We start from the raw sequence: 133,846 nt of genomic DNA on the forward strand, positions 1-133,846 counted from the left end.
CCAAAGATAAGTCTTAAGACAGAAGTGAAATGTATTATAATTATTAATAATAGATCCATAAAATTACTAAATAATATAATATATCAAATATAATTTTTAATAAAGTTAAGTGATTTTAATTTATTTATCTTAATAAAAGTAAAATATAATTATAAAACTATTGATAAAATTAAATCATTAATTAAAAAAATAGTAAAGAACAATACAAACAGTGGAATACTATATGTTGTAGATTTACAGTATATCTAATTATCAAATGACAATCAAGTAATTTTTACAAATATAGCGAATTATATATTTTACAGAAAACTATAAAATATTGATAAGGACATCTGAAAATATCTTTTAAAGACATTGTGGGATGAATAATATGAAGATTAATTTAAATATCCTTTTTACTTAAAATAAATAGATGGTGCTAAATAATTAAATGCAAATTGTTGCTATATTTAAAATTTGTTAAATTATTAACTGTAATATATACTATCAAATATGTCTGTAAAAGTGGAATTTTACCTAGTATTTTATAACTAATTCTATATAATAGAGTAAAATCATATGTCTACTTGATTTTTATAAATAAATTTCTTATAATTGTTTGGAATAAATTATTACAATGCTTTTATATTAAGCTATATACAATACAAGTAATTTATTATAAATTTTATTTTATATAAACTAATAAAAATATATTTCATATTTGTTCCAGTCTTATTTCTTTTATTAATATTTGTAAAAATATTTTATGACTATATTTAGACTAAAAAAACCTGGCCGAAGGCCGGGGAAAAGCGGGCTGAAGGCCCGCTTAAAAGGGGTCTAGGGGCGAAGCCCCAGTAATTTTTTAATTCCCCCCCCCTCTTATGAAAATTCTGGCTACGCCTATGATATCTAGGCAATCATTTTGTTTACAATACTGAAATTTGTTATTATTAGAAGATAAAAAAGGCAATATTTCTTTAATTTAGAAACTGTTTTAAATAATCTAAATTTAAATTTAATAATTTTAGGCCCAAGCTCATCCCAAGCTAATTAAAAAAATTTTTTAATCCAGGCCCGGCCCAGGCCCGCTAGAAAATATAATATTAGGACCATACGCGGCCCATTATTTCTTAATAATTTAACCTATTTTATCAATGGAACAAAATTTATTGAACAATTAAATATTCACGGGAATATAAATTATTTATATCTATCCTCCCCTTTTTTTTAACATCTAAATTGTTATTTTAAAAATAAATTAATTAAGATGTATATTTTTTGACCAAATATATAATATTATATATAGAAGATGGATTCAAAATTTTTTTTTTGATATATATAGTTGAGGTTGAGAGTCAAAAAAATAATTAACTGCTATTTTTTGGAGTGGGAGGGTATATTTTAGGTAGAATAATTATTTTTCAACGCTCAAAAAGTGTAGGAGCCACTGCAAATAAGCTAATAAAAATATCTTACCACTCAAAATTTTACCACCTTCAAAATTATACACCCACATTAAAATACAAATATAAATTAGCAAATATTGAAAATCCAAATCAAAATTTAAAAAAAAGGAAATCCAAATTTAACTACCACCAAAACTCATATAATTTTATTCAAATGATGATAGCGTCATTATAAATACAACCTCCAATTCATAAATATAGGACAAAAAACTGGTGAACATTAACATTATTTGATCTCTATCTTCCATTAAAACCCCATAATTCACAATCAATAATTTTATAATTAGAAAAAAATCAAACTTCTTCTTTTTCAAATTACCAGTATATATATTTCTCTTAATCTTTCTATAAACAAATATTTGAAAAATAATACATTTATCAATATTATTCTTGACTTTTAAAAAGTACGATAAATTTATATAAATATTCACCTTTATAAAAAAAAGTCTTGAATAAAAAATAAACGAAATTAAATTAACCAAAATAATTTTTACACAAATAAAACTACCTCTAGTCCGTCCCATGGTAGATGTCCCTGAACATTTGAAGGTATTAATTCTGATCTTTTTTGAGAAGTGACACAAAAATAAATTTTGAGCATAATAATAAATATGCATGTTTATAATTTTCGTTTATCTTCTAGATGGTGATGATACGATTTACTCGGTTTATTTTAAAGGAAAGATAAGCATCATAAAAGGAAGCTTGAGACAGCATAGGGGTAAGGAGGTGAAAAGGGTTTCCCTTAAAACTTATGTTTTCTGTAAGTATTATTCTAAAAATATTTTACCTACTCAGCCTCTCCTCCTCTAAAAAGGTGTTAAAAACAATTCTTTAAAAGAAAAATAAGAAAATTTAATAATTATTTTAAATAACAAGTTTTGACACAACTCTTAACTCTGATCATTACAAAACCTAAATAACAGGAGTATTTATTAGTAAAAATAATATTTTTAGAACCACATATCTAAGTTTGGTTCAAATATCTGTCTAAGTCTAACAAAATTACATACGTCATACGTCATAATAAGTGCAATTACCCTTTATCGCTATATGAAACAGCAGAGCTACGCTTGGACTATCTCATCCCATCTAATTGGGTTAAGAAATTTGGGGGTAGCCTATGAGATGAGCCCATCCACAGTTTTTGGGCAGGCTGCAGTTACCTGTGCGCGCAAGAGGCGAAACCACTTGCTTAAACGCCTACGGGAGATAAGAAGAGAGAGAAAAGCCCGTACCCGATTAAGTAAAATGTATATTATAGGGAGGGGTATTGGTAAATTTTAAGTTTATGGTCTATATTGAATTTGTTTATTTAATATAAATATGATATATTTTTTAAATAAATCTGCCTTACTATTTAAGAATATTAGATTAGTGAGTTAAGTATATTTTGGATAATTATATCAAGGTTAGGTACATGAAGAGTTTTATAAATAAATAAATAAATGTATGTTTACCGTGGATTTTATTTTTAGAAGCTTTTTTCTTGAGCTTTTATTATTGTTTAGAGGTATAAATTGTTCCATCGTCAGATTTAGGCTTATGACTTCTTTTATCGTTCTGTATAGCCAATATGACTTGTATTTACCGTATGTTTTACCTTCATGAGACTCGAGCCAGATTATAGCTTCATGAACTATGTTTTGTCTGAAGTTTCTGATGGTGTGACCAAAGAGTTGGATGTGCCTTTTTTTGAGAGTAGTCTCGATCGGGACGTTTTTTGAGATTCGCCATAGGCTGGCATTTGAAATTATTCTTAGATAGAAAATACCGTTGAGCTGGCGCAGACAGCGGTTTACGAAAACCTGTATTTTCTTTGTCTGGGATTCATTTATTTCCCAAGTGTCGCTTCCGTAGAGGAGGACTGGAATGACTGTAGCGTTAAATATTCGAAGTCTCGTTTTGACTGAGATCTCTCTGGCTGTCCATAGTTTGTAATATTTCATGAAGGTTATTTTGGCATTTTTTAGTCGGGCTTCGATTTCACCGCTGATATTTCCTTTATTATCGATAAGCACGCCAAGATATTTAAAATTGTTAACTATTTTAATTTCATTTCCCTCAAATGTTAAGTTATTTATAGACGCCTCTGGGGATGGCATAATAAAAGTTTTATTAAAGTTGATGGTTAAACCGACTTTGTTGCTATGGAAGCAGAGACTTGTTAATAAGTCTATTGTCTCATCTCTTGACTTGGTGATTAAAACCAGGTCATCTGCGTATGAGATGATTCTTAGGTGATTGATATTATTATTATTTGATGATAGATCAATTAGGTTCATGGTGCTCGTGGTTTCTTTTATGATTTTGTTTATGATTATATTGAACAGAATAGGTGATAGTACACAGCCTTGTTTCACACCTCTTTTAATCTTGAAGTAAGGTGAGAAAGTATGGCCTAGCTGTAATTTGGCCCAAGAGTTGTTGTAATGGTACTTCAAAGTTTTAATTATGTTTGGATCGATATTGCAATCTTCTAGAGCCTCCCAGAGGGCATTGTGTTTCACGTTGTCGAAGGCTTTGCTATAGTCTATGAAAGTAAATATAAAAGGAAGTTTATATCTAAAACACTTCTGTAGATAGATTTTAAGAGCTAGGATGGGTTCATTGTTGTTCTTATTTGGCCTGTATGCGCAAATATTACTTGACAGGAGGTTTTTGGTAGAATCAAGAATTCTGTTCTTCAGGAGCGCCATGAACACCTTTGAGACTGTGGAGGTGAGAGCAATGGCCCTTTAGTCTGCGAACGATGAAGGATGGAGTTTCTTGGGGAAGTTGCAGATTGTGGATTTATTCCAAACATAATTCAACAGATGTTATTAACCTTGCATCTATCCTTTATTTTGAAAATGACAGAAAATGATTTTGATATTTCTAATTTTTTATTAGGCAATATTGATGTAAGGGGGGATTTAGAGGATAATTTATTCGATGAAGTATAACTAAAATATTAAATTATATATTAAAAATGTAATTAGGATATCAAACAACATTTATCAACTTTGAAACATCTTAATATATTTAACAATGTTGATATAAATATTAAAGATGAAGAAAATCAATCAAAGATAGTTACAGAAATAGAAAATGTTGATAGTAATTTTATAATGCTAAATTACTTTATAGCGTTTTTTTATGTAGGCAATGTTTCATATAATTCTCCCATTGATTATTCAAATATTTCAGATACAACCTCTGATCAAGAGGATGTAGACAGACATATTTCAACCTTAGATATTGTAGAAGGTTTTAAATATAAAATATATTAATTTTAAATAAAAATATTATTTTTTGATAATTTATATATAAATTTTAATTTTACTATAAATAATATATTTGGATTTAATAGATTCCAATATAGATCAAGCAAAATTGTTAAATAATGAAAAATATTTAAACAATATAAAAATGCCACTGAGAGATCAACTTGCCCCATTGATACCATCTGAACTTGCAAATTTAGATGTTAATGAAATTTTCCCACATTTTAAATTTAATGATGTGTGTGATAACAATTATAATTTATTGCTATAATTATAAAATAGATTTTAAGATTTAATAAATTATTTGGGCCTGGAAAACCATCAAGTCTACCAAAGATATGGAGAAATTTTAGCAAGAGAAGGAGAAAAATCTATCAGTTATATAAGCTTACAGCAAATAAAAATGGAAATAACATTCCAATTAACAAAGTAAAATTTACACTTTTTATAAATAATGGATATATATAATTTTTTTTTGTTTTTAACTATAATTTTAATATCCTATCAACTCAGGAATTTGATAGACAAGCACAATTGATATTAGAACTTCCTACAACAGATGAAACAGTAGCACAAAATGAAACAGCAGAGATTAAACAACCTTATGAGTTGCAAATAGAGACTGATGATGAAGTTTATTTTATAATTTTTTATACATAGGCCCATGCAAATGAGAGATTGGTTAAACATTTCTAAGGACTGCCATGTTCTGGCTTATTGTGCAATTGATTTTAATTCTATTTTTTTTTGTTTTTTAATTTTCCCTTTTTTGGTTTCTTTTTATATATTTTTGGTTAAACCTAGAGGGAATTGGCATATGATATCAAGAGCAAGGTTTAGATCAGAGATACTAACTCTACTGTAAATATCGGTTTGGTTTAGGTTTCAGATAAAAATTACAGTTTATGGTGAGGTTAAGTTCTTAAGGAAATAATATTGAGTTGGTTTGAACCTTTAAAAACTGGATTGAACTTTTTTGCGTTACAATAATATTAGAATTATATAAAAAGAAGCACATTAAAAAAAGATATTGTCACTATTCTCTAGAGAAATCTTATTAAGCATAACAATTAAAATATTTTTAAGATTCTCTTTTGTAAATTTATATCTATAAGTAGAAAGAATAAATTGTATGGTAATTGAGTTAGCTGGCATTGTCAAATAGCAATATACAAAAATATAGTTACTACTCATTATTAATAATTTTTAAATGAGTTAGAATATTAAAAGGTTTAACCTGACTTTTTTTAGAGGTGCAGTTCAGATTTGAAGGTAAATTTTTTAACGGTTTAGGTTCGGTAGATAATAACGGTTAATACTGTTTTAACGGCTTAGGATAGGTTCGGTTTTGAATCCCTGGTTTATGTGGCTTCAAACATTATTTGATTTTTAGAGTTGCATGGCTGAAACTAGGTAAATTCTAAGATTTAAATGATCCATGTTTTTACCAACTGCACCTCTAAAAAAATTCAGGAATTACCCACCTTAGTATGTTCTATATAGATGCCCATTTTATTATGCCTCCCCCCCCCCTCCCATTTTACTAGATATATTTATTATAATATTGTCCTGTTATAAATAATAATAATACATTTTTGTTTCAAAAACAATAATTTAAAGGAGGAAATGATGAAAGACACACCCATGCAAAGCGATCACCATTTTAGGGGGCATCCCACGTTATACAAGCCGGTCATGGATGACGACGAGAACAAAAACAAGTTAGGATCTTCGGGCAAGGAGAGCATTTCGTCCGGATCTTCGTCCGAATTGGAGAGCGAAGGCTACGAGTATTATTCCGAAGAAGATGGGGTATTACAATATATGAAAAAAGTGACACGTTTCATTTTAAAAATGACTACTCCCATACTCAACAAATAATGACGGTTCGGTTCTCATTTTATTTTTTTTAAATAGCTGTTCCTCGGTTTTTGCGGTTCGGTTCGACACTCTTATAAGTTTATTAAAATTAAAAAAAAATGAAAACTTGTTTGATCAATTGACCAAAATTTTGAGCTTATAAAATAATATATATAATTGGTGTTGGCTTAGTTTTTCTTGTAATCATTTGGATCTTATCGAGAGAAAAAAAATGATGTGTGTGAATAAATCTAATCATAATAACAAAAAAATTTAACTGACTGACATAACCGAATAATAAACATATAAATAATGCACGCCATTTTTTAAAGTACGAAAACGACCCTCTAACTCTGACCCCCTGGGAAGACCAAGTCATCATAAACGGCGGTTCAGCCCTTTTAACAGCGGAAGCAGGCCCGGACCACGTGATTTCAGCTCAACAAGCCAAGATCGCCGCCGGCGTGACGGATGAGACCGAGCGCTTTGTTGGCTGGCTACCGGCTGCTACTATTAGGAGCTACAGCGCGGCTGTCGGTCAAAAAACGCCTGTGGCTAAAGGTGAATGAATGAGAGAGGTCGATAAAAGAAAAAATTTAAAAAAAAAGAAAATATAAGAGGATAATAATTTTTTAAAAATTAAAATAACATCTGTTTAATATATTTTTTTATGCATATTACCTTTAGAACAAAAGAACGAGGCTAATTTCGTGCCCTTGCTGAGTCAAGAATATTCGGAATTAGCGTGCACGAATTGGGAAGACGATATTATTTGGAATGCCGACGTAATTTTTTTCTTCTCTTCTTCTATTAGAAGCTTTATTTCTGGGACAGTCTTTGAGATTTTTTTTATTTGTTATACAACTTATAACCAATAGTATATTATATAAAATCATTGAATATGAATTAAGGAATATTTAGCTATTTGATTATGGTGGTAAATTTAAGTAAATTAAAATGTTGTAAATGATATTTAACAAATATTTTCTATTTTTAAAAGAAAAATTCTGTTGAGGAGGGTGTAATGGGTAAGATTGGGAGGAATTCGCAAAATCGCCAATGTTTACGTCTTTGCTCTTAGAAAACCCATCCACTTTAAACTAAATTTTAAAATTCGCTAATTATATTATGGTCAATTTATAAACAATTATTTTATTACATCTTTCAGTTATATTTCGAAGGTCTAATAATTATGATTGACATTTTTTTTGACATAATTTTTAAAAAAAATTTGTTTTGGTAGAATCATGCATAATATTTGAGGGCTGAGACGCAGTCCTTAAGTTATCGTTTTTGATTTCACCGATAAATAGGATAAATAAATATGAATATTTAAAATTGTAAAATGATTGATGTCGATTTTCTGCACCTTACGATATATTACCAAAATTTCATTCAATATTATTATTACGTAAGTGAAAAGTGTGAATATTGAAATTCAGAAAATATGAATATAAATGTGATTATTCCTATTTTAAAAAAAAGGATTTGAAAGATGACCCTGATATAGTGAGCAATTGGCCAGAATCTGTTTATCAGTCTCAACCAATTTTGCAGCCGGTAATATCTCTATAAAACACTTTATACTTAAATTTCAAATTTATATTTTAAAAATATGTTTTAATTACGAGAATGTTTTTTAGGGCAAAATTATGAGATGGCCATTACGATCAGCTTATTTATTTTAATTATGATAGGACGTTAATCTTCCTGTATATAGTATATTAACTAAATTTCATGCACATTACAAAGGTAGAAATTTGAATTTTCAAATATCTTTTGCCCAATAAATTTTCCCAAAACGTAAAATTTTATGAATTTGAAATCAAGTTTCTTTAAAAATCTATTCACCCTATCTTCTTCTTTAATACAAAAATAATACCAGCAAACTTGTCCCTTTTCTCCGGAGAGCCTAGAAAAACGTCTGAATTTAACCTCCAACGATTACCACTATTTTCACAACCTGTTTCGCTCGTCCCACAACGCCGCTTCTAATTCGGCGCAATCTTCTAAATCCCAATCATTTCCTTTTAACCTTCCAGGCATCGGCGGCAACCAAAATTTTACCCCTATTAACAACTCGAACTTTAACGAGGACATGTTACTTTTCTCAGCCCTCCAGTTGCAGCATTCGACCCCGGCTAGCGAACTCTGGCCCGCCTTTTACCCTACCCACATGGGCCCACTCAGGCTCAAGCACTTTCACCGACCCTTACTCAAAAAGTATAGTCATGGGGCCCTGGCCATCACCCATGCTCAACAACAGAACTCCCAGGGCGGGGTGCGGCAATTCTTCCCCGTGGCCAGCGTGGAGGAAAGGGTGGAACGGTTGAAGAAGGTTTTTATATATCGCCATACAAAATAATAAATAGTACTGGGATTCTGAATCACAATTTTTAAATCATTTCCTTAGGGCGATTTTTGTGAAAAATCTGATTTGACTATGGAAATGTATTCCTACATGGTATAAGATTGGCGATTCATTAATTAAAAATGTCCATACATAGGAGTCAGCAATAACGCCATTATGCACATTAATGTCATTTAATAAATATACAAACCACAGAATGGAGCTACAGCTGACTCCTAGATATGGATATGCATTTTATAAATAAATCTCCAATCTAATGGTACATAATATATGCACCATTGAATTATTCGTACTGTGAATTTCGGGGAAGTTTACTGTGAAATTTTCGGCTACTCTTTTTTTAAAAAAAAAGAAAAGATTTTTCATATATGTTAAAATAAATATACGGTTTCATGTCAAAAATTATTTGGAATTTATAGGATAGGTGACCATGCATACTGGAATATATTTCCGGTTAAATCAGATTTTTCAATTTTAAAAATTGCATTTAATCGAGAGATTTTATTAAATTTATACAAAATTCCATATCCTGATACGACATACACACAAGTATTTTTAATTTCGTGGTGAAACACTCTTAAATTTGAGCACCACCTTATGATTGACTTGCTCCTTCCTTTTAGGACTTAAAATGTTTTATGATCTCTATATTGACCAAAACATAACCGCTCTTGAGTCGCCCACCCACATTCCGGATGTTTCATTTTAAAAGGCGCTCAAAATAAATTTATACGTAGCGAGTAGCCCTCTATCCCATTTCTAGTAACGCGACTAAATTTTATTGGATCATTTAATCTATACTTATTATAACTATATATGACTATTTTAAAATGGAACAATGCTTTTTGCCAAAGCATAGCTTATATTTCGAATTATCCCCATTTACTATTTATATAACATATAATAGAAGCAAAAGGTCGCCATGAATATAAGTTATCTTCATCTATTTATATAACTCTTTATTTAAAATGTATCTAGTTACATTTTTTAAATTTCAAAAAACTATAAGCTACATTCAAAATTTTCGTTACCTTAACAACGTTAATTTCTCTCTATCTTACTATATCACCTTTTTAGCAACGGGAAAACGAGAGGATAGCCTCGGGTGGTGGAGACATGTTCTTCATGCACACACCCCAAGATCTCTCGGCTATGGATGGCGAATTGGTGCTAGCAGAATACTCGGAAGAATTCCCTCCCTTGATGATGAATATTGGTTTGCCATTTAAAATAAATTTGCAATCATATTAGCCATAAATACTTTTGGAAATTAGTAAGATTTTGTGGAACTATGCCAAAAATTTTTATTTTACTTGAAATAATACGGTTTGAGTGTGTAATTCGTTTGTTGGATAAAATTTTGATTTCAGCGCTTTTTTAAAAAACATAATGGTTTTTAAACCCAATTTTTAAACACCTACGAAACGTTAACGCTCTATTTGTAAGCCCACACTAGAATTACTTTTTTTTAAACAAAATAATTGAGATAACATAATTTTTTTACAATTTGATACTTCAAGATAATGATTAATATTATGCGCTACTTTATTGGCGATTCATTTATTAAATGCATTTATTAGTGTCCACACATAGGAGTCGGCAGTAGCGCCATTTTGTGGTTTGTACATATATTAAATTACATTAATGTATTCATATAATGATGAAGAAACCGACCTGCAACCCACAAAATGGGCCTACACCTTACTCCTATGTATTGATACTTTTAATTAAATTGCCAATCTGTGTAGTTTATATGCAATCGCTTCAAGATCTACTTGGAGAGTTAAGGTTGTACTGTAAATGTAATATACCCCTTTCTCTCTAGCTCCATTCTAGTTATATTTTAGTAATTTCATTTAAATTTATTATATATTTTTTTAAAATTTATAAAAATAGGTATGGCAACACTCGTAAAAAATTATCACAAAAGAAGGCCCGGAAAAGAAGCCAATATTCAAGAATTCGAACACGGAACGATGGCTTATACTCACACATCGCCATTTTTGGGCTCCTTAGCTCCCGGCCAGAGATTACAAGTTTTTGCCCTTTTATATTATTTGAATAGTTTTCTATTTTTTTTACATTTTCTTATATGTTTTGTTAAATCAGGAAAAAAGAATTAAGTGGCGTGGTGAGTGTTATTAAACTTCTCGATATTTTAAGCAACCACATATTTTGGCCAAAAAATATAACGCAAACCTGGAGATTTTTCTTTTAGATGGTTAAAGGATTTAGACATATAGTAGCGAAATTTTGAGGCAAGCGAGTCGGATTGAAAATTCGAGTTTTTTTTGTTGATTGATTTTAATATGGAAATACGTACGAAGATATACTTTTATTTTTAATTTAATAATTATATACTTTTATTTTTAGTTTTTGAAAATTAAAGATATATGTATATATATTCTTTTATATAAAAGGCTCTAGAAAACAACATGTTCAGAGCACCCATCTATCTCCATTCGTTCCCCAGCACCCATTTTTTGGTGATCAGAACTAGGAACGGCTATTTTTTACGTCAAATAAAGGATATATTCACCGTTGGCCAAGAATGTCCACTCATAGAGGTTCCTTGCCCGAATTCCAAAAAAGCCAACCAATTTTTGAGAGATTTTTTACATGTAAAAAATCGTTCTTATCCTATAAAAAACAAAAAATTAAAATTAAAAACAAATCATAATATTGGCAGGGAAAAAAATACTTAAAAAATTTATCATTTTTTAATAATTATACTTCTATTTTTTTTTTTTGAAAAATATGTGCTAATAATACAGGTATTCTTGATGCGCCTTTTTCGGGCCAGCCCAGAAAAGCCTCCTCGTATTTACATGGAACAGGTCAAACGGGCTTTCCCGGCTTTGCCCGAGAGTGCACTGAGGAAGAAGCTTAAATCTTTTGCCGATTTTGATTCCAATCCCGCCAATCAAAGGGATATAGGTTTCTTTCATTTTATTCATCATATATAATATTTAGATTAATATAATCTTATATTAGCTTATATCAGCCCCTCAGAGTATAATACTTTAAGATATTGTATGCTTTATTTGATTTACCATTTATTTTATACTTTATCGTTAACAAAACCCATATATAAACATCACTTATTTTATATAAACCGATATATATATATATATAATACATAATTATTATACCACATTCATTAAACGAAATTCTTATAGTCTATCTACATAAATTTATAGAAACCGATCATTATACTATTTGTTCATATCTTGTAATACACTTATTAAAATCGATATTTGAACATGGCGGTTAAGACGAGTCTCGAACTTGCGACCTTCGCGTTATCAGTTCAATATATTTTGCACTTCGAACTCGAAATGGGGCAATAATAGTCATTCAAAAACTGAAATAAGAACTTGAAAATAATATTGTTATTTAGAATTTTAAATATACATATATAAAATGTTCTAAATTAATGATAAATAAATCTATTTTTTTTCAAAATTATAATTTTGATTTTTTTGGACAATTATAATCACGAAATATTAGCAGACATTTCTTATTTTTTTGTAGCCTGCAGCGAGTAATAGGCGTTGATTTAAGTACAAACGCAAAGTAAATGCTTATATTTTTCTTAAATTCAATAAATAAAAACGATGAAGAGAAATATTGTTAAGAATTTCTAGGGTGTTTTCACTTTAAAAAAAACTAACTGACGTTATTCGTTATAATTTCCCGAACTGGAAACTTATACACAGTATGATTACAATATGATTGGTATAGGCCTATGTAAGTTGCATTGAATCACTCCTTTCCAGAATATAATTAAACGACTGTCCCCTTTTCTGTTAGATGTCTCTGGTCATGAATTTTTTAAAACTATTTCCTAGGCCAATTTACAATTACACAACCAAAAATGAACTCACCACGCCATTGGTGTTCGTTTAAACTGTTAGATAACTCAACCCCTTAATTACCATGGCTTAAGTTCAACGGTTGATGGAAAATGGATGATAGCCTTCATTGCCGCTCTTGTAAAGGTCCATCTACAAGTACGATCCAAATAACATTTATTCTAAAACCTCCTGGTCTTTCCAGATCTGATGGGAAATTTTCTGGATGGATTTTACAAATTCCTTGGAAGAGTATTCCTGGCCTAGGACTATTCTTGTATCGACTCATTGGCAGAATCCAACCAAGCACTGAACATATATGAGGAAAAGGAGCATTTGTATTTCCACCAACCCTAACAACGCTTTATGATTTTCTATAACTAGGTTATCACATTTGCAAACTACACAATGAACCCAGTGAAGACTTCCTTTGAGACAAGGGTTGGCTATTGCTATTCGCAAGTTTAATCGCACCCACTTCATCTCTATTCTCATCTCATCCCCAAAAAGACGATTATTTTTATTATATCAATTTTTATTTATTTTTTAAATTATATGTTGTTATTACTAAAGAATTTTTTTACCAAAGTCTCGGCCTGAAAAACATTGAATTTTTAGGTCTCCTGGCTGTTGTAATATTTAAAAAAACATATATATTAATGAATTCGAAACTAAATAAATCAATGCAGAAGTGTTTTAGCCCAAAAAATATTGGCTTATGTAAATGATGAAATTTAAGTCATTAAACATATAGGGGTTCACGTTGAAAATTTTTTATAAAAAAACGTTAGTTGGGCCTAGCTCGGAGCACCACCACCCAATCCATTCCCGTTTTCAGAAACGTTTTCGTGTATGGACTTTGAAGAAGGATTTTAGACTGGCGCCCGAAGAGGAATTGCGGGAGCTGGTGAGACCGGAAAGAGCCTGCACTTGGTACAGCGGCCTAGCCGGTGAGGCACGCCTCATCGAATACGGCTATCCACCTGCTCTTATAAGCGGTTTATCCGCAGTCAGCGGAACAGGAGTAACGGGTAATTGATTTAAATAAACTCATTAGACAATGTGGTAGAAGGTATAAATTAAAGGTAGAAAAAATATTTGAAAAAGAATATTAACTGGAGATAATTTTTTTTGAAAAAATTTTTTGTTTCAATCTAGGCATGAGTAATTTTTTTCTTAGTAGCTGGATATCGATTCCTTTCAATGATTTTCATTTTAAAAAAAAGGTTCTACGTCCAAAAGTGGTCAAGATGGAGCGGGAGGCGGTAACGGGAGCGAAGAGGAAGAAGAGGAGATTAAAGCTGCCCCTTGGAACACTACGAAAGCATTTTTATCTGCCGTCAGAGGGAAAGGATTACTGGATCTACATGGAGCAGCAGATCCTACAGGTTCATATTTATATATTTAAGAAAATTTTTAAATTTTATCTGGGGCAAAAAAAAGTGGGAGAAAATAGGGAGATGATAGCGAAAAGGAACCCCACATCCTTTAATATTTTATTTTAAAAGTAGCGATTGACGACACTGATTTTATTACTTTGTTTTTAATGCGACATAAGTTAAATCCACAAAAATTCGAATAATATGATATATTTTAGGGTTTAACAAAAACTTCAAATTAGCATTTGAATTTTTTTTTTCTTTCGGCCAAAACTTTTGAGCAAAATTTAAAGATTAACAAAATTAAATTTAAAAATAGACAAGAAGTTTTTTTTTAAAAAAAAAATTTGTGATTTTAATCCTGAAAGATTTATAGAAATCGCCAAAGATTTTTTACAGAATTTTGGGCAAAATTTGATTTAAAAAAATCAATTCTAGAAATCTTGTTTTTTTTATCTTCAGATATCAAAAATTCTAAGAATCTTCTTGATCCCTGCAGATCAAAAAAACCTGATTTATAGAGCATTCGTTAAAAAAAATTATTCGTTAAAAAAATTTATTTTAACTCTTTCAAAGCGATCATTGTTGTAAGAAAAAAAAATGGTCGAATGCTTTGGGGGGGGGAAGTTGGAATCAGACGCGCAATTTATGAAATAGCGACATCAAGTATATTTCTTCTTATTATTTCATTGACCTCCCCTTAGGCTGCGGACAGGGCTTCTCCTACGTTAAAATATCTAACAAACCACGAGACGAGTTATCATTGACCTTTAACGCCAGCGGACAAAACGCAAGCTCTTCTTCGACCACGACCCAGATTGGTACTTCCGGTCCGCAAAGCGGGCCCTCGGGCTCGAAGAAATCCGTCACTGGAACTGACGCTGATTTGAGAAAACTTTCGCTCAAAAATGCTAAACAATTGCTTCGCAACTTCGACGTTCCGGAGGAAGAAGTAAATGCATTGAATTATTTTACCCAAGCCATTTGCTGGGAAGCATTAATTAACCTTAAATTCCATTAAAGGGTATAAACATGCGCGATTTGATTTGTTGAATAACCTATCATACCCCACCCTTTCCATATTTAATGGAGACAATTAAAAAAAGTCTTTAAATCTTTAACTTTAAACTAATCCAATTCTATAATATAATAATTTAAATTGAATTTTATAATGGGGAAGTAGATTACTTAAATATCCCCATTTCCCCTTTTTCGCAATATTCGCGATTTAGCCAATCAGAATAGAATTGGATCCATGGACGCCCACAGGAAGGGGCAAGGAGTTTCGCCGCTCGATCCTCTGGAAAATTAGACGTATAAATTGTAGTATCTATTAAAATTTTGGTAATTTTTTAATAATATTTGTATGCTTCGCCTCGTATCCTAAACTCTAAAAATATTTACATTTTATTTTGAAATTTATTTTAATATTCTTGATATTTTTTTTAGTAGATTAATCTAAACTAAATAACTAGTGTATACATTTTTTTTAAAATAATTTAAATTGAACATAAGATGAATACAAATGTAACAGAGTGAAAATTATATCAAAAAATATTAAATTTGATAACAGTTATCCTAATTTGACGATTTTGAGATGCCGTGGTCAAGGTACTGGGTCACAGGCAGTCATGGGCAAAAAAATTACAACTTGTTTCTAATTCGAGTAGTCATTTTAGAGAGATAAATAATACAAATAATAATTTTTTTAGATTTCGATTATCAAAATGATCAATTGGAATATAAATTATAAAAGTCCTATTTTATCGGGTGTTATTTTATGTAAAGCTTATTGTTCGGAGATATTTTAAACATACCATTTTTAGCATTATGATCAGAATGTAAATGGTATGTTTAATCTTAATGTAAAGCAAGTTATCATTTTTTAAAAGTCAAACTTCTCGTCTAAATGCAAGCAAACTCTTCTTGTCATCTCGATTCACGAATTTCCAGATTTTCCATGAATTTACCAAAGCTACATCAATAAAATTGGTGAATATTGGCCACCACCATTTTTTTCCTCTTATTTTTATTCTATATGTAGATATTAGATTATCACATAGATCAACTCCACCCATGTGTTTGTTATAAGCAGTTACCATATTTGGCTGAGGAATTTTTATTTTAGAAGATATTTTCTTAGAATACCTTGAAACATTAGAAAGCAAAGAGATAGTGTGGCATGTCGATGCAACGGTCACCACCGAATTATCATTCCAACGAACTACAAATATTTCGTTTAATTTTTCAAACCTATAATCATAATATCCTCTTTCTTTTTTTGCTACAACCTTTATAGATTCAACTGGGCAATGCTCTATTCTATTGTCCCTCACAGTTCCAGTTGCAAAATATCCCATTTGTTTTAAGTATGACAAGAGTTTAAATGATGTAAAGAAATTATCAAAATATATTTTATGATAATTTGGTTTTTGCAATGCCTTTAATAATTTTATGATTACATTTCCACCTAATCCATATTCATATTTATTTTCGCTTTTTCCTTGATATATATCAAATGAGAATACGTAACCGTCGGAAGAGGCCAATATCCAAGACTTGTATCCGAATCTAATTGGTTTTCCTTTTATGAACATTTTGCAAGAATGTCTTCCTCGATATGGTATCATCTGTTCATCTATTGATAAATGATGTTTAAAAATTCCGAATTGCTGAAATTTATTATTCAATATATTAATGTAAGGCCTAACTTTATAAAATCTATCATGTATATCTATTTTAGTATTGTCTGCCAAATGGATATTATATTTCAAATTTCGAAATTGTAATTGGGTCATTGTATCCCGGATTATTGGAATAGAAATATCGCTGTCATTAGACCAGTACATTCTTTCTTGTGGGAGAGAATGATATCCAGTAAATAATAGAATTCCAATAAATCTCTGAATATCTTGGATGGTTATGCATATGTTAGGTCTATTCATTTGTTTAGCATAAATATTACTTTGTTCTACAATTAGGGAATATAAGTCTTCGTCGAAAATTAAACAAAATATATCTGATGGACTTTTACCATGTAAATCATTTTCAAGTTTTATTACATCTTCCTTTTCTCCATTGAAAGGGCTTGAAGAATATATTGCATCCGTTTTTCTCCATTTTAAATTGTGAGAAATTCGAGAATAGCTTCTTGTAGAATATGGTTCTGGAAGGTCGTCATCAACTGAATTATGAATCTCCAATTCTCCAGCTGTATCTGAAGGCAAAACTCCGACATTTGTTAAGTCATTTTCATCGAAATCTTCTTCATCACTAACTGCAGAGGGGTTTGGCGGAATTATATCCATATCTCTTTCTTCAATTGGTTCCTCTTCAAAAAGTTGAGCAAGCGCTTGTTCAATTGTTAGAAAACGTTTCATTAAAAAAATTTATTAAAAATTAAATATCTAGACAAATTATTTTCGTAGAATCTTGATTTTTTTATTAGTCATCTATTATTTTGATAATTTTGATTGAATTGACAAAACAGGTGCATAATATTTTATATAAATAAAATAAAATCTTCAGAAAGGAAGAGGCTAAAAATAATTTTAAACTTTTGAATATTTATGAACCTAATAATTTCATATAATTTGATCGGGATAAAAAATTATAATAGGAACAATATATTATTCGATTTAATCTCAGGGGAAAAAAATTTTTTTAAATTATTTTCAAAAGGTCTTTTTTGGGTATAAAATTTTTTTTAAAAATTCTTAAGGGGCTCGAGCCACCCACCCCTCCCCTTCCCACCCTTAGTGACGGTAGTGGTTTTAAGTATAATATAAAAAATTATAATTCATTATGTTAAATTTCATTTGTTTTAATTTTTTTAAATAATATATACTGCTAGATGGTTAACGGTGCATATATGCACCAGTCAACTTTATGTGGTTACCTACTAAAATATTAACAATAAGTATAAAGTTACCTAAAAGCCGTGATATTTTTCTATAACCTAATTTTGACTAGACGCTGCAATGGGCGGGCTAATAGATTTTAGACAATGGACGGGTAAGCGGGCGGGTTAAATTAGAGCAATATGGCCGATGGATTTGAAATAATTTCAGTCGAAAATGAGAAGAAAAGTATCTCTATTTATTATAAATCATTTTTTTTATTTCATAATATTTGCATATTTTTTTATAAGTTTAAGTCAAAATACATCAAAATAGAATAAATATAGAGCCAAATCAACCAATAAGATAATTTTTAAATAGTGAATGGGCGGATTAAAGAAAACTTATGGGCTGGTAGGTAAGCATTCGGGTCCTAAACCCACCCATTTTAGACATTAATTTTGATCATAATAATAATTTTATTTATATATTTCTTGATTATAAATTTCTAAATCTAACACATATTCCAATACTTTTGCAGGTGCCTTTTTCTAATTCGTCAGCAGTGATGCTAGTTATTTTGATAAATGCCAAAATAAAAAAAATTATTATAAATACGCTTTCTAGCGGATGTATTTTAATTAATTTATCTTTAAATTTTTTTATCTATTTAACATATATTTACAACAGTATTAACCTATTATATATATATTATTCGCAATAAATACAGATTTACATCAGAATATTTCTTTTAATAGTTGCTGTGTGTTCCTTGGCTATAGTTTTTTTTTTTCAAATATTTATTTTAAATTAAAGTTTTATAATTTAAATTTGAACAGTTTTATAATTATTTATAAAAATCAGACGATAGAATTGATATGTTTAATTATGTATGATGCAATGAGAAAAATCATAATTTTTTGTAGAAAAATCGGATGATAGAAATTAATGACGATGTTTAATTGTGATTATTGTAAAGAGAAAATTAGGTCCTTGAAGTTGCTCCCCCCCCCACCACTTTTAGATTTTTTATTGGTTTATCAGTTGGGATGATTTGCACCGTTTTCAGTTCATTTGTACCATACACCGTTTTTGAGATATTCAAAAGAACAAAATGGGGGGGGGGGTGGATTTTACGACAGCTGCCACCCCCTCCTTCAACTTTTGAAATTTAAAAATAAAAAGTGCATAGGTTGATAGAGAATGATCTGTACCGTTTTCAGTTTGATTTGTACCATTACCGTTTTCCAGATGAATGTTTTGGCGCCAAAAATAAAAAAACACTCAAAATTAATTTTTTTTTAAAAATTTCTTAACGTACAACGATAGAGAATCTTTTTCTCTTCCTAATGTTGCTTCAAATTAATTTTTCTCTCCATTATTTATTTCGGAAGTGACATTTTAAATTTATATTATAGCCTAAAGTTAGCCACCCGATATTGCAGCTTTGGCATTTTTCAAATTTTTAAAATAGGAGCGATTTGTACCATTACCGTTTTCCAAATATTGACCGTTACATTAATATTTTGTTGCCAAAAATAATATATTTTTTCATAGATAGCGATAGAGAAACTTTTACCCTTCCTCGATGTTATAAAATGATTCATATATTCATAAAAAATAAGAAAGTAGTACCATATGATAAATATAAATAAGTAGCGTAATTGAGTATATTAAATGTATTTCAAATTCAACTATAAAAAATTATATAACATAATAAAAATTTAAGTTGAGAATAGATATTCAATATAAAAATGAATGGATAACAAATAGTATATATATATATATATATATGTATGTGTGGTCGATTTTTTTTTTGTTATATTAAAAATTTTTTTAACTTTTAAATTATTAAAAACTTACCATACATTGCGACGTAAGCTATAAGCTATATAATGACCTAAAATATTAGGATCATTTTGCTCATTGCCTTCGTAAGCTATTACAGCTCTAAGGGTGTAAATAATTTGATCAATTTTTATATAATTTGGTACTGTCTTTATATCAATTAAAGGGTATTGCCCAGTTTTTAATGTGATTTCTAGTAATATATTATATCGATTTAGAAGTAAAGTAGAAGATAATATACATTTGCACGAAATATTTGAAAAAATCTTTACATTACATAGCCCTCTCTATCTATATAGGACGGGCTAAATAATCAATAATAATTGATTCTAAATTAGCTATATGATTTATATGTTCGATAGAAAAAGATAAAATGACAGTTTTGTAAATTATATTAAAACATGACTCCTTAGAACACACGACACTTTCTTCCGTCGTGTGTTCAAACATACCTATTGCTATGATTTTGTTAATAAGTGCATATATATTCGATTCAGCAGCAATATGGTATATATTATTTGGTAAAATATTATAATTGGTTTACAATTTTAACACGTTGTTTACACGCATTTAAAATATATTTGTGAGTTAAACTTTCCCCTATATTTGTTAAAGAAGGGGATCTTAGAGTCAAATAGTTTTTGTAAGCCGGGCTATCTATATTGGCTGATGTTATTAGTTGAATAAAGGCGTCTAAAGCACATGTATTCGTCTTCGTGTATTTTTTTCGATCATAACTTACCTATCAACATAATTTACCATTTTTGAGAAGGCGAATTGGATTGAATATAACAATCGATATTGGGGTCTATATAGCTTTTACCCCGGGATATATTTACCCTGCCAATTTTCTTTAGCTCTCTATTAAAGAATCAATGCTAGGTATTGTGTTCTGATTTTTAGAAATTATAAAATTATATATTTGATATTATTGTATAAAATAATATAAGTGTAATGATTCCAATAAGTGAGGCTATTGGAAAGCGCTTGATATTTGTTTGATAGATGATTTCTAAATATTTAAATATTATAACTAAATAAGATTTACTATATTGCGGAGTTGGAAGTTTCTGTTTGGCACGAAACTATCGATAAATCATCACTATCGTTTATTAAAATAAGGCTTAAATATTTTTTAAATTTAAAAAATAAAATTACTTATTAAACTTACATATTCCTCGATAGAATTTTTCTTTATAAATGGTTCAGATTTTAAAATATTATCAGTTGGTAGGGATAATTTTAAATTGGCATCTAAGTTATTGATAAAATGATTAGATTTATAAAAATGATGATGGTACCATTATTAGAAGGATTTGAACATCATGCCTTTTTATAGAAAATTCGGAAGGAGTTTTCGATAATTCCTATAAAAAAAACAATATCATAATTCTTGATTATATAATAAATACCTCTAGAACTATTTATGGATTCTTATAGGTCATAGATGTAATAATCGATGAAGACAAAACTTTGCAGTTTTATTTTAAATTTTTTAAAGCAATTGTTTTTAAAATTTTTTTTAAAAAAGCGTCATAAGATACTTACAACGTGAAGAGACGAATTTTCATTTATTGTCTTTCGAAGTAGCTTTACGATATCTTTAGCTCCAGCAGCTTCTAATTTCATCGTAGCATTAAGGGAGGTTATTGTGATGTAATAAAAAATCACCTATTCTTATAGGAAGACTTTTGTTAGCAAATACTCCATTTTTTATATTATTGAAGTTGCTCCCTAATGAAGCACTAGACACTGTTATACTTGCATTTGGGTAATTTTTGACTAATACCGCAGTCCACAACGATATAAGTTTTATGAGGGTCATTATCTCGGAAAGGTATCGTAGATTGTCACGATCTCCATGATCTCCTAACGTATTTTTGGCTTCTTTTAGAATATGAGAGCCCCATTGCGCAAATTTATTATCACCTGACTTAGAATCGATGAAACAATCAAAAACATATTAAGGATTCCTCATTGTTATCATTCTCCTTTTCTGATTCATATTCCGAAACAACATTATTGGAAAGAAATACACCGCGACGAATACATGTGCTATAGACGCCTTTATTCAAATAATAACGACAGCCAATATAGGTAGCCCAGTTTACAAATATTATTTAACTCTAACATCCCCTTCTTTAACAAATATAGGGGAGAGTACTCACAAGCACATTTTAAATGCGTGTAAACAACGTGTTAAAATTGTAAACCAATTATTCGAACCAAATATTACCCAATAATATGTACCGTATTGCCGCCGAATCGAGTATATATTCACTTATTAACAAAATTATATCAGTCGAAATGTTTGAAAACACGACGGAAGAAAGTGTCGTGTGTTCTAAGTAGTCATGTTAAAATATACTTTACAAAACTGGCATTTTATCTTTTTCTATTGAACATATATAGCTCATATAGCTAATTTAGAATCAATGGTTATTGTATTTAACCTCCTATAGTTAGAGGGATGTGTAATGCAAAGATTTCAAATATTACGTGCAAATGTAAATTATATTCTATTTTACTTTAAATCGATATAATATATTACTGGTAATCACATTAAAAACGGGGCAATAAATACCCTTTAATTGATCTAAAGACCTTACCTAATTATATAAAAATATATCAAATTATTTAGACCTTTAGAGGTGTAATCGCTTATGAAGGCAATGAGCAAAATGATCCTAATATTTTAGGTCATCATATCTCTTATTGCTTACCTCTCAATAATGTATGGGAAGTTTTTAATAATTTAAAAGTTAAAAAATTTTAATATACCAAAAAAATTCGACCACACAAATTAATTTGAAACATCGTTAGGAAGAGAAAAAGATTCTCTATCGTTGTGCGTTAAGAAATTTAAAAAAATAATAATTTTCAGTGTTTTTATTTTTGGCGCCATATTTTTAACGGTCATTAGCTGGTAAACGGTAATGATACAAATCGATTTGAAATGGTACAAATCATTCTTTATCGACCTATACACTTTTTATTTTTAAATTCAAAAGTTGAGGGGCTGTCGTGAAGTTGCCCCCCCCCCCCCCAATTTTGTTCTTTGAATATCTCAAAAACGGTGATGGTACAAATCGAACTGAAAACGGTACAAATTAGTCCAACTGATAAACCATTGAAGGGGCCAACTTCACCGATTGTATTTTTATAAAAAGCCATTATCATGTTTATTACATGATGCAATAAGAAATTATATATATATAGCGACGAAATATATTTTTTAAAGAGATATTTATTTACTTTTTAAATTTTAATAAAGCTATTCATTCGAAAATAAAACAACTATACTCAAGTAACTCTCAACAATAGTTAAACTGATTCTTGCCTAAATATATTTAACACTCTTCTTTAATATGTTCTTTATTTTTTTTGCCATATATTAAATTACTCCAATAAGTACAATTAATATCAATCCTAAATAACTATTATTATACTCAATAAATTTATTAGGCTTTTATTGTCTGTTTCTGTATGGTTAAACATAATGTATAAATTTTTTTAAAAAAATTCAATTTTTGCTTAATTTTTATAGCAGTTCTTTTCCAATTGGTATTTATATATTAATTTTTATATAGTATAACTTTTATATTTATGATGTTTACTTTAATTCAAAAGTAATAATATTATTAATAAAATCTAATTAATTAGATTTTATTAAAAATATTATTACTTTTTAGTTACAGTATGCATCATAAATATATAAGGGTGATTACTGTCATAATTATTGTTATACAAAAAAGTACATTTTAAAAAACAAAAATTTTTTTAAACATAGTTTATTTTATACTTTGAATTTTACTTTTTAAAATTTTTATATCGTAAGGTGCTTTCGTGTACTTACGACTTATTGGGTTGTAAATTGCGTGCTTATTAGATATTTACCAATTAACTATTTATTCCCTTATTTATTTCGGGGACTTCTTTAATTTTTACAATTGATCTATAATCCGACTTTATTACCTTTAGTTTGTGCGGTTATTTTTTCCACCTTCAACTATTCCGTTCCTCATATATGTGAACAGAATATGAATATAAACTGACAATTCTTCAAACTGTTGGCAGATGAATAAATAGATATAGTGGGCTGTCCAGGTAGCGCACAATCAGGAGAGCAATATCGATACGTTTGAGTATCATGCACAGACCAGAGATATCTCAGATATCCGGGTTGGAATTACATTTTGAATGAGCAAGAAAATGCATAATTATATCGATATATCGGTGCCAATCTCTGAAAGATTACACCATCTATATTAGTAAATGTATAACGAAATTGACAACTACTTCTTGATAATCTGTAAAATATTATAAATGCTCTACTAAAAAAATGCATCATAATATTGCTGGACAATCTAAACATTAATGTTAGAAAGATATTTATAATAGAGATAACGTCGTTGGAAATGCAATCCCTGTAAACTGAATGAGTAGGATAATAGAAAATGATAAGAAATTTGTTGCGACCAAAATTTTAAGATTTCGTATATACTTATTTTTCTCATAGTGAAGGCAATACTTTTACTTTTATAGGAGTAAATAAGTTTACAAATAGACATCTTCACCCTGAATATTTATGGGCGGTTTAAGGATGTTAGCATGACTAATATTAACATCCGATCTTATAATGGTTAAAGCCATTATTGTGGTAACAAATATGTGGGGAATCTCGAACAGGAACGAATAGCATTTTCAAATCAGTCCGCAAACATGTTTAGGAGACAAAATCTTAATAATTTACAATAACCTGGGATTAAATTTCTCTAATAAAAAAATGAGCCAAAAAGAGGATAGTTTTGTAAACGTATCCGGGCCGAAATCAGTAGATCTGAGCGCTGCTTAAAGGAGATTTATTTGAGACAACAATCTAGATTATATAATTACAAAAATCTTCAAATGGGCATTTGAAAATTTTTAAAAAATTTTGTATCAACCATGAATTTATGCATAAAATCACAAAAGATATACTTTATAAAAAAATATATTTCCAAAATTTAGAATTTTGGGCGAGCCCCCTAGATCCCCCTTTGACTGTTATATGACAAACCAGATGAGAAAATATAATAGAAATTGACACTGTAGCTCTACCTACTACCTACCGAGAAGGGTTTAACTCTGTTAGCGGCTTCTCGATTGATCAAAATCTTCATTTTACTATGATCTTCAGAGATGAAAAATCTTTGAAGATTTTGAGCAGTTTGTCAAGCACTGAATATAAGGAATTCGATACGACACGATTTAACAGCTGATCGATTTTTTAAAATCTGTCTATGAGATCATTTTTATTTATAAAAAATCAATGTTTCTTAGATTATTAATCTTGAATAGAATTAAAGATAAAATTAACATTAATAAAGAAAAATTTGATCTCATATAAAAAAGATTTTAAAAATCGATCAGCTGTTAAATCGTGTTGGATCGGATCCCAATGTGAATCCGGCCTAACACTCTACCAATTTATATATAAAGAACATGAAAATATTCAATTACAGCAATTTAAAAAAAAAATTTAAGTGAAGATGGTCCATTTTCAGATTTTTTAAAATGAATGCGCACAAATTGAACGTTTCAACGCAGCGTTAAACGCAAATAAACAATACGTAAACGCAGCTAAGTCTAAATTGAACAGTTAATTTTATTTTTTTAATATGAAATGTCTATATTTAAAACAAAAAATAAATGCTGTCCAATTTAAACTAATGCATTTAAAATGCATTATTTGCGTTTTGAAACGCTCCTTCCTTCCTTCCTTCCTTCCTTCCTTCCTTCCTTCCTTCCTTCCTTCCTTCCTTCTGCAACGTTCAATTTGTGCTCACTATTATATCACATTCTTTAAACGTAACAATATTATTGTTTATCTTATTTTTTATATATCATGGATATTAAGAAATCCCTCTTATTTTTATGAGTATTTGTTTTAGCGATTTACAACCATTTACCCTTTTTAAAAAAAATTGTAATCTTAATTCTTTCTTTAAAGGAATTTTAATCGAAATTTGTCTATCCAAATTTATATCTATACATAGGTCATTAAGCCCCGCCGAACCTAAATATGTTATTTTAATAGATATAATAACGATTCATTTAATAATTCTTGTATGATGTAAAAAACATAATATTTTATTATTTTCAGATTATTATAGTATATAACGTTTTAATTTGAATTTAATGAGAATCAATTAGAGTAAAGTTTTTAAATTGAAATGTATATTTTATTAAATTTGATTTCACAGTTTAAAAAAAAGCCAAATTACATTTTTTTTAAAAATAAAATAAAATAAAAAGCTCAAAAAATTGAGCCGTTGGGAGATAATAGACGTCGTCAGAACTCTGAGTACTCAGCAAGCTTTACTGGGGGATGATACAGTAACGAAATTTGCCCGAGGAAGTAAATTTAGTGCCACCGAACACCAAGAAAAATTTAAGGAAGAATGTCAAAGGATTTTCGATCTTCAAAATAGGTTTATATATGTAACCTTTATATTAAAAAAAATTAATTTTTTTAACCCTTAGAATGGCACAACGGAACGGAGGCAAAATAATACGATCTTAATTTAGGTGCCAGATGTTTTAAAATATAAAGATATTCTTTACTCACATTGTTTATATTTTTGTGATTACAATTCAGTTAAAACTTTATACCACCTCAGTATCTCGCATCCATATGCTTATATTTTAAAACATTCTTTTTCCTATGTTGACCCAAACATTAATAGACAACACAAAAAAGGCTCTTTGTTTTTTTTTCAGTTGTGGGATCAAAGCCTAACACTACATTCATAGTTGGCGCCAATTCACAGCGAATTATACAAAATACTTTCCATTTTTGTATTCTCCACTGCGATTTCGCGCTAACTTAAATCCAGGGTAACTGTTAATAGGTATTAACCGTTATATTTACGAAACATAAATCGAACCTGAACCATTAAAAAAAATTTGTCACCCGAACCTGAACTGCTTTAAAGGTACGAAAATCCGGTTGAACTTTTTGATATCCTTACTCTAATATTGATTTATTAATAATGATCATTTTTAAATTTGAAAATTTTGGAGATCGAAAAAAAAAATCTGAAAATATGGATAAAAAATTAACAAAAACAAGATGCCTTTTTTAACGTATGATTGAATTAAAATATAAAAAAAAAATCGGGAAGAAAGCTTAAAAAATCGTGAGTGAGCGTGAATTAATAAGATGCCGTATTTTGGTGTAAACTAAAGTAAAAAAAATCGGGAAGTTACGCCAAAAGCGGGAGATCTCGCAACCCTGACCATAACCAATTATAATATAAAAGGTATCGAATTAAGATAAAATATTTCAAGAGTTCATTGCTTCAAAATACATTGTTTTAATAAAAATATGATTTATCAAATTTATTACACCAAAATAAATTTTTCAAATAGCATTTTCGCAAATTGTGAATAAATATATGTAATAATTTTTTTTTCTTTCATTAACACACTCAAATGCTGATTCAGAACGTTTAGAGAAAATATCAATTACATTTTTAGAAGCTTGAAATAATTATCAATCATAATTTTAATTTATACCTTGTAAAGTTTATCTAGGAATATGTAACAAAAAATTTAACAAAATCTTAAAAACGGATGAAAATAAAAATATGTACTAAATTTATTAAAAAACATCATTTTTAAAAAAATTAAATTCTCCCCTTTATGTTTGAATGAATTTGGCAATTCTGATTCAGATTTTTTTTTTACTAAACTTCCTGAAAAATTTTCAAGATGTCTGATACAAACTTGGGTTTGCAAATACCATCAGATGATATATTTATTATTTTTTTCTTTTATTACTTCACATCTTTTTAAATAACCCCTTTCCAGTTATACCCGCAGCTTGCTTTTCTAATGGGTTGGCGCGATTTAATCGAATTGATTTAAATCATGATTAAAATCGCTAGATATTTATTAGTCGATTTAATTTAAAGGTTATTAACACGGCTAATTCGATGAATCAAAAAAAAGAGAATTTAACATCTTAAATATCTTCTGCTTTTTTTTTTTTAAAAAAAAGAGTCTTATCTTCGAACGAAATTTTATCCTCCGACGATGGCAGTTCCACTGAGGACTCCGATTTCGAGGAAATGGGTAAAAATATCGAAAACATGCTGGCCAATCATAAATCAAAAAAATTACAAAGTTCGACCTCCAACGGTGACCGATTCGATTCATCTCGAAAGGATAGCGCTAAAATTAAGAAGGAAAAGGACGCCAGGAAAGAAGCCAAAAAAAGTAATATACTCTACCTCTTTCTAAAAAAATTTTAAAAGGACCTCTAACAAGGTCTGCGCAGTCCGCCCTCAGACTGGAAGTTTAATATTGAAAGTTTAGAATTAGGCGATTACGGGCTAGACAAGTAGGCATTTTTACCAAGCGGACCGATCTACTTAATTTTTTTTCAGGTCTGATATGGGCTAGGGTTATTCGATATGAGATCCCTAGATTTAGATTAATACGCCCAGTCATCATTTAAAAAATATATTATTTCGTGGTTTTAGAGTTGTTTCCTCCGGACCAATCGGTGAGGGGCGGACCCTCGGTCATCATTTTTAATAAAGCAATTGCCATAGTTTTGGAGGAGCTTGTACTCTCCACCCCTAGTTTTAAAATATTTGATTATAATTTTTAAATCTAACGTGTATTTGTGTGAAATGTTTTATTAAAATTAATTATTTGAATTGAATAATTTTACCCCAAGCTCACTCTGTAACTGTCTTACCTCATGCCCTACCAAACGAGGAGTTACATAGTATTCCTTTTATAAAACCCCACATTTTTAATTTAGTTATATATTTTTTATTAACGTTGTTTATTGAAGTAAATCAGTAAATTACAGCAGATAAGAATGGTACAATACTTAACTTATTCGTTAAAATGTAGTTTGAAACTTTGTTGAATACAAATCAACCTGTGACATGCCATTTTAGTTTCCCATATAAAATTTTTTTATACTTAATTATAAAAGTTTTTCTTAAAATTTTAATGGAAATTATTTTTAGGAAAAACCAAAATGATGTGTCAGCAGTTGATTTTTATGGATATACACTTAAATGAATTGAATGAATCATCAGTGTCTAGGTAGCAATTGGCCATTAATAAATGATTGAAGACAACAACATTTTATTGGCATCATCTATTTAATATAAAATTTTATGATGATCTAATCTAATTTGTATTATTTATAATTAACTAACACAGATAAACATCTACATCATATAGCGGATAGAAAGCTTAGAATCACTCGCACGTTTCGCAACCCAGAAGGTTCCACTCAGTGCAAAATCGCCGCATTTGAGTCGATTTTTAAAAACGGCTAACTTAGTATTTTATTTAGAAAAATATCATGCAACCCTTTATATTATACCCGTAGATGGCTCAATGGTTTGGACATTTATTAGCGAAATTTCGAGGCTCGGGCAATATTTTTCTGGCTAAAATATTAAGTTGGTCGTTTTTAAAAATCGACTCAAATGGAGCGATTTTACATCTCCCACACTGATAATTTTTTTTTTTTAAACAATTGATTAATCATAGACAATTTGAATTTATTTGTTTTTCTATATTATATTTCGCTTATATCGCACCAATGCTTTGAATTTAAACATTAATTCTGTATATTGTTAAACGCCAAAAGGGAAAAACGAAAAATAAAAGAACATAAGTTATTAAATCAAAGAATTTTTTTTGCTTTGCATAGTTAATGAAAAATTTTCGCGTTTTTAGGTAAAGAATTCATCCGAATCGAAACAGTCAGAAATCCAGGCGTTATCGAGGCTTACCTGCGTATCAGGGAAAGCAAGGATCCCGAACTGTTGGCCTATTTTTCTAGGTTAATATAAAAATTTGTATATTTAATATATCGTAACTTATTTTAAACTAATCCCACTATAAATTGATACGTTTGCTTTCGATTAATTTTTTTTCCAGTAAATTGTCGATTTAAAAAGAATATAACAAAGTTCATTTTACAGCCAGCCTGTCCCAAATTTTGATATTCATAGGGTCCCAAGTAGGCGGATCCTAGACGGATCCCCAAAATTTCGCAACCTTAATCAGGCTTAGTCGGGCCCGGGCATCGTCTTTTACAAAATTATTATTTTTTAAATCATATGACTTCGTATATTTATTTCACCCCCCCCCCCCACCACCACCCACATCAATCAACTTTTAAAGACCGGATGAAAGCAAGAAGCAGGAAATGTTGAAAGAAAAGCGTCGAATAGTCGATCAACTTAAACGACTTAGGGCCAAGGAAGAAAGGTAATTTTTTAAAAAAAAAAAATCCAAAAAAGAAAAAAAAAATGGTTTTCAGTTTATCTCAGATTTTGAGAAGGGTTCTGGTTTATGACAATAAATCGAATCATCTGAAAACGAATCACACAACATTGTATGTAAATATTATATTACTCGCACTTTTGTTGGATCGGTTCCGGAAACGGTTCCTGAAAATTTTAAAATGGCTTTCGTCTCTAAAGGGTTATAACGACATTTCTAACCACTTAAAATCCTTCCGCCATGCACTTGAAGACGGAGTGGTGTTACATTTATGAATAACAACTTTATATTGACCCTTAAGTCTTAAGTGTTTAGGTATTTTTTGAAAGATATGACAAACATTTTATCGTCAGTCTGGACCGGACCTACTCTGTAGGTATTAACATATACAACATTTTAGAGTATTATAATTTAATATTTAATTTGAAATAACATCTAACGAAAAGGCAGAGGCAGAGGATGATGCTGGACAACGACAATAATGCCAATGACCAAAACACTATTCTGGAGGGATTTACCAAGGGCAAGGATAAAGGCGGCAAGAAATATTACGTCAAAGGTCAACGCTCACTCCTCGGGAAGAAAAGTTACCTCGGGTCCAAGGGCGATATGAAGTTTCGCAAAAGTTTTGAAGGCGATTCGACCGATTACAACAAAACGCTCGAAAGAAAAGTTAAGGTGGAAAGTGGGCAAGCGGAAACGGACGCGGGTGGCGATAAGAACCCGATGGGGGAAGACGGTTCCGGCGATTCCAGCCAAAGGGTAGCCTTTTTATGTTGAATTTTTTTTATTACATATATTTTATATTAAATATTTATGTAAATGATTTGCAATACAACGTTCCTCTAGGTGAAATGTGGGGCCTGCGGTAGTACCGGTCACATGAAAACGAATAGACTGTGCCCACTATACGAGAAGTCGGGTAAAGCTAGCATACCCGTAGCCATGACCTGGGAAGAACAGGAGAGTTTCGAGAAGAAGTTTCCAGCTGGGGACGAAGTCAGGGATCTGGTCAACGTCGAGGGAACTAAAATTATCTTATCCAAGACCATTATTGAACAGTTTTGATTTGACGATATAATTTTTTTTTCCCTCACCCCCTCCCTATAAATATTACTCCGTTAAGTGATTAATTTGATTACTTTTGATTCGTAATTTCTTATTTTTTAGCCATTTTCGCAAACATGGCCCCGTGAATCAATATCGGGTTTTCTTTAATTATTTGATCTTAATTAAAGCTCAATTTAGTAGATTTATAACCGCGCATGACAAAAGCATTTATATTACCTATATTTTTTGATTACAATTATAATATCAATTTCCGGTTTTCTATCCACATTTAAAAATATTGATTTCCGGCTTTCTATCCACATTTAAAAATATCGATTTCCTGTTATTTATAATCCCCATTCATCTATATTTTAACAGCTACGACAACGTTCGCAAAAAGTCTCTCATTCTCAAATTTCCCAAAAAAAGACCTTTCACGCCTCCGCACCTCGACGCGGATAAAAAATTGGCCAAAAAATTGAAACGCGAAAAAATGAGTCACGATAAAAGTTTGCATCAAACAAATTTATAAAATAAAAATAATCCCCTTTTCATTTTTATTTATATCAGCGACGTGTAAGCCGTCAAAATTTTAAGCTACTCCTGGATTTGTATATTGATCATTTAAGCAGTTTTTTTTTTGCAAATTGAAAGAGAATTTATAAACACATGAGCAGTAAATAAGTGCTGTTAAACGGCTCGATTTGTCAATTTTTAAAAAAGGGCTGCCTACCCTTCGAGATTTCACTAATAGATGTCCTAACCTCTATGCCATCTATGAGCAAAATCTTTAGTCTTGCGTTATATTTTTCTCGGTAAAATATTGATAAAGCCGTTTTTTAGAAAAAATCGGCTCAAAACGAACCGTTTTACAACACTATCAGTAAATGATTATTAAATGGTTCATTCTATACGATTTTCCCGCTTATAAATTTTTTTTGGACCGAATTTTTATTAAGTGGGAGAAAGAATATGATGAAATAAAATATTTAAATCGAGTTTGATAGAACATTTTTATAAAAATTTATATTATTATATAGAAAATCGATGATAATACAATTACATTTTGTATATCTTGTTTAAATGTGTTATCAAGTGCTTCGATCGAGATAATTGTTGAAAAAGTGTTTATAAGATTTATGGAAATATATTAACAATTATTGATAGATCATAACAAATCTTAAAAATGGAAATTATGTTTATTGGGAGAGGGGGTGGCGACTTATAGCTTATGAATTTATATGATAAATATTTTTTTTATTCGTTGTTCATTTCATTTCATTTCAATTGAAATTTTTATGTTTAATCTTAGAATTTATAGGTCGCTAGGACAGAAATATTTTTTGATAATAATTATCTATTTCAACAATTACCTTGTAATAAAAATCATTTTTGAAAGTTGAGAATGGCTCTAGTTTAAGCTGGATTCATATTGGGATCCGATGCCACTTAACAGCTGATCGATCTTTAAAATCTGTTTATGAGATTAATTTTTTTTCTCTTTATAATAATCCAAGAATCTTTGATTTTATGAAAAATCGATCCCATTTTATAAGATTTAAAATAAAATCAATCAGCTGTTAAATCGTGTTGTACCGAATTTTACTATGAATTCAAAATGAAACGATACTTTAATAAGTGAATTACTATTTAGGAAAAGTAGCATTTGCATACTCAAAAAAAATTAAAAACATGAATAAAGGAAATATCTTTTTTACTGAAAGATTAAGTTATTAAAATAAAATTAATGCCCCAATATGCAAATTAAATATATTATATCAAAAAAAATTTTTTTTCATAAAAATGAAATTATCACCAAAGGGTCTGGCACAATCGGCAAAAAATCAACGCCTACCGATGGTTCTCATATAAAGAAATATAATAAAAGCGTAGCCCATCACCTCGCCGCCTCCGCCAAATATCGTCGGGAAAAGAAACTGATGACTTCCGGCAAGAGTTCTTCCGGTAAAAAGTATCACCATCATAACATCGGCCATACAAGAGGTAAATAATTATAGCTTTTTTAAAAAAAAAATTTAAGCAAAAAATGTCTTGATTCTTATGAATGAATGATAAAAAAGTTACAGAAATTGAAATTTAAATAACATTTCAAAAACATTCTACCCGACTTTTTAAAAAAAAACAGAACATACGCCATTAATATTTTAGATATGAGAGATTTGCGTGCCGATGCCGTTATTTTGTGTTTATTAAAAAAATATATAGGTACCACTCTTGTAATGATAAAAACCTTAAAAATTTCTTCCCTAACAATGTCTATTGCGAAGTTTCCCTCTATTTACTATCATTTAAAGTATTCTTCATAATTGCATTAGTTGATATGACAACATATAATTTTCCTTCATTAAATATATCTACTGCTTTTTGAATTCGATCCGATATAAGATCGAAATTGTCTTGAGGAAGTGATAAATTAGCTTGCGAAGTCTAAAAAAAATACTTAATTATTACTTTAATAAATTAATTTTTTTTTGGTAAAACAGGCTTTGAAGATTTTATTGATATATTGGTAGGATATATTTGTTAACGTAGAAGATATATTTAATGAATCATGGAGAGTACTTTAGATAAATGTAAATAACAGGCCCGATTCTAGCTTCACCCATTTGGGCAGGGGGGAGGGCAGATAAAAATTTTGGAGGGACAGTTAAAAAAAATTTTCTAGAACGAATATGTTATTTGAACACAAAATTGAAATATACGATTTTATTTTATTTGAAATATACCAAATATAAAAATTTACAAAAAAATATAATTATGATAAAATATGTTTATAAAAATAGAGGGAAAATGAGAATTGATAGTTGGGAAGAAATAAGTTGATTTAAATGATATAACAAATATTATATAATAACTTTGATATAGTTTAATTGGCTATAATACATGTTAAGGAGTTAATTATAAAATATATGTAATTAAGAAAATATTGGTAACTATATTACAATTTGATCGCAGCTTATTTGATAGAACATTTGGAAATGCATTTTTGTATGGGTATAGAAACTTGACAAAATCTGACGTAACTCATTTATAATTTTCTAAATTTTGCAAATCATTTTTTTAACAATCTGAATTTCATTTACTAATCCCTCTTAAATAATATTGTTTTCCAATAAAGGTTTTAATTTTTTTTCTATATCTAGAAAAATAAAAAGGTTATCTTGATTTAAATTTTAAAAAAATTTATTTTTATTAGTACAAAAAAAATTGAAAAAAATCTTTTAGTCTTAGGATCCTTTTCTTCTATGTATTCTGCAATTATAATCTTTTTCAAGGCCCATTTAAAGAACTTTTTTCTAGTTGGTAAACGTTTTGATATAGTTTGATTCACCATTGTTTAAGTTATAGAAGGAAGGCAAAAAATCTGCATCAGCTTCAATTTTATTATTCAACCTATTATGTATAAACTTTAAAGAAAATCTTCTTCCATTAGTTGGGTTGATTTTTAAAAACGGGATTAAGATTTTATCTAAGCCTCGTCACGTGGCAAATAGATGTCCGAACATTTCTGCCATGTATGAGCAAAATCTCCAGGCGACCATAATATTATTTTGGTTATGATTTAACCGGCCGTTTTTTAAAATCGACCCGTTACCAACAGTAGACGTTGGCCTATTTGGTAAAACCTGATTTAAATCAATCGTAAAATATTTGTAATAAAATTGACTAATTTGTTTTTGCAAGCTCAGGCTCATTCCTTATTCTGAATGGCACCATGATTATTTTCACCTTCATCCACCAAATTATCCATTTACATTTTCTCCTTGTTCTTCATTACAATATGGGATGCGGTTGACGTTATTAGGTATTTCAGCAGAACTGAATGATTAATTTTTTTTAAACCGATAGTGGTTTGAACAGCATTTATTTCTCTCCCATTCTATCATTTTTAAAAAACATAAAAAAATATTTTCCATGAATCAAAAGAATTTTTATTCGGGGATGGGGGCAGGTGCAAAATTGGGGGGATGGGTCCTTATAATAAAATTGATGTCATCTAAAAGTTTTCGAATATATAATCTTTTTGTTTTATATACCGTCGATATAAATAGTGGTTGAAAATATATAAGCATATTTTAATTAAATTTTTGAATATATATATGGTAGGCAGACCTCCTTTGAGTCATTCTGGCAAATTCATACACAGGAAGAACAAGATGCTTGCCCACGCTCAACATTCTAGGGTTTCTATGAGTGGCGCAGGCGATTTAGCTTCCGGAAGCAAAAGTACATATTTTTTTTTTAACTCTCTCTTCCCTCTTAAATTGCTTTTAATTCACATTTTTTTCACAATACCTATTACTTTATAGCTCATGGTATCGAAGATTCCAATCCGCACCCGCAACTCGAGGACTACCTTAAAAAGCCGCACCAAACCAATAAGAGACGGCCTACCGACCCCGTCGTTACGCTTTCTTCCCTCCTGGAAAGGGTACTAAACGAAATGAGGGAATTGCCTGACACTCAACCTTTCATCCATCCCGTCAATGTTAAGGTGGTACCGGATTATTATCAGGTTTTTTTAAAAAAAATATAAATTAAATATAAAGATTGGGTAATTTTTTTTCAAAAAAGTTATGAATAATAGTTAAGGCAGATGATCTTGAGAAGCAAAATGGATAACCTCCTTTTTTCTACTTTTAGATTTATTTCGGTAGTAAATGCGGCTTTAATTGGGGTCCTGCATTTATCTAACATATTTTTTTTCAAGCGGTTTGATAAAAAGAATTAAAGGATCGGGTCCGACATTTTGTTTTATGGATTATTTAAAAAAGTAACGTTATAATAGAGACCGGCCCTGGTTGAATTGGAATTCTGACCGGCGAGTTTTCGGTCAGACTCGGACCGGTCCATACGCTTTCTAGTTTTAGTAGAGTAATAAAATGAAGGATTATAAAAGGAACCGCTAATTCTCTGAGGTATTTTTTCTTTCTTGTATCTATCCTTCAACAAAATCGTTTTTTATATACCAATTATTTTAATGCGACTAACTTATTTGGTTATTTTTTTTAATCCAAAAAGTTCGTAGAAAAACCGATGGACCTTCAAACCATGCGTGCCAAATTGCACAAGCGCAAATACAGGTCGAGGGAAGACTTTTTGGCGGACACCACCCAAATTGTGGAAAATAGCAGAATTTATAATGGGCTAAATCACCCCATCACTCGCACGGCAGAAAATATGCTAGAGTTGTGCGTTACCAGGTTTCTTTCATATTGAATAATATATTTTGTTATTAGTTAGTTTGAAAAAAAGAGAATATGTATGATAAATTTCAGAGACCTGCAGATACGGCCCCAACCTTGGCTCATAAATCTGAATATACCAGGGCGTGTAATGTTTTAAAAATACTCTGATCAAAATATACTCCAATATTTAGTGATATTGACGTTTATGACTGACGTGCATATATTAAATATTATATTTTTTAGTGATATTAACGTTTATGACTGACATATAAATATGAAATATAATAAATTTAGTGATATTGGCATTTATAACTGACGTATGAATAATAAATATTATTTTTTCTATATCCTATGATACTTAAGGCAATTTTGCCTTATTCTCTTTAGAAAATATTAGATTTAATATTAAGTGTTAAAAATTTATATATTTATTTAAGGTTTAATTCGAAAATCTATATCCTATGATATTTAAGGTAATTTTGCCTTATAATCTTTAGATTTAATATTAACTGTTAAAAATTTATATATTTATTTAAGGTTTAATTCGAAAATATCAAAGATTAACATATAAATCTTGCACTATCTATTATCACGTTACTGCTCAAAGTTAGAAACAATTTTCAGAATAATTTATTAAAATCCTTTATTTAATTTGTAAATATAAAGATCAAAAAAATCAATTAATAATATATGCGATATAAATAATATATGCGATATAAATAATATATGCGATATAAATAATATATGCGATATAAATAATATATGCGATATAAATATTAATTAAAATTAATTATGCGATCAAAATGTTCGCTATGATTTATTAAATAAATATTTACATTAAATTTTTTAATATTGCTTAATTTTTTAATGGGCATATAGTATGCCCATTTATAAATAGTATGTATTAAAATATTTGTCTGGAGCATAGTTGCCATTGCAACTATCTCCACCTCTGTACCATAAACGGCATTTTGAGCCATGCCCGTCCTCTCCAGGTACGCGTCAACGGGTTCTCCCAGAAACCCCTCCATCTGCTCTGCCACGTCTTTACTTTTCATAAAGCGCACACATTTGATCTCAAGAAGTGATAGTGGCATTCATCCTCGCAAATTTCTTTGCTTATACATCTATAATAATTATTAACAATTCAATTTATTTTAATTATCCATACCTGAAAAGACAATTACCATCGCCAATTATCCTTTCAGAAAAGTAAAGACGTGGCAGAGCAGATGGAGGGGTTTCTGGGAGAATCCGTTGACGCGTACCTGGAGAAGACGGGCATGGCTCAAAATGCCGTTTATGGTACAGAGGTGGAGATAGTTGCAATGGCAACTATGCTCCAGACAAATATTTTAATACATACTATTTATAAATGGGCATACTATATGCCCATTTAAAAATTAAGTAATATTAAAAAATTTAATGTAAATATTTATTTAATAAATCATAGCGAACATTTTGATCGCATAATTAATTTTAATTATTATTTATATCGCATATATTATTAATTGATTTTTTTGATCTTTATATTTACAAATTAAATAAAGGATTTTAATAAATTATTCTGAAAATTGTTTCTAACTTTGAGCAGTAATGTGATAATAGATAGTGCAAGATTTATATGTTAATCTTTGATATTTTCGAATTCAACCTTAAATAAATATATAAATTTTTAACAGTTAATATTAAATCTAAAGATTATAAGGCAAAAATACCTTAAATATCATAGGATATAGATTTTCGAATTAAACCTTTCTCATATACCCCACCAGAGTATTGAAGGGTTTATATTGTAAGAAATGCAATTTCTTCATTAAAAATTTTATTTTAAATAACTAAACTTCTTTTATATTTTTTTATATATTATCCCCTGACTTTGGTAGCAATTACTCTCCCTACTTTCTTAATCTTATCAGTTTGTATTTTATTTAATGTTTTCTAGAAATTTCCTCACAAAATTAAAAATTATAGTAACTTAACTCTTATTATAATTTGTCAATTGTAACATATTACCCCCTTGTGAGTCTTTTCTCCTTGGTAATTATTACCTTCTGGAAGACATCTTTCTTTTGGAAACCATTTCTATTGGGTAATCTCTAGAATTCATTAAATTAACTTGTACTGTCCCAATCTAAAAAATAAAAATGTGATTAATGAAAATATATTACTTTCATGATGATAAAAATGTGATTAATGAAAATATATTACTTTCAGGATGTAAATCTTTAAATTGCAGTAGTTCTAAAAATAATGTTTCTTGATTGACATGAACACTTTTTCAAAAAAATATCATTATAAAAATTACATTGATCTAAATATACTCTGATATGTAAATACATTATAATCGAACAATATAATCTGAAAATACTCCACAAATAAGCTTAAAGGAGTATATAAAAAAATGGAGTATTTTTAAAACGTTACACCGGGCCAAAAATTTCAAACCAGGCAGTATATTAAACCTTAAAAATAATAAAATGGGCCGGGCCAAAATTTGTTTTTTAAAAAAATGGGCCAGGCCAAAATTGGTTTTTAAAAGAAATTCAGGCCGGGCCGTGTAAATGGTACCTCTGCAGGTCTCATATAAATTTAATCATTTGTTGTAAACCTCTCACTTTTAATTGTAACGGATATTAGTGCGATTTGTATCGATTTTTGAAAACGCTCCTATTAATTTTAGTCAAGCTGATATTCTGTATGGCTGGAGATTTGGAAAATAGACGTCAAAACATTTTTACCATCTTCGAGCTAAATCCCGCATGATATCATTTTAGTACCAAAATCTTAGTCGGGCCTTTTTTTAAAAATCGACACAAAATCGGAGTTTTTAAAACAACACTAACATTTACAATAGTTAATAAATACACCATTTATTAAATTTAAGAATTGAAACATTTATATAAACCGAATGTGAGTGTTGTTGAACTCAGTATTTTATCAAGAAAAATAGCCTAAGGATTTTTGCTCATAGATGGCCCAAAGGTTAAGACATTTATTAGCCAAATCTCGATGCTTACGCAATCCAATCTATTTCTTCTTTTTTTATCGAGTTCGCCATTTTAAAAAAAATCGGTTGAGAGCGCGTTTAAACAACGCTAATATAAAAAGGAATATATCGAAAAGAATGGTTAAAAAGAAAATAAGAGGGAAGGGTTTATCTCCTTTAGTTCAACATATCGATCGCTAAAATAAAGACTAAAAAAAATATAGTACGAATTCGTTTACCAACCACCAATATATTTAATACATTTTTGTTATAAAAATAAAAAAGATTGGCCGAGAAAGATGAACGATTCATGAAACTCGAAAGATGCATTAACCCTCTACTAGACGAAGATGACCAGGTGGCCATTTCCTTCATTTTCGAAACCGTCGTCAAACAAAAGTTATTAAACGCATTTTATGCTAGAACCTAATTTTTTTTTTTATTGGGAAGAGAAAAGGTTGCAATTAAAGTGAATAACTTCAGGCTTATTTTTATATGATATATTATTAGCCACTAGGTATTTTCTCCGGCAATATGTAATTTTTTTAAATGAATTTGTCGGTAATATATGTTAATGTGTTATTTTTTTTCAACTTTAAATCATTTTTTGTGCACGTTTTTTAAAAGAAAAAAAATCTAATTTTGCAGAATGTATTCCATCATGTTTGGAATACCTACCCTATGAATTTCAGATAATTTTATCGTCACAAACTTTTGAACCAAATATAATTTATATTAGTTTTTGCATAGATTTTGATGTTAACGGTAAATTTATATACAATTCATATGACGCTCACATCATATATATAATATACAAATGCTCAAAGAGGCATGGGCAAAATTATCTGCGGCTAGATTAAATTTCAGACAAAGGGATATTTTTTTTTAACACGTACAATAAATGATTTAAAGTTGGTGAAGAATAATATGTTCATTAAAAACGACAATTATGGATATAAATGTCAGTTTTGCCGATCATCCTAATTTAAATCAGAAATCTGTGGGATAAGGAATTTTAAGTCATTTTATGATTGCTTTCTAACAAAAGTGATTCAAATTAGATTAGCATGCTAAATTTGATGCAAATTTACATATCGCATTCAATTCGATCGGCGATTGTTTATATAATTTACTTGTAATTTATACGAATCGAATATTTGATTCGTTTCGAATAATTTTAATCAGATAGTAACAAATAATTTATTCGAAATTATTTTTAATTTTACCAATTATGGCCTCGGAGTTCGGCATACTTGTGGACCCGCTTAGATCGAACTCAATTTTTAAAATAAATTTTGAATCTGGACCCATACAGAAATCTATTTCTGAATTAAACTAGTACCAACCAGGTATGCCTTCCGTAGTTTACATCAATACCCCTTCCCCTCACCTCCCAAACTTACAATTATTATTATTAATTAAAGACGTACAATAACAATACTACTTATTGATATTTATTCAAAAAAAAAATAAAACGTCAGGCTTCTGAGCGTCGTAGAGTTTTGGCCATTTCACAACCCCGTTAACCCGAAGGTGCTCAAAGATTATCATAGTAAAGTAAGCAGACCGGTAGATCTCAATACCATAGCTAAACGGGCGAAAATGCACGCCTACAGGACTAAGGAAGATTTTTTGGCCGACGTTAAACTCATCGCTGGTAAGGATCTAGGGAGATTATAAATTAATGCGCATATGTTTATATAGATTAGAACAACATTTTTTATTAAATTGGGTGAGAAAATACAATGAACATATGACTATTACAGTTCTAACTTTAATCACTTCATTTATATTATCCATTTTTAGCTTTTTTTGATCCTACAGTGTGCCCTTTAAGGAAATATAGTGACTTTCTCAAAAAAAGAACATTTTAATGCAAATTAGATGACCAGAAAACACTTTTTTAAGTCACCTTGGAAAACAGACCCATGACCAGGAGACTTCAGTTGATGGGCGGAGTTTATTTTGGGGCCAATATATATTGGGAGATTATTTTTCTTTATAAGTCATTAGAAACAAATTTGGAGTCCAAAAATTTAGTACCAAGAAGATTTTTTTGGGAGTGGGAGATAGGGCTGGCCCCAGTGGTTATGTGCTGCTTAAAAAACATTGATAAAATAATGTTTTATTGGACACCAAATTGGCGTTTCGTCAGCTGATTTGTATTCAACGACGCTTCCAAGGGCATTTTTAATAAAAAATCATCGGGCACTAAAATGGCGTGCAACTGATTTGTTCAACGACTTCTTCCAAATTCATTTTTAATAAATAAATCGACACCTTAGTTAAGTATTATATGTCATTGAATTAAATATAACAGGGCAGGGGGATATATAATTTATTTCAACAAGCATACTTCCAATATTTTATACATTTCGTTTTTCATTTCTATTAACCAAAAAATAATAAGCTAACAGCGCGATATATAACGGCCCCGATAGCCCTTACACAGAACTGGCTCACAAAATTTATTCTGTCTGCCAGGAGGCGCTGATTGGTTACGAAAATAACATCAACGAGCTCGAAAAGGCGATGACCCTCTCCGAGAGACATTCTATCGACGAATCCGTAGATTTCCCTGGAACCTCAAAAAATGCGAATCTCATGGGGGAAAGGAGCTCTGACTTTTATAAAGATGGCGACGAGAGTGCCGACGCGTCTATGAATCCAGAATACTTTGGTACACAAGAAAAAAAATTCCTCATTTTTGTTGGCATAAAAAAATTGTTTATAGTGTGCTTTATCGTTAATTTTACAAAAAATATGTTTTTTTTGAAAAATCTAAACAAATTATTCCGAGCTAGGCTAATTGAATTCGTAAATGATTGACACCTTTCAATATTACATTTATATTTTCCAATTTCTTAGATTCAAATCAAGATTCAAGCTCATTAACATTCCAATCCACAGCATTCCAAACTAATCCGTTATCGTTGCTCGATTCTCTTAACAGCGATTCCCAGAATATGGCTTCACAAGATAAGGAACCGATGGACGAGGAAGGGGATTTTTATGAAGCCGAATACGTATCAGAAAAAATTGGGGAGGATGATATGACCGTAAGGAAAATAAAAATTTTATATATATAAAATTACATTTTTTTATCCATTCAGAGCTAGTCGAGGTTGCTGAAATTTTCAGAGATTCTTTGGCAATTTTTGATAATATAGGATATATATTTTGTTGTAATTTCCACCATTTAAGGAGATTTGCATCTTTGGAAATGGGTTCATCAATATATTTACTTATTTCAACTAAGTTATTATTATCATGACTATAATGACTTGTTATATTTTCTCAATATAAGGTTAATTTTTTTGATTTACTTTTTGTTTCATCTTCAGATAAAGTGAAATTATTATTTATTTTTTATTTGTGTAACAAGTGACGAGAACAGCAACAAGAAATAGGAAATATTGTTTTAACCCAATACCAATATTTTGTTAATCGTGACGAGAACAGCAACAGAAATAGGAAATATTGTTTTAATACCATATTTTGTTAATCTTAAGTTTTTAATATTGGTGGATTTTTTTAAAACGGCTAACTCAATATTTTAGCTAGAAAAATTTTGCCTAAGCCTCGAGATTTAGCTAATTGATGCCTAGACCTTTATGACATCTATGAGCAAAATCTTCAGGTTTGCGCAATATTATTCTGGATAAAATATTGAATTAGTCGTTTTTTAAAAATCCGCTCAAATCGAGCCGTTTAACAACACTAGTTTTCAGTCCTAATAGAATGAAAATGATAAATTTATTTGTTTATTGTAAAAATAAAGTAATGATTGTTTTTACGAATCATCAATATATTAACGTCAATGTGTTTTTTTCCGGAATGTATTATTTTTTTTTTCAGTTATAAATCATTTTTTGAGCGCGTATTTTTTAAATTTAAAAATCTAATTTTTACCGGAAATATATTCCCGCATGCTTAGAATACCTATCATATGAATTATTTAGCCGCTAATCTTTTAATCATTTATAATTTATATTTAAAAAAAATCTGTGGAAACACTAATATAAATTATATTAAGTTCAAAGGTTAAATGGCGAAATTGTCTGATATTTATAGGGTAGGTGTTCCAAACATGATAAAATATATTTCAAGTAAAAAAAAATAACAAATTGACTATAAAATATATGATCTGTACTTTTAAAACCTAAGAGTGATTTGCAAATTTTTAAGGGCTAAAAAAAATTTGCAAAGCCCCAGAAAAAAACAATACAATTTATTACACATTTAAATAGTTTTATTTTATTTGAAATTTATTTATCTCTGCCTTTAAGATGACAATGCCTTCTCGGACTGTTACAGATTTGGAGGACGATTTGGAAATAACCCCGGATAACTCCTCTATAAGTGAATTCGAAAATGATAGCGATGAAAACAATCAAAATTCGTTCTTTTAAAAAACCAAGGCGATTTTTATTACGATTTTTGCGTTCAAATCAAATGTTCTCGCATAAATTTCTTATTTATTATTGTATTTTACGGCCTGTTATGTGTGTATGAATTTTTATTATGTATTTTTGTACATTATATTTATATATAGAAAAAATAACATAAAATATTATATAAAAATTTGTTGGTAAAATATTTTATGCGAATATTTTGCAATAGATATCACTAGTAGAAGAAATGCGGCATTTAATTTTCTAAACTTTTAAGAAATTATCAAAAATCATTTGAGTAATCTTTTGCCAGCAGGATATCTTGGTATCCCAGTGATAATGTAATCAGATTGATAAATAAGCGATTATCAATCATGGAAATTTACTGAACTGAACTGTCAATTATAAAATTAATTAGCAATTTGTGAGCTAATTTTTGAGAAACATCTGGTTCTAGGATTAATCTACTTCGTTTGAATTGATATTAAACCAAAATTATTTTCTAAATTTAAGACAGTAGATAATAATTTTATTAAAAATATTTAAATGATATCTCTAGATGTTTTTTGGGTAGGTTGAATCTGCTCGATTTATTGAACAGTATTATTCCTTCGCTATTTTATGTATCTAAATTTGAGGGGAAAAGGTTAAATTCCAGAATATCATTTTTTTAATGTTATCACGTGGTTTTATCATCTTTTTCGAAATTGCCTTCTCATGTCTATCTCTATTTGGCCATATTATTTAAAATTACTTGATAAATTTAGATTTATAATTTTATTAAAGAAAATTTTGAAATCAATTTTTTTTTTATAAAATAAGTATCGTACTTATTTTAGAACTCTGCACGACAGATAGCAGGTTATATATTAAATAAGATCATTTATAAAATAGACTTAGCCAAGGGTGGGGGGAGGGTCAAGGGAAAATTCTTATTCCTTCAGAAATATGTATTTGTTAATATCATTTTAGGCTAACAGAAAATTTAGACTCTCCAAAGTTTTTAGGAGGGTTGAGTCTGTGTGTCTCCCTAGCGACACTTGGATTTATCCTATCGCCCTTTGTTTTTTTTACCTGATTAAAAACTCATCCGATGCTTCATTCCCTTTCATTAAATTTCTAATAGTTATTTTTAATTCATTTTCTTTACCCATTTAAAAATTAATTTTTCATAAATTGTTTTTATGTTAAAAATGAAATATCGGAACAAATAAAGAATGTGAAGTTAATTTTAAAAAAAAATTAAAATTATAATTTAAAAAAAAACAAAAAAATTAAAATCAGTGAAATATTAATGTTCGATTTTAATTATTAGCACGAACCAAATAATTTAAAATAATATTCTGCCATTTGAATAATTGTATTATTCGTAATATTCCCACATCGTAAACTTTTTATATATTATGTATGGTTATAAGTCCCAATTAGGTTGCGCTGCCCCCTAAATAAACTTTGGTACCGTGGGAAAAGCAACTGTCATCAAATACTCTAATAGATAAACTTTAATATGGTCTAAAAATGCCTTTACATATAAACAAGAATGTCACAATGATGTAAATATTGAGAATAGATTTCATCTAAATAATATTTTTTTTAAAGCTCATTTCAAAATTTTAACAATTCAATCCTAAATTATGCAAATATTACATAATTATAATATATATATATTTATATCTTGGGTGAAATTTTTTTTATACCTAGATATATTTATAAAATATCTTAACTTTATTATGTATGATATTAATTGGGCGAGTCTTCTAAAGACCGTGTCAAAGACTTAGAGATAGTTGTCTTGCAGTTGATTTTTTTTTTCAATTTGGAGCTTAAAAACTTAATTTCTTACATTAAAACTTCCGCAAATAACTTTAAAATCATTCTTTAAACATGAATTATAAGAAGCGCTATCTCTGAATATTAATTGTATTTGGCCATTAGGATAATGTAATATAAAGTTTGAATTTTTTTTAAGTAAATAAACTTACATCATGAAGATCTTCTATACCTATCAGCCAAATATATTTAAAAACGAAATAGTTTTCTACTTCTCTCCATCTTTAAAATTTCCGAATTTTAACTAGCAATAATAACTTTACTAACGGTTTCATGTGACAACAACGATTTTATAAAAACTATTCCCTTTGGATTTTGATATAACGTAAAGTCTCAGCTTTCCTTTTCTACGTTTGCTTCTTAAAATAGCTTTCTCTGACCATTTTATCACCCCAAAGAAATTTCCGTAATTTTCATTTTTAAAATTACTGTTTTATATTTGATCCCCTATACGCTAATATTTATTATCTCTAATGCTTGTTTTATTATATGGATCATATTTATTGCCAAGTTTATTATTTTCATTTTTTATCATTTTTATTATAAATAAAGGTAAATTAATCAAAACTTGATTTTCATAGGCAAAAGCATTTTTTTAATTAAATATATTTTAAAATGATATTCTAAATGCTAAAAAAGCATATACAAAATAAATGAATCTGATAAAAGAAAATCACAACTTATTATGATTAAAAAATAATGAATTTTATAATCCGCCTCATAATCGATATTTTATCGCTGCCTCGTGGGCGAAGCCACTAGATTTTATAGTCCACGCTAAATATAAACTATATACTAGAGATCTGCAAAGTTAGGCCCGGCACGTATCCGGCCAGAGTCCGGCCCGTATTTAAACTAATCAGGTTCGAACCGGGCCGGGCCCAATATTTTTGAAAAAAAAGGGGCTGGTCGCGTCGGACCTTGGAATTTTTTTTAAATATATCTAAATTTATCAATTTTATATTGGATTTTTAATGTAAAATAAAAATATTTGATTTTATTCATTGAAAAACGACATATAACATATGTCTTTTATTTTGAGTAATTATAAAAATTAATTTCGATATTTAAATAAATTCGGGCAGGATCGGGTGGGTAAATTTTTTTAAAAAAATTTCGGGTCGGGCCGGTAAAACTTTATAAAAAAATTTCGGATTCTCCGGGCCGGGCTTGAAAAATTAGGCCCGATGCAGATCACTACTATATACACAAAAAATCCGACTTTGGATTAATTATAACTTTATTTGGATAAACCAGTTGATTTGCACTAGAGGTCTTCAATGGGTGGGTTTTTAGCCAAAAATCCCGACCAACCGCTCACTTAGCTCACTTATAATTAAATTTTATAAAATTTACCCGCCCGCCCACACATTTATCTATAAATTTTATTTAACCCACCCGTTCGCCTAATGTTTAAAAATTATTTTAATGGCTGGTTTGGCTCTTAATTTTACTTATTTATAAATGTATTTTTAATTAAACATATTATAATAATATGCAATGTTATGTGAAATAAAACTATTATTTTTAATTAATTGAAGTCATTTCTGCTCATTTCGCTTGAAAAATTATCAAAAATATACCCAACCACGCCCACCCATTACTATAAAAATTTTTCAATCCGCCCGCCACCCGCTTGATATTGAAAATAAACCGACCATTGATCGGGAGTGATCGGGCGGACAAGGACCGACGGACAAAAAATCCGCCCAATGCAAACCTCTAATTTGCACACAATGCAAAGGAAATTAATTATGCTAACTGATTTGATTTTAATCGTCTTGAATAATCACTAAAAAAAGAGATTGATCTTTGGAACGAAAATTATATTTTTAATTATTTATAAACAACGACAAATGTTAAAAAAAATTTTTGACAATATTGATTTCAATATATATTTAAAAAGCCAAAATAACATTTTAAACAAATTTTAAAAATAGTTTTATTTTGAATTCGATTACTTAGGATATTTTTAAAGAAACAAAAATGAATTTTAAAACTTTATTCTTTGCTTGTTTTGCTATATTAATGATATTTCAATATGGGAAATCTGGTAAAAAAAATTTTATTATTCAAAAATATTAGATTTGATTAAATTTAATAATTATTTAATTAGTATAATAAAATTGTAAGATCGATTAAGAAAATTTTTTATATGGAAGAAGAAATTATTATTGATAAGGTAGGGGAAAAGTATAGGGGAGACCGCAGCTGGGATGGCTGGTGATTTTCTTTGCGATAAAAATTTTATTTAATTCAAAGCTAAAAATTTATAATATGATACTCTTATCCATTTACACAATAAACCTCTGAGATCTCTAGCCATAATAATTTAGGAGCTAATTCCTCTATCAGATTCCAAGAGTAAAACGTTAAACTTATAAATATTAAATATTATGAAATTAAAAAATGATTTTAAATAATTAGAAGTCATAAAATCTTTGGTTTGAAGCAGTTATTTGCAAAATCAGTTTATGCGCCATATTATGACAAATGGAACTATTGAAGTTCTGACATGCAATCAGTAGCGTAGCCATGATTTAACCATGGGGAAGGGGGGGGGTTGAAACTTTTTCGGGCCATCCGCCCCCCAAACATTTTTCTATATTATTGATTCTTTCGTGGTTATATTAGTTGGCTGAAAAATTTGAAGTACTAATTCTAAAAATATGCCATGTTTTGAGCTTTAGTTTGACTTTAGCCAGTAAGTAGCCAGCATATGAAAAAATTATTAGTGACAAAAAGTTGGCCAGCCTTAAAATTTTATCAATGGTTAGTGCTCAATTGTATGTTGATTTAATTCAATAGGTGGACATTAAAAAAAAATGGCATTATGGTTAGCCAAAAATTTTGAAAAATTTTAAAACCTATATTAACATTATGAAGGACTTTATTGGAAAGTTTTTATTGATTTACTTTCTTTCGAAGATGTTTTAATGGGAGAAAGAATTATTGGTAAAAAATACAAAATAATCAAATTTAACATCATAACAGTTAAAACTATCTGATTTGCGTTATATTTATTCTTTAATCAAATTCGCCAGCCACAAAAATAGTAGCCGCCTTAGCCTAAAGTTACCCAAGGATATGGAAGAATCTCTAATATATATATGTCGACAATTAGTGGTTATTTCATACTTTTTATTGCTTCAACCCGTTTGGTAGTTAGTTTATTAAGAAAAACATTATTGGAAAAATGAAATAAATTGCCAAAATTGACATGATGCTAGAAGGAAAATTATAGAAGTATGTAAGACATGATTAATACTCTTTAATTCATCAATCAATTCTTCTCATCAAAATAAAAAGTAATTATAGGTTAAATAAAACCTAAACCGCGCCTTCGGCTGAGTCTTAAATATTGAATTTTATCATTAGAATTCACATATCAATTAAGTCTAAATACATTAAGGTTTTTTCCGCGATTCAAAATATTTTTTTATCTTTATGACTCTACAATCTGTGTAGATGTTGCTTATTAAACACAGTTTATTTAATAGATATTTAACAATGTAAATTATATTAAAAATTTATGTTTTAAAATAATAAATTAGGAGGTTGGGAGGGGACCCGCCCCCACCCTGTCTCTACGTTACTGCATGTCATTCAATTGATTTTCATTCTTTTTGATTATTTGAAGTTCAATTTTTCGGTTCCGAAATATTTTTATTGGAATTTTAAATTATCAAGGGTTATCAATAATTGTATCTTATTTTACAGTTTTGTTCAATTTAGATTATTTATTATAACATAATAGAAACATCATATTCTATCTAATTTTGGAATCTTCAAGTCAAAGGATTGAAAAGTCTTAATAGCCAATTGTTTTTTTTACCTCACCTATCATCCAGTCCCGATTTCCATACACAGAACTATTAAATATTTATTTGATAAAACCCTTTTTTTGTGAATGCTTAGAATTAGTTACTCGATATTTTCCAGAGACCTGAAGAGTTACCATATGCACTGCCCGGCCCGGCCTGTATTTTAAGGCCCGGTCCGGCCCGGTTTTTTTTTAAAAAAATTTTCAGGCCCGGTCCGGATTTTTGTTTTTTATAGCTAATAATGGCTATTGATATTCACTTTACAAAATTTTATAGTCAAATTTTAAAATCTCTTCTTTTTTTTTACAAATTTTTAGATGATGATTTTTATCAGAGATGTTCGATGAATAAAGGTGGTATAAAATACTTGTTTAAAATATTAAAATATTATTATTATAACTTTAACAAATTTAATTTTTTTTTTTTAAAATAATATCTATTCTATAGACGGCCTATTTTTCAATTGCGTCAGATCAGGTTTATATATTGTACATTTGTTATAATTTTTTTTAATCAATAATTATTATTGTCATTTATTAATTTACAGACAGAACTAAAGGAGTCAACTGCAATGTAAGAAAATCTTCGGGAAATAATACGATTCAAGGATTCCCTAGTACGACTATTTAATATCTAATCTAATTATATACACAAAAATAAGATATACATATAATGTAGTGTTGTTAAACGGCCAACTCAATATTTTATTAGGAAAAATATTATGCAAACCTCAAGATTTTTCTCATAGGTGTGGTACAAAGGTTTGAACATCTATTAATGGACAATTTTTTTCTGGCTAAAATATTGAGGTGACCGTTTTTAAAAATCAGCTAAAATCGAGCTGTGTCACAACACTACTAGTTTCCATATATTTAAGAATAAGAGAAACCAAATTAACAATTAAAAGCTAAATTTAAATGGCTGAGTTTATAATTTTGAAACTATAATATTGACCTTAATTATTTTTCTAAAAGCAAGGACTATTTTATTACCAACCTTTGAAAAAAACCTTAATTTATATTAATTTTTTTCATAATTTTTCCATATTTTTAAAATTGTAAAATGGAATTTCTTCAAAAGTTTACTTTAGAATTGTCTGAAATGTATGGGGTAGGTATTAGACACTAATTATTTTTCTAAAAGCAAGGACTATTTTATTACCAACCTTTGAAAGGAACCTTAATTTATATTAATTTTTTTCATAATTTTTCCATATTTTTAAAATTGTAAAATGGAATTTCTTCAAAAGTTTACTTTAGAATTGTCTGAAATTTATGGGGTAGGTATTAGACACCTATTGGAATGCATTTCCGGCAAAATCAAATTTTAAAGTTTAAAATAACGCGCGCAATTAATGATTCAAAATGCAAAAAATAATAAAATATAAAACAATTATTTTCCATTTTAGCACGATATCTATTTTGGCAATTTTCTTTTTTCTTTATAATGTCAACCAAACGGATTAAAAGAATATACAATTAAGCTCAAAATAAACATTGATAAAATTTACAGAATAAATGGCTTTCAATTTTTTTCCCCATTTATACTGGCGTGGCTACTATACTAATTAAAGTGAGATACTAATAAACAGAGTTGTTAAAGGATCTAGATACAAGTAAATGTGGTATCTATATCTGTATCTAGATAGATTTTTAGTTAAAATATCTGTATCTAGATAGATTTTTAGTTAAAATATATGTATCTAGATATTATTTTAGACGATGTATCTGTATCTAGATCCATTTAAAAAGTATCTTTTAACAACTCTGCTAATAAAGCACAAAACATTGTTATATTATTAGAATTAGGGTTTGTTCGGTCAGCTTTAACGGAAATTGTATTTTAAAAAATTTAAGCCACCTTCCATCTACCATTGGAAAATCTTGACTACGCCACTGAGAGAAAGCCATTATTTTCTTAATCTGTAAGGTTTGGTTTTTTTACCAGGTATCTAAATGTGTATTCATGTATTCTTCCTGGTCAAATTCAAAAAATCTAAATACCTGAACAATTGTTGGATGATTTTTAAAAAAAAAATCAGTATGTTGTTCCTATTTATCAATATATATCTTTTTTGATAATTCTTGTTTATAAACGGCTGCTAACAATATTTTAGCCAGAAAAATATTGCCTAAGCCTCGAGATTTCGATAATATATGTCTAAACCTTTGTTCCTTTTATGAGTAAATCTTTGGGCTTGAGTAATATTTTTCTGGATGATATATTGAGTTAGCCGTTTTTAAAAAAATCGGCTTCAAAACGCGCCGTTTAACCACACTAATTCTTATTTATTAATCATCAATAAACAATCTAAAGTAAAGGACTAAACATAGTCTTGCGAGGGGTTACTATGTTGTAATTCTTTAATTTTTTTTTAAATAAACGGATGGACATAATTCTCTGTAAACAGATTCACGTTTATAAAATATATATTTTTTTAGATTAATTGATAAATTTTTTCAAATTTAAAATTATGGGTGCTATTTATTTTTTTAAAATTGTATTTAACTTATAAAAACCGAAAATGCTATATTTATAATTAGTTATTATTTTAATGCAACTAATAAATCTCTGTATAATGATAAGTTAAACTGATTTTTAATTAATTTAACTTTATTAGAATAGTAATTTAAAATTATACAAACAAGAATAAAATCATCTATAGATAAAGTAACATATATATATATATATATGAATAAAAAAATATCACCGGTTGGATCTGATTGGAGACCAGAAAAGGCGGACCAAAGGCCCCACATAGATGGGGTATGTTAGAGCCTACCTTTAATCACCCACAATTTAAAATTTTTATCTGGCTACCCTGAATATATATATGATTAGTATTTATTTTTATATTTAATTTTAACGAATTTATTATTTTTCAAATTTATATAAAACAGCTATGCAAGAAGCTCTCAAAGCGTTAGGCATGCTTACATGAATATCTTTAATCAAAAATTTTAGAACAATCAAAGAATTATCATTTACATATGGAAAAATTTATTTATTACACTGGTCAACTATTGTATATATTATTTACCATTCTTGATTTTATATAATTATAGGCTAAAAAAAATTAGTTAAATTATTAATAGTATATTCACTCCTCGGCAACTCTCTGAATCTTTCTTAAATTAAGTATCGATAAGGTTTCACAAGGTAAAATAAAGCTTTCGAAGAATCGTCATGCATTAAACCTTCTAATACAACTTTTATCGAGGCATAAAATAGCCAAAATAGAGTTTATTTGGCAAATCCAATGGTGCTTGCTATTTTTTGATCCTCGGATAATGTGACTCTTTAAATTTGAAGGAAATTTATGTGATTCACAATTAACTGACACTCTAACTAATATTTATTTAAGCTCTCTAAAACAAAAATAACTTCTATAGATAATACTATATACATATATCTATTTAATAGGCCTATTCAAAAAATAGAATCGAATAGTAAAATATTCGTTTTGTTCGAGTACTTATATAAATTATTCATATAATTAGTATCATTCAAATCGAATTAGGAATAATTTTATCTAATATTTGAATTATTCGGAATGGTAATTTTTTTAAAAAATTAAATTTAATCAATAGTCATTTCTAATGATGACCAATCAATCTGACAGATGATTAACATGTCTTATAAAAAAGAAAACAATAAGAAAAACTATTTGCCGTAAAAATTGGCTTGTGACATTAGGTAATCTTTAATAGCATATTCTTTATTTATCAAATTAATATAGTAAGCATGATTTCGTTTTTTTTATTTATTATTGTTTTTTAAAAAAAATTTCTTTCCGAAAATAGTATAATGTTATTATTTTATGACTTAATATTTTGTGTTGTTTCTAAGGATGGTTAAGAAATCAATTATTAACTTGAAAACTTTAAATCGACTAACCACAGCAATCTTATTGGTTAATTAATATTATGGCCAGTTCACATTGCATTTCAAAGCTTTTTTCAATTCGAATTGATGTTTTATTCTCCAGATTTATATTGATCAACATGCAGGTCTGGGCTTGAACAGGTGCATTTAAAAATGCAAACCCGGCCGGCCCGATAGTCTATACCTAGGCTTTCAGAAAAATTCCTGCCCCACCTGGATTTGAATCAAGGTGAAGGCTGGTAGTCATTCCTCAAGCAAGCTGCCTCCGAACCACACATGCTATTCAAACGACAACTTCTTTTACATAAGGATAAATAATATTTTATAAAAATCAATCAATAATACAGTACTTTACAAGAATTTAGGAATTTTTTATTAGATGTAGCGGTATTAGTATCGAAAAAATTGATGTATCTCTTGTTTTAAGCTATTAAAAATTATAATGAGTATTTCCTCCCCTCCCCCCTTTCCAAATTCTCTAAGGAAATATGGAAGGATTATTTTTTTAAGTAAAAAATTTATTTTAAAATATATATTAATAAGTAGTTTCATAAGGTTATATCCTAAATCTAAAAGATTTTGAAGGAAAAATTAAGCTATTTTTAATGTATAACTAAAATGGCGTTCTAAATCATTTTTCGTAATTTGCAAAAATTTATTTTTTTTAAAAAAATAATATAGAAATTAAAATTTTTCAAAATTCATTTATTTAGAGCTAATTTTTATGAAAAAAGTAAGTAATATTAAAGTGTGTTATTTTTCGTATTTTATTCCCTCTTTTTTTTTGATTTTTAATTGTTTTTTTGTTTATTTTCGGACCAAATTTTTGAGATTTTCTTCAAAACATTTAGGAGACCGCCTAACTAAAATGATTAGTTCATGAAAATATATGGAACTATATTAAAATAAATATTTTTTAGAAAAGGCAACTGAACAAATTGATAATTAAAAATTACAATCTTCACGATATTTCAATATGAGTGCTTAATTGGGTCTTTAAGGAAAATGATTTGTTATAAAATTGGCAGTGATGATCTTTAATCTTATCATGAACAGCTTTTGAATATACATTCTGTATTTTACGCTAAACGATTTATAGCAATATTCACACAAAAAAATATTAAATATTGATGAACGAAATTTGTTCATATCACCTTTAGAGAAACGTAAGATTTACCGCATAATTCACGAAAATAATTCCTGATCTTGTTATGAACAGCTTTTACATGTAAATACATTTGAGACTTTTGATTAAATGACTTATCGCAATATTCACACCGATAATCCATATTGTGATGGGCGGATTCCACGTGTTTGTTCGCGTCATCTTTTTCCGCGAAGGATTTATAACAAAATTCGCAAAGATAATCTTTAATCCCGTGATGAACAGTCGCGAAATAATTTTCTCAAAATTCGCACAAAAAATCTTTAATTTTAACTATGAAAGGTGGCTATGTCTAGTTGGCAGAACGTTTTAGGAATAGCATAGATTAACTTATAATTTTACTTAAGACAAAATATTCATTTAATATTTAAAAAAAAAAGAATGAATGAATAAAGAAACCGGTTCAATAGAATTGAAAATAAAAATTAGACTTTGTAATAATTTTTTCCCCCAACATAAAGATGACGTTTACCACCCCCCCCCCCCATTGTATACGTAGCAGAGACGTTCATAGCCCTTAATTATTTAATTAAACTCGACCCAGGCCCGCATTAAAAAATTTTTATAGGTGTAGGCTTGTTTCGGCTTATTAAAATCAAATTCCTAAACCAGGTTCAACCCCATATTAAGTTTCAAAATATTTTCTCAAGCTCGGCCCATTACCATTTCAAATAATTTAATTTATTATATTTATTGTTAACAAATAATATTTAAATTTATTTAGGCGATAATTTTGTTTCCAATACTGAAATTTTTATTAGAAGAAATAAATTGTAATACTAATTTTTTTTAAAGTTAGTAACTATTAAATAAGCAAAATTTAAACTTTATAATTAAGGCCTAAACCCACCCCAAGCACATTAAAAAAAAATTTTTTTGAAGCCCAAACTCGCTAGAAAATATATTTATTTTTCGCCGGCCCGGCCCATTCAGGTCCCTGATATATAGTGGGATATCTGATTGGTACGATTTAACAGCTGGTCAATTTTTAAAATCTGCATATGATTAATTTTTTTTTATTAATTAATTTTATCTTTAATTCAATTCATGATAATAATATTGATATTGGATAAGGAAAAATTTTCATAGCGGATTGTAAAAATCTATCAGCTGTTAAATCGCACAGGATAGTATATCACAATGGCAGCCTTAATTTAACTTCGCATTTCTAAGTTTTTATAAAAGAATGTATTTCAAGAAATCAGGTGACCTTGCTGAATCTTATTATATACTCGACACTGATTGGATAAAAAATATGATTAAAATTTTTTTTCAAATGTAGGTAAATTATTCTGCACACAAATATCAATGCCGCACACATATTACCCTTCAGATAATTGCTATTTACCCCAGATAAACAGGTATTTTTTTCCAAACCCTTATATCATCTAAATAATTAAATTCTTAATTTCTTTTTTAATGAATAATTTTTTTTTTCAAAATATAATGATAAAATTTTAACTTTTATATAAAATTTCAAGCAATCAATTGTCCCCTTTTTACTCAAGTATGAAATATGCTAGAGACCCGCAGACTAATGTTATATAACTTTGGCCAATTTTAGTCAAGTTTTATTCCAATAATATTCATTTCATTCTTCAAAGAGGTTTAAGTCAATTCTCAAGGTCAAATGTTTGACTAAGCTGCAATATAGCTAGTCAAACTTAGGTAATTTAACAATACTAATGCAAACTTTACCGAGAGAGGACATTAAAATGATAAATTTTAAAAATTCGGGCATGGCTTAAAAGTTTAGAAAGAAGAAACGGGAGATGGGCTGGGCCATGCTTAAAAAATATTTTTATTACAAACTTCGATGATTTAAAATTTATTATTTTATATTCATATTAATTAATTAGTTCAGAAAATATTGTAAAATTATTATATTATATTTATTTTTGGTTCATATTATCAATCCCAAAATTATTCAAAATAACGAGATTTCCAGTTTGGGCATAAGATTTTAACTTTTTTAGGTATTTGATTTAATTTTTGGTATGATTTTAAAAATATTTACAGTTTATATTAACTTTATATATTTTTTAAAAATATTTACAGTTTTTATATTAAAATTTCTATATTTTTAAAATTGAATATATTTTTCAAATGATGTCATATTAATTACTATTATATCGTCTGCGTCTTATATTTTAGATCTAACTATTAGTAATATTAAGTTAATTTTTGTAATCAGAAGATAAATTTTTTAACCCACCCAGTTATAGTTATGATAACATCATGTAAAAGATTAAGAGTTTCGAAAAAAGGATTTAAGGAGCGAGATGATAGAAAATATACTGAAATAAATTCTATAAGATGCGAAAATGATGTAATGTCTGTTGAAAAATTATCTCTAAATACTAACGAATCATTGACCAAGGATTATACTTCTTTAGAAAAACTAAATAAAATTTGTATCGTAAACGATGAAAAATATACGTTGCCTGTATCGGAAGATTTATTAACATTTGCGCTCAACGATTATTTTGAACGACAAAGGTGCGATGACGATGAAAACAATAAATTATATAGCTTGGGTAAAAATTATATTCCGAAAAATGAGTTAGCTAGTTCAACATTGTTTTCGGAGTTTGACTCCAAGGCTTATAAAAATGCTTTTTCGGTTTTACATGGGGATACTATATTGAATCAACTTCTAGATCTTGAGAATAATGAAGAAGAAAATGTTGGCATACCCTATTTAAGAGGGAGTAATCTCGAGGGAAAGAAAATCTGTTACAGTTTTGGTACCGGATTATATTATAAGGTGAATGAAAATAAAAATTATTTTAATCTTGATATGGACATTTTTTCAGCTATGGATTGTCATAAATTTGCGAGCTTTTCCGAGGAACTTTTATGTGCAGCCAAAAACGATAACGATTATTTTAATGATTATGGGGAAACTTGTCATATTAATTACGATAAATATTTTTTGTGTGACAAAGAAAATATAATTAATGACAATGAATCCCTCTGTAATAAAATTATTTATGACGCGAATTCCCATAATGTCCTAAAAAATTTGACTGAAGATAGAGATTTTATTAATCCATCACTTGAGGATAAAGTTAACGAGAATACAAGTAATAGTGAGGATTGGAATCATCCATTAGATTTATCATTCCCCCGTAATTCGATTCTGAGTTCACTTGACGATTCATATTTAAATATTGACAAGATACATACCAATGATCAAATTATAATAAACGCCGAAGCATTAAGCAATCAAATGTCGGATGAAACAAGAGATTCCGATTTTGAGCTTCTAAAAAATTTGGTAAGCAATAAAAGCAATATCCTTCACCTCCGCACCGATAATGGGAGGGTATCAGATCAAGTTCTCGAAAATGGGGATGAGGAAATTTCGAGTACTAAGGTGACATTTACCAATAAAAACACCCGCAACTCTCTTGGAAAAACCGCGACATTAAAAAATAGGCAGATGAAGCTAATAAAATTTGAAAAAGGTAGAAATAAAATATCTTTAGATTCGAATAAAGAAAATAAACATTCAAACATAAATAACCTTAGTGATTCGACCATAAACACTTCAAATGATAATTTAATCAATTATAAAAGGTCTAACAAGAAGATAACCCCTTCCCGGAATATATTTCAAGATAGTAAATTTTCAATACGTAATGAGTCAAAATTTCAAGAACCCGTCTATCAAGATGAAAAAGTGCTAGCCTGCGAACTTTCTGAGAAACTCTTCGAGACTATAAAAGGTTTACAAAGACATGTTAAGGTTATTCATCACAAGATCAAAGATAATTTGTGCGAATATTGCGAAAAATCATTTGGTCGAGTGGCTAATTTGAACAGGCACATGAAAACTGTTCATCACAAGATCAAAGATAATTTGTGCGAATATTGCGAAAAATCATTTGGTCGAGTGGCTCATTTGAACAGGCACATGAAAACTGTTCATCACAAGATCAAAGATAATTTGTGCGAATATTGCGAAAAATCATTTGGTCGAGTGGCTGATTTGAACCAGCACATAAAAACTGTTCATCACAAGATCAAAGATAATTTGTGCGAATATTGCGAAAAATCATTTAGTCGAGTGGCTGATTTGAACCAGCACATAAAAACTGTTCATCAAAAGATCAAAGATAATTTGTGCGAATATTGCGAAAAATCATTTGGCCAGGTATCTAACTTGAACAGGCACATAAAAGTTCATCACAAAATATAATAACATTGACAATATTGCACCGAATTCTTCTCCGGGAAACATTCTCAAAATAACGCATATTGAAATAGAACATTAAAAAAAAAAATTTGAGTTTTCCTTGGTAAATATATAATTTTTGATTGGTGGGTAAACTTTTAAATCCTTCTAATATTTATAACTATTTCAAAAAAAAACTTCTTATTTTAAAAAAATGAATAAATAAGCTGGTCAAATATTGTCTTTTATACTCGTTTTTTTAAAAATAATAACTTTTATCTGTTCCCAGTTTATGAATAATTATTGTAGTTTTGAATTTAAATAAATTTATTTTTTAATCACGAATATTCCATTCTTAATACCTGTTAAAATTGTTTTAAAAAAGAGAAGCATTTTAATCCAAAAAAATATAATTCTTCCAACCAAATTTTTTTAATATCCTCAAGGAAGTAGTAACTTCATCAGAAAATGCGAGTGTAGGTATATAATATACTGTATCCTGCGTTGCAAACGCAAATTATGCGTTTCATGGATATCGTGTAAATTGGCCAAATTACCGCGTGAGAAACCATTTTTTTTAAAAAAAATGCAAACTAGTTTGTTTTTTTCCAATACTTTTTTATTCGATCATCCATTTCACACTTAGAAATTCCACCATTTCTTTAAGAACTTGGTTTTTTTTTGCAAGAATTCCAGATAAGAATAATAAAGGAGAGGGGACTAAGATAATAATATAAAATAACCGAGGCACGTTGAGTACATGGGACGTCCACTCCAAATATAAATTAAGTTGTTCATCTATAGAAATAAAAATTTAAGCCTAATATGGATAATTACGTAAACACATGATTGGCTAAAGAAAAATAATAAGTATTTTAAATTTTACCGAGGAAAATGTGGCTCTTAGAATCTTAATAAATAAGTTTTAAAAGTTTAAACCCTATTTAATCTGGCAATTTTTTAGAATCACAAAAGATTAATTAATATGATTATAAATGGTATTTATAAAGCTAGAAGGTTATATAACATGGTTGGTCATAGATGGTTGGTTCTATTAACTAGTGCATATTTATTTTGATTAAATTAATATTTGTCAATCTAAAACATTAATTTTTAATCTAGTATATAATATTTGTTTTTTTTTTACAAAAATTCCTAAAATCTTATAAAATCTCTAAATTCTATTTATACTTAATTATTGCGTATAATAAATTAATATATAAGCCTCTTGTATTATAACAATATCATAAAAAAAATTTAATTTTACACTTAAACCTCTCTTTTATGTGTGTACCAACTATCACTTATAGGTGTCCCAACGAACCCAGAGTATGGTGTTGGGATTCAATTCCGAAAAAGTATAATTTTTATTTTATATATATATATAATTATTTCAAATAGCCTATTCTTTTAAAATTCAGAATTATTTATTCATATTAGTCTAATATTACTGAATATATTCAGGTCTGAACAAAAAGTGCTCCAACCTGATCTCCCTCATATTTTAAAATGGAATATTTAGAAAATAATTTACAAAAAGCCTATTCTTTCATAACTCAGTTTAAATTTTTAATGGACGATATACTAATAAAGCGGCATCCTCAGTTGAAACATGAGATACGTTCCGTTTTTTTATTATTAAAAAAAATGTAAGACAGAACTTAAGCCCTCGATTTGTGCTATTATAGTGCCTCAATGACTCTCACCATTTGACCATATAAGTTCAAAGTCAGCAATAATCCATATTGGGTAAAGAAAAGCTTTTTATTAACGAGAGCTATTTAAAGTAGTATCCAAATAGAAAAATTTTGGGCCCCCGATTGGAATTGAGTTTTTATCCGGCTCAACCAAATTTTATACCAACTTGACCAATTCCCAATTTTTTACTTAAGTTCCCCGCCCCAGCCCCTTATCATTAAATACAAAGTTTAACCTAAAATATATGTAGTTGAATTTCATAATATAGAACTATTTATAATATTAGGGTTACTACACTTTATGTATTATCGCTTTCTATCAAATATTAGAATTTTATAATCCAGCCCAATTATTCTTTGACCTGGCCTGGTCCGTTAATTTTTTGCCAGGTTCGGCATAAATAAAAATATTTTAAACGTTTGCCCATGGAGCGAGCATTGCAAATCTCTAATTTGAATCAAGCTGTAAGATCAAAGAGTGTTTTATTTAAAAAAAATATCCACGTGATTGTAACATTTAGAAAATATACATACTTATTAACTATAAATCTCCCTAAATAATTATTGCCAAATTCATTCTTAAATAAAAAATAATAATAAAATCTCATATGCCCCTCTATTTCAAGGAGGGAGGAACATTTCCCCCTATAAATTCCCGAAGCTCAGTAATCAATTCCCCCGTTTAATTTGAAACCTAATGTGTCCTTCTTATTTGTTTATCATTTAACTTCTATTATTTGGCTTAGAATTAAAAACTGAATCGCTCAGAATTTTTTCCTTTTCTCAAAATTAAAAAAAATAAAATACCTATGCTCTGTCCTGGTGAGACTTGTTTTTGATACATTATACTGATTTTAGGCTAAACAAGCTACTGAACTAGGACACTTTATTTCAGTTTGTTATAAATGTTTAGTAGCATTGTTATTTTTCCTATTTTTTTTCTAGTTTTTTCTAGTTTTTTTCCTTTTTTTCTTTCTTTAACTTTTTAGGCCGTTTAGTAAAAGTTGAACTAGGACAAATTCTTAAAGATCAAAATGTTTACAGAATTTCAAGGATATTTTTTTCTTAAAATTTAAGACTATTTTCTGGGAGTTTCATATATTTTTCTGAACTATTCATTTTTCCAATTTTAGTATTATATCTGAGAAAGTTATTATTTTTTTCCCGAGCAATTAATTATTTCTGAGGATAGTATTTCATCTGAAATTTCAATATTTCCTCTGAGCGATAAGTATTTATTTTGATGGCTGTGTCCTAGGACCCACTCAATTTGGATACTTGACTTCTTTTTAGTACAGGCTAAAAGGTTTTGAACAAGACACCCTATTTTGGTTTATTTTAAGTCTTTGGTGTCATTGTTATTTTTCGTATTTTATTCTCATTTTTTATCTTCCCTTTTTTTTGTTTTTTTCGTTTTATTTAAAAAAAAATATTCTCCTTTGCTTTTTTGGCTAATTAGCCGATTATTAAGTATTGACATAGGACAGGGCCTTAAGGATTTTTGTTTCTGAGCATTTCAGTTTTTCTTTGATATCTATCGTACAACTCTTTCCCATTTCTTAACTTTAGGAAATATAATAAACAAATATTCTAGTCGTTACTTATGACAAAATATGAAAATAATTTTTATTCATACTGACTGACCATACAAGCAAATTATAAAGTTAAATTTTTGTTTTAAATCTAATTTTCTTAAGAGGCTCCAAAACCAAAACTTTAGTTATTTTTTCAATTTATGCCTACAATAGAATAACTTAGGGATCATTTCAACCCCGATAAAGTATTATTTTAAATGCGAAAGAACGATAATAATATTCGAAAAATGTGCTTTACCTCAGCGCAAGTAGAGACTAACTTTAATTTTGCCATCGTATATATAGCAAAACCTGTCTTATTTGGGCGCCGTTGGGATCCAATATTTTTGCCCAACTTAGACATCTGCCTAATTTAAAGACATTTTCGAATACATAGGAGTTAATATTTGATTGGGACTCAAAATATTGGTTAAAATGGAGACATTAATGTATATCCTGAAATTCTTAGCCTATATTATCTCTTACGTTTCTAAGTTCCTGTTCATTTTACAGTTAAAAATCTAAAAAAATAAATAATGTTTATATTTTCGCGGTGAAAAAACAAATTAAAGGCATAAGGAAATTTTAAATTTATTATTTAAAATAATTTTTCTTTTCTGCTATAATTCAAAATAGAATATATATATATATATAATTATTCTGAAATAGGGATGCATTGCAATTGATACATAAAAACCTTTTACATTTCCCAAAAATCATATTTAATAAATAAATAAATTGTAATTTTGGATATGCCTCCCTCTCACAACTCTCTAGCTATGTGTATAAATATATTTTAAGTTTTAAGTGATACTTTGTATTTAAAATTCTATATAAATTTTCAAGAACTTGAGAATATTATAAGAATATTAAATAAAAAAAATGAAAATAAATGTCATATTCATCAATCGCTATATGGATGTAACTGAGCAGGGAATCTACCCTTTCATATAAAGGAAAATTCCTGGAGATTTTGATCATGGATGGCTGTAATTTACCAATTCTCGATGCTTACATAAGGGATTTTTTATTAACAACACTAATTTTACCACATTGTTAAAATACGTAATTATTAATGCTTATTTTTTATGATTTGAAATTGTCATTTTTATAAAAACCAAATGTTAAATGAGAATTAGTAAATCAAAAATATTAATTTTTGAACCTAGTTTTAATCAATCAACTAATTAAATTCTTGAAATGAAGTGGCCAAAAAGTAGAGGTATTATAAATTGAGCAAAAACTATTTTTTTTTAAATATAAAACTATATTAACTTTTAAATTTAATCTTTAATCTTTAATAGCACGTGGTCATAGACCTGCCCAAATGTGAGCGTACGTGAATTATATGAAGGCCCTTCCTTCATATAATTATGCCGATTTTTTTACTCAAGGATACCAACAAACCTTGTAACCCAGAGGTAAAAGTAAAAAAAGGGTGGGACTACATCCCAGCTATTTGTATATGGTATATGTTAGTACTGAGTATAGCAAAGGAAAGGAAAGAATATAAGAATAGGAAAAGTTCCTTCTTCAAAAAATAAATAAAAAAAATTAGAATGTTTACAAATTTAAATAAAAATAATTTTTTTCTTAAAGTTATAAGCGTTAGTGGTAAAAATTAGTGTTATTAAAAAAGGCCCCCGATTTGGGTCTAAAATAATGTTATTTAAGCATCTAGATTTGACAAATAGAGGCCTATGCCTTACAGCCAACTATGAGTAAAATCTTCAAGCTTACATAGTATTATTTTGGCTAAAATCTTAAATCGTTTTTAAAAAATTGACCCAAATTTGGGCTTTTTAACAACACTATATATTTCAGACCCTAACCTTATCATGGTTATCAAAATGTTAGTTTTTATTATAGAACCATTTTTTAAGTCCGCCCCCTTCTGCCAGATCCTAGATTTTGGGGTTTAGTACATCACTAGTTGCCAAACAAGGGAATGCCCTAATAAATAGATGTTTTATCATCAGGCCTTTATTACTATTTATATTTGATTTACAAAATAAATATATAAGTACGTATAAGGTTGTTCCGATTTTATGAATCGAATATTTCATATATTCATGAATATTCATGAATATCAAATATTATTATTCGAATAGTATTCGAATTTTTTTTTAACCATTTGAATAATAATATAAAATAATAATAATAAAATATTCGATTCTTATATAATAAATTAAAAATATTTCAATATTCGGGCACTGGTATAAGTATGTATAATATGTTTTTATAATAATAATATATATTACACGCAGCTATTAAAATTTTCTTTTAATAAGCAGTAGCTGACTCCAAAATACACGTTACAAGCTCGGCGCCATAACTAAAACTACTAAATGTATTCTTCTGTTAAAATTTACAAGTATCTTGAACGAAAACTGATTAGAAAGTAACTCCTGATAAATTTAAAAATTTACGATGACAATCAATACTCACATATAACACAATTTCTATTAAACCTTTCCCGGTCATATTATCTCAGATTTTTACACTTTTATGAAATTATACAGCCATTTCCATGCAATCAAACTTTGCTCAAATCGAGTCGCAAAATGAAATAACTCAGTTAATAAATCCTTTTATTACAAACGGATTTTAAGACAAATCTCCAATGAGTCTAATTGCAATCATTCAAGATATCTATAACTCTTGACATACATACAAATCAACCAGTCAAATAAATTTTTTAAATGAAAGGGGAGGGGTCAAGCTAAACCAATGACATATAATAATATGTCATTGAGCTAAACAAAAAAAATTTAAGCAATAGATAGGTTAAATGTTGGCTCACTCCATATCTCTACAGCATGCCTTCAACTGTAACCTGCAAATGTATAGTGAATTTAAAGATAAATGTGCTTATTGATTGATGCTTTTATATAAAATAAAATCCGTTTATCGTTTTCCAAAATAATTTTTTTTTAATGAATGATTTTTATATTATTTTAATAAGTGATTCCTATGTCGTAAAATATTAAACAGGCTCACAAATTGTGAAAATATTAATAACTGATTTTATAGAGCCAGTGGCAGCTCCCATCTTATCATTCTTTGGAATAGTTGATTTAGTCAACTGAAGTTTGCAAAATGCCTGTTTATCGGGATACTTAAGGAATAGTTAAAATTATTCGATTGTGCTAGATTTTCATTCTAAAAATTTTCTATTTTTTTAAATATTTATAAAAATATAAGGGGGAATTTTCTTAAGCAAATATTTTAAATGATGATAATTTTCTCACTTTGAAATTTATACAAATTAGCTAATATGGCATAGCCGCTAATTGCATACTTTTTATTGGTTATCAGATTTAACAAATTTAAGAACAGGACATCCAATTGAATGATGGAATTGAATTTTTTCATTTTGAAATTTCCTTTTTAGGCATACATGATATTTTTACATAAAATCTTTTAAAATCATAATAATTTTTTGTAAAAATTTTCAAAAACATGGATTTATTTTTTATATAAATATATACAAAATGATATTTTTTTTAAAAAAAGTTTAGAATGTGAAGAATTTTTATGGTATATTTCTAAAATAGTAAAAATGTGGTAATTGAGTTGAGATTTGAACATTTTTTAAAAAAAAATAAAATATAGTCAATAAAAGACCAGGCAACACTGTTTGAAGCTCAAGCCCTAAACCTTTGCTCAATAATACAAAAATTACACGTAATCACAGGGCGATCGAAGGGAGAGGTTTTATTTATGGCAAAGAATTTTATCGAATTTATCAGATCCAACTCTATTTCTATACACAGATCATTAAGTCATAATTTTACTTTTTTTTAAAGTATATTGAATCTGATTTGTAAAGAAGGATTAAGGGCCACTGATGGTCTTCCATGAATAGCAGGATTTCATTTAAATTTTCCAGAAGAGGTGCAGATTGAGATTATAATACACGTATGAGACATAATAGTGGCAATAAAAACTTTTCAACGTCCTTAATAACATCACAAAACTAAAAGGATACCTTTCATGATATATTCCAGGATTACACGCAAAAGTGTGGAATTTACGAAAATTAACGAGTAAATATTAGGACATAGAATTCTAGACTAGAAGAAAAAAAATACCTTCTAAGAATTATAGATTTAGTTAATGATAATGCGTTCTGCTGCCTTATGATAACCTGCCCTTAGTAATCACTTATAACGCTCCGGAAAGAGGTTTTTAGCAGCTATTCGCCCTGATACAGGTAAAAGCATTATTCGTTCAATCGCATATGCATCAAGCACGAACGTTAAATATGTCCTGTAAGCATAAAAATGCATTTATTGATCACGAAGCTTTGGCTATAATATTCGCAATTATAATTTTTACTATAAATGGTTCACATTAATAACTGACCATCAACCTCCTAAACACATTTTTGGGGAAAACCATGGCCTTTCCAATATGAATGATCACCGTTTACGTTGGAGAGGGGGGAGGGGTTATTGTTGTCTAGTCACTATTACGATATTTAATATAGACGGGAACCTGAATATAACTCCGGATATCCTATTGCGTTTGACAACACAACAAATAAGGATTACATCAAAAAAGAATTGGGAGATCAACCAATAAAATGTGTGCATGTTGGCAGATCTTAATATAACGTGGAACGATCTATGCCGTGAAATTAAATCAGATGAAATTCTTCCGAGATAGCTCTGGACGAATTATTGAAAAGGGAATAATATATTGGGGAACTCGAATCATCATGCCAACAATGCTAAAGATATTTTAAAACATTATATTAGGGTTACCTGGGGATTACATTCACGTTAGGTTTGGCGAGGCATTATGCTTGGTAGCATATGGATCACGGTGTAGGAATGTGGGTAAAGGTTGTGAAAGCGTCAGCGTAATCCTCGTTCCACTTTATTCGCTGAATATTGCTTCGCAAAATTTCAAGAAAGCTCACCTCGACACACTGTTGATGAGTGTAGATAGTCAATCGAAATGGGTTGAGATTAGCACAACTAAATCCATTACATTAGTTACTATTATTCAGTAAACATTGGTTTGCCAGGTGGGGTTTGCCAAATAATTTAGTAAGTGATAACGGAAGACAATTTGTATCTAAACAGCTTGAAGACTTCTTGAGGAGTAAAACACATAACAAGTACACCTTATCACCACAAGACTAATCCAGGATGATCAGAACATTAAAATTTACTATGAGTGGTTAACATTATAAAATGATAAAGAATTGGCTCTACTTCAGATTATACATTCGACAATAAAATAATTACCTGCCCAAATGTTGTTTGAAATAATATTCGAAACATTTTTTGACCAAGGTAATTTATCTATTAGAGTTGATAAATAAAAATACTTATATAGTTACATTTATTTTGAATTAATAAAATTATTTCACATATCAATATTCAGGATATATCAATATTCAAACAATAAACACTCGATAAAAAAATATGTGGCACAGGATGAATATATATACCAAGATTATTAAGGGAAAATATTTGTTGAATCTTCCTATTTTATAAATATTCGACATTTTATCAAATTTTAATAGATTAATAATATTTTATAAATTTTATTTTAGTATGTTTATAATATTATAACAACATAAAGCAATAAAACAGGGACCTGTAGAGATAGGCATTTTAAGCATGCCTTCTATCAAGCCTACCATTACCCAGGATTTTCTTGATTTGGCCTTAACTTTCATTATAGTATTTAAACTGCCCAGCACAAATTTTTTTAAAATTTTGCTATTTTGAATAATTTTGCAATTTGTAAATGAATATTACCCTCCATTATATGTTTTTAACTGATTGATATAATTTAATTTTCCTTTTTTTTAAAGTCGCATATTTTTAATTTTTTTAAAACCCGGCCCAATTTTTAAATTCGTATACCACTTTTTTTTATAACTCGAAAAGGTTTCGATCCTAGAAAAATTATAAAGTCTTCTCCTAGAATCAAGGACAACTTAATACTTTTTGTTTTAAATCTCATTTAGGTATCGGTGATAAAGATGGAGCCGAATATTTGCCCATGGCCCCCAAAAATAAACTTTGAACGTTGATTTATACACTTTCTTCTTAAAGATTGATTAGTCCTTATTTTTAGATAGTTTTATATATTTCTATTTGATGGTGCCAGCTCATGTTAGGGTATATTCCCAATCATATAATTTATTCTTTCACCTTATAAATTTGACGAAGTGAATCCTGAAGGGAGTGGCAGATAGCCTGTCAAAGGATAATGAGGTTAATCAGGAATTGTATCTTTATTTTGAGAGGAGTAAATCAGAATCTCGCCTTTATTTTCATAAGTCATGAATTAGAAATGTTCTTATAATTTCCCATGTAGGTTAAGAATGAAATTGCTGAATTTATATTAGTTTCTGTTGTGGTCAATATTATCCATGTTGGTTTAGTATAAAATTCTAAGTCTAAGATATTTTCTTTATTTTTATTCATCAATCATCAATATACATAATCACTAAAGTTCTACAAATAATATTCATATAAGCATGTCTTTTTTTACCAAAAAATTGTTCTTTATATATATCCATAAAAAAAAATAATAACAATCAATGGCAAAATGAAAAATAAAATGTTTTTTGTTTAAAAGCGAATTTTAACTTATAAGTTATTAAATAACAAAAAATAAAATAAAGTTATTTAGTATTGAGTATTTATTAATTTTTTTATTTTCCACGCTAGAAAAGGTAAAAAGTTCTAATTTTGTTAGGTTATATTGTTTTCTATGTTGAGAATGAAGATAAGATATTCACGGCCAATTTACAAATTCGCATCTCTTTTATTATTATTATATTTCTCTAGAATTTTCTATTCCAAGTTTTAAATAAATTTTTTTATAATATATATATATATACATTTTATTCATTTAAATTATTTAAAAAAATATATTCATCATTTTAAAATATTATTTTTTTTTTAAAGTAACTAAATAAGCAACTCTTTTTAGCTACCAAAAAAGTAGCGGCGTTATTAATTAGCTAATTTATTATAAATGTAACGTCGCTAGCTAACGCCACTATTGTAACTATTGGCGGTAGAAACAAAAAAAATGTTAAAGCCGATTTGTTCAACACTTCTTTAAATATGGTCTTATGGTAAAACAGTCCGGATAAAACCAAAATTAAATATTGCAGGCCGGAATTGAAAATTGGTATTTTTTAAAAAAAATTTGAGTTGGACTTGAAAGTTAAGATTTTTTTTTTCTGTAAATCGAATTTTAAATTTAAGTTTTTTGAAAAATAATTATAAATGATTTTATTTTATATTAATAAACTCACATCCAAATTACTTTTAATTCTTTAGATTTAAATAAAAAATTGATTCAAATTTAGACGGGGATAGGAGAGTTGAGATTTATTTACAAGGCTAAGGTCTCCTCAAAATTCCCCATTTAGCTTACGACTTTGTATACTTCTTATTTTAAAAAAAAATAACTAATCTGTGTTGGTCACCAATTAAAATAAAGTTCGGAAATTTTTCCTAATTCCTTTACCGAGATTTACAAGAAAATAATATTTTCCCTTTTAAAATTGTATAATTATTTTGTTCGTTAATTTATTTATAAGAAGTTTCTTGTTTTTGATAAATTTTATATGCACAATATAAAGTCCAGAATTACAATTATAAAACATTTTTTTCTAATGCATTAAGATCCATCATTATATTATTATAATTCCATTATCCTCGTCAAATATCAAGTAAAATTTTTAAAATTAAACAAATTAAGAATTCCTGTAAAAATAAATAAATATTAAAATAGGTTTAAAATCGAATTTTCCAAATTTTATGGATAGATGACATGCTCCCACTTTTTCCAACCATTGTCCTTATATATTGCTAATATATTACAATAACCTTTTCTTAAATTACTTATCGTTGGGCGAGTATTCAAATTCATGTTAAAGTTATTAATAAATCAAGGGTTGTGTTAAACGAATCCACATTTACATTTTTGGTTTTAATAACCACTGTCACATATGGTTTACATATATAAATGACTATTAGTTCAGAGATATTTGAAAATTCCGGTTGAAGCGCGAAGGCTACCGGATTCGATTTTCAGTTTTGAACAAATTTAAAATAAGACCTCATAGATTTAGAGATTATATAATAAAAAATGGTTTAAACAAGATTTCGCACTGGTGATCTAAAAAAGAAAAGTCAAATACCGTCTCATTCAATATAACATATAAAATAAATAAAATTTAGGAAAAATAATTATATTCTGTCCAAAATTTTTTTTAGAAATAATTATGAAAGGATTTTATTTTCTCAGATATAAATATATTTCTAACATTCTGATAAATGACATTAAAATCCTTGAATCAGTAAAATAAAATTTAATGATGAATGTGTGCAATAATTTAAAAATAAATTGAAGAGAAGTAATTTTATAAATAAAAATTTAGAGATCTGCAATGTCCGTCATGAAAACCGCCATATTTAAAAAAAAAATTAGGATGTGTTGGAGAACTTGTGACAAATGCTATTTTTTTACTAGATCGAGCTAACAAATTTGTTCAAAATTTTAAGCTGAACCTGCCCATTTTGCAATTTTTTATAACTAAGATAAATACAAACTTATTATGACGTTTACCTTCACATAATCACGAACTGTAGTGTTATTAAAAAGCCCGATTCAGATAGATTTTTTAAAAAAACGGCCAGATTAAGATTATAACTAAAATGAGATTATATAAGCCTAAAGATTTTGCTCATAGCTGGAAATACTTGGACATCTATTTACCAAATCTCGATGCTTAAATAATATTATTTAGGCTAAAATCCTAATCGGTCGGTTTTGAAAAATAGACCCAAACGGGTTTTTTAAATAACACTAACGGACTGGAATAAACTTGTGGAAATCTCTTTAAGAGACAAGCTTAGCCGGACAAGGAATTTTACCAGCCCGACCTGGATGGGCAAATTTTTTTTGAACTAGGCAAAAATTATAGGGGGCGGATCAAAGAATAAAATATGAACGGGCCGAGACATACAGCGCTCAAATTATAGTACCTTGTTCTTTAGGTATTACAATATAAAATGTTTCTTAATTTATTTTGTAGAAATCCAAATATAATATCTAACTCCATTCTAATTTCACTCACTCTAGAATTCTTTCTACCAAATTTTTCTCAAATTATAGTACCTTGTTCTTTAGGTATTATAATATAAAATGTTTTTAAATTTATTTCGTAGAAATTAAAAAATAATATCTAACACCATTCTAATTTCACTCACTATAGAATTTCTTTCTAATACCAAATTTTTTTAACCTCTTAGATTTACAATTTTTCTTTTCCTTGTTTTATAATTGCACCAACTAAAATTAGTGTTCTTATAACTCTTTTTTTATATAAAAACAATAATTCAATTCAAAATCTAGTTGCAGAACTTTTTTATATTTTTAATTCACCATGCGGTGTAAAAAAAATATTAGCAGAATCAACCTAATCACAATCAAGGTTCTTAAATCTTCTTTCCAATAAAAAAATCTTAATCCAGATTATAATTGAGTTGTTGATGTTGATTTTAAAAAACATCTATATTTGTGGAGTAAAAAATAATAACAAAACCAACTTTTAACTAAATCAAAAAATATTAGAACTCTCATCAAGCAAAAAATTTGTTACATTGAAAGTAAAATTTTTTTTAAATTTATTTGAAAAAACTAATATCGGCCCTGACTTTTAATTTTGAAGTTATGGCTAACAACTGTTAAATCTAAAAATAATTATCTCGTGGAATCGAAATAAATAATAGATATTCAAATTTTATTCATGAGTGGGTCTATTTAACCTTGTTTACTAATCCTTCGTTGGCTAGATCACACTATTCTCTACTATGGTCATTTAGTCAACCCGATTTATTGTTTAACAACACTAATATCATCACTATTTATTGTTTGCCTAGGAAACAAAATACCACTTTTGTATATTTTATAATAAATAAATATATATCTTAATATAGCTTAAGAATCAATATAATATTTATAAATTAATTGAATGTAATTTTTAATATTATTAAATTTAAATTAGAGTGACATGCGAATTTAGTTAATCTGTGTTCGTTTTTCTTTTTTAACCGCCATCGTTTTCGCCTAATGTTATTTAGTAATAAATTTTAATGATAAATATTTTATATATATAATATATTAATTAATTTCTTTTCTAGTGATCAAGTTAGATGTTTCAAATCATAAGTTAAGGAATACGGATAATTTAATTTGCAGATATTTAATAAAAAAAATTTTGATTATAAGTTCAACTATTTTGTTAATTAATGCTTTAATGTGAAGATTTATATTGTACTTTTAAGATATTTATATTAATATATTTTAATGAGATTAGGTTTTTTTTACTAGAAGAGGTTATGCAATTTAGCTATTAAATGTATCCCACCATGTTCTGCAACTGAGGTTATGGCAGTCATGTATAATTATCTTATGATAAAGCATATCAATAGATGTACAACTATTATGTATGAGATACAACAAATTGTTTCTAATTAGGTATGATTGAGAATTTATACTCAATCTTTTTGCAAACTTATTTCTAATTGTTTGAAAATTGGAAAATAATGATATCCTTATGCAAAATTATGTTTTGTGTAAAATTAACTTTTTTTATTAAATTTACAATTTTAAATGAGTTAATCAAAAAAAATTTACATATATAATACACTTTCTTTAGTATTAATTTGTTATCTTTTTTTATAATTAATTAAGAAATTGAATTGAGATATTCTGAATATCAATTGGTATTGGTTCAACAAATATGTTTTGAAGATAAAGATCCAACTTTTGATGTATTAGAAATATATATAATTTAATTAATGAGTTTAAATAATTTTAAGTTTATCATAATAGACATAAATGCATATACACCTATATTTTATTTCACTAAAATTATTTCAATGGTTATCATTTAAGTTTTAAATTTCTGTTTCAATTGATCATTTTATAAACATCTTAGACATTTTTATCGAATTTACTTATAAATTTTTTTTAGAATGGATAGACGCATTAGCATTTGTCAAAGATGGACCCATTATCGATCTGAAATGGATTATTAAATAATTTTAGAGATTAGTCACAGGTTCGACTCAGGAATTGATGATGTATAAATTATAAGTATTTATAATAACGGTTAAAATATTGTTATATTTACTTATCTAATAAAATGAACTTAAATATACTATGTTGTTCAGTGTTATACAAGTGTTATTCATCAAATAAATTATTTAATATATTAGTACATAAGATAATTAAATTATAAAAAATATTATCAACTATTAGGAACTTACATTGATAATATTATAAATTTTATAAATTAATAACTGATATATATATATTTAGAAGGAAAATTAAGCTTTTAAACATCTATTACGTATTTTAGTTTTTTACATAGTTAATTAAGTTATATTCAATAGAGTACTTTTATAGTATATAAATATAAAATTAAATGCGAATCCTTAATTTATAATTTTTAAACATAAATTAAATGGCCGAACAATTTTTACAAACACTACCACTAATTTTCATATCGACGAAATAAGATGTAGCATTTTAAAATATATATTAACATTTTTATTTTTTTGTATAAAGGTGCCGATGAATAAAAAAAATGCATCATTGGTGGCATATGACGATGTTAGTTCTGATGATGATAGGCAATCCCAAAAGAAAAAAGATTTGGCAACAGATAAAGAAGTACAGTTATCACCTATCTCACATTGCTCGTCAGTTTCCAATGAAAAGATTGATTCAAAATCAGCAAAAAAATGCCACAAACACAAAAAAAAGAAAAAAAGGCACAGGGATGAAGAGGAATATTTAACAAAAGAATCTAAAAAATCTAAGCCAAATACAGATGAAACTCATAGGTCCAATAATTTTTCTTACCAAAATTCTGAACAAGAATCAGATAATATCATTCATAATAAATCAACTGAATTTGAGAGAACCCCAAGCCCATATTTTTCCAAAGGCAATATTCTAAAGAAGTAATTATTGGCATATTGATAACTAAATATTATTTTTTTTAGGGAGAAAGTATATCAACCAAATTTTAAACATGATGATTCAGCCAGATATCCTAAGACACACAACTCTTTAACTGAAACTAAGGAGAAAAGATACAAATCTTCATATCATGAAAAAAATATTAAAAATAAACATGAAAAATATTCAAAGCATAAATCATATATTTCATCACCAATTAAATCACCATCTCATTCACATGATGATCAAAATATGAATATCCAAACAAATGTTGCATCTCCTATTAACTCTGAACATTATTCTCATAGAAGTGAACCATTTGATCCTCCTAAAAAATCAGCAACCAAAAGCTTAGTTGATGAAAATTTTAGAAGTCCGAATTATAATAAGCACAAAAAGAAAAATCATAAAAACAAAGATTCATTAACACGTACTTCCCATGAAGATGACAAGTTTGATAAACAAAAAAGTAAAATTTCTTCACATTCCACTAAAAAGAATAAGGATAATAAAAAGCGGGATAAAAAATTGGATCCCTCTCAATCTCAGTCTTACAGACAATCTGATGAAACCCTATACTCTGAAAGTTATACGGCTAATAAAAATGATGCAATAATGGAGGAGAGTGAAACAGAGGCAATGGACAAAAAATACAGAAGTAAAAATAAATCTAAAAAGGGGAAATCAAATAAAAAACATCGCCATTCATCTAGAAGAAATCACTTTTCTTCTTCACATAGGAGTCACTATATGCATGTGCGTACTCAGTTTAGTGATAGTTTAGCAGCTGAGATAAGAAAGGATAGGGAGGCTCTGAAAGCTCTAACTACACTCTCGAAAGAACCATCAAAGGAGGGTGAAATTGAAACAAAAGAAATGGACAATGAAAGGAATATTGGAATGAAAGATGTTATAAATGTGGAAAAGTTTAAAGAAACATTACCTGATGTTAATAAAAATGATAATGTTGAGCTAGGCACTCAAAATGAAAATATTAAGAAAAAGCATATCAATCCAGATAATATTCACAATAAACTCGAAATTGGACCCAATGGTCACCCTATAGTCAATGTATCCATTCCCTTACACCATGACCTTAAAATAAAGAATGCTAGTATTACTCAATTTAATTCAAGTACAGAAGAAGTATCAACTATGCAACAGGATATTGTAAAAGATGATCACATGACAAAATTAGTTAAAACTATTGAAACAGACAAGAAATGTGAATCACCCCTTACCGTGGTTAATAAAATTACAGATCTGCCTCTTCCACCCATGGATTTCGAAAATGAAGATACCATAGTTGAGGTTGAAAAGAAAAGCTTTCAGATATCCAAAGTGCATGAGCAGTCATCCTATCATTCTTTTTATAAAGGGAAGTTTAGAAAATCTAGCCATGAATCTTTTGATATTGACAATAGGGACATGAGGAAACGGATAAAGTAAATTTATTGAGTTTAAAGATTTATTTTGCACTCATTATTTTTGATATTCTTATTAAATATATAAGAAGATTCTATCATATGATATTAAAAATATTTTAGGCTTAATTTATTTAATAAAAAAATATCTCTTTATTTATAGGATACTTGAAAAGAATAATATTCAAACACACACTTGGGGCAATAAATATATAGATATGTATGATATAATGACACAGATTGGTGAAGGAACCTATGGACAGGTGTATAAAGCTAAGGATACCTTAAATGGTAATTTTAAAAATGTATAATATTAATTAGAAAATTCCTCTAAAATATTTTTTAAATTTAAATAATTTTTCTAGAATCTTTCTTAAATTGTAGATTCACACCATCAATTTTTATAATATAGTATTATTGGGTTTATTTAGGCTCTTATATTTTGTATTACAGCTCATATTTATAGGCTGAGATTGATTTTAAAACCAAATTAACACTTTTTTTAGTGAACAAATTTAAATTATAGTTTGGTTTTATATTAGCTGGATAAAAACTTTATTTTTTGAATAACACATTCAGGTGACATAGTAGCCCTCAAGAAAGTGAGACTTGAAAACGAGAAAGAAGGCTTTCCCATCACTGCAGTCAGGGAAATAAAAATTCTTTGTCAATTACAACACCCAAACATTGTGTGTTTAAAAGATATTGTGACTGACAAGCAAGATGCCCTGGAATTCAAGAAGGATAAAGGGAAAGGTAATACAATTATATTTTAAGGTGTCATTTGTTACCCTTAATAAGAGAAGAAAAAAAGAGCATTTTTTAGGGCTTTTTTGGGTTTTATTTTTAAAGCTTAAATCGTTTATTAGCATGCTATTTTTAAAAAAAATTTTAATGAATTTGCATGAATCATTTGTATTTTAGCATCATGCATGGAATTCATCACCTCATGAATTTTTGAATACCATTGGTTTAATCATCGTTTAAAATCTATATAAATGATTTAAACCAAGACTGTGAACTTTCCTTCTATAAAAGGTTTCATGTATGGGTTCTGGTTCATGTGGGCTCAATGTTGGTGGTCCTGAAAAATAAAAACTTATAAAATTTAGAAAAATTAAACAGAATATCAGTTATTTATAAACTTTATTTTACTATATTTAATCCTTATCATAAATATTATTTATCATTATAATTAAAATATATACGAATTATCATGGTATCTTATAAAATCGAGATGTTAAAATTAAAATATCGATTTTTATGCCTAACTTTGACAGTGCATTGCAACTTGCAATTAATAAAACTATTTTATCTTTTGTCTTGTCTATAATTTAATAATCAAACAAATAAAATTTAATATTCCTAAAATATCTATTATTAAAAAAGTTACAAAATGTGCTGTTATAATTTTTACATAAAATGAATGGAGTACTCTAAATTATAATAAAAATGTTTCACCCAAAATAATTTCACCAAAAAATGTTTTTATATGAAAAATAAAATTATGTTAAATGTATTAAATGATTTGCATTTTTTTTATATATAATTTTTATTTAGTTATTTATAGTATATTTTTATAAAAATAAAGATTTAATATTTAGAATAAAATTAGTGAATCCCAGTTTGGGTTCAGTAAAATATTGATTGGGATCGAAGGGTTCTAGTTCACAGCTCAGATTTGAACTTTAAAAATTTGCTAAATACCTGTAATAAATATTAGATTTCTTTTTAAAATCTGCTAAACGAAATTTTATAATTAGAGATCTGCAAGTAGGTCTGGCCCATACACAGTAGGCCAGGTCGGGCCTATTTTTTAAAAGAATCTAGTTTGGGCTGGGTTGGGCCAAATATTTTTTTTAAAAAATAAAGGCCGTGTCGGGGTCTTCTAAATTCTTTTAAATATATCATCTAAATTTATCAATTTTATATTAAATTTTATGTGTAAAATTATAAAAATTAATTTGCATATTTAAATAAATTTGGACTGGGCTGGTAAATTTTTTTAAAAAAAAATTCAGGTTTGGGCCTAGCTGGTAAAACTTTTTTAGAAAAATTAGGCCTTACATATCACTAATTTTGCCCATTCTATATACAAATTTTTCACTTAAATTTATTAGGAAAAAAGTTATTTATTCTTTTATCTAAATAAAATTACTTATATTTTTGCTCATAATATAAGGATCATTCTACCTGGTATTTGAATACATGGATCACGACCTTATGGGGATCCTAGATTCTGGTCTGGTCACACTCAAAGAAGAACACATCGCCTGTTACATCAAACAATTGCTGGATGGACTTTATTTTTGTCATTCTAGAAATTTCCTTCATAGAGATATAAAGGGCTCCAACATTTTGCTCAATAACAAGTTAGTCTTTTTTTTCCTTTTGCAGCATGATAACTCTTAGAAATTGAAGTGTTTTGGGGTTTTCAAATGATCCGTTTATTTGTTAACTTATGTTTTTCACATATTTTTAAAACAAAAATGCAATTTTAATTTAAACAAAGAAGGCTTTTTTTAGAAAAACCTAAACACTTACACTCAGTTTCTAAGAGCTATTAGTATTTTTTTACAAAATCAGATTATATTTAGGTTTCTTCTATCAATTTCATTATTGATAACTATATAATAATTTAAAAAAAAAAAAAATTAGCCAGATTTTATGTTTTTGTTTGAACTAAAAATATGATATTTTAAGGAAAAATAATAATTCTTTTTATAAATTAAACAATCTCATATCTGAAAACGAAAAATGCCTATCTTTCATATTACAATTAGTCCTTTGCTTATTCATATAAAATTCAGCAAAAAAATCAACAACACGATTTTATTTATTATATATCACCAAGCTCTTCCCCCCCCCCCCATTTCTTTTACAAAATTAAGATTTTTGCCAAAATAATATTGAGCAACCCACGAGGTTTCTTTAATAGATATCCAAATTTTTCTGCAATCTATGAGCAAAATACCTATGCTTGCACAATATTTTTTTTGGCTAAAATATTGGGTTTACCGTTTAACAACACTACCCTTTTTATTCAAAAAGCTTTAATTTTTTTTTGTGCTACGATTGTAAGACAGTCCTAAAGGATCTTACTCTTACGGATGGGGATAGAAAAGTCCTAATTGCCTCTGTTTACAATTTGCTATTGAAATTTTTTTTTCGCCTTTATATCTATATTTGCATAGAAAATCATAATGGAATAGAGAATTAATGTAAGTGCAATAATTTTAAAAAGTTGTAATTTATAAAAAAGAATCTAGCAATTGTCTTGATTAAAATAAATAAAGTATATCTGTAAAGGTAATCTTTAATAGAAATACTTAATCAAATACAAGATAATCTTTACAGTGAATATATATCTATATAAATTTAAACTATAAACTATTAAATCATTTAATCTATTCCTTTCCTTCAGTCATGTCCCTACCCTCTCTTGAATTCCCGGGCAATCCTTAATCAAATGATCCTCCTTACCACATTTAAGACATCTTCTATACCACTCCATATTTCTCACTTCACCTACTACATTGCATTCCCTACTGATATGACCCTCTCTGCCACATCTAAAATAACGTATTCCCTTTACTATCTTCCTTCCCAGAACCTCCATCTCAGCCCTTCTTTCCACACGGAATCCTACATTACAATTCCCCTCACATACTCTCCTCACACTTATTCTTCCCATCCAAAACCCCACATAATACACTATTAAAACTATTACTAATACAATTATTGCTAATACATGTAACTGACTAACAGTATAATAGATATATTTGGCCATTTCCACCCTATTACTATAATAAAGAAACTAAAAACTTAATTAAATATATTCTAAAGTACTGATTTGATAATAACAAAATCCCTGTTAAAACTATCAATGTATAAATAATATAACTCATTAATTTTAACAAATTAAACTAATTTAACCTGAATTCTTCTAAATATGCACAAGGTTCCAGGTTTCAAGTACAACTGTAAAGATAATCTTTAATTTTTAGTTTCTTTATTATAGTAATAGGGTGGAAATGGCAAAATTTATCTATTATACTGTTAGTCAGTTACATGTATTAGCAATAATTGTATTAATAGTTTTAATAGTGTATTATGTGGGGTTTTGGATGGGAAGAATAAGTGTGAGGGGAATTGTAATGCAGGATTCCGGGTGGAAAGAAGGGCTGAGATGGAGGTTCTGGGAAGGAAGATAGTAAAGAGAATAAGTTGTTTTAGATGAGGTAGAGAGGGTCATATCAGTAGGGAATGCAATGTAGTAGGTGAAGTGAGATATGAAGGGGTATAGAAGATGTTTTAAATGTGGTAAGGAGGATCATTTGATTAAGGATTGCCCGGGAATTCAAGAGAGGGTAGGGACATGACTGAAGGAAAGGAGTAGATTTATTCATTATATGGCAGATACTAAGGTGACGTAAAGAATAATATTAATTGTGAAATTATTGAAACTTTGAAGATAATTTGAAATTCTTACTCTTTGATGAATATCGTTTGAAATCAATTATAGGAATTCTGAAATAATCTTAAAACATATAAAATTATTTATACATTTCATAGTAAAATTGTTAGAATTTATTGCAGTGTATTTCTTAAAATAATAGTTCTAGATGACTAAAAAATAGGCCAATTAGGCTCTATCTGCAGGTGTGTGCCAATGAAAATCCGGTTTACAGAGCGTGTTAATATGTTTCTGATAGAGATCTGATAAAAACTAGGTTTAGTTTGCTTGAAATTGGATTCTTACCCAACTCTATAGACTGATAATAAACAATATTTGAAAGTATATATTTTTTTTAACACTGAAATCCAACATTGTCATTAAGGTTTCAAAATAAAATATATTTGCTTTATCTTTTTTTCATCTGCTTTTTTTTTAATGAAAAATGATTTTTTTTTATATTTCATCATAAAATTTTTTTACTCTTCTATTTAACCCAAATTATTATTTTTTGCCTAAAAAATCAAAGGGGACAAATTAAGCTAGCAGATTTTGGACTAGCTCGACTATTCAATGCTGACGATAAAGAACGCCCATACACCAACAAAGTCATAACCTTATGGTACAGGCCTCCGGAATTATTGCTGGGTGAAGAGAGGTATGGGCCAGCTATCGATATTTGGAGTTTGGGGTGAGGAAAACAATATTCCATTTCTTTATCGAATACCTATTTTATTTTTTTATTTAGGCACACGTCATCTCTTATGATGACCCTTATTTAAATATAAAAGTACAGCTTTGTTTATGAATGCAAATTTTTCCCTCCCATTGTTTCCTAATGTTCTTTGATGCTCTATTAGTTTTTAGTTCATACATGACAGATGAGTGATGTCATTTAATAGCTTAGCGAATTTATATGACAGAATCTGTATATATGAGATTGATATTTTTTTATTAATATGAATAATTCTTGGATAATTGTGTCGAGAAATGGAATTAAAGATAAAGTTTATATTAACATAACAGAAAATTTGCCTTGTCAAGTCTCATCAAAAGATTATATAAACTCGATCAGCTGTTGTTGAATTGCGTTACATTGCGTCCATGATATGATTGAATGCAAACCTATAAACGAATAATTCAAAATATTTTTACTTATATATTTGTTTACATTTAAATGAACTTACCATATAACAAGTTGTATCCTGGGAGAAATGTTTACGAAAAAACCGCTATTCCAGGCCGGGGTAGAATTGGCCCAACTCGAAACGATAAGCAAATTATGTGGCTCTCCCTCACCTTCTGTATGGCCCAACGTCGTCAATCTCCCCTTCTACCACACCATGAAACTCAAAAAGCCATACAGGAGAAAACTTAGAGAAGAATTTTCTTTGTGAGTTCTTTCTTTTTTTAAAAAAATATTCTATTTTGTGAAATTTTATGTTTTGAAAGACGTTTAAAAAATTAAGGCGTTTTTAAAAAATTAATATTAATATAGTTAATTTATATATGCAAATGTGATATAATTTATTTAGTATATTTATTTTCTAATTTTTTTTGTCTGCAGTGCTCCAGAGATGGCCATAGACCTGCTGGATAGAATGCTAGAACTCGACCCTTCTAAAAGGATCACTTCCTTAAACGCCCTGAACCACCCTTGGCTCATTAACGTTGACTTAAAAAATGCTCAACCTCCCGAGTAAACATTGCTTTAAAATTTTTTATTGAAAAAAAAATAGAGCATAGGCGCCATTAAGGGGAGGTGAAATCTTTTTCTTGTTGGATAAAATTTGGTGATAAATTTAGATATACATCACACAATTGTAACTGGAGGTCAGCATTTGATGGGTTTTCACATACGCCCATTCTTACAGGTGGCCCAGTTTAAAAACGTACCCCATGTGGACCCCTAATTTTAATTGCTTTTTCATATTTTTAAGCCGAGATGTTGAAAAAATTTAATAACCAGCTAAGTTTAGCTTTTATAATAGCATGAAAATGATTTTTGAGTGTTGGTCATTATTTAATTGATGACTGATTGAATGATAAATCTGACTTATAACCAGAAAAGCAAAAGAAAAAAAAACAAAAAATAACTACCACCAAATATCAATTAAATCAAATTAGGACACAGCTTGTATACTTTTTACTTTTAGAAAATAGATTTCAAAAATTTATTGATAATTTTTTATGTCCATTACAAAATTTTATACGCACATAAATAAACATGGTTAACCCCTTTTATGAAATTTTAAAATATATATTACAATATCATATTTTTTTGATTGAGTGACTGACACTCGTAGGGAAAATAATTTTTCATGAATTTACTCCTGATCTCATATCTCCAAAAGTGTATTGCCCACATGCCTTAGCCTTTCAGATATCATAATATAGATTAAAAAGGCACTTACAAAATATTAAATTTATCTATTATGAAATTTTAAAATATATATTACAATATCATATTTTTTTGATTGAGTGACTGACACTCGTAGGGAAAATAATTTTTCATGAATTTACTCCTGATCTCATATCTCCAAAAGTGTATTGCCCACATGCCTTAGCCTTTCAGATATGATAATATAGATTGAAAAGGCACTTACAAAATATTAAATTTATACTTAATACTTATAGCAGAACGTCCTTATTTAAACCATGAAAATGTTTAAAAAAAGGATTATTATCTATTTTAGTTTCCGATATAATCTATGTATTATATATATTTGATACAGGAATTAATTCAATATTATATTTTCAAAGCGAATACATGAATTATCTAGACGATTAAACAGTTTAAATAAGATTAATAGATGCGTACAATCCCTGGGGAAATAAAATATAGATTCAACTCATGCCTCGAAAAATAATATTGTTATATTTCCTTTCTGTTTTTCCATATTTTGCATTGCATATGACAAATTATAAAATGTTTAAAAAATTAATATGTTATGCAAAAATTATAAGATATTGGTAAATATTTGTTGTTCATTTTCTTGTAATAAATAGAATAAAAGGGAACATTAAAAAATGAGAATTATATTTTTAAAAAAAATTGTTTGAGATTTCTTCCTCTGTGAGTTTTTATAATAATTCGGGTTATGAGTTGTGCCATGATCTAAAATAAGTAAGCCAAAAAACGATTTTACAACTCTCTAAGATGGAGGTGCGATCAATAGAACGTTCCAAAAAATTGATATCTCTTGATATAGATGTGGAAGTGGTATCCAATACCACTAAAAAATTAAAAAATTTTAAGGGATGGACACACCTGTTCATGCACAGTGAAATAACATTTTCTCAATTCTTAATCCATGTTATTTTATTTTCATAATAAAACTTTAACCCCCACATTTTATTTAAACTAATAATGTGTAGATTACCGATATACCAAGATTGTCACGAGATGTGGAGTAAAGCCAGGCGCAAGGCCCTTAAAAGAGGGGATACACTACCACTATCCTCGATAAGCAATGTTATTCCCAAAAGTACCACTTCTATATCAGTCGCCACAAATTTAAGCTCGATCAATTATGTATCAAATAATTTAAATAATGCAAAGAAAATTTCGTCTGATCAAAAGCTAGTGCAATTAGGTAAAAATAATTTTTTTTAATACTAAAGTATAATATTCTCTTAAGAATGTATTTTATTTATTAAAGATTGATAAGTATGTTAGAAATATTATTGAATTATATATTTTTTTAAAAAAATTATCATAACAAAAAAAAAATATGTTTTCCTTTTGAATTTTATCCCGAATTTTTTGCACATTTGGTGAAATTTATCTTCTAACTTTAAATCAATAAATAGAAATATCATGATTGTTAATTTTTTGAAAATTCTTTTCATAATATTATTAGTCAAATAATATAATATTTGAAAATTTATAATTCAATATTTATTTTATGTCACTTCACATATAAGCCATAATTTAAATAATATATTATTTTTTGAAAAGCTAAATAATTTGTATCGTTATTATTCATACAAATATTAAATAATTTGATTCGTTTTAAAATAACTCCAAATAATGATCTATTTTGTGTTGTTAAACAGCTTGTTTTGAGCCGATTCTTAAAAACTGCAAGCTCAATATTTCATCAAGAAAAGATATGTTCTTAAAAGGAACAAAGGTCAAGACATATATTATCGAAATTTCGAGACCTAGGCAATATTTTTCTGGCTAAAATATTGAGTTAATCTTTTTAAAAATCGGGTCAAACCCAGATTGAAAATCTTATATACCATGCACAAAAAATCTTTTAAAAAGATTGACGTTAATCACTAAAATTATAGTTTTATATAATCATACCTATAAACTGTTAAAACAATAGGCTCTTTGCCTCGAACTAAATCCGTCATTCTTCCTTCTAACGACCTTCTCCCTATACCCAATTACCAAGCTCAAGTTGCACCAAAATCGGTCACCAAAAATAAGCAAGAAAGAGAGGAATGTATGAAAAATATATCCCTGGCTTCTTTTCAAAAACCGGGTGGTAGCTTTACCTATGACCCCGACCCGCTCAAGCGTTTAGCTAGGAATGATTCATTGAGCGATTCCTATGGCTCCTCTTCGTCATCATCCATCTCCAAAATCGATGCCAAAGTCGAGGTATAATCTTAGAATCTAATAGTTGAGAAAATTGTTGCATGAGTGATTGATTCTATCGTAAAATACGAAAATAGCAATTCATATGACAAATAGATTATGAATCTTTTGCCCTAAATAGGCATAACCATATATAAGTATTTATCTATCAAAGTTTGGTTCTTATCTCTATTTACTCCTCCCCCACCTCTCCTATTCCAGATAAGTTCACTCCATATACTTAGGTGACGTCTTGTAATTAACTTATATTATCGGTGACAAATTGATTAAGTTATGATAAATAAATATTTGGGAGGGGAGATCAAATTTAAATCATATGGGTTTTTGTTTTAATATTCTTTTCTTGAAAAATGTTTATTAAATTCACTCTTACCTCCCACCCATTTAACCTTTTACTGAAGTTGTTATAACTGGCTATCTTCTATAAATAACCTTTAACTCATAAAAATTTGTTCTCCTTGGCAAAATTTAGATTATTTATAATATTCGGTTAATAATCATTATAGGATATCATATATGATTGAACCATACACCTTGACATGATGCAGTCACTGCCATATATGGTTATTTAGGGTTTGGAATTAATATAATTCAATGTTGGTAATTTATAATGAAATTATTATTCTTCAAAAAAACTTTAATAATTCCTATTTCTTATTCACAAAAGCTCCAAAAACCAGTTGTTTCGGCACATAATTCTTCGATTTCGAAAACAGGCTCCTCGTTCACAGACAATAACAATGTGAAGACCAATTCGGCCCAACAACTAGCCTTCCTAGCCGACCTGCTGAACGAACGCAAAGTTGTCAACTTAGCTCAACTCGCAAGTTTGGTCAACGTGGATTTGGACCCAGCCACAGCTAAACAACTAGCTCATGTTGATGGTAAGGTCTTATTAGCTGCTGCCCTAGCGCAGGCTGGCAAAGCTCCACATTCGCAACCTACAGCCCAACACCCTCAACCCCCACCACCATTGCCTCCCCCACCAATCCCTCCTACTCTTCCACCTCCACCAATTCCACCTCCGTTCATTATGGCGAATCCTCATAGTTCTCTCATTCCTTCCCCATACAACCATCACCCGCCTCATCCTCCCTCAGTGGGCCACTATTTCCCACAGGTTCCCATGCCATTTCCTCCACCCCCTGGGGTTCCTTACACACGGCATTGAATTTTATTTATACTTATTATGCATATAAAAAAATCTCAAATTTATGCTGTAACATGCAAGAACGTGATATTATTGGTGCCCTCCTGAACCGCCTCGCATTTTTGTGTTATAAACTGAGGTCACCCTAGAAAATTGTATCTTCTCTTAAAAGTTCTTACAACACATACACATACAGGACACAGGCACGATTATAGTAATGATGTTTTAAAAGAATAACTTTATAAGTTATTTATATTTAAAAATATGCATCATATTACTCAAACGTAAAATAGTTATATATGTTTCATTCGTTTTCCATTTATTATTTTATATATGGAATTAAATTATTTTTTTACCCACTCTCCTCCCCACTATATTTCATCCCATAAATATTGACCTTAGATAAAGTTACGTGGTAACAAAACCAAAATTATTTAATACATATCAATGACATGTTATTTATAAAATATACGGTGATCTTTTTTTCGCAAAAATTTTATATTATTTCGTGTTTCTTCTTATGAGTGTGTTATATACGATTTCAGTTGTGCGAATGATTATAAAATAAAAATAACTATATATTTATATTTTCAAAACCATTTTTGTTATACAATATTCCAAGAGTTATTTTAATAAATAAATATTTTTGGTAATTATTATAGTACCTTTCACGCTCAGGCCATATATTTCTTCACGTTGCTTTTAAAACGGTCAAAAATTTATAATGGTAACTTGTATCTTTCTACCCAATTATTATTAAATTTTATGCACTTATTAATTGACATATATCAGGAATTAATAGGATTTTAGTTTTTAACCTATTAATATTATTAATTCTGCTGAGTTATTTTAGTATGTATAAATTATTAATTTACATATATCAAGTTTTTAACCTAAAAAACTCGTCTCCATCTTTAAGTTAAACTTGGATATTGAGTTATTTAGGCTAGCTCCATTGGACTTTGTCAAAATTGATTCAAGCAACACTAATCACGGCCTATTGATAATTATTTGATTTAAAGAAATACAAATAACTATTCGATTCGAGAAATACGAACGATAATTTTTATAAAAAAAATTGACTAATAATAAATTTAAAATTATTTGTGTTCTTAAATTTTTTAAAAATCGTAATTATTCTAATTATTTCTTAATTTTTGAAACTAGGCCGGGTTTTAACAATCACAGCATATTTCAGACTACTCCACTCCAGCATGTTCTTTTCATTGTTATTTTACAGGCACAAATATTATAACAAGAAACAATTAGAGAAAATTAGTTTAAAAATATAATTATTTTTTGATTGTTATCTTACGTAAGAATATGATTTATGCAACAAATATTTTTGGATTTTAGCTTTTCTTTATTCTGGACTATATGAAATGTAGGAAAAATTTAGTTTTTAAAGATTCGGATCATTCCTATTCCCATTATTTCCATTTTACGGAAGCCTAATCATCAAAGACCTCATTTAGAATGCTTGCACAAAAAAAATACACACAGTGTCCAAAAACCCGGATGGTCTATTAGATTTTATTTACTGATTTATATAATATTTTTTTAAAAATATTTTTGTAATTTACTTTGATTTCCAAACAGCAGGCTTTATGCATACCTTTTTTTTAAAGCAGAAAATTAGTGTTACTCAATTTAACTTGATTTTTTTTTGATATTGTATGATTAATTAATTCGATAATTTTTATTTAGCTCAGAATGTTTTTCCCTATTATAGATTAGACATGTGCCTTCCATGCATTAATTCTATCCGACGCTTTCGATTAATGATAAGAATAGCCAATTTTGATATTAAGAGAATGAGTATTATAATGTTCTATATACACTTTTTTGCAAAATGCGTTTTTTTTCGATAAATCAATCCATCATCAACTAACTTCCAGATCAATCATCAATAAAAATGTTAAAATGTAATTTAGAATAATCCTTTATTTGCATTATCATGGTGTGATCCATCTAAAATACAAAAAATTTATTTTTTTGATGTTCTCTTAATAAATAGAATAGAATACTCTAATTATCTTCCAACGTTATGGAGTTATAAATCGAAGGAAATTTTGGTTATGATCTATTTTTTTAGAAAATACCTATTTGGGGGATGTGGGAAAGGCTTAAAATAAAATCTAATTTGGAAATGATATTAATTAATACTGTAAATTTTTAAAAGCAGATTTGGGTTATTATATTTAATTAAAGGTACAGAAAACGATAAATAAAAATAGTAAATATTAAAAATCAAAATTGTTGGCTACTATAGAATGACTACCGGTGTTGAACAGCTTGACTAACTCAATATTTTATCCAGAAAAATTAAGCCTAAGCATCGAGTTTTCACTAATAGATGCCAAAACCTTTTGTACTATCCTTAAACAAAATTTTCTATCTTGCCTAATATTTTTCTGGGAAAAGTATAGAATTTTGACCTAACCCTTAAAATATATTTAATTGATTTCTTTTTTTTTGTGATAGATATTAGAGCTCGGCATACGACCTATTTTTGCTTAGTCCTGAAGAAATAAAAAGATCTTACTCCTAAATCTCCCCCATCTATTTTCTCAGTAAGACCCTTTCAGACTGATTAAAAATTTTACATTTTTTAAATAGAAAAATCTATAAGGTCAGATCGAAAAAAATAATACACTGACTATTTAAAATGAATAACAAAAGTTTCGGAGAATTTCAAGCAACCTAATATGACAAATAAATTTTGATTCTGTTGACATTACCATAACAAATCACCCTTTATTTTCTTACAGGAAATAAATACAGTAAGAACCGCTTATTTGAGTAACCTCAGGACCAAAATATTTAAAAATTTCACAATTATACGATTAAAAATTAATAAATTTATTTTACGTTTATGTTTTTTTTTATAAAAATATTTAACAAATTTTGCTTTATAAATACAATTTTTAATTGATTAGATTTCAAAACGATCAAGTAAACATAAATTTTGTCTAGCATGTTTAATGTATGAATTTGATTTTTCCTACATAAATATTAATTACAAAAGGATTATCCGAAATTCAAACAAAAACAAATGTATAAATTAATTATTTTTTATATATACTTTACTAAAAAAAAATTTTTAGTGAATATTTTATTCAATAAATTTGCCTCCCATGTTCTTAACAAGTATATTTCAATACATTAATACATTTATGGCTATTGTTACGGAATGCAAGGTGTCGGTTCACATGCTAAAAAGATATTTTGAACCCCATATCTATACATCATATTTTTTTGTATTTTTGAAGCTAACCCTACCTCATATATGATATTTTGTAGAAATCAAGAAGATGAAATAAATAATATATATCTTAAAACAAATTTGAAAAATTGTGAAATTAACCTTATACTTTTAAAGCAAACCCAGGACTTCCCCTATATTTAATATATACCATCCCCACTATCACCAGGTATTGGACTTTACATAGATTCCTTTCATTTTAATCAAATTTAAGTATCATTTTAGTATGTGACTATTTACCAACATGGTGTTCCCGTTAGCCAATTTTATAATTATACTTTTTTTTACCTTTGATCAAATTTAATATATTACGTTACAATAAAGATATTCATTTTTTCTTTAATCTTTGTTGATTTTTTTTAAAATATCTAAGGGGTCAATCAAGAAAATATAAATATTAAAAAGGAGGATAGATAAAAATTTAAGTTTATTTTAAAAGTATTTTGTTATAATTCCCATAAAATTTGATTTGAAATTACAATGATAGATTATAAAATAAAGATAATTTTTTTGCTACTTAAATTTTTTTTTATTGTGATAAGAGTTATCAAAGACTATGTGGTTAATTATTTTTATTATTATATTCTCTAGTCTCTAGCTTTCTTAATGAATGCATATCGATAAATAGCTTGGTTTTTTTGTGATCAAATTATCAGATATATCTAGATTCCCTTCACCATTTTACAGCTTTCATTACCTTCTACAAAATAAACTAATCTTTTCAAAATAATTTATTATAAATGTAAATATATTACAGGCCTCCTGAACGAAGGTTTATTAATGAATCACTTTTAAAAAAATGGTGTAATCAGATGATAAAATCTCTTTTCATTTAAACTACCCTATGAAATGTTGCCAGGTAAAATTAATCTTTGCATGCTTGAATTAGCCGATGATTCGGGTAGAGTAGAGTAAAAATCAGATCTTCTTTAATAACCAGTTGAATATGAACAAAATTTCGGATATTCCATGAATTTAGGCCGCTATCAGAATTTTTTTTGAATATCGAAGAAAATTTAGTAATTAACATGTTTCCGGTATTTTAGAAAAATCTCCATCTGCCACTAATTAGGTAACAATTAAAGCTAATATAAAAAAAACAGTTTATCGCTATAGCTGTCAAGTAAGTATTAATCTTTTTAGAGGTTTGAGAACCCGATTTTTCGTTACACTCTGGAACCTTTCCTACACGCGGTAGAGAAAGATGATTAGTATTATTTGTAGCCATTTCTGATGAATATGATTTTCTGTTCAAACAGAAAACATTAATATATCAATCATGTATGGTCCAATATGTTAATTTTGTTTGTCTTTTGAGGGGTCACTACATGTAGTTGACTCTAGATTTTTCAGTATATCGGTTAAACCGTATGTTTCTTGGAACCATTGAATCACAGTTGCAGATTAATGGGTTGCCTATAATGCATACATATTATACACATATAGCATATGTATTGGATATAGTGTACACAACTATGAAAACCAATGCTGAACATTTAATATTTTACATTATTAAATGTTTTGAAAATAATATAATAAAAATTGATTAAGGTATTCCACAGTCCTGCATCTTACGCGATATTTATTTTTTTTTGAAATTTATTTTAAAAACACTCTCAAATCTTATTTTGTCTTAGGCCCCGATCTCAGCACAAATTTTAATTTTTGGTCCTATGCAGTAGCATCACTAACTTTTACAATCTAGGGGGCTCAAATAAGTAATTAAGATTACTAAGTTTGGATAATAGCTCGATGAGCAACTCTTTAAACTTGTTTCCGCTGGGAGATAATTCTTGAATACTATTTCAGGAATCATCCAGCATATCAATGGGCAAGTAAGAGAGTTGATTATCACGTAGGATTAATATTTTAAGAGCGTTACAACCAGCCTTGGTGAGAGATCCGTCCTTGAACATTTTTAGATAAATCTATCTCAGTCAGATTATTAGGAATATGACGATATTTGATTCTGGTTATGTTAGAATGGTCACTTTCTTCTTCTTCGCCTATTTAATTATCGATGGAGGAGTGCATTGTTGATCACATGAGAGTTAATAACTGCTTATTTCTGAATAAACTGAGAACTTCAAAGTTTGGGATCCTCTGAAAAGTGCCTATCATAATGTTATCGATATGATTAGCCGATAAATCTAGCCTCCTTAATTCGGGCCTAATGTTATCCAGAGTTTCAAATTTGGTAAAATTACCAGAGGGGAAAAACAAGTTTTTAAACGAGGGGTTGAGATCATTGGCAAGGCAATTTGCTTATCAATTTAAAAGTTTTTATATTTTTCAAGGCTTGAAATCCCTTCGAATTTTTAAGATGCTTCAAGTTAAGCAAGTTTAAAAAGAAATATGCTACGATTTTGATTATCTCCGAAATTTGTAAATGGAGTGTTTCCAGGTTTTTTAGAACTGTCAGTTTGTAAACCATCTCAAGTTTGGGTCCTTTCATTGTCGATATATAAACGTCATTGGTTAAGGACAGTGAAACAAGATTTTGGGCCATGGGTTTAAGCGTATCTGAAGTTATGGAATTGATTTGAGTATAGCAATAGGCCTCGAATGTTTACAGGTCTTCATTTTATGGCTTCATTCTTTATTTCCCCAAGAAAAATGTGTTGAGTCAAATCGCCTATTTTCTCACCTCACTAAACTGATATTTATAAGACGCCGCTTTGGTTAAATTATGCAATTCTTTCTAGCATTGCTAGTCGTTTGCCTCTGATCATGTCAACCATAATGGTTCTCTCCGTGACATAGAAATAACAGTCTTTATTTGTGGGTAAAATGGGACATTTTTCTTCGATTTTATATATCGGTTGTCGTTATACCATTCAAAGTTAAAACCATCTACACAAAACAGATTAAAGAAATTATAACCATTTTTCAATTTTTTTTTAAATACTAATTCCTTATTTTTAAGTTGGGTATTTTTAGAGCGATGTTATCTAAGTAACATATATTTAGGTCTATATAAGGCCAAGGACTAAATTCCTTAGTTTAGTTGACAAAATCTCTTTTTTTTAACTAACAAATGACTGAATTTGATAAAAATTTAAATGCTTATTATTGTTTTTTCCTATCTCCGACGTATTAAGTTTATACAAAAAAAAATTATTTATATTCACAAATTTTTTTTTACTTTTTGAAAAGATTAAAAATTAATTATAATTTGAAAATTTAAAAAAAAAGGAATAAGTTATAGAGAAAAATATTATAGGTCGTTTTGATATATGCTTCAAGATATTTATATAGGAATTTTAAGAATAATATTTTGTATATCTTTACGTTATATGTAACATATAATATTTAGTGGTTTTAGGGCATCAAATTCTTTAAAATTTATTCTTTTTCGCTAATTTTTGAACTCAAGGAACGTTCAACTTCGTTTTTTTTTCAAATGATGAAATATATTAAAAATTAAACAAATTACTGAAATAGGGGAGACCAGGGCTTGAGTAAGGGAATTGTCAGTTCAGCGGATTTTATTTAAAAACCAAACATGTTTAGTATAATTCAAATACTATTATGATAGCGTTGTATAATCTGTATATTTGAGGCGAAAAATATTTTATACTCCTCAGCTAGTTTTTTAGGTAATAATCAAAATTTTTTTACATCACAATATTAGGTAGGTTTAAAATTGACATTATATGAAATTTAAAACTTGTAACTAGGGGCTAGTAGAATCAGTGCTAGTCAGTTCAATCAAATTATGCGTACAAATATAATAATATAAAATAAGTATTCATTAACTGTTATTTTAAATTTAAATCAATTCTATATATATGATAATGCAATGGAAATAGGAAAAAAATTATTAAACATATTTTTTATAATTGAAATAATTCCAAATCAATAAAACATTATCCATAAAATAATGGAATAATAATATTAATTATCTTATAGGAAACTTAATAAAATAATTGAATCTTCAAGCCCCGGGTTTGGGGCTTGATGGTGTTAAAATTCAGTTTTACAGAATCAATCTTGAGAAAAAAGTATAAAATATTTTTAAAATTTATCAATGTATAAGGTTAGGTAGGTGTGTGAGCTATTTCTTCATATTTTGTAAATTGAAATTTTTATATACTTCGCCGGGAATTCGCCTTAACGGGGAATGCCGCGTAAGAGATATCGATTATAGCTTAGATTAGTTTTTAGTAAAATTTATTACGCCTATTGATAACCTGTTAAATCTGAAAGGTCATATGATTATAAATAGGCGAATAGAAATTTAAATAAAATCAGCTGTTGTAACGGCAATTTGCCTTATTTGGAGCATAATCACCAATTTTGTTCACCAAAAAAAGGTAATAAGACCGATTTTTTTATTTGCAAACAAGTTTGAATTCAAATTTAGACACTATATCCGTATTTTCCATGCACTTTATTTTCCATTTGCAGTAGAAATTTCCCATTCACTTCCTCCCCTTCTCATACGTCTGTGCACTCAGCTAGTGGCAGGAAGAGTTTAAATTTATGGGGATACTCTTTTAGTCAACATACTACATAGATCCATTTTATAATTGGATCATTGACTTAAGAATTGTAAGTTTCCGAATTTCCGTGGTCTTATGGTTCCAACCAATGATATATAATAATAACTAGATGGACGAATCCTTAATTTAAATGTGAAACAATACATATTAGATGTTGGCACGTCATTTTGGGTTTCCATTAACAAATTTAATCAGACTTTCACTTATACTAAAAATAATTTATACGGGAAACCAAAATGGATGACGTGTCAGCAGCTGATTTGCGTTCAGCGAATTTTCAAAATGGTTAATGAATTATTAGTCAGTGTGAGTATTATTTGTCATTAGGTTAGGTCAGCTTTACTTTTCTTACAAAAATTATACTTGGAATAGATCGTAATAAATTTTTTAAAAAATAAATATAACAAGCCAGGTATTATGGTCGAACTCACCATAATTGCCATTACAACAGCTGATTTTTAAATTTCTATCACCCATTTATAATCACATTACCTATCAGATTTGACAGTTCATAAAGAATGATATAGTTTTATTAAGAAACTATTTTAATATATTAACCCCAAACCCAAATCTATCAAACCTTTAGTAATAATCCTAATGCCTAGCCCATATCCTCTTGATATTTGTTTAAATTTAAATTTATTTTACCCAATTAAAAAGTCTTCAGTTAAATATTCCTTGAATTGAGCCTACCAACATAAGTGGATTGAAGGGTTACATGTCAAAACCACTAAAAAGAAAGTTTCTCAAAAGGCATTACCGCGAATGTCGATTAAAGCGAAAAGATTTCTACACAAAATTATTAACACGAATATTCTACAGCTTTAATAATTTTCAATAAACTAGATATGGAAGATTTACTGAAACTAAATATTTCACCGATTTTGATCAAAAATTTGAAACAATTAGAAAATTTATCACGGTGGTACTTAATTAGCTTTAAAATTTGCTACCTCTGCAGACTAATTCTACCTTTCTTCCTAACTTTCCTCCATTTCGATTGAGCCTGAGTGAGATCAAATTTCGATATCCAATTAAACCTCCCCTTTCCCCCCTTCGAAAATTTGAAACTTTAATAATTATTAATTATGTTTTGAAAACCAGTGATTAGTCAACTTTTTCAGGCCCATTTCTCGGTACACTCTTATAATGACAATTAAAGGTATTAGATATAACTAGTGTTGTTAAATGGCTCGTTTTGAGCCGATTTTTAAAAACGGCTAACTCAATATTTCGTCCAGAAAAATATTACGCAAGCCTCAATATTTTGCTCATAGAAGGAACAAAGGTCTAGGCATATATTATCGAAATCTTGAGACTTAGGCAATATTTTTTTGGCTAAAATATCGAGTTAGCCGTTTTAAAAAATCGGCTCAAAATGAGCCGTTTAACAACACTAGATATAACAATGCCCTTTACATCATTAGTGTAAGAATTATTACAAGATAATGAATTTCAAGTGCAGGCATGGTCTTAGCTTCTTCTATAAGTTAGCTTAGATTTCAAGGAAATTAAGTTGTCAACATAACATGATAATAAGCCCGAGCTATTACTACACATATCCCATTTGGACCCAATTTTTTTAAAATATTGGTAGGACATAAAGCTTGACGACTTAATAACCATCTCATGATCAAAATGACAAAAATCTTGCATGGGTATCATCTGCTTACTTTTTTTTATCTTCTAAATAATTATAATTGATATATATAATAGCCAAAATAATTATGAAAAACTAAAAAATTTCAATTTCATTATACTATTCCCATCCCATTATCGGAGTTTCCTTAAATTTTACTATTCAAATCTCTAGTGGTTTTAATCAATTACAGCATTTTCTTTAACATCGTTGAATATAAATCAGCTGGTAACGCCATATTTGCTTCACATATCAAAAATCTTTGATGGTTTTTTTTAAATATAAAATCATATAAATTATGTTTTTATTCTATAAGCACTTTGTACTTTCGTGTTGTAAAAAAACAACAGAGCTATGTTTGATTCCATACATGCCCTAAAAAAAAAATTTTGAAATTTTAGGTAAAATATGATCAAAAATCCTGTCTTGAACAACTAAAACAAAGACTAAAAATAATCAAAATTCGGTGGTAGGTTGAAAATTTAAAAAGGTCTTTCTTTTTACCTATTAAACCCTCAATAAATACACTAGTGGGGTTTTATGATAAACTCTTGTTAAACGGGCATAGATTAGCTAAAATAATATTAAGCAAGCCTGGAGATTTTACTCATAAATCTCGAAACTTACATAATTCGGCAGTTTTTAAAAATCGTCCCAAATCGGGCCCGTTTACACCAGTTTATAAGGACCACAAGCGTGTTAGATTTGATATTACATAAAAACGGTTAATTTAACAGTAGCGTCGTTAGATGGTGGAGAAGGTACTCGGGGTCTTAAGCCCACGCTGAGAAATTTGAAGAGTTCCCATAAATTTCTTTTCAAAATAATACCATTTTAAAAAAAAGTTTATTATGAAATTGCTAGCTTTGAAAAAAAAATGAACCTCATTTTCGAAAATATTATCAAAAAAAATAATAATTCTTGAGCCCCCCTGATGAGGCCACTCGTTATTATGATCTAGGATTTTCCGCAGCTTCATTAAATATATCTTGGAATATATATTCCAAATTACATTTATTTTTGTTGAATAGTTTTTTATTAAGATATAAACATTTCGTGACTGATTGGTAGTGATGTTAAATGGCTCCATTTGAGCCGATTTTAAAAAACGACTAACACAATATTTTAGCCAGAAAAACATTGTCTAAGGCTGCATTCAAAGTGGAGACGAATCCGTTTTTTAACATATGTTCCGTCAAAAGTCAATCTCATTAAAAATGATATTAAAAAAATTATAAGTTAACGTTATAATGCTATATAAAATTTGCCGGATCAAAAAGTCAAAATGTTTTGACTTCAAAATTTGCCGGATCCATTTTTAAGACGGAAGATATCGGAACGGACGCACTTTGAACATATACATCATTTTTAAGGAGATTGACCTTAGAAAAACGGAGTCTCCACTTTGAATGCAGCCTAAGCCTTGAGATTTTGCTAATATCTGTCCAAACCCTTGGGCCAGCTATGAGCAAAATATGAAGGTCTGCATTATATATTTCTGAGTAAAACGCTGAGTTAGCCGTTTTTTAAAATAGGCTCAAATCGAGTAGTTTAACAACACTATTGATTGGTGTCAATAAAATTCCACTAAAGTAAATTTTTAGAATTTCCATTTTATTTTGATGAATAAATAATCATTTTTATGAAATGTTTTATTTTAATATTACAATAATTCTATTTTTGTACTTGTTATTTAGAATTAAAAATTTTTTACCTTTTTTTTTTAGAAAATTTTGGCACAAATTATAATAATATTCTCAATATTTTATATCTAAATCATAATAAATTTAAAAAAAAATAAATATATAATGTTTAGGGTTATTTTCCTATATAAAAATATTTAAAAAAATTAAAAGAATGGATAGAAATGGAGATATTATTCATTTGAAAAAATTGGGATTTATTATACTGCCACAAGACCATTTTTCATTAGAATATTGAAGGAATAAAAGAAATAAATATCCTATTGAAAATAGTATAATAATAATATATATAATGGATTATCACACTGTTCTCGGGGGAGAGGGTAGGGGGAATTTACGATACTATTAGGTTATTAAAATTTAAAGGGGTTAACTCGAGGGGTCAATATTATATTTTAGCCATCGGTGAGGGAGCACGCTATCAGGACTGTGGACCTAAAAGCTCAGTAGTATTGATTAGATGCTGCTCGAAAAGCGGTGGATATAGGATCTATTCAATATTCCACCAATCGGAGTCCTTTAATTTAAAATTAAAAATACATCGTGTTTATTATACCATACGTGTATATATATAATATATAATTAAGGTTTAGAAAAGGGATACATATAAGATTATGAAAGCTTCACTGGTTAAGTTTGCTATAGAATATATTACACGTTGAAATTAAATATAATTGTGCGGGAGAATATGCTAACTATGCCGAAGACATGGGCAGGGTGGAGTTCTCGACGTCTTCTTTATTGACGAATTTGATGTGATCAGATGTTCCGGTATTCCAAGAATTTCGGCTACCGCTTCCGTGTGCGAAAGGGGAAGAAAATCTGATAAATAAGGGGTTCCCTATTTTAAATCTCTTGAAAAAGCCCGCGCCTATCACTAATTCTACGAAAACGATGATCGCGATTATCGCTAAGATGGTCGTTACCGCTATGATAGCTTTTGTCTTTTTAGAGGTTTGTCCGCCCGATTTTCCCTCGAAACCCATTATTTCTGCTCGTGGGGAAGAATAATTCTTAGTATTGCTTGCATTTGCCGACGAACGTGGTTGGCAGTCAGGCAGCAAGATATCGATAAGAGTTTTATTCAGTATGTTGATTTTGTTTAGACCCTTTGAAGGATTTGTACAAGTTGTCAATTCCAGTTTTTCCGGGAAAGTGAATAAGCCAGATGTTTCGTGGAACCATTGAGCCAGTGACATAAAATCACAGTCGCAGACCAGGGGATTTCCTAATACGCATATACGTAATATATTAAGTTTATATAATAATAAAAAAGAATTTAATAGTCTGTATTTATATTTATATTAATATAATATCTTAAAATCTGTCGTACAACTATATTATTAATAAATGGTTCTCGATTTAGACAATTTTAAAAATAAGATTTTAGCCAAAATAATATTATCCTCTCGAGATTTTGTTAATAAATGTCCCAAAACCTCTCTTGCCATCTTATAAGCAAAATCTCCAAGCGTTGCATCTAATATTTTTTTGGTTACATCGAGCCGTTTATGTTCCATTCCCGTTCATACTTTAAATTTTTTTTACAATTATTTAGTTCTATCTACTCTGGTTATTTGCCCGATTCATATCGGGTTGCTGCCATTTTTTTATAAGTTTTCGATTTTTTTTAACGAAAAATTAAAAACGTTTTAAAATTATAAAATTAAAAGTATATATTTAAAAAAAAATTGAATTAGAAACAAATTAATGAGAAATATTCTAAAATTAATCACTAAATAACTATCTTGAACCAGCCGTATTCAAGATAAGGGCTTTTATTAATTATGCATACGGCTATTTTACCTCTATATCTATTTAATACTCTGAATATATAAATTTTCTTACGAGATTGTATAGTAGGTTTTAGCTTACTAATTTTATCAGCCATATCACTCGTTTCTGGAACCCCTAGTTAGTTTTTTTTTAAATTAAAAAATCAAATTCTAAGGAGATGGGGGGGGGGGAGGGTTGTAATCTATTGAGCCGGGTGCATGGCATACCAGACAACAATCGAAGATAAATAATTAATTGCATGACTACCTTGTAACGAGATGGAATATATATGATGATTTAGTAATTCCAAATCCACTAATCCTTTGACGTTCGTTATATTATTGAAACGTAGATCTAAATGAGTCAAATTATCGAAATCCTGCAAACTTTGAAAGTCAAAGGTTTTTAAATGGTTGTATTGAAGGTCAAGGAAGTACAAGGAATGCTTGGCCGGCAATAGGGTTTTCATGTCGAACTCTTCCAGAGGATTCATGCTCAAATATAGTTCCTGAAGCTTAGAATTATTTCTGAAAGCATGAATTGGCACATTCCGAATTTCGTTCTTATCGAAGCTTAGGTAAGTAAGATTACTCAGTTTGGACAAGAGAGCGGTGGGCAGCGCCTTAAAATTATTTTGGCTGAAAGAAAGTTCTTGTAGGTTATTTTGAGAATCATCTAATATATCAGGTGGCAATTTGGAAAGATGGTTATCGTTCAGGAGTATTTTTTTAAGGACTTTACAATTAGCAAATACATCTTTGGTCAGGGACCCGTCCTTGAAATTATTTTGGGACAGGTCTATAAAAGTCAAATTATTGTCAATATTTCTAATTTCGGTGACGGCTTTATCAGAATTGCTATTATTTTTCTCTGCCATATTTTCTTTTTTGCCTCCAGCGATATCGATAGAAGAATGCGACGGCGAACACAGGGCAGGTAGGGATTCGAGTTGATTGCCAGATAAAACGAGATCTTCTAATTTAATGATCTTTTGGAAAGTGCCGGTCGGAATTTTCTCGATATGGTTTTTGGACAAATAGAGCTTCCTCATTTCGAGGCCAACCTCATTCAGAGTGGTGTTTTCGAGAGTAATCAGCATACCGGATTGGAAATATAAGTTCTCCAACCGAGGGAGCGTCACTATCGATTGCGGTAAGTAAGTCAATTTATTATTGAATTTTAATGTTTTCAAATTTTTCAGGGCTAAAAACCCTTTCGAATTCTTGATGATCTCCAGGTTGGGTAAGAACAATGTAAGAGTGCTCAGCTTGGGAAAGGAATCCAGGATAGAGGCGTCAAATTCTGATACCTCCGGAATTTGTAAATGTAGGTATACTAGATTTTTAAGAACTTTCAGGGCTTCGTAAATCATTCCCAACTTTGGCCCACTCATTTCCGGCCTGTATAAATTATCGATTAGTGACAGTGAAACGAGGCTTTGGGAAAAGGGTTCTAATGCATCCGGGGTTATGTTTTTAAACAGAGGATGATAGAGGAATAAAGACTGAAGGTTACAGGGCTTTTGTTGTTTGGAACCCCTCTCGGATGAATACTGGGTTATGGAGTCGAATCGGCTCTCTATCAAGAACAGGGTGATATTATGAGAAGGTTCGGTCTCTGTTAGGATTCGCATGGATTCTAGCAAATTATTTTGTTCGCGCATATATTCGCAAATCAAATCGAAATTTTTGACATTCTTTTTGATTTGTCCTACCATCGTGGTCGTCTCCAAGACTCTGCAATAGCAGTGCTTATTTTGGGGTAAAATGGGGCACTTTTCTTCCGAGACTACGGTGCCATCATTACTATTGTAGAGAACCCTGCCATAGCCTTTCTGCTCCATCACACCCACCAAGCACACTAAGAAAATGAACGATGATTTTTTCGATATCCTGATAATTGCCATCTTTCGTCAAAATAAATTATGTAAGTTTTTTTTTTATTATATAAAATTTATTTATTATATTCTATTACGATTACTGATTTTTTTTTAAGGAATAATGCCACCTTATTATATTATGAATGATGATGAAGATGAAGTTAAAATAAAAATTTTTTTTTTCACGGAAAACCCCCCTATATAAAAAACTAAACGTGAAAGAAATAATATATGATTATTTTTTTTTACAAGAAACATCTGTTTTGATTTCTAATCCTAATCTAAAAAAAAACAATATGTAATAATTATTTATACATGGAATTTTTTTTTTTATATATAAGGGTTGGTATACTTGTACTGAACAGAGATTTTCTTAGGCCCAACCAGAGTTGCCAGATGTCAAGATTTAGCATTGATTCTCACGATTCCATACCAAGTTTTCTACACAATCACGAAGAAACAAGGCGCTAATATTTTTTTTATTTGTGTAGAATATATTTTTTTTATAATAAAAAAAAAAATTAAAAATTAATTCGGGCCGGGCGGACAAATAATTTTTATTTGATTTCGGATCAGGCTTTTCGGGACAAATGTTTGGGATCGGGCCGGGCTTGAAAAATTAGATCCGATGCAGATCACTGATCCAAACCCCCCAAATCGAGTTCGTCATTTCTTACCCGAACTTCTATCGTACCCGAAAACCTAAAATACTCTTAAACCGTTTTTTATGTAATTTTATATATTTATCTATATACTATGTACAATTAAAAAATCTTTGATGGAGATATTTTTTTTTATTTAACTAGCTTGCGGGTGTCTCTGTCTTGAAAGAGTGTTTTTTGATATTTTTTTAAATTAATTCTATAATTGAACCTTAAATATAATTAATTTGAGATAACCCTTAAAAAATCAAATAGTTTTATATATTTAGCGGTTATTTCTATGTCCACTTTTTGTCAAAAATGACGTTACGTAAATCAATTTGTTATAATTATACCATTTTATTTACATTAAGAAATCCGAAATATTTATAAAATAACTCAAATTAAATCCGATACAAGGTTAACCATCCTATTGAAATCAATAGAAACTTAATTTTTTTTTCAAATTTCTATCCTGTAAAATTGCAATAAGTGGAGATAAAATATTCTAATTCTCAGGTGGCCATATATTAGAAAATTATATTAATGTGTATATATTGAATTTATTATAAAATTATTATCCAACCTCAGATTAAATTATTATATTATCCAACCTCCTAAATTCGTAGAGCTTAAACCACATTTGAACATTTTGAATTTTTATTTACACATCAATCATTTTTTTTAATTACCAAAATTTTATTTGACAATCATTAGAATAACACAAAATATAATTATAAAGTATGTGTATTTTCACAAATAAAAAACTATTAAAAACTCAAATAAGACAGAATTTTATAAAGATAAATTTTTTTTAACATTCATTTTCTATAAACAAATAAACATCGTAAATCTTAACTAAGGTCTCAGTAATTATTAGAAATATAAAAACGTTATAAAACGGAATTGTTATGAACTAAAACGTTAAAGGATTCTATTATACACTTAATATGGGAATGTGAATAAATAAAAATTATTCTCGAACTATATAGTAAAACGTGGGATATTTTGCAAATGTTTATTTAGCATCAAAATAAACAAAAATTAGCGATTTTATTCCTAAAATTAGGCATATACGATATTAAATTGATTATATTATAGCATAAAAATTTATGGAAACCTTTTTTTTTGGTAATTTAGCACGTCAATTACCTTATTACTTACCCCTCTAATTGTAATCTTATTATTCTTTGCTTGATGTACTTTTAATAGGAATTTCAACATTTCTAGGCAATCTAGAAAGATTTAATTAAGTTTCCTACATTTTTATATTCTAGTGTATATTTAACATTTTTTTTTCTCTTTAGCTTTCACCTTTTCTGGTGGTAAGCTCCTTCGACATCCCTCTCCACTTTATATTATTCATACAATCTCTTTTATCTAATTTATACTTCTTTATATTGGCTCTAACTTTATGGCCCGATTGAAGTTTTGGCCTTCCTCTTTTACGTTTGCCCATCACTTTCAAAATCTCAACCTTATTTCCTATGTAGTTCATAGGCCTTCTCATTGTGTGCCCATACCATTTAAGTCTGTTTACCATTAACTTAGTCTTAATGGGCACTAAAATTACTTAGTATTCTTGTACTGCGAACTTTACCCTTTCTGGGATCCTCAGCATTCTCATCTCCATAGTTTGTAGGCTTCTCTCGTTTGATTCCTTGGTTGGCCATGTTTGGAACTAGCACTCCAGATAAAGATCTCCACTTTAACCACCCTTGATTAATTTTACTCTTTATCTCTTTCTCTATTGTGCCATTTGTTTGTATAGTGGAGCCCAAATATTTGCAGCTTTCAATTGCCGATATCTCCCATTCATTTATATCAATACTCTCTGTTTCATCTCCTCAGCATATAATCCGTCTTTTCTCTATTTACTTTTAGTCCGTGCTTTTCTAGGATATTTATCCAACTCACTAATCTTTCTTTCATTTCATCCTTGGATTCGGTAAGTATCACAATATCATCTGCAAATATCATATTCCACGGGACTGTTTGAGGTATAAACTGTGCTAATACATCTAATACTGTAATGAAGAGAAGTGGGCTGAGAGCCGACCCTTGATGAACTCCTTCGGTTATTGTGTAGCCTGCTGAAGTACCTGGTGCTACGGACCACTGTTATATGGCCCATATAATATCCTGTATTATTCTTATATATTTTTCGGGAACCTTTTTCTGGCGTAGCGCCCACCAGATAATTTTTCTTAGGATTCTATCGAAAGCCTTTTCTAGATCAATAAAGACCATGTGTAGCTTTTTGTTCGTTTCCCTGTATTTTTCACTCATTTGCCTAATTGCGTGGATAGCATCAGTTGTTGATCTTCCAGGCATAAATCCCAACTGAGTCTCTCCTATTTCGATTATATCTCTTAATCTTTTTTCTATTATTTTTTCGTGTAGTTTTAGACAGTGTGACATTAGTTTTATGCCCCTCTCATTTTGATCATTGTGTGGATCCCCTTTATTTTTGAAGATAGGAACTAGATAGCTCTGCCTCCGTTTTTGGGGAACCTCTTCATTTCCAAGTATTTTATTGTATAGATTTGTGAGGAAATGTATTCCATCATCTCCTAGTGCTTTAAGGCTTTCTTTTGGAATATCATCTGGTCCCCTAGCTTTGTTGTTTTTCATGTGCTTGAGGCATAAGATTATCTCTTGTTCTGTTATTGGTTGTACAAGGTTTTGACATGGGGAGTGTTCATCTAAATATAGTATGTGGGGATTAAAGTTGAGAAGCTCCTGAAAATATCTTCTATTCATTATTTCTTTTTCCTTTATTATCAATTTCCCATCTTTGTTTTTGATTACTTTCGGAGCTCCGTTTACATCCCTAGAATTCTTTTCTCGCTGTTTGGCTAATCTGTATATTTTATTTTGCCCTTCTTTGGTATGTAGTTCTTCATGCATGTCATCATATGCCATAGATTTGGCCCTAGCCATCGCCTTTGTAGCTATTCTTTTGGATTTTTTGTAATTTGTCTTGTCATCTGGGTTTTTGGATTTGTACCATATTTTATAAAGGGATTTTTTCTCCTATATAGTGGTTTGTACCTCTTCATTCCACCACCATAGTTCTTTGTATGATTTGTTGCCTCCCCTTGTCAAGCCTAGTGTCGATTTGGCAGTGTCTATTAATCTGGATGAAAGGTCTGTCCACATTTTTTCACTTACTTGTGAGGAATCTATTGTTTCAATGTTTACATTGATTGCAAAGGCATCTGTCATTGTTTTTAATTTACCCCATTTGATGCATGGTTCTAGTTTTATCTTGCTTTGAGTGGATTTATTTGTGATGTGTAAATCATTACTAGTAGCTTGTGTTGCGCGGCGATATCTTCTCCTGGGATGACTTTGCAGTTTATTACATCTTTTAATCTTTGCGAGAGATTAGCATTTAATCTTTCTGTGTTTTCCATGTACCACTTTCATATGTTATTAGATGACTGTCTTTTTTCCTATAGAGGTGTTGGTTAAGGCAAGGTCGAAGGCTTGAGCAAATTTCAGTACATGCTCTCCTTCATCATTTCTTTCTCCATATCCAAAACCACCATGATGCCTTTTGTAGCTATCTCTTGCTTTCTCCACATGCGCATTTAAGTCACCACCAATTATGAGTAGGTCATCCTTAGGAATTTCCATTATAGCTTCATCAAGGATAGCTCTAAAGTCATCTTTCTCTTCTTCCTTGCAACCCGTTTGAGGTGCATATACTGAAAGGATGTGTATTATTGATTGACCATTGCAGAGTTTTATCCATTAATCTATCAGAGATCCTGTTGACTTCTACTACTGAGAAGGTTAGATCTTGACATATTGGTAGGTTATACTAAAATATAAGAGTATATAAAAACAATCCTCTACCTAAAAGAAATATAAGTTCAAATTTGTAAAAACAAAAAAATAATCCAATTAAAAACTAGCAAAAATGTAAAAATCAAAACCACAGTTACCTTGCTTTACCCATATATTATAATATGATAAAGCATCCCTGATACTGATAATTCTCCACCACTCTTCGATTTTTGATTTGAAGAAGATCAAATCCTATGTTATATGTGAAAATATTCAAAAAGCGTTAGTGTTATTTATAAGCGTCAAATTTGAGTTTTAAAAAAAAATACTATTTTAATTTGAAATTTTTAAGGTTTTATTTCGTGGGAGTTTTCCAGGTAGCTTTTTTTCCATCGGGTTTTTTCCGAGGGTTTTTTTTCCTATTAACAAAAAAAAAAATAATTAAATCATAATAAGAATGCCCATTGGAGGAGTTCATATTCATACCTCAATTATGCCCATATTTATTTTCATTAATTATAAAAGAAAATAATAATAATAAATATAAATATAAAAAAATTTTAAAGGAGTACTTATCGAAATCGTAAAATTAGAAAATAAAAGTATTATAAATCAACAAAAAAAAATTACATTAAATCAAAAAAAATAAATTACATTAATTCCAAAAAAAAATATTAAAAGATAAAAATTATATTAGTAATAACGATTGTCTCTCGAATAAGATAATCTCTTTAATATCTTTTTTCCTTTATTTGAGTAAATGAATATAATTTATTCAATAATAATTTTATCTTTAATTCAAATTTTAATAATAATATAAGAAATAATGATTTTAATAAAGAATAATTGATCTCATAAACAGATTTTAAAAATCAATCAGCTGTTAAATCGCGATCTCAGTCGCGCCACTATGAATTCAAGGTAAATGGGAAAAAACGGAGCAGATTTTTTAAAACGACTGACTCAAATTTTATCCAGAGAAATGTTACACACAAGCCCGAAGATTTTGATCATAGTTGGCAAAAAAAAGGTCTGGGGATCTATTAGCGAAATCTTGAGGACTTAGACAATATTTTTTTTTGGCTAAAATATTGAGTTAACCGTTTTTAAAAATCAGTTCAAATCGAACCGTTTAACAACACCACAAATTAATATAGGCGATAAATATAAAATTTAGGAGAACAAAAGGATAAAGAATTTAAACACCATTTCCTAGATATGAGGAATTGTAAATCTTTAAATTAATAATATTCATATCATTATGGCTTTTTAAATTTGATGGTGAATTCTAATTAGTTTATCAATATCATAATTTTACAATATTTTTTTCCTCATTGTATTTATATTATTGATCTGCATCGGGCCTAATTTTTCAAGCCCGGTGCGGCCCAAATTTTTTTTTAAAATTTTGCCGGCCCGGCTCGAACCCGAAGTTTATTTTTAAAAAATTTACCGGCCCGGCCAGGTCTCGAATTTATTTAAATATAGAAATTAATTTTTATAATTACTGTAAAATAAAAGACATAAGTTATATAGTATAGCGTTTAGTTTCAATAAATTAAATCAAAAATTTTTATTTTACATAAAAAATACATTATATAATTGATAAATTTAGATATATTTAATGAAATTTCCAAGGTCCGACCCGACCCGGCCCGAAATTTTTTAAAAAATATTAGACCCGGCCCAAACTCGATTATTTTAAATAGAATTAGTTCGGGATGGGCCTAACTTTGCAGATCTCTAATTTATATGTTAATAAAATATAAAAAATTTATTTTATTTTCCTTTAGAAAAAATTTTATGGTCCGTTCTAAAATTAACCAGTACTTTTTTTCATTATAGCTCCTGATAGTTTATGAACAATAATAATTTTCCAAATACACATATTAAAATAGTAATGACATAAATTCTAATAAAACAAATATGCAAATTATATATATTAAAAAATATATATTTAAATGATAGATTATCACAATAATAACCACTAAACTATACCTATTTCTTAATTTATATTGTCCCAATATATAATTTATAATTTTAAAATTGAATAATTATATTTCCAATAGGTAGCGTTTAATAGTTAAAAGATGTATTTATTAGTGATCTGCATCGGGCCTAATTTATCAAGCCCGGGCCGGCCCGAAATTTTTTTAAAAAAGTTTTGCCGGCCCGGCCCGAACTTGTAATTTTTTAAAAAAGTTTTGCCGGCCCTAACCCGAATTTATTTTTTTTTAAATTTACCGACCAGGCCCGGCCCGAATTTATTTAAGAAATTAATTTTTATAGTTACTAAAAATAAAATACATATGTTATATGTCGTTTAGTTTCAATAAATAAAATCAAATATTTTTATTTTACATAAAAAATTCAATATAAAATTGATAAATTAAGATATATTTAAAAAAAATTTCCAAGGTCCAGCCGGCCCGAATTTTTTTTAAAATATTAGGCCCATTTTGCAGATCTCTAGTATTTATTTTAAAATATCGTTTTTTTATTAAAATATCGTTTTTTTTATTGAAATATCGTTTTTTTATTAAAAAAAACTATCAATTAAAACTTCGCCTTTTTTTTGTAATATAAGTGGTTACATATGGAAACCTAAAAATAAATAAAATATTAGATTGCCATTAATTTGATTTTATTAATTTCAGCAAATAGGTATATTTTTTCCAGTTTTCGCTGGCATACAATTATGATTGGATGATTCGAATATATCAAATTGAATTATTTCTAAATTTAAAAAAAAATATCCTATAAAAATTCCAACTCAAATATGTTTTTGTCCTTTGACCCTATTGAAAATAATTGGGGGAAAGGCTGTTGCTACTATATTATTTATACAAGAATTACTTTTATATAATTTCTATGCGATAAAATTTTTTTTCATTTTTTTAAAACGTGTTATTGTTGAATCGGATCATATACTTTTTGGTGATATGATAAAATATGTATTCTTAAGTAATGTTGTTAAAGGGCCCATTATTGGTCTATTTTAAAAATGGCTTAATTCAAAGTATAGTTAAAATAATATTATACAAACCAGGAGATTTCGCTCATACGTGGCATAAAGGTTATCTCTAGTCTTACATAATATTATTTGAACTGTAATCTTAATCGGGCCATTTTTAAAAATCGGTTCAAATAGGGCCGTAGCTCATATGGGAATTCAACCCAGATTCTTAGCAACAGTTAAGGGATAAGAGAACACCCCCCCCCCTCCTTAGCCAAAATGCTAATTATATATCTAACATTTTTTTAAAGAAATATAATAGGTTTTTTTGAATTTCTAAGCATCTATATTTCAAAAAAATTATATTATACTTCAAGCAGAGTGTCAAACTAAACCGAACCTTTTTTTAAAAAAAAAAAAATTGGAGTTAACAAACCGTACCTTTTTATTTCTTTATTAACTGTGTTAAACAGGTTCGGACAGGTTTTTATTTTAAATATAGTAAACAAATTAATTAAATATTTTTATTATTTATTATATTACTTACCTTTGATTTCATATCTTGGTTAAAAACTTTAAAATGAGCATTTGAAAATTTTTTCGCTTAATACTTTGACCAAGAAATCTTTGAAGATCAAAAAAATATATACAAAAAAATTAAATTTTCTACATGTTGCATGGTTCTTATTATGAACAAAGAAGATAAAGCAATTACTACTCCAGTTTTAATATATCAAATTCTTTGATAAATTATTTCGGAAAGAAATAATACACTAAATTTTATCTGAAAAACAACAACAAATCAATCAAACAAATATGCAAATTATATATTAAAAAAAATATATTTAAATTATAAATTATCACAACAATAACTATGCCTATTTCTCAATTAATATTATCCCAATATTCAATTTACAATTTAAAAATTTAATAATTATATTTCCATTAGGTGGCGTTTTTTAAATGTATTTTTTATATTTTTTTAAATTTATTCCTGTATTTTATAATGTTTTTTTATATTTAAACTATTAGATATTATGGATTATGTTAAGTAAGTAAGGACGAAATTTCTATAAGCTTCCCATTATCTTGATTCTTATCATCGATATATTATTATAAAATGAAAAAATATAATAAGACTAGATAATAACATCATATACAAATTTGGCATATAATTAAAGCCCTTGATCCTTTTATGAGTTTTAAGTCAAAATTATTATTTTGACCCTTAAAATGATTAGTAATAATCAATATTGTAAAAGAAAGATAATAAAGGTCAAAATATCTCACACAACACAAAACAAAAGTTAATTATAAATTATTTTAACGGCGTCAAATGGAATAAAAACACGGTATCTTTGCATATTGAGATGGAAGAAATCAGAGCGACCCGTCTATTCATTAGCAAATATAATCATGCTGTCAGAGCTATAGAGGTTTCGATTGCTAGAAAATTTCTAGTAAAATATATTCTACACCACAAGAATCAGATTTGGCAAAAATATATTGTTAGATGATATTATAATTATATGATGTAATCCTAATTTTATATATGCAAATAAAAATTGATAATAGGTTTAATGTTAACTGTATTATTTTTTCTTTTTATTCCCATTATATTGATCATAAAATAACATTACAATTATTTATAGAGCTATTAACCTGCGTAAAAAAAAATTATTTGAACTTGAACCTAATCAAAACCTTTATATTTATTCCTGGATTCTGAACCTGCTAAATAGGTTTAATTATTTATTCAAATAATTATAAAAATTTAAATAAAGCATAATTCTTGATCTTAATTTATTATCAAGGTATATTTTATTGTTATTCGCGATTTTTTATATTATTAATTTTTTTTTAGAATAAAACTTTATCAAGCTTTTCAACTTTTTTTTTAGAATCGTTTATTATATATATTTTTTTTATATAATCTTATACGTTTGAAAATTCTTATAAAAAATTACTTTTTTTTTGTATAATAGTAAATGTAACGAAGCCTAGATGATTTATTTGTTTATAAACAGATAATGATTGGGGAGCGTTCGTTGTATTTTATATTTCTTTTAAAATGACCGTTGTTTAATCTTTTTAAATTATTTTATTATTTATTTACATTAGTAAATAATATCGTTTATTTATATTTACATATTAAGTAAATATTTGGATGATCAACACTTGTTAAAGTTTATTTAATGATAAATTATGTCGAGGAATATCCAAGATGTTAATAAATGCCTAAAATAATCACAACCTAATCTAATTATCAAAAGGTTCGATACGCTGATTCTGTACATGGTATTTTGAGGGCTCAAAGAGAAATATCAGAATGGGCTGAACTAATTTATATCATTAATATAACAGCTGAGTTTTCTTTATTTTTTAGACAATATATACGTATCGTATTGTTGATTAATTTAGAGTGGCCTATTGTTATATATTTATATATAATAAGGTGTTGTATAAAGACTATAAAATATTTAGAATATATTAATAGCAAGCAGGATTTGGTGCGTAATCAATGGGAGGTTCTCCCATGTCGCAAATTTGCTTGATCTCGTATATATCATTTATTTTAAGTTAGGAAAATATTTCCTCCTACAAATTGAAAAAATATTAGTAAAAGTTAATAACATTTTTAAATAACGACTATAATTCAAGATTTTTTAAATAAAATTATAAATGGCCAAATGCCTACAATAAGTGGGCCTAAAGATCTCATATAAAATTTATGGGGAAAAAAATCAATAGTGAACCCCCCCCCCTCCTAGCAAAATCTTGGATACGCCTATGAGCAGGATTGTTATATTAAATATCAAAGAAAATCTTTATAAAAAACTATTAATATTGCAGCTTACAATACAAAAAACAGGATATAGAATACATTTAAACTGATCTATTTTTAATAAGCATTTTAATTGGATAAGTTTTAAAATTAAACATTCATTATTTTATGAACGCCTTATAAAATTAAAATTGACTGAGTTTAATAAAAGAAACAAATTTGTAAAATTTTTGTTCTGAGGGCAATATTTTTTTATTTAGGCCGAGTATTGTTAAAAAGCCCGATTTGGGTCTATTTTTATGACCCGATTAAGATTGTAGATATAATAATATTATGTAAGCATCGAAATTTGGCAAATAGATGGTCAAACATTTCTACAAGATATGTGCATAATTTTTAGTCTTACATGGTTATTTTGGTTATGATATTAATCAGGCTGTTTTTAAAAATCGTCCCGAGTCGGGGTTTTTAACAACACTAGGCCTCACCCTCAAATGCTCTCAATCGCCCGATATTTTATTATAGGGTAATTTATTAATTTTTTTTATTAATTTGAGATATACATAGGTTTATAATAAATTTATGGGTTGCCAGGTCTCATTCCATCAATGGGCTCCCACAATTTTAGTTTACAATCAAACATCTCACTCTCGCAAAACTACCGTATTTTGAAATATGCCGCAAAAGTCTATCGCAATTTTTAAATTTCTTCCGGACAAATTTTTCTAACATTTTAGCCTTTTTTTAATAAATAAATAATAATTTTGAGAAACAATAATTGATTATTTTTACATTTTTAAAATAAATTTTAAATATTTATTCAAAAAACATATCTAGTGTGTAAATTTCTTTCCTTTTTATCCTTACCTTAATCATATATCCTTACCTTAATCATATGTTTATTTTTATCCAATAATAAATCATCATCATTCATTCATATTTTATCATTTTCATGTGTGGTAATTTTGAAATTATAAAACATTACCTGTTTTGTTAATATTTATATAAAGTGAGATAACTAAGCAATTTGCAATATTTTTTAGCAATTTTTATATTTCTACCGCATTAAAAATTTTAATCTGTTAATATACATTCTAATTAATCAAAGATAAATACTTATATTTATGTTGTTTTTTCTTAAATATTATCTAATTTTTAAAATCTTTAAATCTTTTTTCCTAAATATTAATTAAAAATTTTAAAATATTGTAATTAAGCTTAATATTTGACTTTTTCTTAAATTATTTGAAATTTTCTTAAATTATTTGAATTTTTCTTAAATTATTTGAATTTTTCTTAAATTATTTGAATAAATTATTTGAATTTTTCTTAAATTATTTGAATTTTTATCTGAGATTTGTTAAATAATTGAGAATTATTTCTAAAGATAACTTATTTATGTAATATGATATAGCGAATCCCCCTCTAAATGATATATATATAATAGAGCTACATTAGGGAAATCCCATTTACATCTAATTGGATGTTAAAATATTTGGAGAGAAATAATATGGGAAGCCCTTTATGCGTTTGTGAGCAAGCCAGACCTACTTTTAGATGCAACAATGCAAAAACTTTTGTTTAAACGTATATAGGCAAAGCAAAAAGAATTGAGCAAAAACAAAAAGCCATACCCGAGAAATACAGTAAAATGTAATTGTTTTAAAGATAGGAGGTAGTTGATTTTAAGCTTAAATTCCTTAGTGTAGTCTCAAATAATTACTATGGATATTAAGAGATTTAATATATCATATTATTTTATTTGAATTATTCAAATGATTAAAATTTGAAGAGAAAGAAGGATGAGTCTATAATAAATAATTTATTTTATTTAATATAACTAACTTTTACAGAATAATAACAACCTATATATATATTTTTATAAACTAAAATTAAAATACAATATTAAAAAGGTTAACATAAAAAAATAAAATTGTAACAAAAATAAAAATATAATTTGAATAAACATAATGAATGTACGTTATATAAAATTAAAACATATTACTATTCAATAACCAAAATATTTTAATTTATTAATTCCTATAATGTAACATTCTCCTTCTTCTAAAAAACCTTCCCAATATCATCTAAGAAGTCATGGAGAGTTTGTTGTCCAAATGGTTTATCGTTTTGATCATCAAAATGTTTAGTCCAAAAGTCATTATATCGTTGGCTTGTCCAAATCGTTTATTATATTTGTACGTAGGTTTGTTTAAATCGTAAGCTTGTTATCCATATCTTATGTTGTCCTTACAAATCGGGAATTTGTCATATATCTTACTTGTCATACTCAGTTGTTATTATTATCATTTTTCAAAATCGTTATTATCAGTAAGTTGCGAATAATAAGAAATAATAGTTCATCAAGATATAAAAATAAATGACGAATGATAAATCAATAAGATTGTTATATAATATTTTTAGCGTTTTAATTTTTAGCGTTATAATAACTTAATTTTTTCGCGTTTGGGTCTCCAATTTATTTTTTCGCGTTTTAGTGTTAAATTTATTATATTTATAAATTAATATTTTCAATCCTGAGGTTTAAATATGCAAATAAAATATCACGCACATTTCCCTCTCTTAAAAAAAATTTAAATTTCACACAATATTTTTCTAAAATGATGATGTTTAGTTTTTACATAACATTTGTCCAAGGCTTTAAATTTCAAAAACTTTTTATCACTTAAATTTATAATTTTCTAATATGCATTATTATATTTTTTTATTTAATCATATGATTTTTATCTATTAAATCTATTAATTCATATGTTTCAATTCAATTACATTTTGATAAATCATATTTCTTGTTTAGGATTTTTAATGGTTTAACTTTGTAACATTTTTAATTAAGAATTCATCTTTAGGTAATTCAGTTAATTTACACAATTGGTCATAATTCAAGAAATCAAAAATATCAATAGGCATTTCACTAAGAAATTCATCAAGCAAATAATTTTTTAAAGCATTTTATCATCTTTGGTCATAATTCAAGACAAAAATATCAATAGGCATTTCACTAAGAAATTCAAAATATCAATTGGCATTTCACTAAGAAATTCAAAATATCAATAAGCATTTCACTAAGAAATTTAACTGTTAATTCATTATTATGTAAATATTTTTTAAGGCTTTTTATGTATTCAAATATGTCTATTATGATTGATTTACATTTAAGTTATTTTAATAAGTAAATTTACAACTTGCCTTTATCTCGGCATAAAATTTTAATTTATAATAACTTTTCTTCTTACGTGGATTTAGAATTATTAGTAAATCATCACTGGTCTCACTATATAGAATTCATAGCCTATCACTCAACTTCCAATCAGTTCTTTCTAGGTTGTCACATTAGGTTAGGTGCTGGTTATCATATTCCAGTCCAACATCCAGAGCCAGGACACATGAAGAAAGAAGCTTTTTGCATGAAAGAACGTGCTAAGGTATGATTCTTGGTCATCTTAATAAATTAGGTAGTCATCTCAATAGATTAGGCATTGGTCATGTCAATAGATTAGGTAGTCATCTCAATAGATTAGGTAGTCATCTCAATAGATTAGGTAGTCATCTCAATAGATTAGGTAGTCATCTCAATAATTAGGTAGTCATCTCAATAGGTAGTCATCTCAATAGGTAGTCATCTCAATAGGTAGTCATCTCAATAGGTAGTCATCTCAATAGGTTAAGTGGTCATCTCAATAGATTTGGCATTGATCATGTCAATAGATTAGGTAGTCATCTCAATAGATTAGGCAGTCATATCAATAGATTAGGTAGTCATCTCATTCTAGTCCACCACCCAGAGCCAGAGCACCATGAAAAGAAAGAGAGATGAGCTTAATTTTATTTAATATAACTAACTTTTACAGAATAATAACAACCTATATATATATTTTTATAAACTAAAATTAGAATACAATATTAAAAAGGTTAATATATAAAAATAAAATTGTAACAAAAATAAAAATATAATTTGAATAAACATAATGAATGTACGTTATATAAATTAAAACATATTACTATTCAATAACCAAAATATTTTAATTTATTAATTCCTATAATGTAACAAAATTTAATGTATATTAGTTAACTTCTATGTTCCTTCAAAATTAGTTCATATAAACAAAATACTTTACAATACTCTAATTTGCGCCATTATATGAATGTATAAAAAATAAATTCTGATATATTAACAAATTATAATTCTGATAACAAATTACGTGATATACGTGATATATAGCGCTTTTGCCCTCTAACGTTGAAGATTCAACAGAGCTACGCTAGGTTTTCCTCATTTCCATCTAATTGGAACAATTTAATTTGGGTATAAAAATAAAAATATGAGGAGCCCTCCACACGTTTGTGGGCAAGCCGCACGTACTTGTAGGCACAACATTTCGAAAAATGTTGCTTAAACCTCTATAGGCTTTAATTTAGAAGGAGTGGGACAAAGAAAAAGCCTATACTTGAGAACTACAGTATAATTTAATTATTTTAAAGGTGGGTGATGACTGATTTTAAGCTTAATTTCTTTAATGTAAGTTATATCTGTAAATAAATATGATTAAAATAAAATAATATTTACCACCGGACGAACCGAACCCCATTTTTTTTTACTTTGATACTGATAACAAATTTAATCCGGAGTTGTAATTTAGCTATGTCAAATATCTGTCATATCTGACATTCAATTTTCTAATTTTAGTAATTTAAAAAATTTCAAAATTCCATATGATTATTTCTCACGTTTTCTGAAAATCTTAATGATCATGCTTAATCAAGATTATGATATTCCTTCTGAGTTATTAGCCAAAATAGACTCGGTAAAATTTAGAAAGTCAAAATATATCTTATATAACATAGATATTACCAAGCGAAGATCCATTAGACTCAATAAGTTTCAATGAAGTGGATTATATTAATCAATTATTTCCAACTGAACAATCTTTAGGTAATATCGATGAAATAATTGCAAAGTTTGAAGAAAATATAAAGTAACACAAATAAATTATATGTTTATACGTTTTTTTAAAGAATCTTGGACAATGAAATACGCCATAGCCTTCATGAACAAATGAATACCGAGGTTGAAGGTTTGAAAACGTTAGAAAAAGCTAAGAGCTACATAAAAGATCTCTCTTCCCAGATAATTGATATAAAATCTAAAGCAGAGACATCTGAAAATATGGTTTTTTTAGATTTTTATACTAACACAAATTTTAATTATATAAATAAATTTATTGATAAGATGCATGCTCATTAAAAAATCTTAATTTTTTTTTGTTTTTTGTGGAGGTGCTTGTTTTAACTCAAATTTGAGTTCATGGCATTTTTTAAACTTTGGCTTGAAATACTTTATACAATATAGTTTCAAAATATAGAAATGCTCCATTTTTAATATATATTTTTTATAAAAAAAGCCCATTTAAATAATATAAATTTGGAGATTTGCCAAATACACTTCATAATATTTATGAATGTGTGGTATTTCAACCTGACTGTAGTAATTTAAGAAATTCCAACTATCACTAAAAAAAAAAGTTTTCATTTTAATCAAACATAAAATCCCAACTTCACACTACGTCTTTTGGCAGACCTATATAACTTGCATGTCAGATATTATGCTGCATATATACTTAAATATATTACATAAACTTATGTTTATTAAATATTAAATTCTATCAAGGTCAATGAAATCACTCAAGATATACGACAACTAGATCAGGCCAAACAAAATTTGACCCTCTCCATTACTACCTTAAATCATCTTCACATGTTAGTTGGAGGTGTAGAATCTTTAGAGTAATTTAAACAAATAAATAAATATCTATTGCAGTATATGAGAACCTCATTATTTATTTTCAGCGGGGAAATAAAAATATTTTTTTTAGTTTGACATTATAGCAAAATTATAATTTACCTGGGTTTGATTTGAAAGCTAGTGGAAAGTGGCTTAATAGTCTTTTACTAGTACACGTTGTTATCAGCCAGTTTATGTGTGGCTCACTCATTGGGAGAATTTATAGTTATGAAATTGGAATTTGGTCAAATTTTTTTTTAATCAATTAAATCCTTTTAAAGAATTGGGACGTTTGAATCAGTCTGACAAATCAACGAGTATATTTTTATATTTTCTAATATTTATGGTCCCTCCCTTTAAGATTATCTTATATGTGGAATGGTGTATCATAATTTGAAATACTTTAGAATAACGAGGGAAAACAAAATTATTAAAATTATTTTAAGGAAGCTAATACCGCAAAGGAAATACGGCGAAATTAGCAATTTGTTCCAAGGCTTGTTAAACGTGCTTGACAATTTCCAGGGATGCACTGATATACCTCAAATTAAAGAAATGGCCAATAAGTTTATTTCGAATTTATTTATTTATTTTTATTAAAAAAAATAAAAAAAATATCACTTATCATGAAGTTTTGTTATTTATTTTTTCTTCTTCTTTACATAGCCCGTAATTCACGGCTATCGCGAATTTGGGACTGGTTTATAAAAAATCAAAGTAAAGTTAATATATTTTTATCATATTTTGTATACCTCGCCGCTAATTCGTGGTAGCTGTGAATGCAGGGTTTAGCAGTTTCAAAAGTAAGAGTGAGAGTCAGTTATCAAGGGATTGGTTAAAATCTATTTTTTAAAAAATAGCTCTTAAATTATTTGTAGAGTTTTAAAGAATTAAATTTTTGCAATGTTAAATGTCCGACAATTTGGAGCAAACCATATGACGTTAAATTTTAGATGTAGCACTGTAAAGGCAAATTTTTAAAAAATTTGTTTTTAATTAAGGGGTCCCTACCTTGGTTCGGATCATATGTCTACCTCTTAACATAAAAAATATTTTGGAAGAGTTTGGCAGGACACCCATAATTATAAAAGTCGGGAATATATATTCTTTTAAAATAAATATATATATTACACTCTTGGTCATCTGAATTTTCCTATTTATCTGGCCTTTGAAAAGACCCACGGATGTTAAATCACCAATTCGGCCCTCTTAATGATATTTTATAAAACTAATAATTTTTTATTAAATAATTATTTACATCATTATAAAATTTAAAATGCAATTCATAAATGTGTTCCCAAAAAGGAACTTTAATTATATTTAAAAAATTTCTATCTGTTTTTGTCGTATAAGTTATAAATTTTTAGCTTCGTTTATAAAACGCCGGATTTTTGTTCCTAGATTTTTTAAAATTTATAGATTAATGGCAAAAAATGGTATTTTGCGGAAGCCACTGGTGGAATTAATTGGAAGTTTTTATTTTTGTATTTGTCGATGTTTTTTGTTTCCTTGTGTTAGTGGATTGATATTTACGTTAGAGGGATTGTAAATAGATATGCCTCTTAGGTCTATAATATGAACACGATTATTAATATTGCAACTTTCCATAAATTCATATCATATAAATATACAGTGTATTTTGTTTAGGGTACAATCTTTGCGAAAAACGGTTGGTCAACAAATATTCGACGATTTCAAGAATAGCATGACTGGCCATGGGCCTCGCGTAAATTTAAAAATTTATTATATTAAATTTCTAACTATGTTTACCTAAAATGGAATTATTTTTAAATATTATAATTTAAAATATCTAAAATTTTACATCCACAACATGGAAGATTTTAGTCTAAAAAATATTTTAATCTTTCTCCTTATCTCTTCAAATTGCCTAAGAAAACATATGGCAACTTTTAATAGTATAAAAGATAGAAATAATGATTTTTTTTAAAAAAAATTGCTAAATTTTGACTCGATATCTGGTATAATGAGTCAATCACCCTTTTTATGGATTTTTCTTGTTAATATAAGATATTTGTTGAGAATTAAATATATATGACAAATCGAATTAGAACATACATATAGATAATTAGCGTGTCATCCTATTAAATTTAAAAAAAATAACCTAATAACCAGGTCCTTAACACGACTCATGAGTTGTACGACGCCGTTAGGGTCATCGATATCATGGACTCTAGTTTAAAGTAAATGTTTATATATATAATATTGTTTCGATTAAGTGAAAGTCAACAGTTTGGTCTGTCAGTTTTAACCTACACCCAACCTCTACAATGTTTTTTTTAGGACTGTTATTCTTTTTAACTTACACGTAATATTCAATATAATATATACTTTCTCTATATATAACCTTTATTAGAAAAGAATTTTTGGATTGGTTCATCAATTTACAACTGGCCGAGTACAACGTACTTTTTCAAGAAACTCAAGATGTAAACTAAACTGTGATTTGATTACTCTTGTATTCTCTCCTTTTTGGGGATTTTTTTTTGGCTAGTGATCAAAAACAATTGGGTCACCATATATCAATTTATTAAACAAAAAACGGAAGATAAGTAGAACAACGAAAGAAACAAGCTTAAATATTATTTTAAGCCATAGTTTTACGCATTATAAATATTTTTAAATTATTAGTAATTTCTATATTTCATAAAGATTTTAATGGTAGAAATAGATTTAAATAGGTGCATAAAAGACACGTCTGTTTTTTCTCCTAAAAAACTTATCTTATTCAGAGGTTAATAATAGTCACTACCAAGTCAACGTATTGCAATTTCTAAATACCAACCAAATTTGCTAAATACCGACCAAAATTTATTAAAATGTAATAAGACCCTTAATATTATATATTATAATGGAATCACATGGTCGAGTCCGGCCTCCTATATATCATCCCCCCCCCAGGGGTTCATTGCTGGGATTTGAACCCACAACCATCGGATTGGTAGGCGACGCTCTTGCCCACTAGGTCATAGAGGCTTTCCAAAAATCACGATTTTTCAAATAGATATTATAAATAAATTTGTTAGTGCCTCTCCAAATGAAAAATAAACTATACAAATTTGATTGGTATTAGCCTTAAGGTAGTGACTATCATTAACCAATATCTGACCTTCTTAACCCTGACTTCTTCCAAGTAATTTGTTTAAGAAAAAAAACTCCCACACTGGAACACGATATCTTTCATATTTCTAACCGTTGTGCCATAGCTGCCATTCAAAAAAAAACTACGATTTTTTTGTGTAAAAACATGTTATCAATCAGCCTGAGAAATTTCTAAAAAAAGAGATATATTATTCTAGGCCGTTCCATATTTGATCATTAGTCTTTTTTTCCTACTCCCACTATATTCCCATTTCAAACAAACAAACAAATGCGCAGGAAGGTTGGCTCGATAAAGTCGATAAAAGATTCACGTGGTTCAAGCGATACGGGAACGATTTTACTCAAAAATATTACGGCGTTTTTCCGGATAACTGGCACATTTTGAGCAAGATCGCTCTTCATTTTTGCCAGATAACCAGGTTACATTATTTTACAATAAATAATTTTCACGCCATGGTTCTGCTTTATAATATTTCATAATTTTTTTAAATTTATTTTTGGACAAAATTAACGTATGAGAAAGGAGAAAAAAAAGGAAGGTAATGGAAAGTAATTACGAGTAGAAATACAAAGAAAGAAAGAAATGAATGAATGAAAAAAGTAAAGAGAAAAAAATGAATTAAAAATGTTGTTATGATAAATATTGTAGACCAGCAGGACCGGGTACACGGGCCGGGCCGTATTTCAATTTTTTTTAAGTATACCTGGGCCAGGCCTAAAGAATTTTTTTTTAAAAGATATCCGTACACCGGGCTATATTTTAAAACCAAATATTTTATATTGTCATTATCAGCTATAAAAATTATAAATAAATATATATTTTAAAAAAATCCGTACCTCAACAGGTATCATAAATGTTTAATAATTTGATTGACATGCTTGGCCAAATGTAATTATTTGATTTCTTGAAACTTTTCATTTTAAGTTTAAAAAATAGATTTGTGATAGTCAGATAAGCAAGAATGGGAAAAAATTAGCTTGATCAAAAGGCAAGGCAAATTTTTTCGTGGTAACTGTTAAACCACAAATACAATTTTGATGAAGAGAGGTAGTGGGGGGTGGAGTGGTAAGCGGAAAATAATTCCCCAGAAGAAAAATTCCCTAATAATAATTCTTTGAAAATAATTCCCTGGAATTGATTTTCTTAAAAATTGTAAACATTTTTATTCTGAAGATTTTTATTTCGTAAATATATTTTATAGGGAATTTTTTCTCCTATGTTATTAATTTTGTAATATCTTAATAAACGGGGATTTTTTTTGATGGGAAATATTTCCTAAATTCAGGAGGAGAACGGTTATTTGACATCGCGAAAAATGATTTTGAAAGAAAATTATTTAGCGAAATGCGAAAATATATTTTTTTTTCTATAAAAAAAAAATAAGGAATCATTTGACCAAAGCTATGAGCCAAAGGTATTCGGAAATCGACGTAAAGCTCATACTTTTCGCTATTCAGAAAACCCAGGTTTTCGAAAATCTCTTGGCCGAAAAATTTGACACGGGCGATATGGAAGAAGATGAAGTTTTTATATTTAATTTTTGATATTTCTTCACACAACCCCCCTTCCCCACCCTCTAACCCCATCCAATTTTTTTTTTTTTTAAATCCTATTATTTCTGAAAATTTTCTTTTATAATACATTTTTTTTATATGGGACTTATTGTTGAATCGCAATGTTTGATTCGCCATAAATTTTCATGTTAAAGTTAACCTTTGAGTTGGGATTTTTTTTTATTATCTCGTTCTTTCTTTTCTGGAATGATATATCGCAACATAGATTTTGATTTTGCTAAAATAATTAGCTTGTATTATTTTGAAGGAAATTAATATAGATGGTAGAGATGCCAAAAATCCGTTCAATGAACCAGATATTTCTAGTTCCATTTCTGCTATCACGAGAAAGCCGCACACGCCTCACGCTATCTCTCCCAAATCATCGTTAACCCCGGTGGCAGGTAACGAAGATAAGGAACATAAATTGCTCAAGGTAAATTTTCAAAAAAAAACATTGTAGGGCGGATTTAGCCCGCCCACCCAGTCTCCGGATGGGCCTGCAGGCGAGCTAAAATATGTTGCGGGTGAATTTTGGCATTTCTATTAAAAATTATTTTTTTAAAAAAATTTCATAATATTGCATATTTTATAGGTTTAATTAAAAATACATGAAAATATAAATAAAGAGCCAACTCAACCATTAAAATAATTTTTAACCAGCAGGCAGGAGGGTTAAACAAAATTTTGAGATAAACAGGCAGGCCGGTGGGTTTGTAAAAATTATGAGGGGGTGGCCGGACTTCTTACCTCTAGTATCTCCTGATTCGCATAACTTTTTCAATAATTGGGGCTTATATTTTATCTTGTTTATAAAAACGGTAGAGGGTACTAATCAAAACAATACTTTTATGACCCTGATAAAATTTCTACAAAAAAGGGAGTTAGAAAACCAGGGTTTTATACCTCGACCAAAGGCCTTTAAAAAAACTTTACGGTCCCAAGTAGTGTTGTTAAACGGCTCAATTTAATCCCGTTTTGAATCAAGATTTTCGCCAAAATAATATTACGTAATCCTTGACATTTCCTTAAATATGTCTAAACCTTTCTACCATCTATAAGCAAGAATGTCTAAGTTTGCATAATTATTTTGGATGAAATATTTGGTTTACTCATTTTATAAGAATCGAGCCGTTTAACAACACTAGCCTCCAGATTCATAAGCAATTAAACAAAAAAAATTTTAAACACTCAATTAAGCCTCTAAAATGAAATCGCAACATTTTGAAACAATAATTATACATAAAAATTGTTTATCCTTTTTACTAAAACTTGTTCGGGTCCCTGGAAATTTTAAATGGGATCCTCTATTCTAGAGATTTTAATTGGCCTGTAGTTCCTAGATGTCTCAAGTTTTGTATTCAGTTCCAACCTGGTTAAAACTATTACTTATTAATGCAGCGGTAAGTATTACCCAGGATAAAATAATTTTTTAAAATTCTTTTTAATTCTAATTTATTTTCTTCAAAAATGATTAAAAATAATAATTATGCATTTTATACGCCATGTACTGTTAAACGCCAATTCAAATTAATATTTTTTAGCCAAAATATTGTTACGCGGATAACGAGATTTCGTTAATAGATGTCCAAACTTTTCTGTCATCTATAAGCAAAATCTCTAAGGTGCAGAAATCACGCCGTTTAACAACACTAATGCCATATTTGCGGATAAAATGGTCACGAAAAGCTTATATATATACATGTTTTTTAAAAAAAAACAATTTTTATAGAAGAAATCTCCTTATATTGGGGCTATATCGAAATGTTTCGAGGATCATTTGGACATATTTATCAAAGCACAAGATAGGTATACCCTATATAAATTATTTTATAATAACATCATTAACGCATATATTTTTTTTCCTTAAGGTTTTTAATATAATGTTTTTAAATGAATTTTGCCAGATTTTTAAAATACCCTTTAAAATGCAGGGTCGGGAAATACCAAATTTTGAACAAAAATATTATTCGATTTTTTCCTTCTTGGCTTTATACAATTTTGTTATATTTGCTTTTTAAAAAATTTTTTTTTTATACCTTTTATATTTATTACATTTTTTGAAATAATTATCATTTATTAGTTTTTTATAAAATAAGTATATAAAATTATAATTTTTTATATTATATTATTTATTAATTTATTATTATCAATGAACCTTAAAAAATATCTTTTAAAGATCGAATTTTAATTTTTTTATTTTTGAAAAAGGATTTGGGAATTTCATTCAAGAAAGAAGGAATGAAATAAATAAAGAATGTGAACCATTTTTAATGTAAAATTAAAATATTGGCCTAAATGATTTTTTCTAATTCGCGAATGTTTTATTATTCATAAAAGTTTTACGCATTGTAAAAATTTGTTTTATCATTAAAATCGATAAAATTTTACAGGAAAAATATAAAATATAGAATCAAACATTTTGAATTTTTTTATTGCAGAATTTAACAAATTTTTTTCAAAATTTAAAGGAAGATTCTGGACATATTTAGTATATCTCTCAAAACTCACGAAAGTTTTGCATTTTTTAAAGCTTTTGAGTATTTTTTTTATATATTTAGGACACAGCCTATAAAAGATATATTACAAAAATAATTGGGGTATGGAAACTTTGATCAAAAAATTTGAGCTTAAGCATTCTCAAAAAAAATCTTCATAGATCTATGTTTTTTTTTTATTTTTGAACAAAAGTTAAATTCTTGTTAACTGTTTTAAAATAACTGTTTTAAAAAAAATTTTTTTTTAAATATAATCCTATTTTAGAAACCTTAAGGATATGTTAGATCGCTTTACTCGAGACACTAAAGCTCTTATAAACGAATTGAATGCCACAAACTCCAGCAATGGAAATCCTTTCAACGCCGAAAGCGATAGTATAATACATTTTAAAGAAAAATATTACAATAAATTTTTCCATTGAATCAAGGAATTGCTTTAAATTTTCTTTTATAATAGGCTATGAGGCCCTTATTGTGCCTGATTTTTTTTGGGGGGTCCTTTTCGGTTTAAACAAAAATTAGATTTTTTACAGCTGACTCATAGACTGGCATAAGATTCTGAAGTATTCCAATTCGATTTCGGGCTAGTCGAACTCAGTTCATGTAAGGGAACACTTATTGTAAAATGTAAACCAATAAATTGGAAAAGTTTGGGGGAAAAAACAACACATTAAACGAAGTGTCATCTTATTTTTTTTATGTATTTATTTTCGATATCTATAGGCGCGCTAGACCCTTCTTCGACTGCTCAAAATTCTTTGAAGGAATCGATAGTACTGCCCAGCAGCGCTGACCTCTTCGTGTTTTACAAATCGTGCCTCATGCAGTGCGCTCAAATTAATGCTTCCAGGGCCATGCTAAACTTGGCCAACGATGTTTTCAAGATTTACCTTAAACAATACGGCAACCGAGTTTTGTTGGCTAACGTACCCAAGTAAGAAGTGTCCAATGGAGTATGTTTTAAAAATTCCGCTTTTTGGAAAGCGTTATAACCGAATGAATGGTGGAATATTATAAATCATGAGATTAATTTATAAAAAGGAAATAGGAAACGTGGATAAGGAAGGAAAGAAAATTAGGAATGCTTTAATAAAGGGTAGGATAGGAGAATTAATTTAATTATCTTTCTTTTTTATATGGAAATGATTATTTTTTTTAGTCATTAATTTATTCACCAAATAAATTTTTTAATTTTTGCAAGCAATCCTTCCTCCGCGTCTTCCGGAACCCTCTCAGCCACGGCCAGTAATTTACGAGAACTCGCTTCATTCCTCAAAGAAAATACCAACAAAACTTTGAGCCGATCCGAAATTACTCTCCTTTGCGTTTTCATTGGTACGGCCGAGTATTGTTGCGAAACTATTAAACAAGTTTTTCCCAATCACTTATTTTTTTATGCCACTATGCCGTTGATTTGATAAATTATTCGAGGCCCGTGAAGCCAAATTAGGGTTCAGACATTCAAAATTATTTGGTTGGGTATTTTGAGACCACAGACCAAACATAGACTACTTTATGGGCAACCCTTTGAACAGGGGTAATATGGACCGGAGGTGGGTTCATGTCCTTTTTAGGTTTCGATTTAAATTCCTGTTTTTAAAATTAGGGGAATACGGAGTAAGTTTCTTCGTGAGTGAGGAATAAAAAAAATTGGAGAAGGGACCCTGATCCGCCTTTAAATTATCGTCACAGTATACATACAGTTTATGACTGCGCATGCGCAAACATTAATTAAATATTTTATTTCGAGAAATTTATCGTCGAAAAAAATGAGATTTCATTGATAATTTCTCCTGATGCTTCTTCAATTCTAGTTTTTTTTTTACCGATTTCTTTAAATATGATATTTTTTTAAATTTTTTTATCATTTCGTTTTGTGGAAGCCTTATCCAAGGTCAATCAAACTTAAACCTTCATTCATAGTTACCCCGAATTTCGCGGCGAATTTTACAAAATACGCTGTATTTTTGTATTTTCCGTCTAGAATTCGCGCTAACTGTGAATTTAGGGTTATACCAGGTGCATATATTTATAAAACGAGAATATAATGATTTTAAGTTAATACAAAAGTAATACGACACTAGTCAAAAATAATGGCGTGTTGGAAAATATCTTAAGGAAACAGTTGACAGATTATTTTAATTTTAAAAAAAAAATTTAATTTTAACCAGGGATCCCGAATCGTTATAAAATTATAATGGTTACGTTTTGGTTACGGTTCTTAAGAATAGGTTCGGTTTAGCTAATTATAAAGGTTTATTACGGTTAGAATTTTTTTTTTATTGAAACAACACCATCTTCTAATTTATTTTTATTATAAGCATCTATGAATTATACATAAAAATAATATATAAGATTCAAAATAACTCATTTTTTAAATATATTATTTGAACGTATAAAGTAATATATTTTCTAATATAAATGGATTCCTTTTTGTTCGTTGTAACGATAATAACACAATTTTTTTCCCCGAAAAAGCCCTTTCTACAGAAACTTGTGTTGCGGGAACCCCCAGTACTATAAGAGCAAGTTTATACAATTCTGGATATTCAAATTATTTCCATTTCAAAAATATAAAAACTGAACCGAACCGTTTTTTATAAAGGTTCTTTTTAATCCTTCAAAAAATAATTATATCGGTTACGGTTATGGTTCAGATATTTATAACGGTTTATAATGGTTTAACGGTTCGTTACGGTTCTCTCCGAGTCCCTGATTTTAACTTAAAAAAAATTTGAATCAATTTAAAAAACAAACATATTGTCAAAAAAATGAATATTTTCTCATTCAAAATTAGTTTAAGTCTGTGTTTTAGATATCGAAAAATTTGATTTCGCAAAAAGAATAAAATCAGATTTTTAATTATAAATATTTTAAAAAAATGTCCAAAATATTTAGAAAATTTTAAATATGTTTAACATACGATTTCCTTAAAATTTTGAAACTTATGAAAAAAAATTTTGATATTATTTGAATCGAATATAAGAAAATAAAGATATATTAACTGTCGAATAATTTGTAATTATTCCTATAAACCCGATTCCTTTGACTCTATTTCCACAATAAATTATTTTTTAAAAAATTTTGATAATCTATTTTCGAATACAATTCGATTTTCCAATTCAATATTCGACGAATCACATCGAATACGAATAATGCAAATATTCGTTACGTATTTTTATAGAGTTGTAAAAATGCAGCCCTTGAACCTGCAAAATTAACAGCTGATTAAATATCCGCGATATTTAAAAAAAATATATATAAATTTTATCCTATTTATTTTATTTTTTTATATATAATAGTTAGAAACCAAGATGAAAGAAAAAATCGAACCTTCATTGGTCGACCAAGTTGATTTTAACGACGAAATCGATTTGTTTCAAGGGTATTTAACTTTAAATTTAAAACATTTTTAAAAGATTTTTTTTTCGAAGGAGGGAAGGAAAAATGACTAAAAAATGGAGGATGTTTAAGAAATCTCCCGCCCATATTTTAAAACTCGTATTCGTGTAACTAGTGATCAGCATCGGGCCGTCCGGCCCAACCCCGAATATTTTTAAAAATTATCCCGAACGAATTTATTTTTTTTGTTCTAAAAAAGCCTGCAAAATAAAAATGAAAAATTATCTGTCCGTCTTGCCAAGGCCGTATTTAAAATATATGTTGTTGTAATATGTAAATTTACTTCGAAATAAAATCGAGAGGTAAAGAAGTAATATTCAAATCGACTTGTTAAACAGAAAAACGAAACGAATTATTATATTATTTGAGTAAAGACGATGTAAATGAATAGGATATAAAAGTATATATATAATCGAGGATATTTTACTTGTTATTTTGCGAACTTAATTCTTAATCTGTCAATTTTAATTAATATTAATTTTATTTTGATCATGTTTTCACTTTATATTTAAGTATTTAATAAAGATTTAGTATCATATTTTAGTTCTAACGTTTCTTTATTTGACATATATGATAAATTTTAATATATGTTTCTTGCAAGAATTTTATAATATATCATTTTTAGGCCCGACCCGGCCCGTAATGAAAAAGCATGAGACCGGACGCAGCCCGAACCGAATTTTTTTTTAAAATAGTTTCGGTCCTTGATTTGTAGATCTCTATTTTCTAACATCTGTCAAGGTTATTTATCAATTTCGTTTTAGAGATTTTAAAGGTGAATAAAAGAAAAACTAATATTCTAAACTAAGCTTAAATTCTTCTTTTACTCTCAACCAATCGATGATTATTTATAAAACAAGTTGCTCATAATTCTTTTTGATCAATATACTAATTCTGTCGGAGTAATTTCGACTAGTCTAGTTTCCATAAATTCAATTCATAAAGCCTTTTTTTCTAACTTTACTTTTGGGAATATAATGTTTAGAAGAAACCTTTAAACATAAGTTCAAAGAATAAGTGTAGGATATGTGATATGTTTGGAAGTATTTATTGTTATTTTTTTTTACCGATTTGCAATAAAAAGGCTTTGTCTGGGATGACCTAAGATTTATGCTATTTTTTTTTTACATTTCATTAAAATTTTGATCAAAATCGTAATTAAATAAAGAACATATATAAATAAATATCATGGCTCTTTTATTTATTCTCTAGAAATATTTTGTTTAATCTGATTCAGAATCATTAGTACCTGTATCAATAGCCTGATTCAAGATTTGGAAGCTCAGTGTGAACCTTATCTAAATGCCATGTCCAAGGTTACTAATGTCTCGTTAATTGTTACTAAACTTTTAAATTTTTGCTAAAAAATAATATACATTTTGTTTCGTTTTTTTTTCTACTCCTTCCATATTAGACCAACTGGCTGAATTGTGAATCGGTTGGTGACCAATCTAAGTACGTTACCGGTATCGTAAATTGCTTCAAAATTAGTTTTCCGTTCATAAAATCTAACTTGACCAATTCTCGCAAATATTTCACCCAATTTTGTATACGATTCGTGAAGTTTGCCTTCTATATATATATATATTATAATTTTATATTTACTGCTTAATTATATTTCTAACTTACCACTTTTGTACAAAAATGATTTACGAATCAAAATCGTATCCTTATAAAGGAGCCCTCATGTATCCCCCCCCCTCCACTTTGCCATTTTAGAAATGATTGTTTTTATGTACTACTTAAATAAAATATAGTTTTTACGCTATATTAATAACCAGATATAAATTACTCTTGCAAAAAATGCGCATCTATGATAGTTACGCAACGGTATTATTATTATTTGATATTTTCGATATTCAACAGCAAGTTTTTGTTAAATAAGGATAATAACACTATTAAAAAATAATAATGTTAACTTGAACCGGAATGACAAATAAGCTAATTTTTATTTTATCAACGAAAAAAAAAACTATTACTCAACCTCATAAATTTTTTGAACTATTTTTTTTTGGTGTTATAAAAAAATAAGTTTTTAAAAGGAGAAATATTTTTGAATCAAATTTTTTACTTATAATAATAAAAGTTTTTTTTTTCAAACTCTGGTAAAAACTGACATTAACACCTATTATTAATAAATAAGTTGTACAAATATTCCATTAATTTAGAGTAATCTATTTCTGTATTGATTAGAGGGGGAAAAAATTTTTAAAAAAAATTACAATTAGCATCGTGTGTTAGAGAGAAGCAAGCCCCATAAGGACTGTCCCGCTCGCCCAAATATTCTCTCTTATTCGATCAAACTGGATTCAGGAAGAAACTCTTGCACTTTATGCTGGAACACCGATTTCGGGCAAAAATTTCTTAATTATTTTATTTTACCCAAAATTGCTTAATTATACTTCTTTATTTTCCTCTAACTCTTTAAAAAAAAAGTCCCGCTTAACCTGATAAATAATCGGTAACTGTCAATGAATTCTTATCACATTTATTACGTCCACAAATTTCGAAAATCATATAACTATTATATATCTTTTCTTACACATTAATTTCGGTAAAAAAAGGAACCTCCTAAATCTTGATGAAACCTTTGTTTCATCCATCCTTAGTTCTTCACAAATGTAAATAATCTTGAATTCATCCATCCATCCATTATCTTGCGCAATAATAAATTTCAAAATTTCAAAAGCACACCCTTTTAATTTTAAGTATTGTTACATTTAATTTTGCTTTAACATTTGAATATGCTATTTATTTATTTTTTTAAAAATATATATTCCCCTAAAATAATAAAAGTTCTTTCATTCCTAAATACCTGACCGCGCTTTACAAATGCAAACCTGTAGGTATGGTAGGAGCAGAACAACTATTGCTAGACACTCACAGCTTGAAAACCGTTTTGTTGGAACTCCCTTCCTTGGGTGCCTTCAATAGTAATAGTAGCAGTTTATCCGTTTCCAATTCGTATTCCAATTTTTCTAGCCTCAGCAATCAAGGTCAGGGGCAAAGTGGGATTAACGTTAAAAAACTGCCACCTGTTAGGTTCGCTATTATATAATGGCACTTTCAATTGATTGTTTAAATGGATTATAATAAAAATGGGCATTTTGTCATTCATAACATTTTTTTTAGAGTTATAGTGTCTATTGTCCTTTTTCAATGCTAGTTATACCTCGTCTAGCTCCACTAAATTAGGTAAGAATTTGGTAAACTAATTTATTCGTATGTCCAAGAAGCATTTAAAACGAAATTCTAATAAACTCATGTTTTTATTTAAAATATTATACTAATAACATATGATTCCCAAATTTAATCATGAAAATTAGTTACAAATGCAACTTGGACACTTTACGCTTAATAACATTAATACGAAATTTCACTCTAGCTTGGACGAGGTATAAGAATAGAAAAAATCACAAAAAAAGCTATATTAATTTATATACGTGCTATAAAATATATCCTATTAGACCATAGGGCATTGGTCCTTAGGTACATCTCAATTTTGAATTATTTACCTGGGGTAATTTTTTAAATTCGAAGGTTTAGGGAACACAATTTTATCCTTATGAAATATTTTTGTATTTTTTTTTAAATTTTATATTTTTTTAAAAAAAAAAATCTGTATAAAAATTTTAGTTTATAATGATATAAATTAAGAGTCGTTTAAAAAGTATCGCGACAAAGTTTTCCGAAAATAATAATGCATTAGAAAGCATCGTTGAATGCAAATCAGCTGGACCCGCCATTTTGGTAACCCATATAGTAATTGTTCTCATGTTAAAAACTACTATTAAATTGATAACTTGCTTCCTATGATCAGGCAATTCTTTAATAAAGTTTGCGTCAGACATAGGAATAAATCGACCTCTCGTTTAAAATTTTTAATAATGACGTGGGTAATTAAAATGGCGTCCTCAGCTGTCTTCATTATGTACACTTTTAATGAATACACCCTTCAGTCTAGGTATTATTTTATGTCATTAGCCTGAATACATTTCCGTCACATTTTTTTTTTTAATTTAGCAATCGATATTAAAATTAAGAAATTTTGAATTCCCATGAATTAACGCGATATGACATAAATGTTATTTTACATGGATGGTTTTGTAACAATTACAAATGTAAAAAAAATAAGGATCGTTAGTTTTCTAAAAGGAATTATGATGTTTTTTTTGGGGACATTAATATTCATAATTTTAACGCATTGTGTGAGAACAAATAACATGCTTGCCTTAATCTTCCAAGTCTTTTGCCTTTCATTATATATTAAAGTATTTTGGTCAAATTTAGTAAATAAAATTGTATCAAAAAAAAGTATTTATTTTAATTTTTTAATCAAATAGATTTATAAAGACAATTCTAATCTCAACCCCCCCCCCTTCTTCCTTCTACCTCCATTTTTCATTTACATAAAATAAATAATTACTAAATCAAAAGCTTCACCAAGATCGTTGTTAAGGGCATGACGAAGGCCGAAATGATACTGAAGGTAGTTATGACGCCTCATCAAGATTCGGTTCCGCTCTTTGTCGAAAACTGTCTCAAGCTTTTACCAGATTTGGAAGGTATCGAATTCCAAAAAATTCTGGATATCAAAGTAAAACTTTCTATATATTTTTTTGGTTAGATTTAGGTTATTTTCGAGAAAGGCGTGGATATTTTGTAAATTGGTCTTATTAGTTTTTTTAGTTTGAATCCCAGTTCTCCGAAACGGACAGAAAACTAGGGTCTATCAGACAGCTGGGCCGCTTACAAATTATAATGTCATTCGTATTGTATCTTATACTTGCTTAATTTCCTTTTCAACTTTCTTCTTAATTTGATCTATTACCATTCTAAATTCTACGATATGTCGAAAGACTTTTTTTAAAGTGATCATGTAAGAGACCTGGTTTGCCAAAATACTACCAAAATTATTCTAAATTACCTAAATTCTTGTAAATGACAGCCCATAAAATCATCAAAAATAAAAATTCGGTCCGGACTTTAAGAAATAAAAATCTGAGCATAAAATTTTGACCTTTGATATTCATTAAATATATAATAGTTAAATTATTATATTTCCATTAATTTTTTTTTATTCTCATTTTTCGTTCAATAATTTTTTATTATTACTACAAGTATGAATTAATTAAGTTAATAAAACACTTTGAAAAATTTTTTATTAATAACTAAGCAAATTAAATTTTTCTAATTTTTTTGGGTTTATATTAGGTAAAAACTTAGCCAGATAAAATATGATTTAAATTATTTATTAAGCTATATAATCTTTGCTACTAGCCTAATATATAATTCCTTTGAAATATCGTTATACTAATAAAAAAAATTTGGAAAATGTACATATATTTTATAAATATATTTTATAAATATATTTTTAAAGGGCATTAAAAGAAACGAGCAGTACGCTATAATAGACTGCTTTAGAGAACATAGAGCCAATTTTCAACAAAACGAAACAGAAAATAGTAATATTTTCATAATTAATTAAATATTCATTATCTAGATAAATATCATTACTTTTTTTTAAAAAAAAATTCTAAGTAAAATATATTATATACGCTTTTTATAATAATTCATAACAGAAATTAGCAATTCGAATTCAACCTCAAACGCCTCTTTACCGAAAGAAGAAACGCCATCATCTAATCAAGAAACGGTAATTAATGGTGGTAACAAAAACAGTAATAACATAGCCAGTACCGGGACGAAAGCGTTGACTTCTTCCCTCACGTCTGTAGCTAGCGCGAATGAATCAAATAAACCAAGTGGAAATTCGCTCAATTCGATGATTTTCTCCATATCTGATCCCAGAATTAAGAAAATTGAAAATTTAATCAAAAAGAAGATGTAAATAAAAATTGAAGGATGATTATGAATATTCCTTTAATCTTTTCGCGTCATTAATTAAAGATCATAACGGCTTGTAACCTGCATATTTAAGGCAAACGGATGTGATTATTATATTTAACAATATATCTTATATTTATTTATTGTGATTATCTTCAATTTTATTTATTTTTTAAAAAATTATTATGATTATGGGGTTATAGTTGTATCATTTAAATATATGTGTGTTCATTACTTTAGCATTACGATAAACAGGTTCATACTTTAATTATTATTATTTTTTTATTAGATATTTCTTATCACCACGCTTTTGATAAATACTATTTATAATTGTTCATAAAACAAATATTGCTAATATTTCTTTGTCAAATAGTTTTTTGTTAAACGGCAATTTATGTATGTTGTAAATTTTTTTTCTAAATAATGAGGATACTTGGCCTTATATTATGACAGGCATGTTCCAAAAAATAAGCCTAAATATGTAATATTATTTAATTTCACTTTATTTAATTAATGAATCTCTTGGAAATTTCCAAACAATTAATGATATTATTTGGATTTCTTAACCTTATCAGGTATGTCATAATGCTGTTAAGGCTAATTTTAAAATGCAGCTTGCTAAAGTTACAATTACTTTCCACAAAAAAAATATTGGCTTCCATTTCGCTGCTTTGTCAAAAAAAATAATAGCGCCATTTAGTTACTATTTTTTAATTGTATCGTTGATACCTAGTAGCTACTTTCAAAAAGTATGCTAAAATATCTCATTTCTTAGATTTTTAATAGTCATATGCTAAAATTTTAAATTAAATTGGGCTGTGTCGTTAAATATCGGATCGTTATCGATATTAAGCGTTTTCAAAAAAATATCTAATTGGACTGATATTTATTGAAAAACCGATCAAATATTTTTATCGTTTTTGGTTATTTTATGATTGTATATATAATCATATAATTTTTTTTTATAAAATAAACAATTTCTAATAAATTAATGAAAAGGAACTAAAATACTATTTATTTGTTGCAATGTTTTAAAAAAAATAGTTAAATTTT

At 28.3% G+C, this 133,846-nt stretch overlaps 5 protein-coding genes and 1 long non-coding RNA gene across 10 annotated transcripts; 5 read left to right on the forward strand and 1 right to left on the reverse strand.

Moving 5' to 3' along the window:
• The first annotated feature begins 4,274 nt into the window (after positions 1-4,274).
• On the forward strand, positions 4,275-43,920 carry LOC135929116 (transcription initiation factor TFIID subunit 1-like). The gene is made up of 35 exons (XM_065465624.1): positions 4,275-4,387; positions 4,430-4,547; positions 4,593-4,697; positions 4,801-4,952; positions 4,997-5,143; positions 5,228-5,347; positions 6,335-6,526; positions 6,907-7,135; positions 7,262-7,359; positions 8,060-8,134; positions 8,460-8,912; positions 10,023-10,161; positions 10,842-10,981; positions 11,366-11,566; positions 11,720-11,882; positions 13,591-13,830; positions 14,026-14,187; positions 14,883-15,130; positions 26,163-26,338; positions 27,910-28,127; positions 29,094-29,159; positions 29,619-29,724; positions 30,069-30,155; positions 30,617-30,932; positions 31,020-31,231; positions 31,599-31,729; positions 33,042-33,224; positions 35,349-35,468; positions 35,552-35,757; positions 36,264-36,445; positions 39,705-39,818; positions 40,901-41,076; positions 41,830-42,099; positions 42,288-42,478; positions 43,709-43,920. The coding sequence occupies exons 1-35, from the start codon at positions 4,301-4,303 to the stop codon at positions 43,829-43,831; spliced, it is 5,946 nt and encodes a 1,981-aa protein (XP_065321696.1). The 5' UTR covers positions 4,275-4,300; the 3' UTR covers positions 43,832-43,920.
• A 3,633-nt stretch (positions 43,921-47,553) lies between these two features.
• Positions 47,554-52,592, forward strand: LOC135929168 (uncharacterized). Its single transcript, XR_010572500.1, has 5 exons — positions 47,554-47,696; positions 49,785-49,820; positions 49,915-49,944; positions 50,015-50,083; positions 52,368-52,592. It is a non-coding gene; the product is annotated as an uncharacterized LOC135929168 (long non-coding RNA).
• A 4,152-nt stretch (positions 52,593-56,744) lies between these two features.
• On the forward strand, positions 56,745-58,721 carry LOC135928785 (uncharacterized). Its single transcript, XM_065465248.1, has one exon. The coding sequence runs from the start codon at positions 56,745-56,747 to the stop codon at positions 58,719-58,721; it is 1,977 nt and encodes a 658-aa protein (XP_065321320.1).
• A 13,328-nt stretch (positions 58,722-72,049) lies between these two features.
• LOC135927791 (cyclin-dependent kinase 12-like) lies at positions 72,050-86,202 on the forward strand. 3 transcript variants are annotated; one of them, XM_065463977.1, is made up of 14 exons: positions 72,050-72,097; positions 72,712-72,791; positions 72,995-73,103; positions 73,591-73,988; positions 74,031-75,431; positions 75,574-75,701; positions 75,990-76,166; positions 77,593-77,782; positions 80,396-80,557; positions 81,065-81,259; positions 81,434-81,565; positions 83,245-83,462; positions 84,204-84,481; positions 85,146-86,202. In XM_065463977.1, exons 4-14 carry the CDS (start codon positions 73,597-73,599, stop codon positions 85,647-85,649), a joined length of 3,777 nt encoding a protein of 1,258 aa, XP_065320049.1. In that variant the 5' UTR covers positions 72,050-72,097; positions 72,712-72,791; positions 72,995-73,103; positions 73,591-73,596; the 3' UTR covers positions 85,650-86,202. The 3 variants fall into 3 exon arrangements, with proteins under 3 accessions (XP_065320049.1, XP_065320050.1, XP_065320051.1); XM_065463978.1 differs by having other exon boundaries at positions 72,995-73,081; XM_065463979.1 differs by lacking the exons at positions 72,050-72,097; positions 72,712-72,791; positions 72,995-73,103 and adding an exon at positions 73,491-73,543.
• Positions 86,203-96,923: 10,721 nt separating this feature from the next.
• On the reverse strand, positions 96,924-100,862 carry LOC135929095 (uncharacterized). Of its 2 annotated transcripts, none has more exons than XM_065465597.1 (3): positions 100,748-100,862; positions 98,784-100,422; positions 96,924-97,968 (listed from the first exon to the last, which is right to left on the reverse strand). In XM_065465597.1, the coding sequence occupies exons 2-3, from the start codon at positions 100,420-100,422 to the stop codon at positions 97,436-97,438; spliced, it is 2,172 nt and encodes a 723-aa protein (XP_065321669.1). In that variant the 5' UTR covers positions 100,748-100,862; the 3' UTR covers positions 96,924-97,435. The 2 variants fall into 2 exon arrangements, with proteins under 2 accessions (XP_065321669.1, XP_065321670.1); XM_065465598.1 differs by lacking the exon at positions 100,748-100,862 and adding an exon at positions 100,497-100,597.
• A 14,450-nt stretch (positions 100,863-115,312) lies between these two features.
• On the forward strand, positions 115,313-133,014 carry LOC135927860 (vacuolar protein sorting-associated protein 53 homolog). 2 transcript variants are annotated; one of them, XM_065464085.1, is made up of 23 exons: positions 115,332-115,395; positions 115,436-115,480; positions 115,524-115,566; positions 115,607-115,760; positions 116,259-116,374; positions 116,819-116,938; positions 118,020-118,098; positions 118,506-118,573; positions 118,747-118,819; positions 119,769-119,911; positions 120,878-121,016; positions 121,315-121,482; positions 122,779-122,855; positions 123,810-123,919; positions 124,268-124,478; positions 124,746-124,914; positions 126,847-126,929; positions 128,184-128,262; positions 128,361-128,509; positions 129,743-129,988; positions 131,384-131,543; positions 132,327-132,411; positions 132,529-133,014. In XM_065464085.1, exons 4-23 carry the CDS (start codon positions 115,647-115,649, stop codon positions 132,795-132,797), a joined length of 2,658 nt encoding a protein of 885 aa, XP_065320157.1. In that variant the 5' UTR covers positions 115,332-115,395; positions 115,436-115,480; positions 115,524-115,566; positions 115,607-115,646; the 3' UTR covers positions 132,798-133,014. The 2 variants fall into 2 exon arrangements, with proteins under 2 accessions (XP_065320156.1, XP_065320157.1); XM_065464084.1 differs by having other exon boundaries at positions 115,313-115,395; positions 115,436-115,566.
• Positions 133,015-133,846: the final 832 nt, after the last annotated feature.

Source organism: Gordionus sp. m RMFG-2023, chromosome 4 (genome assembly GCF_954871325.1).
Source record: "Gordionus sp. m RMFG-2023 chromosome 4, tfGorSpeb1-WG-v2, whole genome shotgun sequence".
NCBI classification, from domain to species: Eukaryota; Metazoa; Nematomorpha; class Gordioida; order Chordodea; family Parachordodidae; genus Gordionus; species Gordionus sp. m RMFG-2023.

Bases quoted from the DNA above. Each gene is read 5' to 3' on its own strand.
- LOC135929116 (XM_065465624.1), top strand. From the start codon at position 4,301: ATGACAGAAAATGATTTTGATATTTCTAATTTTTTATTAGGCAATATT. The intron at 10,982-11,365 runs GTTTTTGCCCTT...TTTATATAAAAG, and splicing joins CTCCCGGCCAGAGATTACAA to GCTCTAGAAAACAACATGTT. The intron at 11,883-13,590 runs GTTTCTTTCATT...AAAAAACGTTAG, and splicing joins CGCCAATCAAAGGGATATAG to TTGGGCCTAGCTCGGAGCAC.
- LOC135928785 (XM_065465248.1), top strand. From the start codon at position 56,745: ATGATAACATCATGTAAAAGATTAAGAGTTTCGAAAAAAGGATTTAAG.
- LOC135927791 (XM_065463977.1), top strand. From the start codon at position 73,597: ATGAATAAAAAAAATGCATCATTGGTGGCATATGACGATGTTAGTTCT. The intron at 75,702-75,989 runs GTAATTTTAAAA...TAACACATTCAG, and splicing joins AGCTAAGGATACCTTAAATG to GTGACATAGTAGCCCTCAAG. The intron at 80,558-81,064 runs GTGAGGAAAACA...CCATATAACAAG, and splicing joins ATCGATATTTGGAGTTTGGG to TTGTATCCTGGGAGAAATGT.
- LOC135929095 (XM_065465597.1), bottom strand. From the start codon at position 100,422: ATGGCAATTATCAGGATATCGAAAAAATCATCGTTCATTTTCTTAGTG. The intron at 97,969-98,783 runs GTAGTCATGCAA...TATGCGTATTAG, and splicing joins ATATTCCATCTCGTTACAAG to GAAATCCCCTGGTCTGCGAC.
- LOC135927860 (XM_065464084.1), top strand. From the start codon at position 115,336: ATGATCATGCTTAATCAAGATTATGATATTCCTTCTGAGTTATTAGCC. The intron at 116,939-118,019 runs GTTTATTTCGAA...TATTTTGTTTAG, and splicing joins ATTAAAGAAATGGCCAATAA to GGTACAATCTTTGCGAAAAA. The intron at 124,479-124,745 runs GTAAGAAGTGTC...AATTTTTGCAAG, and splicing joins TTGTTGGCTAACGTACCCAA to CAATCCTTCCTCCGCGTCTT.